The 144,179-nt window shown below is 47.3% G+C and overlaps 1 protein-coding gene and 1 pseudogene across 1 annotated transcript; both read right to left on the reverse strand.

The window, feature by feature from the left end:
• Nucleotides 1–39,921: 39,921 nt before the first annotated feature.
• LOC134944934 (nuclear envelope integral membrane protein 2-like) lies at nt 39,922–105,550 on the reverse strand. Its single transcript, XM_063933884.1, has 9 exons — nt 105,314–105,550; nt 103,155–103,264; nt 97,259–97,481; nt 70,824–70,890; nt 70,639–70,732; nt 59,228–59,342; nt 43,215–43,440; nt 41,146–41,310; nt 39,922–40,325 (listed from the first exon to the last, which is right to left on the reverse strand). Exons 1-9 carry the CDS (start codon nt 105,417–105,419, stop codon nt 40,094–40,096), a joined length of 1,338 nt encoding a protein of 445 aa, XP_063789954.1. The 5' UTR covers nt 105,420–105,550; the 3' UTR covers nt 39,922–40,093.
• LOC134946922 (U5 spliceosomal RNA) lies at nt 85,338–85,439 on the reverse strand (annotated as a pseudogene).
• Nucleotides 105,551–144,179: the final 38,629 nt, after the last annotated feature.

Consider the following 144,179-nt stretch of genomic DNA (forward strand, 5'->3'; position numbering starts at 1 on the left):
TTGTATGCCCAACACCCCTCCTAGTCGTGTCTACACTTCTGTATGCCCAACACCCTCACACTCATGTCTACACTTCTGTATGCCCAACACCCCTCACAGTCATATGTATGTTCTGTATGCCCAATGCCCCTCACAGCTATGTCTACACTTATATATGCCCAACACCCCTCATAGTTATGTCTACACTTCTGTATGCCCAATGCCCCTCTCACTCATGTCTACACTTCTGTATGCCCAACGCCCCTCACACTCATATCTACACTTCTGTATGCCCAATGCCCCTCACACTCATATCTACACTTCTGTATGCTTAACACCCCTCCTAGTCATGTCTACACTTCTGTATACCCAACACTCTTCACAGTCATGTCTACACTTCTGTATGCCCAACACCCCTCACAGTCATGTCTACACTTCTGTATGCCCAACACCCTCACACTCATGTCTACACTTCTGTATGCCCAACACCCCTCACAGTCATATGTATGTTCTGTATGCCCAATGCCCCTCACAGCCATATCTACACTTCTGTATGCCCAATGCCTCTCACAGTCATATCTACACTTCTGTATGCCAAACACCCCTCACAGTTATATGTATGTTCTGTATGCCCAACACCCCTCACAGCCATGTCTACACTTATGTGTGCTCAACACCCCTCACAGTCATATGGTTGTTCTGTATACCGAACGTCCCTCACACTCCTGTCTACACTTCTGTATGCCCAACACCCCTCACAGTCATATGTATGTTCTGTATGCCCAATGCCCCTCACAGCTATGTCTACACTTATATATGCCCAACACCCCTCATAGTTATGTCTACACTTCTGTATGCCCAATGCCCCTCACACTCATGTCTACACTTCTGTATGCCCAACGCCCCTCACACTCATGTCTACACTTTTGTATGCCCAACACCCCTCCTAGTCGTGTCTACACTTCTGTATGCCCAACGCCCCTCACAGTCATATCTACACTTCTGTATGCCCAATGCCCCTCACACTCATATCTACACTTCTGTATGCTTAACACCCCTCCTAGTCATGTCTACACTTCTGTATACCCAACACTCTTCACAGTCATGTCTACACTTCTGTATGCCCAACACCCTCACACTCATGTCTACACTTCTGTATGCCCAACACCCCTCACAGTCATATGTATGTTCTGTATGCCCAACACCCCTCACAGTCATATGTATGTTCTGTATGCCCAACACCCCTCACAGTCATATGTATGTTCTGTATGCCCAATGCCCCTCACAGCTATGTCTACACTTATATATGCCCAACACCCCTCATAGTTATGTCTACACTTCTGTATGCCCAATGCCCCTCACACTCATGTCTACACTTCTGTATGCCCAACGCCCCTCACACTCATGTCTACACTTTTGTATGCCCAGTGCACCTCACAGTCATGTGCATGTTCTGTATGCCCAACATCCCTCAGTCATATGTATGTTCTGTATGCCCAACGCCCCTCACAGCCATGTCTACACTTATGTGTGCCCAACACCCCTCACAGTCATATGCATGTTCTGTATACCCAACGTCCCTCACACTCCTGTCTACACTTCTGTATGCCCAATGTCCCTCACACTCATATCTACACTTCTGTATGCCCAACACCCCTCAGTCATATGTATGTTCTGTATGCCCAACGCCCCTCACAGCCATGTCTACACTTCTGTATGCCCAATGCTCCTCACAGCCATGTCTACACTTCTGTATGCCTAATGCCCCTCACAGTCATATCTTCACTTCTGTATGCCCAACTCCCCTCACACTCCTGTCTACACTTCTGTATGCCCAATGCCCCTCACACTCATATCTACACTTCTGTATGCCCAATGCCTCTCACAGTCATATCTACACTTCTGTATGCCAAACACCCCTCACAGTTATATGTATGTTCTGTATGCCCAACGCCCCTCACAGCCATGTCTACACTTATGTATGCCCAACACCCCTCACAGTCATATGCATGTTCTGTATACCCAACGTCCCTCACACTCATGTCTACACTTCTGTATGCCCAACGCCCCTCACAGTCATGTCTACACTTCTGTATGCCCAACACCCCTCACAGTCATATGTTTGTTTTGTATGCCCAACGCCCCTCACAGCCATGTCTACACTTATGTGTGCTCAACACCCCTCACAGTCATATGTATGTTCTGTATACCCAACGTCCCTCACACTCCTGTCTACACTTCTGTATGCCCAATGTCCCTCACACTCATATCTACACTTCTGTATGCTTAACACCCCTCCTAGTCATGTCTACACTTCTGTATACCCAACACTCTTCACAGTCATGTCTACACTTCTGTATGCCCAACACCCCTCACAGTCATATGTATGTTCTGTATGCCAATGCCCCTCACAGCCATGTCTACACTTCTGTATGCCCAATGCCTCTCACAGTCATATCTACACTTCTGTATGCCAAACACCCCTCACAGTTATATGTATGTTCTGTATGCCCAACACCCCTCACAGCCATGTCTACACTTATGTGTGCTCAACACCCCTCACAGTCATATGTATGTTCTGTATACCCAACGTCCCTCACACTCCTGTCTACACTTCTGTATGCCCAACACCCCTCACAGTCATATGTATGTTCTGTATGCCCAATGCCCCTCACAGCTATGTCTACACTTATATATGCCCAACACCCCTCATAGTTATGTCTACACTTCTGTATGCCCAATGCCCCTCACACTCATGTCTACACTTCTGTATGCCCAACGCCCCTCACACTCATGTCTACACTTTTGTATGCCCAACACCCCTCCTAGTCGTGTCTACACTTCTGTATGCCCAACACCCTCACACTCATGTCTACACTTCTGTATGCCCAACACCCCTCACAGTCATATGTATGTTCTGTATGCCCAATGCCCCTCACAGCTATGTCTACACTTATATATGCCCAACACCCCTCATAGTTATGTCTACACTTCTGTATGCCCAATGCCCCTCACACTCATGTCTACACTTCTGTATGCCCAACGCCCCTCACACTCATATCTACACTTCTGTATGCCCAATGCCCCTCACACTCATATCTACACTTCTGTATGCTTAACACCCCTCCTAGTCATGTCTACACTTCTGTATACCCAACACTCTTCACAGTCATGTCTACACTTCTGTATGCCCAACACCCCTCACAGTCATGTCTACACTTCTGTATGCCCAACACCCTCACACTCATGTCTACACTTCTGTATGCCCAACACCCCTCACAGTCATATGTATGATCTGTATGCCCAATGCCCCTCACAGCCATATCTACACTTCTGTATGCCCAATGCCTCTCACAGTCATATGTATGTTCTGTATGCCCAATGCCCCTCACAGCTATGTCTACACTTATATATGCCCAACACCCCTCACAGTCATGTCTACACTTCTGTATGCCCAACACCCTCACACTCATGTCTACACTTCTGTATGCCCAACACCCCTCACAGTCATATGTATGTTCTGTATGCCAATGCCCCTCACAGCCATGTCTACACTTCTGTATGCCCAATGCCTCTCACAGTCATATCTACACTTCTGTATGCCAAACACCCCTCACAGTTATATGTATGTTCTGTATGCCCAACACCCCTCACAGCCATGTCTACACTTATGTGTGCTCAACACCCCTCACAGTCATATGTATGTTCTGTATACCCAACGTCCCTCACACTCCTGTCTACACTTCTGTATGCCCAACACCCCTCACAGTCATATGTATGTTCTGTATGCCCAATGCCCCTCACAGCTATGTCTACACTTATATATGCCCAACACCCCTCATAGTTATGTCTACACTTCTGTATGCCCAATGCCCCTCACACTCATGTCTACACTTCTGTATGCCCAACGCCCCTCACACTCATGTCTACACTTTTGTATGCCCAACACCCCTCCTAGTCGTGTCTACACTTCTGTATGCCCAACACCCTCACACTCATGTCTACACTTCTGTATGCCCAACACCCCTCACAGTCATATGTATGTTCTGTATGCCCAATGCCCCTCACAGCTATGTCTACACTTATATATGCCCAACACCCCTCATAGTTATGTCTACACTTCTGTATGCCCAATGCCCCTCACACTCATGTCTACACTTCTGTATGCCCAACGCCCCTCACACTCATATCTACACTTCTGTATGCCCAATGCCCCTCACACTCATATCTACACTTCTGTATGCTTAACACCCCTCCTAGTCATGTCTACACTTCTGTATACCCAACACTCTTCACAGTCATGTCTACACTTCTGTATGCCCAACACCCCTCACAGTCATGTCTACACTTCTGTATGCCCAACACCCTCACACTCATGTCTACACTTCTGTATGCCCAACACCCCTCACAGTCATATGTATGATCTGTATGCCCAATGCCCCTCACAGCCATATCTACACTTCTGTATGCCCAATGCCTCTCACAGTCATATCTACACTTCTGTATGCCAAACACCCCTCACAGTTATATGTATGTTCTGTATGCCCAACACCCCTCACAGCCATGTCTACACTTATGTGTGCTCAACACCCCTCACAGTCATATGTATGTTCTGTATACCGAACGTCCCTCACACTCCTGTCTACACTTCTGTATGCCCAACACCCCTCACAGTCATATGTATGTTCTGTATGCCCAATGCCCCTCACAGCTATGTCTACACTTATATATGCCCAACACCCCTCATAGTTATGTCTACACTTCTGTATGCCCAATGCCCCTCACACTCATGTCTACACTTCTGTATGCCCAACGCCCCTCACACTCATGTCTACACTTTTGTATGCCCAACACCCCTCCTAGTCGTGTCTACACTTCTGTATGCCCAACGCCCCTCACAGTCATATCTACACTTCTGTATGCCCAATGCCCCTCACACTCATATCTACACTTCTGTATGCTTAACACCCCTCCTAGTCATGTCTACACTTCTGTATACCCAACACTCTTCACAGTCGTGTCTACACTTCTGTATGCCCAACACCCTCACACTCATGTCTACACTTCTGTATGCCCAACACCCCTCACAGTCATATGTATGTTCTGTATGCCCAACACCCCTCACAGTCATATGTATGTTCTGTATGCCCAACACCCCTCACAGTCATATGTGTGTTCTGTATGCCCAATGCCCCTCACAGCTATGTCTACACTTATATATGCCCAACACCCCTCATAGTTATGTCTACACTTCTGTATGCCCAATGCCCCTCACACTCATGTCTACACTTCTGTATGCCCAACGCCCCTCACACTCATGTCTACACTTTTGTATGCCCAGTGCCCCTCACAGTCATGTGCATGTTCTGTATGCCCAACATCCCTCAGTCATATGTATGTTCTGTATGCCCAACGCCCCTCACAGCCATGTCTACACTTATGTGTGCCCAACACCCCTCACAGTCATATGCATGTTCTGTATACCCAACGTCCCTCACACTCATGTCTACACTTCTGTATGCCCAACGCCCTTCACACTCATATCTACACTTCTGTATGCCCAACACCCCTCACAGTCATATGTATGTTCTGTATGTCCAACGCCCCTCACAGCCATGTCTACACTTATGTGTGCCCAACACCCCTCACAGTCATATGTATGTTCTGTATACCCAACATCCCTCACACTCATGTCTACACGTCTGTATGCCTAACGCCCCTCACACTCACATCTACACTTCTGTAAGCCCAACACCCCTCAGTCATATGTTCTGTATGCCCAACGCCCCTCACAGCCATGTCTACACTTCTGTATGCCCAATGCCCCTCACAGTCATATCTACACTTCTGTATGCCCAACTCCCCTCACACTCCTGACTACACTTCAGTATGCCCCACGCCCCTCACTCTCATATCTACACTTCTGTATGCCCAACGCTCCTCCTAGTCATGTCTACACTTTTGTATACCCAACGCTCTTCACAGTCATGTCTACACTTCTGTATGCTCAACGCCCCTCACAGTCATGTCTACACTTCTGTATGCCCAACACCATCACACTCACGTCTACACTTCTGTATGCCCAACACCCCTCAGTCATATGTATGTTCTGTATGCCCAACACCCCTCACAGCCATGTCTACACTTCTGTATGCCCAATGCCTCTCACAGTCATATCTACACTTCTGTATGCCCAACTCCCCTCACACTCCTGTCTACACTTCTGTATGCCCAACGCCCCTCACTCTCATATCTACACTTCTGTATGCCCAATGCCCCTCACTCTCATAGCTACACTTCTGTATGCCCAACGCTCCTCCTAGTCATGTCTACACTTTTGTATACCCAACGCTCTTCACAGTCATGTCTTCACTTCGGTATGCCCAACGCCCCTCACAGTCATGTCTACACTTCTGTATGCCCAACACCCCTCACAGTCATATGTATGTTCTGTATGCCCAACACCCCTCACAGCCATGTCTACACTTATGTGTGCTCAACACCCCTCACAGTCATATGTATGTTCTGTATACCCAACGTCCCTCACACTCCTGTCTACACTTCTGTATGCCCAATGTCCCTCACACTCATATCTACACTTCTGTATGCCCAACACCCCTCAGTCATATGTATGTTCTGTATGCCCAACGCCCCTCACAGCCATGTCTACACTTCTGTATGCCCAATGCTCCTCACAGCCATGTCTACACTTCTGTATGCCTAATGCCCCTCACAGTCATATCTTCACTTCTGTATGCCCAACTCCCCTCACACTCCTGTCTACACTTCTGTATGCCCAACGCCCCTCACACTCATATCTACACTTCTGTATGCCCAATGCCTCTCACAGTCATATCTACACTTCTGTATGCCAAACACCCCTCACAGTTATATGTATGTTCTGTATGCCCAACGCCCCTCACAGCCATGTCTACACTTATGTATGCCCAACACCCCTCACAGTCATATGCATGTTCTGTATACCCAACGTCCCTCACACTCATGTCTACACTTCTGTATGCCCAACGCCCCTCACAGTCATGTCTACACTTCTGTATGCCCAACACCCCTCACAGTCATATGTTTGTTCTGTATGCCCAACGCCCCTCACAGCCATGTCTACACTTATGTGTGCTCAACACCCCTCACAGTCATATGTATGTTCTGTATACCCAACGTCCCTCACACTCCTGTCTACACTTCTGTATGCCCAATGTCCCTCACACTCATATCTAGACTTCTGTATGCCCAACACCCCTCACAGTCATATGTATGTTCTGTATGCCCAACGCCCCTCACAGCCATGTCTACACTTCTGTATGCCTAATGCCCCTCACAGTCATATCTTCACTTCTGTATGCCCAACTCCCCTCACACTCCTGTCTACACTTCTGTATGCCCAACGCCCCTCACACTCATATCTACACTTCTGTATGCCCAACACCCCTCACACTCATATCTACACTTCTGTATGCTTAACACCCCTCCTAGTCATGTCTACACTTCTGTATACCCAACACTCTTCACAGTCATGTCTACACTTCTGTATGCCCAACACCCCTCACAGTCATGTCTACACTTCTGTATGCCCAACACCCTCACACTCATGTCTACACTTCTGTATGCCCAACACCCCTCACAGTCATATGTATGTTCTGTATGCCAATGCCCCTCACAGCCATGTCTACACTTCTGTATGCCCAATGCCTCTCACAGTCATATCTACACTTCTGTATGCCAAACACCCCTCACAGTTATATGTATGTTCTGTATGCCCAACACCCCTCACAGCCATGTCTACACTTATGTGTGCTCAACACCCCTCACAGTCATATGTATGTTCTGTATACCCAACGTCCCTCACACTCCTGTCTACACTTCTGCATGCCCAACACCCCTCACAGTCATATGTATGTTCTGTATGCCCAATGCCCCTCACAGCTATGTCTACACTTATATATGCCCAACACCCCTCATAGTTATGTCTACACTTCTGTATGCCCAATGCCCCTCACACTCATGTCTACACTTCTGTATGCCCAACGCCCCTCACACTCATGTCTACACTTTTGTATGCCCAACACCCCTCCTAGTCGTGTCTACACTTCTGTATGCCCAACGCCCCTCACAGTCATATCTACACTTCTGTATGCCCAATGCCCCTCACACTCATATCTACACTTCTGTATGCTTAACACCCCTCCTAGTCATGTCTACACTTCTGTATACCCAACACTCTTCACAGTCATGTCTACACTTCTGTATGCCCAACACCCTCACACTCATGTCTACAATTCTGTATGCCCAACACCCCTCACAGTCATATGTATGTTCTGTATGCCCAATGCCCCTCACAGCTATGTCTACACTTATATATGCCCAACACCCCTCATAGTTATGTCTACACTTCTGTATGCCCAATGCCCCTCACACTCATGTCTACACTTCTGTATGCCCAACGCCCTCACACTCATATCTACACTTCTGTATGCCCAATGCCCCTCACACTCATATCTACACTTCTGTATGCTTAACACCCCTCCTAGTCATGTCTACACTTCTGTATACCCAACACTCTTCACAGTCATGTCTACACTTCTGTATGCCCAACACCCCTCACAGTCATGTCTACACTTCTGTATGCCCAACTCCCTCACACTCATGTCTACACTTCTGTATGCCCAACACCCCTCACAGTCATATGTATGTTCTGTATGCCCAATGCCCCTCACAGCCATATCTACACTTCTGTATGCCCAATGCCTCTCACAGTCATATCTACACTTCTGTATGCCAAACACCCCTCACAGTTATATGTATGTTCTGTATGCCCAACGCCCCTCACAGCCATGTCTACACTTATGTATGCCCAACACCCCTCACAGTCATATGCATGTTCTGTATACCCAACGTCCCTCACACTCATGTCTACACTTCTGTATGCCCAACGCCCCTCACAGTCATGTCTACACTTCTGTATGCCCAACACCCCTCACAGTCATATGTTTGTTCTGTATGCCCAACACCCCTCACAGCCATGTCTACACTTATGTGTGCTCAACACCCCTCACAGTCATATGTATGTTCTGTATACCCAACGTCCCTCACACTCCTGTCTACACTTCTGTATGCCCAATGTCCCTCACACTCATATCTACACTTCTGTATGCTTAACACCCCTCCTAGTCATGTCTACACTTCTGTATACCCAACACTCTTCACAGTCATGTCTACACTTCTGTATGCCCAACACCCCTCACAGTCATGTCTACACTTCTGTATGCCCAACACCCTCACACTCATGTCTACACTTCTGTATGCCCAACACCCCTCACAGTCATATGTATGTTCTGTATGCCAATGCCCCTCACAGCCATGTCTACACTTCTGTATGCCCAATGCCTCTCACAGTCATATCTACACTTCTGTATGCCAAACACCCCTCACAGTTATATGTATGTTCTGTATGCCCAACACCCCTCACAGCCATGTCTACACTTATGTGTGCTCAACACCCCTCACAGTCATTTGTATGTTCTGTATACCCAACGTCCCTCACACTCCTGTCTACACTTCTGTATGCCCAACACCCCTCACAGTCATATGTATGTTCTGTATGCCCAATGCCCCTCACAGCTATGTCTACACTTATATATGCCCAACACCCCTCATAGTTATGTCTACACTTCTGTATGCCCAATGCCCCTCACACTCATGTCTACACTTCTGTATGCCCAACGCCCCTCACACTCATGTCTACACTTTTGTATGCCCAACACCCCTCCTAGTCGTGTCTACACTTCTGTATGCCCAACACCCTCACACTCATGTCTACACTTCTGTATGCCCAACACCCCTCACAGTCATATGTATGTTCTGTATGCCCAATGCCCCTCACAGCTATGTCTACACTTATATATGCCCAACACCCCTCATAGTTATGTCTACACTTCTGTATGCCCAATGCCCCTCACACTCATGTCTACACTTCTGTATGCCCAACGCCCCTCACACTCATATCTACACTTCTGTATGCCCAATGCCCCTCACACTCATATCTACACTTCTGTATGCTTAACACCCCTCCTAGTCATGTCTACACTTCTGTATACCCAACACTCCTCACAGTCATGTCTACACTTCTGTATGCCCAACACCCTCACACTCATGTCTACACTTCTGTATGCCCAACACCCCTCACAGTCATATGTATGTTCTGTATGCCCAATGCCCCTCACAACCATATCTACACTTCTGTATGCCCAATGCCTCTCACAGTCATATCTACACTTCTGTATGCCAAACACCCCTCACAGTTATATGTATGTTCTGTATGCCCAACACCCCTCACAGCCATGTCTACACTTATGTGTGCTCAACACCCCTCACAGTCATATGTATGTTCTGTATACCGAACGTCCCTCACACTCCTGTCTACACTTCTGTATGCCCAACACCCCTCACAGTCATATGTATGTTCTGTATGCCCAATGCCCCTCACAGCTATGTCTACACTTATATATGCCCAACACCCCTCATAGTTATGTCTACACTTCTGTATGCGCAATGCCCCTCACACTCATGTCTACACTTCTGTATGCCCAACGCCCCTCACACTCATGTCTACACTTTTGTATGCCCAACACCCCTCCTAGTCGTGTCTACACTTCTGTATGCCCAACGCCCCTCACAGTCATATCTACACTTCTGTATGCCCAATGCCCCTCACACTCATATCTACACTTCTGTATGCTTAACACCCCTCCTAGTCATGTCTACACTTCTGTATACCCAACACTCTTCACAGTCATGTCTACACTTCTGTATGCCCAACACCCTCACACTCATGTCTACACTTCTGTATGCCCAACACCCCTCACAGTCATATGTATGTTCTGTATGCCCAACACCCCTCACAGTCATATGTATGTTCTGTATGCCCAACACCCCTCACAGTCATATGTATGTTCTGTATGCCCAATGCCCCTCACAGCTATGTCTACACTTATATATGCCCAACACCCCTCATAGTTATGTCTACACTTCTGTATGCCCAATGCCCCTCACACTCATGTCTACACTTCTGTATGCCCAACGCCCCTCACACTCATGTCTACACTTTTGTATGCCCAGTGCCCCTCACAGTCATGTGCATGTTCTGTATGCCCAACATCCCTCAGTCATATGTATGTTCTGTATGCCCAACGCCCCTCACAGCCATGTCTACACTTATGTGTGCCCAACACCCCTCACAGTCATATGCATGTTCTGTATACCCAACGTCCCTCACACTCATGTCTACACTTCTGTATGCCCAACGCCCTTCACACTCATATCTACACTTCTGTATGCCCAACACCCCTCACAGTCATATGTATGTTCTGTATGTCCAACGCCCCTCACAGCCATGTCTACACTTATGTGTGCCCTACACCCCTCACAGTCATATGTATGTTCTGTATACCCAACATCCCTCACACTCATGTCTACACGTCTGTATGCCTAACGCCCCTCACACTCACATCTACACTTCTGTAAGCCCAACACCCCTCAGTCATATGTTCTGTATGCCCAACGCCCCTCACAGCCATGTCTACAATTCTGTATGCCCAATGCCCCTCACAGTCATATCTACACTTCTGTATGCCCAACTCCCCTCACACTCCTGTCTACACTTCAGTATGCCCCACGCCCCTCACTCTCATATCTACACTTCTGTATGCCCAACGCTCCTCCTAGTCATGTCTACACTTTTGTATACCCAACGCTCTTCACAGTCATGTCTACACTTCTGTATGCTCAACGCCCCTCACAGTCATGTCTACACTTCTGTATGCCCAACACCCTCACACTCACGTCTACACTTCTGTATGCCCAACACCCCTCAGTCATATGTATGTTCTGTATGCCCAACACCCCTCACAGCCATGTCTACACTTCTGTATGCCCAATGCCTCTCACAGTCATATCTACACTTCTGTATGCCCAACTCCCCTCACACTCCTGTCTACACTTCTGTATGCCCAACGCCCCTCACTCTCATATCTACACTTCTGTATGCCCAACGCCCCTCACTCTCATAGCTACACTTCTGTATGCCCAACGCTCCTCCTAGTCATGTCTACACTTTTGTATACCCAACGCTCTTCACAGTCATGTCTACACTTCGGTATGCCCAACGCCCCTCACAGTCATGTCTACACTTCTGTATGCCCAACACCCCTCACAGTCATATGTATGTTCTGTATGCCCAACACCCCTCATAGCCATGTCTACACTTATGTGTGCTCAACACCCCTCACAGTCATATGTATGTTCTGTATACCCAACGTCCCTCACACTCCTGTCTACACTTCTGTATGCCCAATGTCCCTCACACTCATATCTACACTTCTGTATGCCCAACACCCCTCAGTCATATGTATGTTCTGTATGCCCAACGCCCCTCACAGCCATGTCTACACTTCTGTATGCCCAATGCTCCTCACAGCCATGTCTACACTTCTGTATGCCTAATGCCCCTCACAGTCATATCTTCACTTCTGTATGCCCAACTCCCCTCACACTCCTGTCTACACTTCTGTATGCCCAACGCCCCTCACACTCATATCTACACTTCTGTATGCCCAATGCCTCTCACAGTCATATCTACACTTCTGTATGCCAAACACCCCTCACAGTTATATGTATGTTCTGTTTGCCCAACGCCCCTCACAGCCATGTCTACACTTATGTATGCCCAACACCCCTCACAGTCATATGCATGTTCTGTATACCCAACGTCCCTCACACTCATGTCTACACTTCTGTATGCCCAACGCCCCTCACAGTCATGTCTACACTTCTGTATGCCCAACACCCCTCACAGTCATATGTTTGTTCTGTATGCCCAACGCCCCTCACAGCCATGTCTACACTTATGTGTGCTCAACACCCCTCACAGTCATATGTATGTTCTGTATACCCAACGTCCCTCACACTCCTGTCTACACTTCTGTATGCCCAATGTCCCTCACACTCATATCTACACTTCTGTATGCCCAACACCCCTCACAGTCATATGTATGTTCTGTATGCCCAATGCCCCTCACAGCCATGTCTACACTTCTGTATGCCTAATGCCCCTCACAGTCATATCTTCACTTCTGTATGCCCAACTCCCCTCACACTCCTGTCTACACTTCTGTATGCCCAACGCCCCTCACACTCATATCTACACTTCTGTATGCCCAACACCCCTCACACTCATATCTACACTTCTGTATGCTTAACACCCCTCCTAGTCATGTCTACACTTCTGTATACCCAACACTCTTCACAGTCATGTCTACACTTCTGTATGCCCAACACCCCCCACAGTCATGTCTACACTTCTGTATGCCCAACACCCTCACACTCATGTCTACACTTCTGTATGCCCAACACCCCTCACAGTCATATGTATGTTCTGTATGCCAATGCCCCTCACAGCCATGTCTACACTTCTGTATGCCCAATGCCTCTCACAGTCATATCTACACTTCTGTATGCCAAACACCCCTCACAGTTATATGTATGTTCTGTATGCCCAACACCCCTCACAGCCATGTCTACACTTATGTGTGCTCAACACCCCTCACAGTCATATGTATGTTCTGTATACCCAACGTCCCTCACACTCCTGTCTACACTTCTGTATGCCCAACACCCCTCACAGTCATATGTATGTTCTGTATGCCCAATGCCCCTCACAGCTATGTCTACACTTATATATGCCCAACACCCCTCATAGTTATGTCTACACTTCTGTATGCCCAATGCCCCTCACACTCATGTCTACACTTCTGTATGCCCAACGCCCCTCACACTCATGTCTACACTTTTGTATGCCCAACACCCCTCCTAGTCGTGTCTACACTTCTGTATGCCCAACGCCCCTCACAGTCATATCTACACTTCTGTATGCCCAATGCCCCTCACACTCATATCTACACTTCTGTATGCTTAACACCCCTCCTAGTCATGTCTACACTTCTGTATACCCAACACTCTTCACAGTCATGTCTACACTTCTGTATGCCCAACACCCTCACACTCATGTCTACACTTCTGTATGCCCAACACCCCTCACAGTCATATGTATGTTCTGTATGCCCAATGCCCCTCACAGCTATGTCTACACTTATATATGCCCAACACCCCTCATAGTTATGTCTACACTTCTGTATGCCCAATGCCCCTCACACTCATGTCTACACTTCTGTATGCCCAACGCCCCTCACACTCATATCTACACTTCTGTATGCCCAATGCCCCTCACACTCATATCTACACTTCTGTATGCTTAACACCCCTCCTAGTCATATCTACACTTCTGTATACCCAACACTCTTCACAGTCATGTCTACACTTCTGTATGCCCAACACCCCTCACAGTCATGTCTACACTTCTGTATGCCCAACACCCTCACACTCATGTCTACACTTCTGTATGCCCAACACCCCTCACAGTCATATGTATGTTCTGTATGCCCAATGCCCCTCACAGCCATATCTACACTTCTGTATGCCCAATGCCTCTCACAGTCATATCTACACTTCTGTATGCCAAACACCCCTCACAGTTATATGTATGTTCTGTATGCCCAACACCCCTCACAGCCATGTCTACACTTATGTGTGCTCAACACCCCTCACAGTCATATGTATGTTCTGTATACCCAACGTCCCTCACACTCATGTCTACACTTCTGTATGCCCAACACCCCTCACAGTCATATGTATGTTCTGTATGCCCAATGCCCCTCACAGCTATGTCTACACTTATATATGCCCAACACCCCTCATAGTTATGTCTACACTTCTGTATGCCCAATGCCCCTCACACTCATGTCTACACTTCTGTATGCCCAACGCCCCTCACACTCATGTCTACACTTTTGTATGCCCAACACCCCTCCTAGTCGTGTCTACACTTCTGTATGCCCAACGCCCCTCACAGTCATATCTACACTTCTGTATGCCCAATGCCCCTCACACTCATATCTACACTTCTGTATGCTTAACACCCCTCCTAGTCATGTCTACACTTCTGTATACCCAACACTCTTCACAGTCATGTCTACACTTCTGTATGCCCAACACCCTCACACTCATGTCTACACTTCTGTATGCCCAACACCCCTCACAGTCATATGTATGTTCTGTATGCCCAACACCCCTCACAGTCATATGTATGTTCTGTATGCCCAACACCCCTCACAGTCATATGTATGTTCTGTATGCCCAATGCCCCTCACAGCTATGTCTACACTTATATATGCCCAACACCCCTCATAGTTATGTCTACACTTCTGTATGCCCAATGCCCCTCACACTCATGTCTACACTTCTGTATGCCCAACGCCCCTCACACTCATGTCTACACTTTTGTATGCCCAACACCCCTCCTAGTCATGTCTACACTTCTGTATGCCCAACGCCCCTCACAGTCATATCTACACTTCTGTATGCCCAATGCCCCTCACACTCATATCTACACTTCTGTATGCTTAACACCCCTCCTAGTCATGTCTACACTTCTGTATACCCAACACTCTTCACAGTCATGTCTACACTTCTGTATGCCCAACACCCTCACACTCATGTCTACACTTCTGTATGCCCAATGCCCCTCACACTCATATCTACACTTCTGTATGCTTAACACCCCTCCTAGTCATGTCTACACTTCTGTATACCCAACACTCTTCACAGTCATGTCTACACTTCTGTATGCCCAACACCCTCACACTCATGTCTACACTTCTGTATGCCCAACACCCCTCACAGTCATATGTATGTTCTGTATGCCCAATGCCCCTCACAGCTATGTCTACACTTATATATGCCCAACACCCCTCATAGTTATGTCTACACTTCTGTATGCCCAATGCCCCTCACACTCATGTCTACACTTCTGTATGCCCAACGCCCCTCACACTCATATCTACACTTCTGTATGCCCAATGCCCCTCACACTCATATCTACACTTCTGTATGCTTAACACCCCTCCTAGTCATATCTACACTTCTGTATACCCAACACTCTTCACAGTCATGTCTACACTTCTGTATGCCCAACACCCCTCACAGTCATGTCTACACTTCTGTATGCCCAACACCCTCACACTCATGTCTACACTTCTGTATGCCCAACACCCCTCACAGTCATATGTATGTTCTGTATGCCCAATGCCCCTCACAGCCATATCTACACTTCTGTATGCCCAATGCCTCTCACAGTCATATCTACACTTCTGTATGCCAAACACCCCTCACAGTTATATGTATGTTCTGTATGCCCAACACCCCTCACAGCCATGTCTACACTTATGTGTGCTCAACACCCCTCACAGTCATATGTATGTTCTGTATACCCAACGTCCCTCACACTCCTGTCTACACTTCTGTATGCCCAACACCCCTCACAGTCATATGTATGTTCTGTATGCCCAATGCCCCTCACAGCTATGTCTACACTTATATATGCCCAACACCCCTCATAGTTATGTCTACACTTCTGTATGCCCAATGCCCCTCACACTCATGTCTACACTTCTGTATGCCCAACGCCCCTCACACTCATGTCTACACTTTTGTATGCCCAACACCCCTCCTAGTCGTGTCTACACTTCTGTATGCCCAACGCCCCTCACAGTCATATCTACACTTCTGTATGCCCAATGCCCCTCACACTCATATCTACACTTCTGTATGCTTAACACCCCTCCTAGTCATGTCTACACTTCTGTATACCCAACACTCTTCACAGTCATGTCTACACTTCTGTATGCCCAACACCCTCACACTCATGTCTACACTTCTGTATGCCCAACACCCCTCACAGTCATATGTATGTTCTGTATGCCCAACACCCCTCACAGTCATATGTATGTTCTGTATGCCCAACACCCCTCACAGTCATATGTATGTTCTGTATGCCCAATGCCCCTCACAGCTATGTCTACACTTATATATACCCAACACCCCTCATAGTTATGTCTACACTTCTGTATGCCCAATGCCCCTCACACTCATGTCTACACTTCTGTATGCCCAACGCCCCTCACACTCATGTCTACACTTTTGTATGCCCAGTGCCCCTCACAGTCATGTGCATGTTCTGTATGCCCAACGCCCCTCACTCTCATATCTACACTTCTGTATGCCCAACGCCCCTCCTAGTCGTGTCTACACTTCTGTATGCCCAACGCTCCTCACAGTAATATCTACACTTCTGTATGCCCAACGCCCCTCACAGTCATATCTACACTTCTGTATGCCCAATGCCCCTCACACTCATGTCTACACTTCTGTATGCCCAAAGCCCCTCACACTCATGCCTACACTCCAGTATACACAACGCCCCTCACAGTCATGTCTACACTTCTGTATGTCCAACACCCCTCACCATCATGTCTACACTTCTGTATTCTGAGGCTTTTTCTCTTGCAGCTCTACATATAACAGAGCTGTTCCTGCACCAGTAGAGCTTACACTCTATCTTCCTTACAAGACACAATCCAGGTTTCATTGTTGGAAGCTCATTAACTTACCAGTATAAGTGTGGGGTATAGGAGGAAACCTAGCCAAATGGGGGCAGCTCACACAAACCAGGGAAGGACATACAGACACAATACTGACAAGGCCCTGGTCTGACTCAATCACAGTGCTAACCACTGTGCATTTGAGCCACCATTACATTTAAACATAACCCATTTTTGTCTAAGTCATCTGAAGACTCCTATACCCTTTTCACATCATACAAATAACCCGGTATCGACCCAGCATATTGCCAGGGTCGACACGGGTCACTGTGCAATGTGAAAGGGCCCCCTAAGAATTTCCGGGTCGCCTGACCGGGTAATTCAACCCAGGTTATAAGAAGGGTTATTCCCAGGTTGAATACCGGGTCAGTGGCAGCATGTACGGGTTCCCAGGTCGATGCGACCCGGGACCCGTTCACTACATAGGGAGAGGCGGCACAGAGATGAGCTCATCTCCCAGCACCACCCCCACCTCCCACCGCTATGGCAACCGGCCCGGCAAATTGCCAGGTCAGGAAGCCTGCTGTAAGGGTCCAATGCCGGATCCCACCCGGGAAGGACCCATTTCCAATTCCCGGGTGGGATACAGCATTAGAGATGTGAAAGGGGCACTAGTCTCATTTACCATATATAGATGGGCTTTGTGTAATCTCTTCTTTCTTAAGTATTACAACTTGCATGGGTCAGTTCTATGGATATGTTGTTAATGCCTGTGTCACGTCGATATCCTATTTTTATGGTGGCAACAAAGTAAATCTCAACAACTATGTAATTTTTCGCTCCATTCTGTTCTTCCAGGAAAATAATGAAAGTAGTAAAGAGCGAAGGAGAGACTGCGGAGACAGCTGGAGTAACGCCTGATATTCAGGAGCACGGCGGTCCTACAGATCTCAGTACAAGCAACCCGGCCCAGCCAGCGGACGCTGTCCTCTCAGAGGAGAATTCACTGTGCTCATCTCTCCACCAGAAGAGACGGGGCATTAGCGCAGTCACTGGATACCCCTGCTGGTCCTACACTGGAAAATGCCTGACATCAGAGGGATTTTATTTTTTCATTCACACATCTTGTTTTATATGCAGTTGTTTTTAAGTAGCAAGTAGAATTTATTTTGCTTTTGGAATCTGTAAATCTGAAGATACATTTCCAAAGAGAATGGTTTGAAGCTGAAAAATAAAGCTGCTGAGCCCGAGAAACTAACATTACACCGTCAGCACGCTGGTCTGATCTTCCATTGTGAACTGTATAGTTCTGAGGCCCAACAACCCAACGTCTCTTAATCTTTCAATATATACTTCCTACATATGTCAGATGCAGTGCAGTTACAGCTTAGTGATCTAGATACGTTTGATTATACAATATACGAACACTACTTTATCTGTTACTTAGATATGCGCCTTTACCTTCAATGTTATTTTCATTGAAAGTTTACAGAAGCTTTAACTTCAAGCCTAGTCGAGGAAGTGTACAGTATGTAGTATATACTTCAGTAGAAATTGCCGTTGGCCCAATAATACAATAGATAGTTTTTATTTGTGTCGTATTTATATTGTGTTCTTAAAGGACAGAGGAAATGCGCTTTTAAAAATTGCATATGCTTTTTGTGCTTCGTGGAAATGTAAACTAAACAATAAAATGAAGGAAACCCCAACCCCCCCCCCCCAACTCCTCATAGTTAGTATTGTAAATTGCCAAGATTAATTCAAAACCTGGTCTGCGAGCAAAAGTACCAGTCCAGCACTAGAAGGTGCCGTGAGGTGGGGCGAGTTTGGGTGCCTTTGGCGGTGTTTACATGATAATGCAGCGTCAACTCACAAGCACCCCCTGCCCCCGCAAGCTGCTAACCCCTAATTGGATGCCCCCCATTCTTTGTTGAAACATTGAGGTGCTGCTTTGTATCGTTTAGTCATCTAGGCCCTGAATGTGTCTTCGTGACTTTAGGTGGGTAACGTTGTTTTCCTAACATTCTAGAAAAAGCATACTCTTATAATACACAGAGGGGTCTATTTACAAAGATTTAAAAAAGTGATAAAGTGGAGATAAAATACCAGCCAATCAGCTCCTAGCTGTCATTTTTCAAACACAGCCTGTAACATGGCAGTTAGGAGCTGATTGGCTGGTACTCTATCTCCATCCACTTTATCTCTCTCCAAGGCTTAGTAAAAAGACCCCAAAGTCTGTTAATATTTATATAAAGTCCTGACTATGATATCTATATAAATAGTGAGTGCTGAGGTCAATGATTATAATCTGTTAGTGTAACTTCATCACTTCACCATTAATTTGGATAAATTGTCTATGAGACGGTATAATGCATCCTCTAGTCTAGATTATTACGTATATTAGGAGTCACCGTATATTTATGGGACCTATATAAAGTACTTGGCCTGTGGGCTTTTTTCCAGGGCTGCTCGGTGACTTCTAATACACTGTGCGTTATCCCAGATATTACCGGCTGCCCTGTATACATACATGCCTGGGCCCCGTGCCATCCTTCGCTCTCAGTCAACCAACTTTGTCGTGATTGTAATTTAACTGAAGTCTGAATGGTTTTATTTTTTTATTAAAGAATATGATGGGAAATATCCGCAGCTGGAGGTTATAGTGTATTTGCGGAAAAAACACTTATGTTCTCGAAGAGAGATAAAATTGTGAGATATAAAGTACCAGCCAATCAGCTTCTGCCTTAGATTTTACGGACAGTGTTTGAAAAATTACAGGAGCTGATTGGCTGGTACTTTATCTCTCACAATTTCTCTCTCTCTGGGTTTTGATAAATGCCCCCTTAGTGTTAAAGTGCATCCCCTTATTATCCTTCAGCGTCTGAGATAATCATTCATTATGGTGGTTTCTTACTGTACTAAAAAAAAAGTTTTCTTTATTTGCTTAATTATTTAGGTAGGTTTTTAATCTTTTTAGCAGCTGATTCAGAGGCTGGTCTCTCGTCTTATACATTGGGAATGAGGATCATTGTTCTTACACTTACTACTAAGGTATAGAGGATGGAGTGTTGGTTCCACATAGGGACAGGGTTATACCTTGCCACTTTATGCCGACGGTATTCTTTTGCCGACAGAGGCATGACCTTATACAGTAGCTGTTGCTCCAGGTGCTGCCCGAGTTCTTTTGCTCAATCCGGAGAAACACGTTGCTTCTCTGCAGCTGACTGCCATTGGTCATCTCACGGCTCAAGTCCGTCTGTCGCATTTCCGGCCACCGGCGCGGCCTTGAGAAACCCTCTGACCTCAGGGTATTAACATAATTTTTATCAGCACTTTATTTTAATATGTAGATATACTATTGGGCACGGGACACTGATGTATGCACACGTTACTTGATCACGTCTGCTTCGTGATCGCATTTTATCTCATTAACACCTAATGTTATCTCCTACCCCCTTTGTACATAGCTGTCCCATTCCTCCATGTCACCCTGACCCTTGCCACAAATGCGTGTTCTGTAATGATTGGCAGTAGCTGAGCTCCGACAACTGCCCACTGCCTTAGTATGAGCAGTTGTTGTCTGTTCCTGCCGTTTAGCTTAATTGATGCAACAATGCGTTCTGTGTCTGAGCACAGTCGTGCTGCGGGGTGGGGGGCACTTACATCTGCGCAATCGCAGATCTGAAAAGATCAGAGATGTTTTGAAATCATACGGTTTGCATACATTTCTGAATATGGCCCTGTTTTCCTGAGCCACCCATCATATAATTTTGTAACAACGCCATACAGAGCAAAGTGTTGGTGATGTAAATGAAACTATGAAGTTTTGTGATGCCCACTGCCTTACCAGGTGGCGTGACAATTAATAAGCCATCACCATGGTAAACCATTACATTTCATGTTCATGTGCCTTTTAGACATCATCTTGAACGTATTTGCTTATGTCCAATATTTGTCATTCCTACTTTTGTAATATTGCCCCACTAATGAAAGCCTTAATCCGCAGTGCGCTCATTAATGGTCATTCTTATATTGTTTTATGAGTTTATTGAAAGTACAGGTTATGAATTGTTATCACCTCATCTGATTGTTGGCTTTGGATTACTTGATTTATTTATTATACAAGAAACCTGTAGGCTGCTGTAGTACAGAAGTGTCCTTTGTCATCTGGAATGTATTTATTAAATGTACATATACTGTATGTTCTGTACCATTTGCGAAAAACAAAAAGTAACTAAAGTGGCTTTTTCAAGAAAATAAGACACATTGGGGTAAATTTACTAAGATTCGTAATTCTCCCGATTTGGTGGGAGAATAATCACGAATGACATCGAAAGTGTAAAACTGCAACTTTTTGAATTTGTTACGATGGATTTACTAAGCTGCCGTATTTTGCCTTTTCGGGTTTTTCGATGTCATTCGTTTTTTTTCCCAGTTTTTTACGGCAGTGATTAGCAAAACACTGCCGACTTTTTTACAATGAATCTCGGCCGGATCTGTGTGATCCGTGCTATCCGTGCTGGGGTTCATTTTTTTTTTTTTAAATTAAACACTGTAAAATCCCCAAAAAAAATTGCGTGGGGTCCCCTCTCCTAAGCATAACCAGCCTCGGGCTCTTTGAGCCGATCCTGGTTGCAGAAATATGGGGAAAAAATTGACAGGGGTTCCCCCATATTTAAGCAACCAGCATCGGGCTCTGCGCCTGGTCCTGGTTCCAAAAATACGGGGGACAAAAAGAGTAGGGGTCCCCCGTATTTTTAAAACCAGCACCGGGCTCCACTAGCTGGACAGATAATGCCACAGCCGGGGGTCACTTTGATATAGTGCCCTGCGGCCGTGGCATCAAAAATCCAACTAGTCACCCCTGGCCGGGGTACCCTGGGGGAGTGGGGACCCCTTCAATCAAGGGGTCCCCCCCCCCAGCCACCCAAGGGCCAGGGGTGAAGCCCGAGGCTGTCCCCCCCCATCCAATGGGCTGCGGATGGGGAGGCTGATAGCCTTTTGTGATAATGAAAAGATATTGTTTTTAGTAGCAGTACTACAAGGCCCAGCAAGCCTCCCCCGCATGCTGGTACTTGGAGAACCACAAGTACCAGCATGCGACGGAAAAACGGGCCCGCTGGTACCTGTAGTACTACTACTAAAAAAATACCCAAAAAAAGACAAGACACACACACCTTGAAAGTAAAGATTTATTACATACATGCACACAAACATACATACATACTTACCTTATGTTCACACGAGGGTCTGTCCTCTTCTCCAGTAGAATCCAAGGGGTACCTATTGAATAAATTCTACTCACCAGATCCCGGGTCCCAGGGTCCTCGGGGCATCCATTTGTAATCCACGTACTTGCATAAAATAAGAAAACGGAAAGCCGAGCCACGAACTGAAAGGGGCCCCATGTTTTCACATGGGACTCCTTTCCCCGAATGCCAGAAACCCACTCTGACTTCTGTCTAAGTGGGTTTCTTCAGCCAATCAGGGAGCGCTACGTTGTAGCACCCTCCTGATCGGCTGTGTGCTCCTGTACTGTCTGACAGGCGGCACACGGCAGTGTTACAATGTAGCGCCTATGCGCTCCATTGTAACCAATGGTGGGAACTTTCTGCCCTGCGGTTGACCTAAAGTGACGTCACCGCTGAGCAGAAAGTTCCCACCGTTGGTTACAATGGAGCGCATAGGCGCTACACTGTAACACTGCCGTGTGCCGCCTGTCAGACAGTACAGGAGCACACAGCCGATCAGGAGGGTGCTACAACGTAGCGCTCCCTGATTGGCTGAAGAAACCCACTTAGACAGAAGTCAGAGTGGGTTTCTGGCATTCGGGGAAAGGAGTCCCATGTGAAAACATGGGGCCCCTTTCAGTTCGTGGCTCGGCTTTCCGTTTTCTTATTTTATGCAAGTACCTGGATTACAAATGGTTGCCCCGAGGACCCTGGGACCCGGGATCTGGTGAGTAGAATTTATTCAACATGTACCCCTTGGATTCTACTGGAGAAGAGGACAGACCCTCGTGTGAACATAAGGTAAGTATGTATGTATGTTTGTGTGCATGTATGTAATAAATCTTTACTTTCAAGGTGTGTGTGTCTTGTCTTTTTTTGGGTATTTTTTTAGTAGTAGTACTACAGGTACCAGCGGGCCCGTTTTTCCGTCGCATGCTGGTACTTGTGGTTCTCCAAGTACCAGCATGCGGGGGAGGCTTGCTGGGCCTTGTAGTACTGCTACTAAAAACAATATCTTTTCATTATCACAAAAGGCTATCAGCCTCCCCATCCGCAGCCCATTGGATGGGGGGGGGACAGCCTCGGGCTTCACCCCTGGCCCTTGGGTGGCTGGGGGGGACCCCTTGATAGAAGGGGTCCCCACTCCCCCAGGGTACCCCGGCCAGGGGTGACTAGTTGGATTTTTGATGCCACGGCCGCAGGGCACTATATCAAAGTGACCCCCGGCTGTGGCATTATCTGTCCAGCTAGTGGAGCCCGGTGCTGGTTTTAAAAATACGGGGGACCCCTACTCTTTTTGTCCCCCGTATTTTTGGAACCAGGACCAGGCGCAGAGCCCGATGCTGGTTGCTTAAATATGGGGGAACCCCTGTCAATTTTTCCCCCATATTTCTGCAACCAGGATCGGCTCAAAGAGCCCGAGGCTGGTTATGCTTAGGAGGGGGGACCCCACGCAATTTTTTTTGGGAAAATAACCACTTTCCCACTGATATACATGCACGGATCTCATGGATCCGTGCATGCCTATCCAATCACGGAAAAAAAAAGCAGGTCTGTTTTTTTTTAGCACTTTTTTACGAGTTGTAATTTTTCACGGCAGTGTTTGTTTGTTTTTTGCTTTGCACTTCTTAGTAAATTACCGAGATTCATAGTTAAACAGCCGCGTTTTGACCGATGGTGTATTCATTCGTAATTTTTTTGTTGGACTTCCAAAAAATTACGAATGCCCTCATCACTGCCGTGATTATTGCTTAGTAAATTACCGAGATGACACTTTGAAGAAAAAACGGCATCTCGGTCAAAATCGGGACCTTAGTAAATATACCCCATTGTCTATAGGTATGTCTGCTGGTTGTAATTTGTTGGTAATATCTGGGCACAGGAGGCAAAGTACAAGCTCCGCCATGTTGGTGGTACTGCCAAGTGGTCAAATTAGGGTTGTTTAAGCAAGACTTTGAGACCAAAAGTAATTAGCCAACCCATTTTGTTCATTTAAAAAACAGCACGTGAAGGCGGTATTGCTATTTATAGGTGCATGAGAGCTGAATGCTACCACTGTGTTGGCTCCTACACACTCTGTTTCCTGTCCCTAATATGGGATCTGGTTAAGCAGCGTGCGACTCAGACACAACTGAGCAGAAATGGGCCTTGGGTTGTCACTTCCCCTGGGTGTCTTCATTCTTGGGCAAATGGTGAGATCTACTCACCCTGCATTGCATAACGTCTAGACTGGGAGGGATGTCGGCAAAAAGTGCAAGTTCCTGTGACCCTGCCATGATTGGAACATCTTGCAATAAGCACCCTAGTTAGGCTTACTGTACTTTTCCTTTAAACCAGGACACTTATGAATTACACAGGTTGTCTAGCGAGTTAAAACCTGATTAAATTCATGTTTCCCGGTTTAAAGGGATAGTATGGTAAGCCTAACCCTAGTTCATTTTCCTGTACTTACCTGCATGCTAGGGTAGTATGGCTTCCTTATTGCCCAATATGAAAAAGGCCAATCTAAAAGTTTTATATCAGTTAAGGAAAATCTGAGGCACCCTTCGGGAAGACCCACATGAAGTTTTAGATAAATTGTCCAATATTGAGGAGTCAGAGGAGAAGACTTGGCCATAGAGTAATAAGCCTGGAAGGCAAGCAGGAGTTATCCATCTGTAATACAGGGAGATAACAAGAACATTAGGGTATAGACATAGGGCAAGTAGAGAAGAATGAACTGATAAGGCAAATTTTGGGCACCATACTACAAAAAGGATATCCTGGAGCTAGAAAAGGTTCAGAGGTGGGCAACCAAACTAATTAAGGGCAGGGAGAAGCTGGAATACGAGGAAAGGCTCGCAAGGCTAGGCATGTTTTCATTGGAAAAGAGGAGACGAAGAGGGGACATGATCAACGTCTACAAATATATAAGGGGACAATACACAGAGCTTGCGCGGGACCTGTTTTTGGTAAGATCAGCACAGGGGACTCGTGGACACTCTCTTAGGTTAGAGGAGAGGAGATTCCGCACAATGCGGTGGAAAGGTTTTTCACAGTAAGGACAATACGTGTTTGGAATTCCCTGCCTGAGGGAGTTGTAATGGCGGACTCAGTCAACACCTTTAAGAATGGGTTAGATAAATTTCTAATGGATAAGGATATCCAGGGTTATGGTGCGTAGTCACGCGATATAGTTAATATGGAAAGAGGAATATAACACAATGGCTGACATCAGCATCAGACAAAATTTAGACCAAAATACACCTGCATAGGAGGGGAAAAAAATAGGTTGAACTCGATGGACAAATTGTCTTTTTTCAACCCTAGATACTATGTATTTTGGTGTAGACTTGACAACGACACCCAACCTATGACCCAATCAGCTGCTGGATCCACCTTGGATTTAAGCAGGGGATAATGACAGATAGCTTAGAACAAACTGGAACAATAGTGGTCAGCATTCATCGCTCAATGTCAAACCTCCAGTTCATTGTGATGCTGTTGGAAATGAAGCATGCCCTTACAGCTATTTCCATTCTGTGTCCATCCTTACCGGAATAGCTGCAAATATTGATGGACAGTGCCCGTATCCAGTGAAATCACTCCAGGTGCTGCTTAATCTATTAATCCAGTGATTTGATAAGAGGGGTTTAATAGGCTGGGAACAGGAACAGTGGCTACTCCACTGATGAAATTGGCTAAGGCAAAGAAACAGGGACAGCATAGATTAGTGGTCTCCATAAGGCAACTCTTTGCCAGTGGTGGGAAATCGATCTGTATTCGCCTAATTGCAGTTTGCAGATTCTTTTACACAGCAGAGATTGCCACATGGAACTCTGACCTTGCAACAGAAGCCATGGGCTAGTGAGAAGTGCTATGTTTAAACCAATTACATATTGGTGGGACCTGGTCTTCCATATTAACTGTGTGTCCTTTACATCACATATATATCCTGCACGCACCCAACCAGTCTGTTATATACATTCAGCGCTGGATATATAAACTAAACTTGTGTTCTAATATGACGGTGACAAAATGACTGAAAAGCACCTATTTACTAGCATCACATTGCCTTTCTTGCCCCGAAAGATGTGTTATTCCAGTACCATATTTTGGCTGATGCCTCCATGTTTATACTAAGTGACGCTACATCAGCGGGTGGGAATGGGTGAGGCGTACATCCTGTGGCTTATTTAGCATACAAGCTCCTAGTCTGAGAGGTGGCCTGCGCACCATGGAAAAAAAAATGGCTGAAGGTAGTGTTGACCCATACAGAACTACAGGCCTCTCAGTGTGGGAGATAGATGGATCTGTATGCACATACCATTATCATCCACAGTAAAGTACACGGTCAACAGTGACTCGGAGGAGCTAGATGTGATGCCAGGCCTGGCAGCAACCCACATAGCCCGAATTTCACACCTGGCTTCCATAAAGAACACCATTCCAGTTTCACTAAGATAAGAGCCATCTCCATTTATTCTCTCCGAGTATGCTGCAAGCGGTCAGAGGATGTAGGTTTAGAAATGGAAATATATTCTCGAAAGATTTCTGAAACATTCTTAAATAAAGTGGTGTTATTATAGCAATCTAAAACCTACTGGAGGGCAGATAGCTGCATGTAGATGTCAACTTGGTCAATGTCCTCTCTTTCACAGTAGTAGTTCCGATCACACTTCCTGTAGATGACATCTTGGCCACTGACCCCTCTCTCACGGTAGTGGTTTCAATCACACCTCTTGTAGATGACAAGTTGGCCAATGACCCTTCTTCCATGGTAGTGGTTCCAATGACACCTCTAGTAGATGACAATTTCGGCCACTGACCCATCTCACAGTAGTGGTTGCCATTATACCTTTCGGTCTGTGCTTATAGGGTAGGGGGCCCTATGTACCCTATACAAATTTTATCTCTAATGTTACAAGTCACCCCAAAATTGTACTAAAGATTCCTTGTACTGTTGGCTTTATCTTGGTACATTGCCTCTAGGATGTTCTCTGCAGGTGTACGGCGTGGGTGAGACGTGTTTGGTCCATCAAGTCTTGTAGAGCTAGAATACATCTGCTCCAATGTGGAATGTTCAGTCATAGAGGAAGATGTATCAAACCTTTGAGAGCTAAAATTGGCTTTTGTTATTTCATAGACTGCTAATTGGTTGCTTTGGGTAGCTTCTTTTTGTCTTTCTCAAAGGACACTTGTCCTCTTTAGTCACTCTGCTCCCCACATATGTTACTTACTGTTGGTCTCATCCAAATGTCTCAAAGTCTCAGGTATTTACTGGTACCCCCAGTGCCAGCAGAGCTGTGCCACACAGTTTCCCTTAACCATAGAATCTGTTTAATATAGATTTACCCACAAATGAGCAAAAAAAAAAAAAAAAAAAAGAGTAAAAAATATTAGGTCACATTATTATATAAAAATACACATTTATTATGTCATACAGTACAAACAAAACAAAATAAATGAGTGCAGTAAAGACCCCTTTAGGATCACATACAGTAGATCTAAGATGCAACCCAATTCCAGCTTGTCATGTGTAATCTGGAATCTGAAGTCCCTTATCCAGGTGAAACGCAGTCTTTCAGATCCAGCGATATAATCCAAGGACGGAAATGATCAGATACTGTTTTTTTGGCACAGAGGAACAAGCGGCAAATGAATAAAAGTCCTTTAGATAAAAGGAAATTTTCTTACCATGCAGATAATGTCTATTTAACAACTGCAAAAAATTATTCAAGAAATGTGTGTGTGTATATTATTTTCAAAACACAGTGCTTTTATATAGAAGGTATAAACAAGTGACAACTCATCTGGTGTGAATGGAAAAAGCACTGTACATTATGTTTGCATAGTCTGTTTAGTACACTACTAATTTATTTTCATAGATCTACAATTATACGTACTGTATATATGCAAATTTGATGTATTTTAGTCCACTTTAATGTTTCGTATCTATCCAAGTAAGAATTCTATGGATTGTTTTAGAAATGGTCCTGAAACAAGTGGTCACCATTACCCTGATGAAGTGCTTAGTGCACCAGAGAAACGCATAAAATCTGATGCCAGCATGACCTGCTCACTCTTCATGCTGTTATTGGGACGTTTATCAAAGATCCCATTTAAAATAACATTTAATTTCCAGCTATATCTTCCCACACAACTCTATGGAAAGACTTAGTATTTTCGCAATTACTAGGTGCCAAGGAGATCCATAAATATCTATTGTAATTAGTAACTGTCTGCAGCAGCATACCGGAGGTATTGCCAAACAAAAACAAAACAAAAGTCAATAAATGCTGCACTGACAAAATACTTTAATAAAAGACATTCTAAAATCTTTGATTATTGTGTTTTAAATTACATTCATTAAAGTCTTATTTCTCAAAAAATAAAAGACAAAATCACACAATCGCATAACAGAAGAAATATCTTGATAATTTAATAAAACAGTTCTTTTGCAATGTTGCAATAATTTTACCATCTATATAGCAACTTATTTAAATCTTGCAACAGTAGCAGCGCAGAGATGTTTCATTGGGGTTGGGAATGGGGGACGAGCGCAACGAAGCACCTTGCGCACGCCACAGGTTCTATTCCCACTCTATGGGTGTCGTGGATATCCACAAGTGGGAATAGTCCAGGGCCCCCTGCCGACATTCTGGCGGCCAGGATCCCAGCGTCGGTATGCTGACCGCCGGGATCCCGACTGCTGGGATCATAACCACATCTTGTTTCATTGTAGCACCATTAGTCAGACTCAAATACAGTAGCTCCAAGAGTCTCAGAAATGTATGACCAACATACAGACGACAAAATCCTTTGTCAATTATAAAGACATGTAACACGAGGAATCCTGTCCATATCGGTTTTGTAACGAATCGACACATCAGGGGATCAATAAACTGAATATTAGCGCCCTGGTATTGCCTTCAGGGTGTCTTATAATTGAAGTTTGAATAGCTGCTTCAGGAGCAAATAAAAAACATATCTGTACAGTATGTGTTATTACTGCCCCCCTGCTATCCGTCCTAGCTGTTAGTCAGAGCAATGTCTGCAGCGACTGTACCCGTCGGCTAATTGTCCGGCATCCGGGTGGGGTGCTGACACACTGATCCTGAATAGGCACAGGTCTGGCAATAGCAGCATTTTACAGGGACAGCATCAGCTAAATGACATTGGCAGCTCTGCAATCAGGCCAGCCTGTGTGCAGTCCTGGGATTACTTTGCAAGTTCCGGTGCTGGATGAAAGATATTGCGTCGCTGCAGCTTGAAAAAGTCCACAGCGGTGGACAAAACGCTTCGCTGACTGCACCCCGACGGACCAACACATCAACCAGGAGCTATTTGCCCTTTTAATTGATAAAACTGCAAATTCACCCAAAACACCATATTGGAACAGCAAATGAGACATACATCCTACATGATAATAGTAATGCAGAGATCTCAGTTACATACATTTGCAAACATATGGTAAACCACCAGAAACAGGAAGGCGTCTCAGCTCTGGTGGTCCTACAATGCATGATAATAGCACCAGTTTGGGTCATTGATTTTTGTATTTCTAAATTAAAAGTCAACTCACCTGGATGTGCCCCAAGATCCAGTATGGCATTACAAGGATCGATCCTACTCATGCCTCTCAGGACAGTGATACACAAAATGGTAGTTGCACAATACTTTTATTGGCCCATCACAGGTGCATGTAAGGGAGGGGCTAATCTAGATTAGAAAAAAAAATAATTCCCCCAGCACACTGCAAAGAACCAGAAATGAGACATACATCCTACATGATAACAGTAATGCAGATATCTCTGGTGGTCCTCCTGGATGTCGACATGTTCACTGTCAACAATATGGCTACAATGACATGGTTAATATCTACAAAATATCCTTAATCCAATCACTGTAACCGGATCCAGGTTGCCTTTAATAGATGCTTTACTTTAAGAGGGATGGTGGAGAAAAAAAAGTTGGAAATCAAGTTTTCCTTCTATACTAAAGAGAGTCCCTGGTGATTAATGGGGGTAAATATCGCACCCCTCTAAAGGCTGAAATTAAACAACCTCAGACTTGCATGCGTGCATTGGGTCACCCTTACTCATAGCAACTGAACCAGATTGCGTGGGACTCCACTTCACGGTCCCTGAGTCATCGTCAAAAGGGTCCACAAGGCACCAGCCCAATTACTCAGCTACATACAAAACATAGAAAGAGAAGAAAAAAGAATTTTTATCGGATGCACTGGAACCACAATAGTTGTTAAAATAAATACTCTTTATTAGATATACATTAAGATCATTGTAGGGACTGGTGAAAGATTAAAATATAGTGTGAATAGAAAAACAAAGTGTGATATCAAAACTACAAGACTCCGATCACTGATCAGTCAATGTGAACCGTTTATACAGAATAAAAGGCTACTTTGCCTATAGAGACAGTGCGTGTTTGTGTTTTTATTCAGTTGTCCTATATGTTTATATCTCAATTATGCAACAGACTTTCAATATGATGTTATTTTCTCCTTAACACTGCAAAAATGTATTTAATTGTAACACTCTTTACAAACACCTCAGTATACTGCAACAAATTATACTGTTGCAAGCATGTGGTTAGATAGTGTATCACTCTGCGGGAGCCCTGAGGAAGCATATGGTGGAAAGGCCGTGGGCTGCTTCCCGATCAATGTGTTTAAATTCAATGTGATCACTGTCTGTGTTTAAATGATTGCTATGTCCGTTAATGCTACATTCTAACAGTGCGGGCACATTCCCCTGCCACCTCCGCTGCCGGCAGCGGCTTCTCTTGTAGAAGCCGTGAGACGGAGAGAGGAGAGCCCGTGACTCCCGGTTTCAGACTACACACGCGCTAAGCTGAACACTGAGCTAGCGGTGTGAGCACCTACAGCGGGACAGCATTATCACGGACCGCCCAGTATGACACACTGATACAATAATCTAATGACAAGACTCAAAGTAAAATCTAAATGATTATAGTGGCACAGCATTGAGCAAGTGCAAACAGTGGAGCAGTGCAATTACTGGCTGCCCAGCTGATATTTGTGTATATGGTCATATTTGAATCCATACTAATGTAACAACTCTGAGAAGGGTCTCAAAGTAGAGTCCAATTTAATTGCAGAAATATGTGTCAGAAAGGGCAACATGCATGTGACTTGTATAATAGGTACCCCTCCTTTGGTGACACTGACTGCATGAAATTTATTCTTAACTGGAAGCCTCAGTGATAAAGAGACAGCAGAAACACATGGTATCATTGAATAAAGGATCAACTACATATCTCCCTGCCCTATTCTAACAGAAACCTATGCAGGGTTAACAATTGAAGACTGAAGGCAGGTGCAAGAATGTACACCTTTTGATATATAAAGACGATCAAGTGATACACTATCTAACCACGTGCTTGCAACAGTATAATTTGTTGCAGTATACTGAGGTGTTTGTAAAGAGTGTTGCAATTAAATACATTTTTGCAGTGTTAAGGAGAAAATATCATCATATTGAATGTCTGTCACATAATTGAGATATAAACATATAGGACAACGGAATAAAGACACCAACGCACACAGTTTCTATAGGCAAAGTAGCCTTTTATTCTGTATAAACAATTCACATTGAATAATCATTGATCGGAGTCTTGTAGTTTTAATATCACACTTTGTTTTTCTATTCACACTATATTTTAATATTTCACCAATTCCTACAATGATCTTAATGTATATCTAATAAAGAGTATTTATTTTAACAATTATTGTGGTTCCAGTGCATCCGATAAAAATGCTTCTTTCTTCTTTTTCTGTGTTTTGTATGTAATTGTGGGTCTAGGACCTGTAAGAATTAGGAGAGCACCTGCAAATAGAAATATATAACCATGATGGATGACGAAACGACATTATTATTTGTAAAGCAGAAAGGGCCACTAAATATCCAAAAATATATATAAAAGCGCTTCTAAAGACTGGTGCGGGATTCTTTCAATTCTGTGTATACCATTACTCAGCTAATCAGGGCTGGTGACAAACAATTACAGATCATCATACTTTTTACGGCAGCTACTGTATACCTAATCACAAACATTATACTAAAAATGGACAAAAAGACAGGTCCCTGAAACGCCACCAGCCTTCTGGTAAATACAGACAGAATGTTACATCTAAACTTTGACACAGTAACGTGTTTCTATCTAGGATCAAACTGAAGCCTCTCCAATTTTTCACCTCTACAGGTCCACCTTATGATTCTGGGGGGGGGTTACTAAGAATGTACAGAGACCAACATGTGTAGTTTCCCAAGGGTGTACTACAAATTGCCGGCTGTCGGGATACCGGCGCCCAGCATACCGGGATGAGCGCAAAAAAGCCCATTGCGGGCTCGCTGCGCTATTTATTTTCCCTCCAGGGGTGTCGTGGACACCCCACGAGGGAGCAAAGTTGTCGGTATACCGGTGCCGGCATGCTGAGCGCCAGAATCCTAACAGCCGGTATAACGAGTGCCACCCGTTTCCCAATATAGTGAAGCTAAACTGTGTGCCCATCTTTAAGGGACATTTAGCGTAGCTGTAATAGGGGTCTCTGCAGGCCCAGACAATTGCAGTCTATGATTTTGATCCCCAATGATCACTGAAGTTAAGGTCAAAATTCTCCCTCACTGCCCATGTTCTCTCTCTCTATGGGCGCATGCGTCCCAGTCTCTCTCTCACCCTCAGAATAATCCAGCCTGCCGGTCCGTCTCTCGTCATCTCTCTGAAGTGTGGCTCTCTCACTTCAAGGAGTATAGAAACTGCCCTGGGTTCTGTCCCTCCACCTCTCTTGGCAGTATTAGAGTTCCGATCAGCTGCTTCCACCTCCATGGCCCTTCGCGGCTACCCATGCAGCTGCCAGATTGCTGTGACGCCCTTAACTCGGAGCGCAGTCACACCCAAGAAGTGGGGGGTCGTGTGTACAGTGTATCTGCGCATGATGGACACTGTACAGCCGGGGTACACAACATGCAGCCCTCCAGCTGCCATAGAACTACACATACCAGCATACCCTGTCACAGTTTTGATATGCCCTAAAACAAAACTATGGCAGGGCATGCCGGAATGTGTAGTTCTACAGCAGCTGGAGTACTGCATGTGAATACCCCTGCTGTATAGGATTACACAATAGATCTTTGTACCACTGACTATGTCAGGACCTGGACAGATACAAACAAATGCATGACCATATGAAAGCACAAAGTGCTGGGAAGGGACTCAGCGTCTATTATCCTTATAATTCCCAGGATGGGATGGGGGGGGGGGGGGGGGGGGGGGGGGGGGGGGCGCGCACTATCTCCTGTATCACATATAGTAACAGATAGAATGCTTTATGTTCCCGCACAACCATGTGATACAAACTTCAACATGGTGCGGATCACTGGGCGAGGAGGGAAGGGAGGGGGGGGGGGCGGCAGGGCATATAACCAGAATACCCCCAGACAGGCACAAAGGTGTCCAGGAAAGCCCCAGCACTTCATTTCCGACACTTCACATTTCGACCCCACAATTTATGAATCTGTATTTTTAAATTCTACATGGCTAAAATTATGCATAAAATCTGTACTTAAAAAAAATAAGATTTTACTTACCGATAAATCTATTTCTCGTAGTCCGTAGTGGATGCTGGGACTCCGTCAGGACCATGGGGAATAGCGGCTCCGCAGGAGACAGGGCACAAAATTTAAAAGTTTGACCACTAGGTGGTGTGTACTGGCTCCTCCCCCTATGACCCTCCTCCAAGCCTCAGTTAGGATACTGTGCCCGGACGAGCGTACACAATAAGGAAGGATTTTGAATCCCGGGTAAGACTCAAACCAGCCACACCAATCACACCGTACAACTTGTGATCTGAACCCAGTTAACAGTATGATAACGTAGGAGCCTCTGAAAAGATGGCTCACAACAATAAACAACCCGATTTTTTTGTAACAATAACTATGTACAAGTATTGCAGACAATCCGCACTTGGGATGGGCGCCCAGCATCCACTACGGACTACGAGAAATAGATTTATCGGTAAGTAAAATCTTATTTTCTCTGACGTCCTAGTGGATGCTGGGACTCCGTCAGGACCATGGGGATTATACCAAAGCTCCCAAACGGGCGGGAGAGTGCGGATGACTCTGCAGCACCGAATGAGAGAACTCCAGGTCCTCCTTAGCCAGGGTATCAAATTTGTAGAATTTTACAAACGTGTTCTCCCCTGACCACGTAGCTGCTCGGCAGAGTTGTAATGCCGAGACCCCTCGGGCAGCCGCCCAAGATGAGCCCACCTTCCTTGTGGAGTGGGCCTTGACAGATTTAGGCTGTGGCAAGCCTGCCACAGAATGTGCCAGTTGAATTGTGCTACAAATCCAACGAGCAATCGTCTGCTTAGAAGCAGGAGCACCCAGCTTGTTGGGTGCATATAGTATAAACAGCGAGTCAGATTTTCTGACTCCAGCCGTCCTTGAAATATATATTTTCAATGCTCTGACAACGTCCAGCAACTTGGAATCCTCCAAATCGCTAGTAGCCGCAGGCACCACAATAGGCTGGTTCAGGTGAAACGCTGATACCACCTTAGGCAGAAAATGAGGACGCGTCCTCAATTCTGCCCTGTCCGAATGGAAAATCAGATATGGGCTTTTATATGATAAAGCTGCCAATTCTGACACTCTCCTGGCTGAAGCCAGAGCCAGTAGCATGGTTACTTTCCATGTAAGATATTTCAAATCTACCGATTTGAGTGGCTCAAACCAATGGGATTTGAGAAAATCCAAAACTACATTGAGATCCCACGGTGCCACTGGGGGCACAACCGGGGGCTGTATATGTAGTACTCCTTTTAAAAAAGTCTGAACTTCAGGAACTGAAGCCAATTCTTTCTGGAAGAATATCGACAGGGCCGAAATTTGAACCTTAATGGACCCTAATTTGAGGCCCATAGATAATCCTGTTTGCAGGAAATGTAGGAATTGACCCAGTTGAAATTCCTCTGTCGGGGCCTTCCTGGCCTCACACCATGCAACATATTTTCTCCAAATGCGGTGATAATGTTGTGCAGTCACCTCCTTCCTGGCTTTGACCAGGGTAGGGATGACCTCTTCCGGAATGCCTTTTTCCCTTAGGATCCGGCGTTCAACCGCCATGCCGTCAAACGCAGCCGCGGTAAGTCTTGGAATAGACACGGTCCCTGCTGAAGCAGGTCCCTTCTTAGAGGTAGAGGCCACGGATCTTCCGTGAGCATCTCCTGAAGTTCCGGGTACCAAGTCCTTCTTGGCCAGTCCGGAGCCACGAGTATCGTTCTTACTCCCCTTTGCCGTATAATTCTCAGTACCTTGGGTATGAGAGGCAGAGGAGGGAACACATACACTGACTGGTACACCCATGGTGTTACCAGAGCGTCCACAGCTATTGCCTGAGGGTCTCTTGACCTGGCGCAATACCTGTCCAGTTTTTTGTTGAGGCGGGACGCCATCATGTCCACCATTGGTCTTTCCCAATGGACCACAATCATGTGGAAGACTTCTGGATGAAGTCCCCACTCTCCCGGGTGAAGATCGTGTCTGCTGAGGAAGTCTGCTTCCCAGTTGTCCACTCCCGGAATGAACACTGCTGACAGTGCTATCACATGATTTTCCGCCCAGCGAAGAATCCTTGCAGCTTCTGCCATTGCCCTCCTGCTTCTTGTGCCGCCCTGTCTGTTTACGTGGGCGACTGCCGTGATGTTGTCCGACTGGATCAACACCGGCTGACCCTGAAGCAGAGGTTTTGCCAGGCTTAGAGCATTGTAGATTGCTCTTAGCTCCAGTATATTTATGTGAAGAGACGTTTCCAGGCTTGACCACACGCCCTGGAAGTTTCTTCCTCGTGTGACCGCTCCCCAGCCTCTCAGGCTGGCATCCGTGGTCACTAGGACCCAGTTCTGTATGCCGAATCTGCGGCCCTCTAACAGATGAGTACTCTGCAACCACCATAGCAGAGAGACCCTTGTCCTTGTCGACAATTTTATCCGCTGATGCATCTGCAGATGCGATCCGGACCATTTGTCTAGCAGATCCCACTGAAAAATTCGTGCATGGAATCTGCCGAATGGAATCGCTTCGTAAGAAGCCACCATTTTTCCCAGGACTCTTGTGCATTGATGCACAGACACTGTCCCTGGTTTTAGGAGGTTCCTGACTAGTTCGGATAACTCCCTGGCTTTCTCCTCCGGAAGAAATACCTTTTTCTGAACAGTGTCCAGAATCATCCCTAGGAACAGCAGACGTGTCGTCGGGATCAGTTGGGATTTTGGAAAATTCAGAATCCACCCGTGCTGTTGGAGCACTACTTGAGTTAGTGCTACTCCGACCTCCAGCTGTTCTCTGGATCTTGCCCTTATCAGGAGATCGTCCAAGTAAGGGATAATTAATACGCCTTCTCTTCGAAGAAGAATCATCATTTCGGCCATTACCTTGGTAAAGCCCCTGGGTGCCGTGGACAATCCAAACGGCAGCGTCTGAAACTGATAATGACAGTTTTGTACCACGAACCTGAGGTACCCTTGGTGTGAAGGGCAAATTGGGACATGAAGGTAAGCATCCTTGATGTCCAAGGACACCATAAAATCCCCCTCTTCCAGATTCGCTATCACTGCTCTGAGTGACTCCATCTTGAACTTGAATTTTTGTATGTACAGGTTCAGAGATTTCAGATTTAGAATAGGTCTTACCGAGCCGTCCGGCTTCGGTACCACAAATAGCGTGGAGTAATACCCCTTTCCCTGTTGTAGAAGGGGTACCTTGACTATCACCTGCTGAGAATACAGCTTGTGAATGGCTTCCAATACCGTCGCCCTGTCGGAGGGAGACGTTGGCAAAGCAGACTTTAGGAACCGGCGAGGGGGAGACTTCTCGAATTCCAACCTGTAACCCTGAGATACTACCTGCAGGATCCAGGGGTCCACCTGCGAGTGAGCCCACTGTGCGCTGAAATTCTTGAGGCGACCCCCCACCGCCCCTGAGTCCGCTTGTAAGGTCCCAGCGTCATGCTGAGGCCTTTGCAGAAGCCGGGGAGGACTTCTGCTCCTGGGAAGGGGCTGCTTGGTGCAGTCTCTTACCCTTTCCTTTGCCTCGGGGCAAATATGAATGTCCTTTTGCTCGCTTGTTCTTATAGGAACGAAAGGACTGCGGCTGAAAAGACTGCGGCTTTTTCTGTTGGGAGGGGACTTGAGGTAAAAAGGTGGACTTCCCGGCTGTTGCCGTGGCTACCAAATCCGATAGACCGACCCCAAATAATTCCTCTCCTTTATACGGCAATACTTCCATATGCCGTTTGGAATCCGCATCGCCTGACCACTGTCGTGTCCATAGACTTCTTCTGGCAGATATGGACATCGCACTTACTCCAGAGTGCAGATATCTCTCTGTGCATCTCGCATATAAAGGAACGCATCCTTTAATTGCTCTATAGTCAATAAAATACTGTCCCTATCCAGGGTATCAATATTTTCAGTCAGGGAATCCGACCAAGCCACCCGCAGCACTGCACATCCAGGCTGAGGCGATTGCTGGTCGCAGTATAACACCAGTATGTGTGTATATACTTTTTAGAGTATTTTCCAGCCTCCTATCAGCTGGATCCTTGAGGGCGGCCGTATCAGGAGACGGTAACGCCACTTGTTTGGATAAACGTGTGAGCGCCTTGTCCACCCTAGGGGGTGTTTCCCAGCGCGCCCTAACCTCTGGCGGGAAAGGGTATAATGCCAATAACTTCTTTGAAATTAGCAGTTTTTTATCAGGGGTAACCCAGCGCTTCATCACACACGTCATTCAATTCCTCTGATTCAGGAAAAACTACAGGTAGTTTTTTCAGACCCCACATAATACCCCCTTTTTGTGGTACTTGCAGTATCAGAGATATGCAAAGCCTCCTTCATTGCCGTGGATCATATAACGTGTGGCCCTACTGGAAAATACGTTTGTTTCTTCACCGTCGACACTGGATTCAGTGTCAGTGTCTGGGGTCTGTGTCGACCGACTGAGGTAAAAGGGCGTTTTACAGGCCCCTGACGGTGTCTGAGACGCCTGGACAGGTACTAACTGGTTTGCCGGCTGTCTCATGTCGTCAACCGACTTTTGTAGCGTGCTGACACTATCCCGTAATTCCATAAACAAAGCCATCCATTCTGGTGTCGACTCCCTAGGGGGTGACATCACCATTACAGGCAATTGCTCCGCCTCCACGCCAACATCGTCCTCATACATGTCGACACACACGTACCGACACACAGCAGACACACAGGGAATGCTCTGATAGAAGACAGGACCCCACTAGCCCTTTGGGGAGACAGAGGGAGAGTTTGCCAGCACACACCCAAGCGCTATAAATATATATAGGGACAACCTTAATAAGTGTGTTCCCTTTATAGCAGCTCAAATATTATAAATATCGCCAATAAGTGCCCCCCCTCTCTGTTTTTACCCTGTTTCTGTAGTGCAGTGCAGGGGAGAGTCCTGGGAGCCTTCCTCGCAGCGGAGCTGGGCAGGAAAATGGCGCTGTGTGCTGAGGAGAATAGGCCCCGCCCCCTTTTCGGCAGGCTTCTTCTCCCGGTTTTTTTGGAACCTGGCAGGGGTTAAATACATCCATATAGCCCCAGGGGCTATATGTGATATATTTTAGCCAGAATAGGTATATTACATTGCTGCCCAGGGCGCCCCCCCCAGCGCCCTGCACCCTCAGTGACCGCTGGTGTGAAGTGTGCGGAGAGCAATGGCGCACAGCTGCAGTGCTGTGCGCTACCTCATGAAGACTGAGACGTCTTCTGCCGCCGGTTTCTGGACCTCTTCTCTATTCGGCATCTGCAAGGGGGTCGGCGGCGCGGCTCCGGTGACCCATCCAGGCTGTACCTGTGATCGTCCCTCTGGAGCTAGTGTCCAGTAGCCTAAGAAGCAAATCCATCCTGCACGCAGGTGAGTTCACTTCTTCTCCCCTAAGTCCCTCGTTGCAGTGAGCCTGTTGCCAGCAGGACTCACTGAAAATAAAAAACCTAACAAACTTTTTCTAAGCAGCTCTTTAGGAGAGCCACCTAGATTGCACCCTGCTCGGACGGGCACAAAAACCTAACTGAGGCTTGGAGGAGGGTCATAGGGGGAGGAGCCAGTACACACCACCTAGTGGTCAAACTTTTAAATGTTGTGCCCTGTCTCCTGCGGAGCCGCTATTCCCCATGGTCCTGACGGATTCCCAGCATCCACTAGGACGTCAGAGAAATAAAATAAAAAATAAAACTGTAATTTCAACATAAAAAATAAAAGCACAGACCGACCAACGATGGGACGAGTACATAGGAACCACCTCACGTTATTACAGTTCTGTAAATGCCGCTAAGCGTCACCGCTGAATATTTCTTTCACTGTCAGACTGAGAACTATCAAGAAAATGATCCTCCTCAATGAATTCGTCATCTACATGTATTACATCTTCCAGATGGTTCTGCTCGGCTTCTCTGTCCAGGGCGAATAGTTGTTCTTCCAGAAACAGGCTTCCTAGCCCGAACTGTTCCTCGTGTACCCTGGCCTCTTCTGGCGTTACATGGCTAGATCCCAGGACAAAATCTGCAAACCTAGGAAACAAGAGACGCACACACTTACACGCAATACGAAAGATAAAAAGCTTCTTACTTCCACCATTAAAAGGTGAAAACGCAAAAGCGCAGAGACACTGTACAGTACAACATAGGAGTAAGTGGTCATTCAGCACAAAATACTCAGGTACAGATGCGCAAAGTATGCATCTTATTTCCATAAACAAAATAAGTAGAAGTGACAAAACTACATCACTGGCTTGCAATTTGATGTGCGACACTTGTACATCTGTGTGCGACAGAGTCTGAATCTGTATACGAAGTGTTGCGATGTAGCGGCTGCAGCTTTTTGTGATGCAAAGTTATTTTTTACGCTTTATCTGTGGCTATGTAAAACCAATTCCTGGGTGGATAAAGTCACAGCCTAGCGTCTCAAGTACGCTGTGTGTCGCTGCGTCTGTGATGTGCGTAAGGCACAAATTTGAAAGAAAAGTAAGGTCGCTACATCTCTCGGGGCATATCAGCTGTGCCGGTCATCTCACGCCGTATGATGTATGGATGCTTAGTGTATGAGGACACATCTGTAATTTACTAATAAAGTGAAATACTCCAACTATTACATTTCACGTGACAACAAATGGTCACTATGATTTTGTAACTAAAGTGAATCTTAAAAACAATATGGCTTTATGTGGGAAGGACAAGCAATCGGTTTTCTTCTAATTCCTGGTTTCAGATCTCTCAGCAAAGAGAAATTCAGATAACATTGATTGAAACACTGTAAAGAAAGTGAAACACTGAAGCAGCAGATAAGCATTAGGGCATGGCACCACGGATCTTGCGACGGTAAACCGCGCACCTCTTAGGTGAGGAAAGCCTGGACACTGTAAGCCATGAGTTGAACTGAGGACCACTACAGAAGTCACGGAGCTCTCCAAGAGCCTTTGAGGTCTCCTCCTCAGAACGTTCCTTGTATTCCTCTTCCGTAAGAAATTTAAAGACCGGCTTCTTACGTGTCATTATTCTAGAGAAACAGAGAAACATTATAAATGATTAACCAACAATCTCTTACTCTTCCAGATGTGTGTGGGCCAGGCTGAACTGGATCATTTCTGTTGCACGGACGGCCATTTATGAGAACATCACTTACATAGTAGTTTGATAATACCAATAGCTTACTCGCTGAGCATTCTGAGCATGAGACAGGCAAACGTCAAAATAAGATGTCACATACTAAGACCTGTCACCCTTTGTTTGTGGCTCATCAGTGTAGGGGATTGTAAATTTGGAATGCTTTAATGCTATGCCAAATAATTGCTTATAAAGACCAGAAAACTCTATGTTTTATAATCCCATCCCGAAAGTTCTAGCAACTCTCCGGGGCAGATTCAATTAAGCGCACAATGCAGTAATTACGGGAAAGAAAACCTTGCTAACACCTCCTTGGCAGAAGCAAAAATGAGCAAAATTATCCTGCCTGGATGGACCACTGATACCATCATAATGGAGAGAGATACATTCTATCCATGAGTTTTGAAGGTTTATATGTTATATATTTTATAGATAGATCACTCTCTCTCCACTGCAGTTTACTGACCCTTTAATACTCTGTGTACAGTAATAAGAGAAAGCTGCTAATTTACTGTCGCTGAGACTTTTATTCTAGTGAGATAAATCTCAGAGTCTGAGTCAGAATCATACCTTGCTGCGACCGATTTTGTGTATTTTGCAATTGTCACACCTGTTGTCTCAGCCCTCCCCCTGCTATGCATGTGCAAGGGCTAGGACGCCCATTTTGAGCTTCTTGGAGGGGACACGGCACACTTATACAGTGTCCATGTCGACATAAACACAAAAAAACAATGAAAACCTCTTGTCGACTTGTTGACCTGTCGACATTTTTGACATCGTCTGTATTTTAAATGTCGGTATTTTGACCTTGTCAGGATTTTGACTGTCGATCAAATGTAATTGGGATTTTGACCGTCGGGATTTTGATTATAGGTATTTCATACTGATCCCGTCTGAATAGCTTATAATTGTCATTTGTCTAGAGCAGTTTTTTAAATGGCGGTTAGAGGCACTTTTTGGGAGCAAAAATGTGTCTTAGTCGCAATGCAATGTGACTAGGACACACCAGGATACTGTACTGAATAATGTGATATGACACTTGTATACTGTGTGTGACTGAGTCTGTATACAGAGCAGAACAGAACGTGTATTGGAAAAAAGCTGCATCTGCTACATTGTAGCACTTTGTACATAGACTCAGAAACTCAGTCACACACAGATATAATGGTATCATATTTCACATTACTCAGCATCCTAGTCTCATTGAGTTGTGACTAAAGGTGTGTACACACGATAAGATCCCTGCTATGTTTGATTTTGACTATAAGATTTCCCTTGAACTCCCTCAGAGCCCAGATAGTCAAAATCTGTACTATCTTTGTGCTATCTGTTTTAGAGATTTTGTCTATGTACGATTTTGACTAAGTGCCAATTTTGACTAGACTTTGTACTAGATAGTACACTAGGTAGTCAAGATTGACTTGCCTGCACAGTCTATCTAGCCTTACGATACCGACCCCACGGGATCGTGCATCGGGATCAAATCTGTATCGCAAGCTGCCTAACACCTTGAGATATCCACTAACTTTTCATAAGATTTTGACTATATAGCCAAAATCTTACAGATTTATCTCACTGTGTGTACACACCTTAAGATGTATTTCAGTAAAGGGAAAAAAAAGATGGCTGACACTAGAAAATTCTCACGAAACTTGGTGTGCCAAGAAAGGTTGTTTGGAGTGACTGCATCAATAATGTATGAGGACACATGTATATGTAGCTGTAGTGACACTTTTCCCTTTATTTACTTAAGGTCATTTGCAATTGTATGATGTTTCATGAAAGTGTGCCACTCACCTGTACAGGTAACACAGAGCGGTAACGGGATAGCACAGCACCTTCACAGAGAAGAGAACAGCAATGACAGCAAGAGCAATCTCCGGGAGGGCAAGGCCGCAGTAAATCAATGTGCAGGCTAGGATCTGCAGCGTCCATGCGAGAAGGGTCAGGCTCCACTCACTGCGCGGGGGACCATGTGCGTAGCAAGCTGCAGAGCTGAGCGTCCCCGCCGCCATAAAGTACCCTGCCAGCGACATATTCAATGACATCAGTATTAAATGGCTGTAAATAAAATAACAAAGATCAAATGTTATAAAAAAAATAAAAAATATTCGTTATGTTAAAAACTTACCGTTGATAACGGTATTTCTCCTAAGTCCACAGGATAACATTGGGATATGATGATGCGACAGCAGATTTGCACCAAACGGTTAAAGCTTTCGGCCTCCCAGCATGCAATGGGCCTGTCCATATATCCCCGCCTCCTGGCTCAGGCAAATCAGTTGTTTTTCAAAAGCTCAAGGAAGGAGCATCATAGAGAGCCCTAATCAGGCAAGAAGAACACACATGCACACCCTTTCATACAAGAAGGAAGAGGTTAGTGAGTGAAAGGATCCTCAAATCTGATGCATCAGGGTGGGATCCCTGTGGACTTAGGAGAAAATAGGAATTTGGTACTTACCAGGTAAATCCTTTTCTTTGAATCCATAGGGGGCACTGGAGTACTCTTGGGATATGGACGGCTTCAGCAAGAACAGGGCACTGAATATTTAAATTTAGAACTCTCCTCCCCTCCATATCCCAGAGTACCTTAGTGTTATTTATTGAGCCGAACAGGAACTATAGAGAGGTTGACAATGGAGAATTACATATAACATAACGGACAACAATAAAGTTGACACATAACGTTACTGACAACTAAACAGTTGACACCATAACCGATAGAACTTGAAACTTTGAACCAGTCGGTGAGAATGTGTTACCATAAGATCCACTGAACTTACCACAAACTAGGTAAAACTGCTCTGGGTGGGCGTCCAGTGCCCCCTATGGATTCAAAGAAAAGGGTTTACCTGGTAAGTACCAAAATCCTATTTTCTTTTTTATCCACTAGGGGTCACTGGAGTACTCTTGGGACGTACCAAAGCTTCCCCCGTGGGCGGGAGAGCTGTTTGGCACCTGTAACACTAGGCGGCCAAAGCTAGATGCTGATGCCGCAAACGTATCAAACTTGTAAAAGCGCACAAGCGTGTGCACTGATGACCATGTAGCCGCACGGCAAAGCTGCGTCGTAGAAGCCCCACGACCAGCTGCCCATGAAGTTCCCACAGAACGTGTGGAATGAGCTGTTACTGATGTAGGCGGCTGTAACCTAGCATGAAGGTAAGCCTGACGTATGGTCAGTTTTATCCATCTGGATAAGGTCTGCTTAGAAGCTGGCCAACCCATCTTGGCAGCATCATAGAGAGCAAACAACGTATCCGTCTTACGAACTGTAGACGTTCGTAATACATAAACGCGTAATGCGCGTACCACATCCAAAGTTCCAGAATGTCCTGTTAACACGGGAACTACTATTGGTTGATTGATGTGAAAAGATGACACTACCTTTGGTAAGAAAGCGGGATTCGTCCGAAGTTCCGCTCTGTCATCATGAAACACCAAATACGGTGGTTTGCATGACAAGGCACCCAAATCTGAAACACGCCTTGCCGAAGCTAAGGCTAGTAGAAAAATTGTTTTCCAAGTGAGAAACTTAATATCCACTTGTTGTAAGGGTTCAAAATATGAAGACTGTAAGAAATCTAAAACCAGATTCAAGTCCCATGGCGCTGTAGGTGGAATGAATGGAGGCTGTACTCTGAGGACACCTTGCAGAAAGGTGTGTACAGACGGCAATAGAGCCAATCGTCTTTGAAAGTAAACTGACAAAGCAGATACCTGCACCTTTAGTGTAGATAAACGCAGTCCTCCATCTAACCCCGTCTGTAGAAATAACAAAAGACGGGATAACTTGAAAGATGATGTCGGAAACTTCCGAGCTTCACACCAACCTATATAGGCACGCCAAATTCTGTAATAATGAGCTGCCGTAACTGGCTTCCTAGCACGTAACATGGTTGGTATAACCGATTCTGGAATGCCCTCTCTTCTTAAGAGGGCGGTCTCAACAGCCACCCCGTCAAACAAGCCGCGCTAAATCGGGGTAAAGGAAAGGACCCTGTTGTAACAGGTCCGGACGTAGCGGGAGCGGCCAAGGATCGTCTGCGAGTAATCCACAGAGATCCAAGAACCAAGCTCTCCGAGGCCAATGAGGCGCCACTAGTATGACTGTGGCGGACACTCTTTTGATCCGTTTTAGCAACAGAGGGAGCAGCGGAAACGGTGGAAACAGATACACGAGGCTGTACGGCCACGCGATTGTGAGAGCATCCACCCCCACTGCCTTTGGATCTCTCGTTCTGGACACATACTGGGGCGTTTGGTGATCGTGGCGAGATGCCATCAGGTCCACTTGAGGGTAACCCCACCTTTGGACCAACATGTGAAACACTTCTGGATTTAATGCCCATTCTCCTGGATGAAAATCCCGACGGCTGAGATAATCCGCCTCCCAGTTGTCCACTCCCGGAATGAACACTGCCGACAATATCACTTGGTGATGTTCGGCCCAATTGAGGATTCGAGCTACTTCCCGCATGGCCATGCGGCTTCTCGTTCCTCCTTGCTTGTTGATGTACGCGACCGCCGTCGTATTGTCTGACTGCACCTGGACAGTCTGAGACCGAAGCATGTGCACTGCTTGTCGTAGAGCATTGTAAATTGCCCGGAGTTCCAGGACATTTATAGACAGCAATCTTTCGTGATCCGCCCAGAGACCCTGGAGCTGACAATTTTGAACTACAGCACCCCAACCTCTGAGACTCGCGTCCGTCGTTAGAATTATCCAATTCCAGGCGCCGAACCGTTTCCCTGCGGTTAGATTGTGTACTTTGAGCCACCAGAGTAGAGATACCCTGGCCCGTGGCGACAACCTCACCCTGTGGTGAATCTGCAGATGCGAGCCCGACCACTGTGCGAGCACATCCAGTTGAAAAGGACGTGAGTGAAATCTTCCGAACTGAAGCGCTTCGAAAGCCGCCACCGTTGTGCCTAAGAGGCGAATGCACAAATGTACCGAGACTGTGCGTGGCTTGAGCACTAATTGTACCAGATGACGAATAATCTGTACTTTCTGTTCTGGTAGGTAAATTCTTTGATTTACCGTATCGAGAATCATACCTAGGAATTGAAGTCGTTGAGACGGAATTAGATGTGATTTCTTGAAGTTGACAATCCAACCATGCTGAACTAGTACATTGTACGTTAGCAACGCATGTTGGAGGAGCATCTGTTGAGACGGAGCTTTGATGAGCAGATCGTCCAAGTACGGAACTATTATCACTCCCAGGGATCTGAGTTGAGCTATCATCACAGACATCACTTCGGTGAATACCCAAAGCGCTGACGAGAGGCCAAACGGTAGAGCCTGAAACTTGTAATGGTTCTTCCGTATCGCAAAACGCAAGAACCTCAGATGAGGTGGCCAAATTTGAATATGTAAGTACGCATCCTTGAGATCTAGCGCAATCATGAATTCCTGTGGCTCTAAACCTGCAATTACTGACCGCAGAGATCTTGGATCTGTAGTAAGTGACGTACTGATTGAGACCCTTTAAGTTCAATATTGGCCTGACGGAGCCATCCGGCTTTGGTACCACAAACAGACTGGAATAATAACCCTGACCTTGTTGGTGTACAGGGACCGGAATCAAAACTGCTGAATCCAGCAGGGACTGAATGGCAATTTGCAGAACCGCCCTCTTGTCGTCCGACAGAGGCAGTCCTGTCTTGAAAAACCGCAGTGGCGGGAGACAGTCGAACTCTATTTTGTAACCTTTTAACACTAAATTGCGGATCCACCCATCTGTGGATGTCTGGAACCACGCCAAATGGAACGTCTGAAGGCGTGCTCCCACAATTGGAGATCTGAGATGGGCTGGGAGCCCGTCATGCCACTGGCTTGTCGGTGACCTTAGCGTCCTGACAACTGGTTTTGGTTTGTTGGAAACCACGTCCTCGACCTCGTCTACCAGGCGTGGCTGTTCCTCTACCACGGCCTCGAAAGGGCTGAGGTCTAAAGGATTTGAACGCCGGGCCAGAGTATTTCCGTCTAGGTACCGTTGGAGGCAATGGTAGGAAAACAGACTTTACTCCCGTGGCCTCAGAAATCCATTTGTCCAATTCAGGACCAAACAACTTCTCGCCACCGTAAGGTAACGCCTCTATACCTCTTTTGACCTCTGCCTCCGCTTGCCAAGAAAGCAGCCAGAGTGCTCGTCGTGCTGTAACTAGCGACGATGAAATGTGAGAAGTGAGCTGACAGATGTCAGTAGAAACTGTACATAGATACTCAGCAGCTTCACAGATTTGATGAGTGAGAAGTACAAGGTGATCGTCATGTAGGCCAGACTTGAGTTCTGTTATCCATACAATTAGCGCCTTAGTTACCCAAATGCCAACCAACCCAGGTCTAAGCAACACTCCTGCTGCTATATACATGGACTTTAGCATAGCTTCTATTTTATGATCTGAAGGGTCTTTAAGCGTAGTAGCAGTTGGTACTGGTATGGTTAATTTCTTTGTAAGTTTTGACACAGACGAATCCACCAATGGCAGATTCTCCCATGTAGATGTCACAGACTCTGGAAACGGGTAACTAGACTTAAATCTGCGAGGTATAGAAAACCGTTTATCCGGATTTTTTCGTGTTTCTACTAACATCTTATTAAGAGATTCCGAAACAGGAAAACACATTGGAGATCTCTGTCGTTTAGTAAAGACGACTTCATCATTTGTCAGAGGCTCCTCAGTTTCTGTAAACTTCAGAGACTGACGCACCACTCTGATGAGATTATCAATGCCTGGGCTGTCAAAATCTTCACTATCTGACTGCTGGTCTAATGCGCCCTCCTCACCCTCATCTTGCGCAGTGAGGTCTGGCATAGAATCGTCAGAATGCAACATAGCAGAAACTGGTAAATCATAAGACAAATGAAATTTATCCCTTCTACCCCAAATGGACTTTTGGCAAGGCTAAGACCCCTCCGGTAGTTCTGGCGGTCTCACCCTAGACTCAGATCTTGCTGCTTCCCGCTCTTGTCGAGCGGCGGCCAATTCTGATTGCAATCCAGCCATGACATCTGTTAGCATAGCCCATGGAGGGTCCGGCAATGAAACCGGCTTTGAAACCGGAGCAGAAATTGTATTTGTAGCTGAATTCACAAAACATACTGTACATGTAGTAGATCCATCAGGTAACACACTGTTACAGACCTTACTCAGTATTGCCTTACTCAGTATGCAGACAGACAATACAATACACAACTTGCACGACTCAGTAAAATAGTACTAAGGTGTGTCTATATATAAATATATATATATATATATATATATATATATGGCCGAAGTGCAGTGCACGTGGCCAGTACTATATGAAATCTGATCCCAAATTCCCACTAACACCCCTGCGCCTCCGGTGGAGTAGTGTTGTAGAACAGGATCTTCCAAACTGAAGGAGAAACAGGATTGAACAGGAAGCATGGTTAAAATGGCCCCCATGCCATGCTTACACTAATAATCACAGGTCAGGTTATAACACACATTTAAAGTCTACAACCTGTAACCAACTGCATTAAAAAGCAACCCTGTTAATATAGGCTTAAAAGCCTATGTAATTATACCACAACACATGCAGCCTTCTCCCCCCCTTTGCAGCCGCGCTGCTGTGAGAAGAATCGCCCCCTCCCTCCCGAGTACCGTCGTGAACCGGAGATCTTGCTGGGAGCCGGGTAGCCTGTATAGCGGCGGTGGACTTCCAGCGGGGAGCGGGTGCCGGGCGGATCTGCGGCCGGCGCTGTGCACAGCGTGTGGAACTGTGAGCGGCTCTGGCGGCAACTAGCAGGGAGCACTGGCGCGCACTAAACAACGTTCCCCATACAGCGGGACGGCAGCGTGAGCTGACCGCCCCATCCCCAGCATACCTGAACTCCTGTGGCGAGGGGCTATGACGGGGCTTCTTCTGTAAGCTCCGTCCAGCTTCCTGCAGGATGATCTGCACTTGGCTGTGAGGGTGCTCTTTTAGTGAGGACCGACACGCCAGCAGCTGCTTGTAGCAGCTTCCACTATCCCGGACCCACGCCTTTTGGAAGGGGGGAAGGGATGTGAATAAAGTGTTGAAAAAATAAAAATAAAATATTCAAAATAGGTGTGGGAGCTCCCCACAAGCCTTGTTGCTACTTCGAGCACAGAAAAAACACTGAGGTACTCTGGGATATGGAGGGGAGGAGAGTTCTAAATTTAAATATTCAGTGCCCTGTTCTTGCTGAAGCCGTCCATATCCCAAGAGTACTCCAGTGACCCCTAGTGGATGAAAAAAGAAATACCGTTATCAACAGTAAGTTCTTACCATAATGAATATTTCTCCGGCAGGGTCCACAGGATAACATTGTGATTGGACAGGAGAATCCTTCGCCCGAATTCAGCTTCCTGAGAGGCAAAGGTATCAAAGGCATAATGTCTAATGAATGTGTTAATTGAAGACCATGTGGCTGCCTTACATATCTGTTCTGCTGAAGCACCACGCTGTGCTGTCCATGACGGACCTACCTTACGAGTAGAATGAGCAGAGACATTAGCCGGAATAGGGAGATCAGCTCGAGAATATGCTTCTGAAATAAGTCATCCGAAGCCACCTTGCCAGTGTCTGCTTATCAGCAGGCCATCTTCTCTTGTGAAATCCGTAGAGAACGAAGAGAGTGTCTGTCTTTCTGATGGCACTGGTACGAGCCACCTAAATCCTTAAGGCACGGACTATGTCCAACGATGCATCTCCCGCAGAAAGGTCCGGCTCCTGGAAGGCCGGGACAACAATTTCTTTGTTAAGGTGGAATTTAGACACCACCTTAGGAAGATACCCAGATTTGGTTCTAAGAACCATTCTATCTGGATAAAAAAAAATCAGAAATGGAGGACGACATAATAATGCCCCTAAATCTGAAACTCTTCTAGCTGAAGCAATGGCCAGCAGAAAGAAAACTTTAGCAGTCAACCATTTAAGATCCACTCTTTTAAGTGGTTCAAATGAGGCAACCTCCCAAGGCACTGTAGGAGGAACAAAGGGAGGCTGAATGTGCAGCATTCCCTGGAAAAAAGTTCGCACATCCTGTAGGTTAGCAGTTTTCTTTTGGAACCATACAGTCAATGCTGACACTTGCACTCTCAAGGAAGCCACCCTTAAACCTTTATCCATTCCTGCCTAAAGGAATGCTAAGATTCTGGAAACTCTGATTTCCGATCATTGCACCACTGAATATAGGCTTGCCATATTCGGTGATAAATGCGAGCTGAGGAAGGTTTCCTTGATCTGAGCATAATTTGAATTACCTGTTGTGAGAATCCTCTTGCCTTCAGGATGGAGGTCTCAAGAGCCACGCCGTCAAAGACAGTCGATCCAGATGTTTGTAATAACAAGGACCTTGAGATAGTAGATCTGGATGTTGAGGGATTAGGAATGGACCATCCATCGACATCCTCTGCAGATCTGTGTACCAATGTCTTCTGGGCCATGCCGGAGCTATTAGTATCACAGCACCCCTTCCTTTGCATCACCCTGGGTGACAGGGCAATTAGTGGAAACACATAGGCCAGACGAAAGTCCCATCTCACTGACCAGGCATCCACAAAGATCGCTTTGGAATCCTTTGTTCTTGACCCGTATGTAGGAACTTTCTTGTTCTGATTGGATGGTATGATATCTATCTCTGGCAACCACCACTTGTCTACCAGGGTTTGGAAGACCTTGAGGTGTAAAGCCCATTCGTTTGCATGAATGGCGTGTCGACTGAGAAAATCTGCTTCCCAGTTTAGGACTCCCAGAACGAACACTGCGGACAAGGCTGGATGATAAAGTTCTGCCCACTTTAATGTGTGACTTAACTCCTTCATTGCTTTCTGGCTGCGAGTTCTTCCTTGATGGTTGAGGTATGCTACCGCCGTTGCATTGTCTGAGCAGATCTGAATTGGTTTCCCCGGAATGATGTCCTTTGCCTGAATCAGTGCCATTTATATGGCCCGAAGTTCCAATATATTTATTGGCAGGCAACTTTCTTCCTTGGTCCACTGCCCCTGGAAACACAACCTTCCTGACACCGCTCCCCAGCCCTGAAGGCTGGCAGCCGTTGTCAGAATTTCCCAATCAGATATCCAATAGGGTCTCCCTTTGTCCAGATGGGATGTCTGTAGCCACCAGGCTAATGACCTCCTTACTTCCAGAGTAAGGACCATAGTCTGAGTTTTCATTATCGGAGGAAAACCATTCCACTTGGCAAGGATCAGATGTTGCAGAGGCCTCGAGTGAAACTAAGCATACTCCACCATGTCGAATGCTGACACCCTCAATCCCATCACACGCATTGCTGTGTGAATGGATACCTTTCGACTGTGTAGCAGCTCCTGAATCCTTGACTGAACTTTGGATATTTTGTTCAGAGGTTAGGTTACTCTCTGAAGGCTCAAATCCAATACAGCCCCAAATGAGTCATCCGTTGTGACGGAACCAGATACGACTTTGCCCAATTTATGAGCCAACCGTATTTCTGCAGACAAACTATTGTCAGTTGCAGATGACACAGAAGCAATTCCTGAGATTGTGCCAGGATTAATAGGTCATTGAGGTATGGAGAGAGTCTTATTCCCTGCTGGCGGAGATAAGCTGCCATTACCACCATAATCTTGGTGAATACTCTGGGAGTTGTGGCCAGTCCAAATGGAAGGGCCTGAAACTGAAAATGCTGTTGGAGGATAGCAAACCTGAGATAGCGCTGATGGGACAGTGCTATAGGGACATGTAGGTAAGCATCCTGGATATCCAGGGATACCATATAATCCCCTGGCTCCATGGCCAAAATGATGGAACGTAAAGTCTCCATATGAAACAGAGGCACCCAAATGTTCTTGTTCAGCACTTTGAGATTGAGTATGGGCCGGAATGACCCATTTGGCTTCTGTACTAGAAACAGGTTGAAATAAAAACCCTGTCCTCGTTGCGCAGGAAGAACTAGGATGATTACTCCTGACTGAAGCAATATCTGAACTGCCTCTTGCAAAGCCCTGGCCTTCGTTTCCACTGAAGACGGGCTGGTACAAAAAAACCTTTGAGGAGTGTGTTTCTTGAAAGCAAACGCATAACCGTGAGATAACAATTCTTGCACCCAGGCATCTGTGGTAGACTGTTGTCAACATCCCACCCTGGGGTCCCAGGTGGAGCCAAGCACCATCAAGCTGATGGCTTATCTTCTGATTTGGAAGCTGGTCCTCTGGTAGCCCAATGCTTTTTAGTCTTACCAGACTTGTTGTATTGGGACTGCTTGTCATCACCTTTTCCTTGAGACCGAAAGAGCCGAAAAGCTGGAAATCTAGGCTTGAATTTGTGTGTGGAAGGAAACTTCACTTTCTTGGAGTCTGCTTCTGACTCCAAAATAGTGGTTAATTCTTTACCAAAAAGAATATCTCCAGTTAAAGGAGACTCCAGAACCTTCTTGGATTCTGAATCAGCTTTCCATGTACGTAGCCAAACCGCTCTGCGAGCGTCTTCTGCTGAAGCTGATGCCTGAGAGGCAATTGTACCCATATCCAAGGCTGCTTCCATAAACAACGCCGCCTGTTTGATATGTGCAATATGGGATTTTTGCTCTCTAGATGCCAATGAAAGATCCTCCTCCAATGCATCAGCCCAGGCAGCCACTGCTTTCACCATCCAGGCTGAAACCATGGCTGGTCTTATGATTGCCCCAGACAAGGAAAAAATTGTTTTTAGAAAACCATCAGCTCTCCTATCCGTGAAATCATTTAATGATGTTGAAGGCAGAGGTAATATAGATTTTCGCACCAATCGAATGACATGCGTATCTACTTTGGGAGCCACCTCCCTGTTTAAACAGTTCCCAGCTGGAAGAGGATAATTGGAGTTCTATTTCCTTGGTATTCCTAACTTCTTACTGGGCGTAACCCAAGCCTCTTGCATAATTTCCGTAGCTGTTCTGACCCAGGAAACTCAGTCCTAACTGTTTTTGGACGTTTAAACACAGGTTCCTTAGATTTTAACACAGGCTCTGCTGTCTCCTCTAAGGATAGAATGACTTTCACTGCATTAATTAGCTCTGATATGTCCACTGAGCTGAGGCCTTCCTCCTCATCTCTGTATGCAGAACCGAAGTGTAATGAGTCTTCATCCTCCGACGAATCCTCACCTGAAACATGTGTAGACTGTGAAGATGTTGTTTCATGTCTATGTGATTTACTTACCACCGTCCTTTCAGCCTGTTTTTGGTCAGAGGCTGCTGCTTCCCTGATGGATGTAATAAACCCCCGATGGAATGCTGTATGTAAGGGTTAATCGTGTAACCTATCTTTGGTAAGGAAGTTGGCATTATCCGCTCAGCTGTACTGGATGTCTGTGCGAAAGTAGCCCATGGGAGATCCACTTGCAACTGTGTCTGCCTTAGATTTTTCAAGAGACTTTGGTGAAAGCTAAAACAACTTACACACAAACCATTCTGAACCAGATCGTGAGAGGTTAACCAAGCTTTGCAAGACAAACATGAGTGTTGGTGCTGCTGTGAGTGTATTTTCCTCACCCCTGCCGCTCTTAAGACATGATAATCACACACTTGTACAGTGTTAACTACACAATATGTGACGGTAATCATTTCAAGTATGTTGAAGAAACATATTACTGCATTACCTTATATAGGATTTAACCGTATTTAGTCGCACAGCGAAAGAAAACAGCAGCAATAGTTATCAAACTCATATGCATCTGGCACTTATCCAACTATTCGTACCCAAAGGTAGATAGAGATTTAGGGGGTCACTCCGAATTGATCGCACGGTAGCAGTTTTTTGCAGCCGTGCGATCATATAGTCGCTGCCTATGGGGGAGTGTATTTTAGCTTAGCAAGTGTGCGCTCGCTTGTGCAGGGGAGCTGTGCAAAAAGTTTTTGTGCAGTTTCTGAGTAGCTCTGAACTTACTCACTTCAGCCTGTCAGGTCCCGGAATTAACGTCAGACACCTGGCCCGCAAACGCCTGGACACGCCTGCATTTTTCACGGCACTCCCTGAAAATGGTCAGTTGCCACCCAGAAGCGCCTTCTTGCTGCACGTTCTTCGTAAGGTCCCATACTTCCCGGCGTCTCCCGTTGTTTCCAGTCGCCGGGCAGCGATGCGCCTGCACAGTTCAGACCCGATTGCACCACTGCGAACAACTGCAGTGTGCGATCGGGTTGGAATGACCCCCCTTAGTGCTGTATTACCCGACTCAGGAGAGTGGGATACAGCGAGACTCAACCCGCTTCCAGGATCAATCAATACGTTAGCGAATGCTGAGTGAATCCAGACGCTAATAGCGTACACACTCGCCCTGTGAACCTACAGTAAACACAAACGCCCAAGTAGAACGCTGACGCATCAGTCACACAGACGCCTATGCTGCGACTGGGTCCCCTTAGATACACAGCGTCTCAGATGGAAGCGGGAAATCAGTTCATGGCGGGAGACTCGGAGGAAACTGGTCATCAACCAGAGGGAAGGACGACCAAGGGAGCGTCTGACTCCCCACTGCTGACATCAACCCTAGGGATCGCGGCCTCATACTATGATCCCTAGGGCCTAGCGCTGGTGAGCCCTAGGTGGCAGCCATGTCAGTGACTGTTTGGTAGTCTTCTCTCAAAACAGTTCGGCTGTGTCCGTGTTTCCCCTCTAAGCGGAACTGATGCCTTTCCTTCTCCCCGTGCTCCGGCCACAGCCTGGTAACGTCTGCTGGACTTGATAGTACATCCGACACAGACGCCTGCGGAAACAGCACTGTACTCGTGGGTAAGCACTGTCATGACCCGGCGGAGAGTTGTTGGAGCGACTCTTTCTAAGGTACGTATAAGACGCTTTTTAGAAAGATATATCACAAAAATAGTAAGACTATAAAAATAAAATAAGAAAGCTTATTGCTGCTAAAAAACCAACAGCCCTCTTGGCCATGGTCTGGCTCCTGACGCACCAAACAAAAAACTGATATGCCTGAGCCAGGAGGCGGGGATATATGGACAGGCCCGTTGTATGCTGGGAGGATGAAATCTTTGACCGTTTGGTGCAAATCCGCTGTCACGTCATCATATCCCAATGTTATCCTGCGGATAACCTATCGACTCTGCCAGATAATAAAACCTTTTAGGCTTCTAGAAAATAATTACACTTCAGAACCAGAATCTTTGTTCTTAATATATTTGCACTGATAACTGACAGTCTGCTCCATATACATTTCTCTGTTGAGGTCAAATGAAATACCCATAAACATCCACAAACAACGCCCTGTACTGCGCTATGCCCTACAGTATCCTGTGCCGCATAATGACCCAATGCCCTGTGATGCGCTATGACCCAATGCCCCATGCTGTGCAATAACCGCATGCCCTGTGCTGCGTAAAGACCCAATGCCCTGTGCCCTACAGTATGCCCTGTGCCGCATAATGACCCAATGCCTTGTGCTGCGCTATGACCTATAGTATGCCCTGTGCCGCGTAATGACCCAATGCCCTGTGAAGCGCTATGACCCTACAGTATGCCCTGTGCTGCGTAATGACCCAATGCCCTGTGCTGTGCTATGACCATACAGTATGCCCTGTGCTGTGCTATGACACTACAGTATGCCCAGTGCCGCGTAATGACCCAATGCCCTGTGCTGCTATATGACCCTACAGTATGCCCTGTGCCGCACAATGACCCTACAGTATGCCCTGTACCTGCGCAATGACCCTATACTGCGCAATGACCCTACGGTAGGCGCTGTGCCGCACAATGATCCTACTCTATGCCCTGTGCCACACAATAACCCTACAGTATGCTCTGCGCCGTGCAATGACCCTACACCATGGCCTGTGCCGCACAATGACCCTATGCACGGTGCTGTGCAATGATCCTACAGTATCCCCTGTGCAGTGCAATGACCCTATGCCCTGTACCTGTGCAATGACCCTACGCCCTGTACCTGTGCATTGACTCTACGCCCCGCACAATGACCCTATGCCCTGTGCAGCGCAATGACCCTACGCCCTGTGCGGCGCAATGACCCTACGCCCAGTGCGGCGCAATGACCCTACACCCAGTGCGGCGCAATGACCCTACACTCAGTGCGGCGCAATGACCCTACACCCAGTGCGGCGCAATGACCCTACATCCTGTGCGACGCAATGACCCAGTGCAGCACAATACAGGAGCTCCTCTTCTGCTCTCAGCATGCTCTCTGTGGACGAGCACATAAGCCCAGGTGGTACAGGAAAGGCTGCCTACACCATCAGCACATTTAAATACCTAAGCTTTCAGTGGCATCTGCAGGGTCCAATCATCTCCTGCTCCACTGCCTTCCCCTCTGAGGACTCCCTTTCAGCAGGGCAGAGGCTCCGAGGAGTGACCGGTGACACAGCTAGCCCTGCTCACAGCCGGGTAACCGTACAACATTCCAAAGCTCATCTCCAGGCTACAATCTATCAGCCTGAGTGGAGCACACTAGCTCTCAAGGAGTAAGGGCAGGGAATCCACCAACAATCTTATTAACCATATATTACTAGTATGTGGATGGTGTAGGGGAGGTGGCGTATTTTTGGGCTTGTGGTGTTGAATATCTGACACCCAAAGAGAAACACATTACCTACCAGTGGTTTAACATACATGGTCGAGTCACATTATTGTGACCACCTCCTACGTGATGTCGGAAGCACGTAGCCCATGAAGTACATCACGTGACATGCGCTGGCTTGGTAGGTATATAAGGTGTGGGATAGGCCGTCTGCACACATATCACTTGTTGCGGTCATGGGTAAAAGGAGCAATTTATCAGAGTTGCAAAAAGGGATGATTATTGGCTTTCGGGCCAAGGGTGGCAGTATTTCTGACACAGCGCAGTTTGTGACCTGTTCTCGTGCTGCTGCGGTGAAGGTGTATTGTGACTGGACAAATGGCACCATTCTGAATAACCGACGTGGAAACTGCGGAGTACCACGTGCCATTGATGTGAGAGGTGAACGTCGGCTACGGAGGTGCGTGAGGGCCAACAGACGCTACAGTGGGGCAGCTCTCTGTCATAATGAACCTGGGGGCTACCAGACATGTGTCTAACAGTGATGGGGAACCTTTGGCACTCCAGCTGTTGTACTACACATCCCAGTATGCCCTGCTACAGTTTTAGCATGGCCAAATAGCAAAGCTGTAGCAGGGCATGCTTGGATGTGTAGTTCAACAACAGCTGGAGTGCCAAAGGTTCCCCATCACTGGTCTATAACGACAGTTCAGTAACGACAGTTACTCTTGCTATTAGCTGGTGGTCATAATGATGGGACTGGACTGTGTACTGTATATCGGACCTAATTAAGTACGAGTAGCAGATTCTGCTTTTTAGCAGAATCTGCTACTCTTGCAACTGTATGCTGGGGGCCCGCCCATCGTAGGGCAAGGCTGCCCAGCATACTACCCGCCGACCACCAACTGCGATCATGCTCTAATTGCGATCGTGCCGCAATTAGAGCGTGGTCGCAGTAACTACGGAAGCCTCCTACCGGCAGAGCCTGGTTGTCACGACAGGAGTCCCGCCGCCATTTTATCAATCGGAGCGGCTGCGTGTGACGAATATCCAGTGTTTTTGTTCTTAGCTTTACAGAGAGCATTAACTGTTATATTATTAAAACAAAAAACTGTATACATCTATACACAAGCAAATTATATTTTTTATACGAGGGTGGTTCAGTAAGTAAGGTAATAGGACCTCTCACGTTTGCACTACTGTATTCTCTATTCCAGTCGAATTCCCCACCAGGCCTGAGCAGGTAGACAACTTCTTCCCTCACGAACACCTCTGTGTGACCATGTTTCCTGCAAACCCCACTACAGCTGACACATAAATATGACCGCACCTCGGTCTATGACCATGTTTCCACCAGCCCCACCACAGCGGACACAGAAATCTGACCGCACCTCAGTGTATGACCATGTTCCTTCCAGTTCCTGCCAGTCCCACCACAGCCGACACAGAAATCTTACTGCACCTCAGTGTGTGACCATATTTCCGCCAGCCACACCACAGCTGACACAGAAATCTGACCATACCCCAGTGTGTGACCATGTTCCTGCCAGCCCCACCAAAGCGGAACGCAGAAATCTGACCGCACCTCAGTGGGTGACCATGTTTCCTGCTAGCCCCCCCACAGCTGACACACAAATATGACCGCACTTCGGTGTGTGACCATGTTCCTGCCAGCCCAACCACAGCTGACGCAGAAATCTGACCGCACCTCCGTGTGTGACCATGTTTCTGCCAGCTCCACCACAACTGACGCCGAAATCTGACCACAACTCGGTGTGACCATGTTTCTGCCAGCCCCACCACAACTGACGAAGAAATCTGACCGCACCTCAGTGTGTGACCATGTTTCTACCAGCCCCACCACAGCGGACGCAGAAATCTGACCACACCTCAGTGTGTAACCATGTTCCTGCCAAACCCACCACAGCTGACGCAGAAATCTGACAGCACCTCAGTGTGTGACCATGACCTGGCCGCCCCACCAAAGCGGACGCAGAAATCTGACCGCACCTTACTGTGTGACCATGACCTGGCCGCCCCACCAAAGCTGATGCACAAATCTGACCGCACCTCAGTGTGTGACCATGTTCCTGCCAACCTCACCACAGCTGACGCAGAAATCTGACCACACCTCAGTGTCTGACCATGTTCCTGCCAGTCCCACCAAAGCTGACACATAAATATGACCACACCTCAGTGTGTGACCATGCACCTGCCAGCCCCACCATTTTACACGAGTTAGGACTTTTGTTTTAGAATTAGCTGACAGCAATACATTTGACTATGCATTAGAGGAGTCTCTTACCCAGTACGTAATGCTTGTTTTCAGTCCATATCCACGTCATGTTTTCCATCAGGAAGTGTACAGAATATGCGGTTAAAAAAACGCAGGTGCCCAGTAGCAGCAAGAATGTGCTGTGCTGCAATTACAGAATGGTGAGGTGTTAGTTGTCTGAAAAGTGACATATTTTACTTGGGTTTTGGCACCGATTTAGGTGCTACAAAATATTTTAAATATGGTACTTGTCAAGCGATTGGATTATCTGAATGTAAACATCCTTTCCAGCATCAATACACTGAAGCCGCATAGATACCATACATGGGGGGAGATCCCGGTATTTGTATGGACCTGCTTCGGTCATTCAGTGCGGCGAAGCAGGATCATGTATTATATGCAGCTGTCGAAATAGACATCTGTAGTTGTAGGAACAGTAAGTGCCACCAAACGGTCATACATTTGCGCGCACTTCGGTGCACTATATTGCAGACAGGGGCGCATAGCACCCAGGTCAGTTCAACAACTTCTCCACAGTAATACATGGAGGAGAAGCAGATGCCACTAAACCCCAAAACGCCTAATAATACATCTCCTCAATGGTGCCTTGCAGCTAGGAATATGTATCCAGCCTGAGTGGAGCACTCTACACTGATAAATTAGAATAACCTTGTGGCGATCTGGCAAAAGTTGAGCCACAAGAAAACTAAGAGCTAGGATATATGAACCTATGGCAGATATAAGGACAGCTTTTGAAACTCGCGTCCAGATTGTGAGCCTCAGGCACTGCCGATGTCAGACCTAGGAGGACAATATTCCTTGCTACTGTGTATGTGTGTAAGTCACTCTGCGCATGTGTCTAGATTGCGTCTGTGCAAAGTCGCAGGTGCAATTTCAGGCGCACACAGCGAGATGGGAAAAGACGAATGGTAGCTGGCGCTGCCAGAGTACACCTCAAATGGACACACTGCTGGTGCTGCCAAAGAGTACACCTCAGCTGGACAGGCTGGTGATAACAAAGAGCACACCTCAGCTGGACACACTGGCACTACCAGAGAGTACAAATTAGCTGGACACACTAGTGCTAACAAAGAGTACACCTCAGACGGACACACTGGCGCTAACAAAGTACACCTCAACTGGACACACTAGCGCTAACAAAGAGTACACCTCAGATGGACACACTGCCGCTAACAAAGTACACCTCAACTGGACACACTAGCGCTAACAAAGAGTACACCTCAGCTGGACATACTGGCGCTAACAAACAGTGCACGGCAACTGGACACACTGGCACTAACAAATAGTACACCTCAGCTGGACACACTGGCACTAACAAAGAGTACACCTCAGCTGGACACACTTGCACTAAGCAAGAGTACACCTCAGCTGGATACACTGGCGCTAACAAAGAGTACACCTCAGCTGGACACACTGGCACTAAGCAAGAGTACACCTCAGCTGGATACACTGGCGCTAACAAAGAGTACACCTCAGCTGGACACACTTGCGCTAAGCAAGAGTACACCTCAGCTGGATACACTGGCGCTAACAAAGAGTACACCTCAGCTGGACACACTTGCACTAAGCAAGAGTACACCTCAGCTGGATACACTGGCGCTAACAAAGAGTACACCTCAGCTGGACACACTTGCGCTAAGCAAGAGTACACCTCAGCTGGACACAGTTGCGCTAACAAAGATTACACCTCAGCTGGACACACTGGCGCTAACAAAGATTACACCTCAGCTGGACACACTGGCGTTAACAAAGAGTACACCTCAACTGGACACTCTGGCGCTAACAAGGAGTACACCTCAGATGGACACACTGGCGCTAACAAAGAGTACACCTCAACTGGACATACTGGCGCTGCCAAAGAGTACACCTCAGCTGGACACACTGGCACTAACAAAGAGTACACCTCAGCTGGACACACTTGCGCTAAGCAAGAGTACACCTCAGCTGGTCACACTGGTGCTAACAAAGAGTACACCTCAGCTGGACATACTGGCGCTAACAAACAGTGCACGGCAACTGGACACACTGGCACTAACAAATAGTACACCTCAGCTGGACACACTGGCACTAACAAAGAGTACACCTCAGCTGGATACACTGGCGCTAACAAAGAGTACACCTCAGCTGTACACACTTGCGCTAAGCAAGAGTACACCTCAGCTGGATACACTGGCGCTAACAAAGAGTACACCTCAGCTGGACACACTTGCGCTAAGCAAGAGTACACCTCAGCTGGACACAGTTGCGCTACCAAAGATTACACCTCAGCTGGACACACTGGCGCTAACAAAGATTACACCTCAGCTGGACACACTGGCGTTAACAAAGAGTACACCTCAACTGGACACTCTGGCGCTAACAAGGAGTACACCTCAGATGGACACACTGGCGCTAACAAAGAGTACACCTCAGATGGACACACTGGCGCTAACAAAGAGTACACCTCAACTGGACATACTGGCGCTGCCAAAGAGTACACCTCAGCTTGACACACTGGCACTAACAAAGAGTACACCTCAGCTGGACACACTTGCGCTAAGCAAGAGTACACCTCAGCTGGTCACACTGGTGCTAACAAAGAGTACACCTCAGCTGGATACACTGGCGCTAACAAGGAGTACACCTCAGCTGGACACACTTGCGCTAACAAAGATTACACCTCAGCTGGACACACTGGCGCTAACAAAGAGTACACCTCAGCTGGACACACTTGCGCTAAGCAAGAGTACACCTCAGCTGGATACACTGGCGCTAACAAAGAGTACACCTCAGCTGGATACACTGGCGCTAACAAGGAGTACACCTCAGCTGGACACACTTGCGCTAACAAAGATTACACCTCAGCTGGACACACTGGCGCTAACAAAGATTACACCTAAGCTGGATACACTGGCGCTAACAAAGATTACACCTCAGCTGGATACACTGGCACTGCCTAAGAGTACAGCTCAGCTGAACACACTTGTGCTAACAAAGAGTACACCTCAACTGGACACACTGGCGCTAACAAAGAGTACACCTCAACTGGACACACACTATTTGGAAACCAAGTTAAGAAATAATCAGTGCTCTTACATAAATATATAATATGATGTTAGAGCATCTCCTATACACACTATATATCACATGAGCATGAGACAATATAAAAGGATAAACAGCGTACATGTGTACAGAGGAAAAAGCTTTTGTAATAACTGATAAAAACGGTGCAAGATCACATAAAATGTATTACTTATAAAATTGGACATACCAATAATAAAGAAAACAAATAACACAAAGATAAAAAAATAAGATTTTACTTACCGGTAAATCTATTTCTCGTAGTCCGTAGTGGATGCTGGGGACTCCGTAAGGACCATGGGGAATAGACGGGCTCCACAGGAGACAGGGCACTTTAAGAAAGAATTTGGATACTGGTGTGCTCTGGCTCCTCCCTCTATGTCCCTCCTCCAGACCCCAGTTAAAGAAACTGTGCCCGGAAGAGCTGACAGTACAAGGAAAGGATTTTGGAATCCAGGGCAAGACTCATACCAGCCACACCAATCACACCGTATAACTTGTGATAAACTTACCCAGTTAACAGTATGAACAACAATAGAGCATCAGATCAACCCTGATGCAACTATAACATAACCCTTATGTAAGCAATAACTATATACAAGCATTGCAGAAAAGTCCGCACTTGGGACGGGCGCCCAGCATCCACTACGGACTACGAGAAATAGATTTACCGGTAAGTAAAATCTTATTTTCTCTAACATCCTAGTGGATGCTGGGGACTCCGTAAGGACCATGGGGATTATACCAAAGCTCCCAAACGGGCGGGAGAGTGCGGATGACTCTGCAGCACCGAATGAGCAAACACAAGGTCCTCCTCAGCCAGGGTATCAAACTTGTAGAACTTTGCAAAAGTGTTTGAACCCAACCAAGTAGCTGCTCGGCAAAGCTGTAATGCCGAGACCCCTCAGGCAGCCGCCCAAGAAGAGCCCACCTTCCTTGTGGAATGGGCTTTTACTGATTTTGGCAGCGGCAATCCTGCCGCAGAATGAGCCTGCTGAATCGTGTTACAGATCCAGCGAGCAATAGTTTGCTTTGAAGCAGGAGCACCCAGCTTGTTGGGTGCATACAGGATAAACAGTGACTCAGTTTTCCTGACTCTAGCCGTTCTGGCCACATAAACCTTCAAAGCCCTGACCACATCTAGTAAGTCGGAATCCTCCAAGTCACGAGTAGCCACAGGCACCACAATAGGTTGGTTCATATGAAAAGATGACACCACTTTTGGCAGAAATTGCGGACGGGTCCGCAATTCTGCCCTGTCCATATGGAAAACCAGATAGGGGCTTTTATGTGACAAAGCCGCTAATTCTGACACACGCCTAGCTGAAGCCAAGGCTCATAGCATGACCACCTTCCACGTGAGAAATTTTAACTCCACGGTTTTAAGTGGCTCAAACAAGTGTGACTTCAGGAAACTCAACACCACGTTAAGATCCCAAGGTGCCACTGGAGGCACAAAAGGGGGCTGAATATGAAGCACTCCCTTTACAACGTCTGAACTTCAGGAAGAGAAGCCAGTTCATTTTGAAAGAAAATGGATAGGGCCGAAATCTGGACCTTAATGGAACCCAATTTTAGGTCCAAAGTCACTCCCGACTGTAGGAAGTGAAGGAAAGGGCCCAGCTGGAATTCCTCCGTAGGGGCATTCCTGGCCTCACACCAAGCAACATATTTTCGCCATATACGGTGATAATGTTTAGCCGTCACGTCTTTCCTAGCCTTTATCAGCATAGGAATAACCTCATCCTGAATGCCTTTTTCTGCTAGGATCCGGCGTTCAACCGCCATGCCGTCAAACGCAGCCGCGGTAAGTCTTGGAACAGACAGGGCCCCTGTTGCAACAAGTCCTGTCTTAGAGGCAGAGGCCATGGGTCCTCTGTGAGCATTTCTTGCAGCTCTGGATACCAAGTCCTTCTTGGCCAATCCGGAACAATGAATATTGTTCTCACTCCTCTTCTTCTTATGATTCTCAGCACCTTGGGTATGAGAGGAAGAGGAGGAAATACATAGACCGACTGGAACACCCACGGTGTCACTAGAGCGTCTACAGCTATCGCCTGAGGGTCTCTTGACCTGGCGCAATACCTCTGTAGCTTTTTGTTGAGGCGGGATGCCATCATGTCTACTTGTGGCAGATCCCACCGACTTGCAATTTGCGTGAAGACTTCTTGATGAAGTCCCCACTCTCCCGGGTGGAGGTCGTGCCTGCTGAGGAAGTCTGCTTTCCAGTTGTCCACTCCCGGAATGAACACTGTTGACAGTGCACTTACGTGATTCTCCGCCCAGCAAAGAATTCTGGTGGCTTCCGCCATCGCCACCCTGCTCCTTGTGCCGCCTTGGCGGTTTACATGAGCCACTGCGGTGATGTTGTCTGACTGAATCAGCACCGGTCGGTCGCGAAGCAGGGTCTCCGCTTGACGTAGGGCGTTGTATATTGCCTTTAGTTCCAGGATGTTGATGTGAAGACAAGTCTCCTGACTTGACCACAGACCTTGGAAATTTCTTCCCTGTGTGACTGCTCCCCACCCTCGGAGGCTTGCGTCCGTGGTCACCAGGACCCAGTCCTGAATGCCGAATCTGCGGCCCTCGAGTAGGTGAGCACTCTGCAGCCACCACAGGAGAGACACCCTGGCCCTGGGGGATAGGGTGATCAGCCGATGCATCTGTAGATGTGATCCGGACCACTTGTCCAACAGATCCCATTGAAAGGTCCTCGCATGGAACCTGCCGAAGGGAATGGCCTCGTATGATGCCACCATCTTTCCCAGGACTCGCGTGCAGTGATGCACCGACACCTGTTTTGGTTTTAATAGGTCTCTGACCAGTGTCATGAGCTTCTGAGCCTTCTCCATCGGGAGATAAACCCTCTTCTGGTCTGTGTCCAGAATCATGCCCAGGAAGGGCAGACAAGTCGTAGGAATCAACTGCGACTTTGGAATATTTAGAATCCAGCCGTGCTGTTGTAACACTTCCCGAGAGCGTGCTACGCTGATCAGCAACTGCTCTCTGGACCTCGCCTTTATGAGGAGATCGTCCAAGTATGGGATAATTGTGACCCCTTGCTTTCGCAGGAGCACCATCATTTCCGCCATTACCTTGGTAAATATTCTCGGTGCCGTGGAGAGACCAAACGGCAACGTCTGGAATTGGTAATGACAATCCTGTACCACAAATCTGAGGTACGCCTGATGAGGTGGATAAATGGGGACATGCAGGTAAGCATCCTTTATGTCCAGAGACACCATAAAATCCCCCCCTTCCAGGCTTGCGATGACCGCTCTGAGCGATTCCATCTTGAACTTGAACCTTTTCAGGTATATGTTCAGGGATTTTAAATTCAATATGGGTCTGACCGAACCGTCCGGTTTCGGTACCACAAACATGGTCGAATAGTAACCCCTTCACTGTTGAAGGAGGGGAACCTTTACCACCACCTGCTGAAGATACAATTTGTGAACTGCAGCTAACACTATTTCCCTCTCTAAGGGGGAAGCAGCAGGGCCGATTTGAGGTAACGGTGAGGGGGCATCTCTTCGAATTCCAGCTTGTATCCCTGAGAAACAATCTCTATAGCCCAGGGATCCACCTGGGAGTGAACCCACTTGTGGCTGAAATTTCGGAGACGCGCCCCCACCGGGCCTAGCTCCGCCTGTGGAGCCCCAGCGTCATGCGGTGGATTTAGTGGAAGCCGGGGAGGACTTCTGTTCCTGGGAACTAGCTGTGTTGTGCAGCTTCTTTCCTCTACCCCTGCCTCTGGCAAGAAAGGACGCACCTCGGACTTTCTTGCCTTTTTGTGATCGAAAGGACTGCATTTGGTAATACGGTGCTTTCTTAGGTTGTGAGGGAACATATGGCAAAAAATTTGACTTTCCAGCCGTAGCTGTGGAGACCAGGTCCGAGAGACCATCCCCAAACAATTCCTCAGCCTTGTAAGGTAAAACCTCCATGTGCCTTTTTGAGTCGGCATCGCCTGTCCATTGCCGAGTCCACAGGACCCTTCTGGCAGAAATCGACATTGCATTTATTCTAGAGCCCAGTAGGCTAATGTCTCTTTGAGCATCTCTCATATATAGGACAGCGTATTTTCTATGCCCCAGGGTCAGTACTATAGTATCCTTGTCCAAGGTATCAAGTTCCTCAGATAAGGTATCTGTCCATGCTGCTACAGCACTACACATCCAGGCCGACGCAATCGCCGGCCTTAGTAGGGTACCTGAATGTGTATAAATGGACTTCAGGATACCCTCCTGCTTTCTATCAGCAGCATCTTTTAGGATGGCCGTATCCTGTGACGGTAGGGCTACCCTCTTGGATAAGCGTGTTAAAGCTTTGTCTACCCTCAGGGAGGATTCCCAGCGTAACCTGTCCGTTGGCGGGAAAGGATACGCCATAAGCATCCGTTTGGAAATCTGCAGTTTTCTATCTGGAGATTCCCAAGCCTTTTCACATAACTCATTTAACTCATGTGAAGGGGGAAGGGTCACCTCTTGCCTTTTTTCCCCATACATATAAACCCTCTTGTCAGGGACTGGGGTTTCCTCTGTGATGTGCAACACATCTTTCATTGCTATAATCATGTAACGGATGGCTTTAGCCATTTTAGGCTGTAACTTTGCATCATCGCCATCGACACTGGAGTCAGAATCCGTGTCGACATCTGTGTCAACAATTTGGGATAGTGGGCGCTTCTGAGACCCTGACGGCCTCTGCCACATAGGATCAGGCATGGGCTGAGACCCCGGCTGTCCCAAGGCTTCAGCTTTATCCAACCTTTTATGCAAGGAAGTAACATTATCATTTAAAACCTTCCACATATCCATCCAATCGGGTGTCGGCGGCGACCCCACATTCATTTGTTCCCGCTCTGTTTCCACATAGCCTTCCTCGTCAAACATGCCGACACAAGCGTATCGACACACCACACACCCAGGGGATGCTCTATTTGAAGACAGTTCCCCCACAAGGCCTTTTGGAGAGACAGAGAGAGAGTATGCCAGCACACACCCCAGCGCTATATGTCCCAGGAGTCACACAGTAACTTAGTGTTAACCCAGTAGCTGCTGTATATACTGTTTTTGCGCCAAATTTATGTGCCCCCTCTCTCTTTTTACCCTCTTCTACCGTGATTCTGCAGGGGAGAGCCTGGGGAGCTTCCTCTCAGCGGAGCTGTGGAGAGAAAATGGCGCTGGTGAGTGCTGAGGAACAAGCCCCGCCGCCTTAGCGGCGGGCTTCTGTCCCGCGTTTCTGTGTAAAAATATGGCGGGGGCCCATGCACATATACAGTGCTGCCAAGAGATCTCTAATTGCTGCCCAGGGCGCCCCCCCCCTGCGCCCTGCACCCTACAGTGACCGGAGTATGTGGGTTTAGTGTGGGAGCAATGGCGCACAGCTGCAGTGCTGTGCGCTACCTCATATGAAGACTGGAGTCTTCTGCCGCCGATTTCGAAGTCTTCTTGCTTCTGTCACCGGCTTCTGTCTTCCGGCTCTGCGAGGGGGACGGCGGCGCAGCTCCGGGATCGGACGACCAAGGGTGCGATCCTGTGTACGATCCCTCTGGAGCTAATGGTGTCCAGTAGCCTAAGAAGCAGGACCTATCTTTAGTGAGTAGGGCTGCTTCTCTCCCCTCAGTCCCACGTAGCAGAGAGTCTGTTGCCAGCAGATCTCTCTGAAAATAAAAAAACCTAACAAAATACTTTCTTTTTAGCAAGCTCAGGAGAGCTCACTAAGTAGCACCCAGCTCGTCCGGGCACAGATTCTAACTGAGGTCTGGAGGAGGGACATAGAGGGAGGAGCCAGAGCACACCAGTATCCAAATTCTTTCTTAAAGTGCCCTGTCTCCTGCGGAGCCCGTCTATTCCCCATGGTCCTTACGGAGTCCCCAGCATCCACTAGGACGTTAGAGAAATCTATAAACAACACCTGTTGGTGATTATATAAACCTGAGCTTAGATGGCAACCGCCAATAGATGCTGTCGGGGGTGCTTCTGTGTCCACCTCTGAATCAGCCCTCAGCATTTCTGGCACATTTAGAACATGTACACATAGAGATCAGGAGACATTACTGGACAGGAGAGAATATTATCTCCACAAGGTCGGATATGGATAGCGAGTCTGCATCCTCTGTGCTACCAGGCGAATGGACTGTTCTGTACCCAACTGTCATGATCCGGGTAATTAGTCACCACTTCTTACATTCCAAGTGTCTCCTGAGACTACCCCAGTGTTCCAAGCCTGGATTCCACCTGCGCTGTCTGCGTGCAGCGCGCTGTACTACATTGCCTCAATCTCCCCTCCATGATCCCGGCAGCACTGTCATGGCAACTTCACATCATTCATCCTATGTCACTCTACAGCCTATCCACTGCGCTCTGGACTCTGCCAGCTGGTATAAATATCCTGCATCAAGGCTGCCTAATCGTCAGTACTTTGGTTGTCTATCCTAGTGATACACGTCTCTCCTGTTTGTGGATGTTCCAGCTTGTGCTTCCAGGTATTCCAGATCCTGTGACCTTGCTCCACTTAAAGAGACTCCGCACCAATTACCATCTTGCTGTGCTGCCTGACTCCAGCAGTGTTCCTACATTGCGTCCTGTGTTCTGCAGTGATCCATCACTGGCTTCCAGCTTTCAGCGTTGTTCCAGAATCGCTTCCAGCGGTGTTCCAGTATCAATCCTAGCTCTAATTGCCTACCAACATTGCTCTCTGTGATCTACAGTGGCTTCATCCGACTTCCAGCATTGTTGCAGTATTGCTTCCAGCGGTGTTCCTGAGTCACTTCCAGCTCTCAGCGGTGTTCTGTATCACTTCCAGTATCGCTCTCCATCTCCTGCGGTGTTCCAGCATCAATCCGCTTTCATTTACCACACAACATCGAACCACAGTTCACTATCGATACTCACCATCGGCCTCTAACTTCAGCGGTGAGTTCAATACCTTTCCGTCTGCACCGGTTCCGTCCGGCATCCCCGGCAGTTCTTCCAAGTTTACCTTCAACCTCTGTGCACTTGTGTCAACCCCAGCTTCCAGAGTGTCATCTGCTGGGCAGTACCAGCTCATTCCCTGATACAGTAGTTAGCTGTGGCCTACAGACTTAGCAACTCCGGGTCTTGCAAAGTCTTTGTATCATCTCATCCTGCATTGCCATAGCACTCATTACCACTGCGCTCCCAGGAACTGTACTGTTATCTTACCCTGCACATCTACTGTTGAAGTTATCTGAATTGCCAAGGTGTCTAAAGGCCAGTACTCACGGGCCGATGTGGGAGAGAAGTGTGCTGAGCGAACCACTTAGCACACATCTCTCCCACCGCTCAGCACAGCGCGATGTGTTCTGAGCGTGCGGGGGCAGACAGGGGGCCCGCTCATTTCACCCAGCGGGTGAAATGAGCGACCTGCTTTATTTTGCCTGCACGGCAGGCCAACCTAGCACCAGCGATAGAGATGCGCGGGGCTGCGCATCGCTATCGCTGTGGGGGGTACACACGGAGCAATCATGCTTAAAATCTAAGCAATCTAGTCAGATTGCTTAGATTTTAAGCAGCGATCACTCCGTGAGTACCCCCCTTAACTGTGTGTTCAATAAACAGACTTTGTTTTACATAATCCGATGTTGTGGTCACACCTTCGGGCAAACGGTGCTTAGACCTCCAGTATGTCCAAGACCCCTATTCAACCTCCACGGTTCACATACACGCCAGCTAATATGTCTAAGGCTTCCCCAGGTCAGCCTCAGCCCTCATTTGTGACACCAACGGGAAAACCTTTACCAGCTTTTTCTCGAGATTAGTTTTATTTTATTTTTATAGTATTTATTTTTTAGTCATTTAAAAAGAAATGTAACATACTGATAAATGTTTCTATTTCTTTCATATATATAATTTTTTTGTGGTTTATAATTATTTTTTTTCCCCCCAGGAATAATACCCCTGATCAGATTACAGTGATGTAATTACAGATATGGATTAATGTCGTTAGTGACTTAGTGAAGAAAAAGCACATTCTAATTGTATTTCCTTATGCATTATATATTTCTGTTCTAAGGATGCATGGAGAGATGAGTATAATCCCCCAGATGAAGTCGTGCTAACACAAAACACAGTCAGCACCCATGCAGAATAAGCCGTGCTCTCTATGTATGGGTCATATGCATGGGCTCCAAGCTGGGGTGGGACAGCACCTTAGTAACACGCCCTATTATCTGGCAGCGCAGCTGTTATAAACCCTAAGCACAAACTTTGAAAAGATATTTTACACTATTTAATCTGCATTTGACTTAAACACAGACATGGCATCCTCTGTAATGCACAACCTAACATAATGGTGGAATCGCCTATTTGTTTTACACAAGGCTTTGGACTTACCTTGGAAATTAACCTTTTGAGTATCAGTAGAAGGAATAATAGAGAGGCTGTCACTCCCAGCGTTACTCCAGCTGCATAAAAGACTGCAGAGCTCCTGCACACAGGAAGGAGAGCAAGTAAAAACACAGCACACACACAAACCTCTGATACAGAGTTCTATAACGCCATTGTAGGTTGGTACATACCTACTCAATCTACCAGCAAAGTAGAACAGCAAGACACCACTTACAGCTAATATTGATGGGTTAAACCCTAGTGAGGGGAGAAATGTACCACAAAAACAAAATAAATTTCCATTTAAATAACAAATAAAGACAGGTATAATAATAGAAAATTTCAGTAATTTATAAAACATAGTACAGTATACGTAACCCTGTCTGCGTCTCCCCTTTAGATTCTAAGCTCTCACGAGCAGGGCCCTCTTCCCTCGTGATTTTCCTTCTCTTACTTAAACTAGCCTCTACTCCATACTCCCTTCAATGGCACCAAATCCCACGGTTTTCTGCCGCCCTAATACTTATTTCAGTGTTGTCTGCTATGCTTATACACCCTGTACTTGTCCTATATTGTCTTCAACTGTAAGTCACTGTTTTCTTGTTTTGCTAATTTGTTCATGTACTGTGTAATTGGGCGCTGCGGAACCCTTGTGGTGCCATATAAAGGTTATTAAACAATAATAAAGATAATTAGTACATTGGTCGTTGTCATTATGCGCCTCCCTTTTGGAAACACCTAATACGCTCATCAGATGCAGAGATGATCGCAAATCAGTCATCACTGAACTCGTATTACGTGTTCGGCACTAAATGTGCATTTTTGCATCTACAGTATGTGACTGCGCCTATCTTTATGATTGGTTTTATCTTTGTCAATGCGCACTTGTGTCAGCACTATCCGTCATGTAAGATGCGACTGATAACAGGTGAATCTTTATGTATGCACAACTCTGTATAACACACAGGTGCGTCAACACGCCACTGACCCTCTAAACTTTACCTAAGTGCACCCTGTAACTGCAGTTACCCACCGTCAGGCACAAGTGGAGAGGGGACAGAGTTGCGCAAGATAGAATCGCCTATAGATGCGTGCGCTCAGCTCCGGAACATACACAGGGCGAAAACACACAGTCCATCTACAAAGCTGACTTTTGTTCCAATCTACATTAGAGTCATGACCTTCAATAGGTTTTAACTATCACTGACAAAAGAGCAGGACAAAATAATGGGTGGCACCAGGTCCAATCTACTACACGAAGCCCTCCTGTATGTAACCAATAGTTGTTTCAAATTGAACTGAAGTGCGAAGTGGTGTGCCGCAAGGGTCTGTACTCAGACCACTATTGTTTAACATTTTCATTAATGACCTAACAGAAGGTCTAGAGAGCATGGTGTCAATCTATCCAGACGATACATAATTGTATAAGGTTATAAATGCGAAGGGGGATGCTGAGTCTCTTCAGAACGACTTAGTGAAACTAGACGCATGGGCAGCTAAATGGAGAATGAGGCTCATAACAGACAAGTGTAAGGTAATGCATTGTGGTAGCAAGAACAAAAACAACACTGACATACTAAATGGGGTAATATTAGGGGATTCTGTACTGGAAAAAGACTTGGGTGTTCACATAGATAGCAAACTAAGCAGCAGTACCCAAAGTAGGATTGCAGCAAAGAAGGCTAATAAGATATTAGCATGCATAAAACGGGGAATTGATGCAAGGGACAAGAGTGTTATACTCCCATTATAGAAATCACTAGTGAGGCCACATCTAGAATACTGTGCGCAATTTTGGGAACCACACTACAAAAAGGATATCCTGGAGCTTGAAAAGGTTCAGGGGCGGGCGACCAAACTAATTAAGGGAATGGAGACGCTGGAATATGAGGAAAGGCTTGCAAGGCTAGGCATGTTTACACTGGAAAAGAGGAGACTAAGATGGGACATGATCAATATCTACAAATATATAAGGGGACAATACACAGAGCTTGCGCGGGACCTGTTTTTGATAAGATCAGCTCAGAGGACACGTGGACACTCGCTTAGGTTAGAGGAGAGGAGATTCCGCACAATGCGGCGAAAAGGTTTTTTCACAGTAAGGACAATACGTGCTTGGAATTCCCTGCCTGAGGAAGTAGTAACGACGGACTCAGTCAACACCTTTAAGAATGGGTTATATAAACTCCTAATGAATAAGGATATTCAGGGTTATGGTGCTTAGTCATACACTATAGTTGTTAAAACACAACGGCTGTCATTAAAACAAAACGGCTGACATCAGCATGAGGCAAAATTAGTCCTAAAAGAAAACTGCATAAGAAACTACCAATAGGTTGAACTCTATGGACAAATTGTCTTTTTTCAACCTTAGATACTATGTTACTATGTTGTATGCATTGCTGGCAGGTATTGTACTGGGGAATGAGTTTAGAAAACATCCCTTCCCCTCCAATCCGGACAAGGACGGAGAGACAGCTGATGCCGAAGTTAGCATGGTGGGGGAACGTAGATTCAGCTGCGCCGGCTGATGGTGGGGGAACGCAGGCCTGATCCAGCTGCGCCGGCTGATGGTAGGGGAACGTAGGCCTGATTCAGCTGCGCCCGCTGCCCTGTTACACAGAAAATAAGAATTTACTTACCGATAATTCTATTTCTCGTAGTCCGTAGTGGATGCTGGGGACTCCGTAAGGACCATGGGAAATAGCGGCTCCGCAGGAGACTGGGCACATCTAAAGAAAGCTTTAGGACTATCTGGTGTGCACTGGCTCCTCCCCCCATGACCCTCCTCCAAGCCTCAGTTAGGATACTGTGCCCGGACGAGCGTACACAATAAGGAAGGATCTTGAATCCTGGGTAAGACTCATACCAGCCACACCAATCACACCGTACAACTTGTGATCTGAACCCAGTTAACAGCATGATAACAGAGGAGCCTCTAGAAAAGATGGCTCACTACAGCAATAACCCGATTTTTTTGGTAACAATAACTATTTACCAGTATTGCAGACAATCCGCACTTGGGATGGGCGCCCAGCATCCACTACGGACTACGAGAAATAGAATTATCGGTAAGTAAATTCTTATTTTCTCTAACGTCCTAAGTGGATGCTGGGGACTCCGTAAGGACCATGGGGATTATACCAAAGCTCCCAAACGGGCGGGAGAGTGCGGATGACTCTGCAGCACCAAATGAGAGAACTCCAGGTCCTCCTCAGCCAGGGTATCAATTTTGTAGAATTTTACAAACGTATTTGCTCCTGACCAAGTAGCTGCTCGGCAAAGTTGTAAAGCCGAGACCCCTCGGGCAGCCGCCCAAGATGAGCCCACCTTCCTTGTAGAGTGGGCATTTACAGATTTTTGGCTGTGGCAGGCCTGCCACCGAATGTGCAAGCCGAATTGTACTACAAATCCAACGAGCAATAGTCTGCTTAGAAGCAGGAGCACCCAGCTTGTTGGGTGCATACGGGATAAACAGCGAGTCAGTTTTCCTGACTCCAGCCGTCCTGGAAACATATATTTTCAGGGCCCTGACAACGTCTAGCAACTTGGAGTCCTCCAAGTCTCTAGTAGCCGCAGGCACCACAATAGGTTGGTTCAGGTGAAACGCTGAAACCACCTTAGGGAGAAACTGAGGACGAGTCCTCAATTCCGCCCTGTCCGAATGGAAAATCAGATAATAAGAATTTACTTACCGATAATTCTATTTCTCGGAGTCCGTAGTGGATGCTGGGGTTCCTGAAAGGACCATGGGGAAATAGCGGCTCCGCAGGAGACAGGGCACAAAAAAGTAAAGCTTTTACCAGATCAGGTGGTGTGCACTGGCTCCTCCCCCTATGACCCTCCTCCAGACTCCAGTTAGGTACTGTGCCCGGACGAGCGTACACAATAAGGGAGGCAATTTGAATCCCGGGTAAGACTCATACCAGCCACACCAATCACACCGTACAACTTGTGATCTAAACCCAGTTAACAGTATGATAACAGAAAGAGCCTCTTAAAGATGGCTCCTTAACAATATAACCCGAATTTGTTAACAATAACTATGTACAGTATTGCAGATAATCCGCACTTGGGATGGGCGCCCAGCATCCACTACGGACTCCGAGAAATAGAATTATCGGTAAGTAAATTCTTATTTTCTCTATCGTCCTAAGTGGATGCTGGGGTTCCTGAAAGGACCATGGGGATTATACCAAAGCTCCCAAACGGGCGGGAGAGTGCGGATGACTCTGCAGCACCGAAATGAGAGAATTCCAAGTCCTCTTTTGCCAGGGTATCAAATTTGTAGAATTTTACAAACGTGTTTTCCCCCGACCACGTAGCTGCTCGGCAGAATTGTAATGCCGAGACCCCTCGGGCAGCCGCCCAAGATGAGCCCACCTTCCTTGTGGAATGGGCCTTAACAGATTTAGGCTGTGGCAGGCCTGCCACAGAATGAGCAAGTTGAATTGTGTTACAAATCCAACGAGCAATCGTCTGCTTAGAAGCAGGGGCACCCAACTTGTTGGGTGCATATAGTATCAACAGCGAGTCAGATTTTCTGACTTCAGCCGTCCTTGAAATGTATATTTTTAAGGCTCTGACAACGTCCAACAACTTGGAGTCCTCCAAGTCGCCAGTGGCCGCAGGCACCACAATAGGTTGGTTCAGGTGAAACGCTGATACCACCTTAGGGAGAAAATGCGGACGAGTCCTCAGTTCTGCCCTATCCGAATGGAAGATTAGATAAGGGCTTTTATAAGATAAAGCCGCCAATTTAGATACTCTCCTGGCGGAAGCCAGGGCCAGTAACATAGTCACTTTCCATGTGAGATATTTAAAATCCACCTTTTTCAATGGTTCAAACCAATGGGATTTGAGGAAATCTAAAACTACATTTAGATCCCACGGTGCCACCGGAGGCACCACAGGAGGCTGTATATGCAGTACTCCTTTAACAAAAGTCTGTACCTCAGGAACTGAGGCCAATTCTTTTTGGAAGAATATTGACAGGGCCGAAATTTGAACCTTAATAGATCTCAATTTGAGACCCATAGACAATCCTGATTGTAGGAAATGTAGGAAACGACCCAGTTGAAATTCCTCCGTCGGAACACTCCGATCCTCGCACCACGCGACATATTTTCGCCAAATGCGGTGATAATGTTTCGCGGTGACTTCCTTCCTTGCCTTAATCAAGGTAGGAATGACTTCTTCTGGAATGCCTTTCCCTTTTAGGATCTGGCGTTCAACCGCCATGCCGTCAACGCAGCCGCGGTAAGTCTTGAAAGAGACAGGGACCCTGTTGTAGCAGGTCCCTTCTCAGAAGTAGAGGGCACGGGTCGTCCGTGACAACTCTTGAAGTTCCGGGTACCAAGTCCTTCTTGGCCAATCCGGAGCCACTAGTATTGTTCTTACTCCTCCTCACCGTATAATCTTCAATACCTTTGGTATGAGAGGCAGAGGAGGAAACACATATACTGATTTGTACACCCAAGGTGTTACCAGTGCGTCCACAGCTATTGCCTGTGGATCTCTTGACCTGGCGCAATACTTGTCCAGTTTCTTGTTGAGGCGAGACGCCATCATGTCTACCATTGGTCTTTCCCAACAGTTTATTAGCATGTGGAAGACTTCTGGATGAAGACCCCCCTCTCCCGGGTGAATATCGTGTCTGCTGAGGAAGTCTGCTTCCCAGTTGTCCACGCCCGGGAAGAACACTGCTGACAGTGCTATTACGTGATTCTCCGCCCAGCGAAGAATCTTGGCAGCTTCTGCCATTGCACTCCTGCTTCTTGTGCCGCCCTGTCTGTTTACATGGGCGACCGCCGTGATGTTGTCCGACTGAATCAACACCGGTTTTCCTTGCAGGAGTGGTTCCGCCTGGCTTAGAGCATTTTAGATTGCTCTTAGTACCAGAATGTTTATGTGAAGAGACTTTTCCAGGTTCGTCCATACCCCCTGGAAGTTTCTTCCTTGTGTGACTGCTCCCCAACCTCTCAGGCTGGCGTCCGTGGTCACCAGGATCAAATCCTGTATGCCGAATCTGCGGCCCTCCAATAGATGAGCCTTTTGCAACCACCACAGAAGATATACCCTTGTCCTTGGCGACAGGGTTATTCGCAGGTGCATCTGAGGATGCGACCCTGACCATTTGTCCAACAGATCCCTTTGGAAAATTCTTGCATGGAATCTGCCGAATGGAATTGCTTCGTAAAAAGCCACCATTTTTCCCAGGACTCTTGTGCATTGATGTACAGACACCTTTCCTGGTTTTAGGAGGTTCCTGACAGGTCGGATAACTCCTTGGCTTTTTCCTCGGGAAGAAAAACCTTTTTCTGAACCGTGTCCAGAATCATCCCTAGGAACAGCAGACGTATCGTCGGAAAACAGCTGCGATTCTTGGAATATTTAGAATCCAGTCGTGCCGTCGAAGAACTACTTTAGATAGTGCTCTTCCGACCTCCAACTGTTCTCTGGAACTTGCCCTTTTTAGGTCGTGCAAGTAAGGGATAATTTAGATGCCTTTTTTCTTTGAAGAAACATCTTTTCGGCCATTACCTTGGTAAAAAGGCCCGGGGTGCCGTGGATAATTCAAACGGCATCGTCTGAAACTGATATTGACAGTTCTGTACCACGAACCAGAGGTACCCTTGATGAGAAGGACAAAATTTGGACATGGAGGTAATCCTTGATGTCCAGGGACACCATATAGTCCCCTTTTTTCCGGTTCGCTATCACTGCTCTGAGTGACTTTATCTCGATTTGAACCTTTTATGTAAGTGTTCAAAACATTTTAGATTTAGACTATGTGTCACCAAGCCGTCTGGCTTCAGTACCACAATATAGTGTGGAAAAATAATACCCTTTTCCTTGTCGTAGGAGGGGTACTTTGATTATCACCTGCTGGATATACAGCTTGTGAATTGTTTCCAATGCTGCCTCCCTGTCGGAGGGAGCCGTTGGTAAAGCAGACTTCAGGAACCTGCGAGGAGAAGATGTCTCGACTCTCCAATCTTTACCCCTGGGATAATACTCGTACGATCTAGGGGTCAACTTGCGAGTGATCCACTGCGCCCTGAGACTCTTGAGACTACCCCCCCACCTTGAGTCCGCTTGCACGGCCCCAGCGTCATGCTGAGGACTTGGCAGACGCGGTGGAGGGCTTCTTTTCCTGGGAAAGGGCTGCCTGCTGCAGTCTACTTCCCTTACCTCTATGTCTGGGCAGATATGACTGGCCTTTTGCCTGCATGCCCTCATGGGAAAGGAAAGATTGAGGCTGAAAAGACGGTGTCTTTTTTAGCTGAGATGTAACTTGGGGTAAAAAAGGTTGGATTTCCCAGCTGTTGCTGTGGTCCCCAGGTCCGATGGACCGACCCCCAAATAACTCCTTCCCTTTATACAGCAATACTTCCATCTGCCGTATGGGATCTGTATCACCTGACCACTGTCGTGTCCCTGACATCTTCTGGGAGATATGGACAACGCACTTATCTTGATGCCAGAGAGCAAATATCCCTCTGTGCATCTCACATACATATATATAGAATGCATCCTATTAAATGCTCTACATGAATAAAATATTTTCAGTCAGGGAATCCGACCAAGCCAACCCAGCACTGCATCTCCAGGCTGATGGCGATCGCTGGTCGCAGTATAACCACCGTATGTGTGTATATACTTTTTAGGATATTTTTCCAGCTTCCTATCAGCTGGCTCCTTGAGGGCGGCCGTATCTGGAGACGGTAACGCCACTTGATAAGCGTGTGAGCGCCTTATCACCCTAAGGGGTGTTTCCCAACGTACCCTAATTTCTGGCGGGAAAGGGTATAACGCCAATATTTGCTATCGGGGTAACCCTACGCATCATCACACACTTCATTTTATTTTATCTGATTCAGGAAAAACTACAGGTAGTTTTTTCACTCCCACATAATACCCTTTCTTGTGGTACTTGTAGTATCAGAAACACGTAACACCTCCTTCATTGCCCTTAACGTGTGGCCCTAATGAGAAATACGTTTGTTTATTCACCGTCGACACTGTATTCAGTGTCCGTGTCTGTGTCGACCGACTGAGGTAAATGTTTTTAAAACCCCTGACGGTGTTTCTGAGACGCCTGGACCGGTCCTAATAGATTGTCGGCCGTCTCATGTCGTCAACCGACCTTGCAGCGTGTTGACATTCTCACGTAATTCTCTAAATAAGCCATCCATTCCGGTGTCGACTCCCTAGAGAGTGACATCACCATTACAGGCAATTTCTCCGCCTCCTCACCAACATCGTCCTCATACATGTCGACACACACGTACCGACACACAGCACACACATCTGACAGAGGACAGGACCCACTAGCCCTTTGGGGAGACAGAGGGAGAGTCTGCCAGCACACACCAAAAACGCTATAATTATATAGGGACAACCTTATATAAGTGTTTCTCCCTTATAGCATCTTTTATATATATACAATATCGCCAAAATCAGTGCCCCCCCTCTCTGTTTTAACCCTGTTTCTGTAGTGCAGTGCAGGGGAGAGCCTGGGAGCCTTCTCTCCAGCTTTTCTGTGAGAGAAAATGGCGCTGTGTGCTGAGGAGATAGGCCCCGCCCCTTTTTCGGCGGGCTCGTCTCCCGCTATTTTTGAAGTTAGGCAGGGGTTAAATATCTCCATATAGCCTCTGTGGGCTATATGTGAGGTATTTTTTGCCTCTAATAAGGTTTTTATTTGCCTCTCAGAGCGCCCCCCCCAGCGCTCTGCACCCTCAGTGACTGTTGTGTGAAGTGTGCTGAGAGGAAAATGGCGCACAGCTGCAGTGCTGTGCGCTACCTTTATGAAGACTCAGGAGTCTTCAGCCGCCGATTTTGGACCTCTTCTCTCTTCAGCGTCTGCAAGGGGGCCGGCGGCGCGGCTCCGGTGACCATCCAGGCTGTACCTGTGATCGTCCCTCTGGAGCTAGTGTCCAGTAGCCAAGCAGCAAATCCACTCTGCACGCAGGTGAGTTCACTACTTCTCCCCTAAGTCCCTCGTTGCAGTGATCCTGTTGCCAGCAGGACTCACTGTAAAGTAAAAAACCTAAGCTAAACTTTCTCTAAGCAGCTCTTTAGGAGAGCCACCTAGATTGCACCCTTCTCGTTCGGGCACAAAATCTAACTGGAGTCTGGAGGAGGGTCATAGGGGGAGGAGCCAGTGCACACCACCTGATCTGGTAAAAGCTTTACTTTTTTGTGCCCTGTCTCCTGCGGAGCCGCTATTTCCCCATGGTCCTTTCAGGAACCCCAGCATCCACTTAGGACGATAGAGAAAAGGGCTTTTACAGGATAAAGCCGCCAATTCTGACACGCGCCTGGCCCAGGCCAGGGCCAACAGCATGACCACTTTTCCATGTGAGATATTTTAACTCCACAGATTTAAGTGGTTCAAACCAATGTGACTTTTGGAACCCAAAAACTACATTGAGATCCCAAAGTGCCACTGAAGGCACAAAAGGAGGCTGTATATGCAGTACCCCTTTTACAAACGTCTGAACTTCAGGGACTGAAGCTAGTTCTTTTTGGAAGAAAATTGACAGGGCGGAAATTTTAACCTTAATGGACCCCAATTTCAGGCCCATAGACACTCCTGTTTGCAGGAAATGTAGGAAACGACCCAGTTGAATTTCCTCCGTCGGGCCTTACTGGCCTCGCACCACGCAACATATTTTCGCCAAATGCGGTGATAATGTTTTGCGGTTACATCCTTCCTGGCTTTGATCAGGATAGGGATGACTTCATCCGGAATGCCTTTTCAGGATCCGGCGTTCAACCGCCATGCCGTCAAAAGCAGCCGTGGTAAGTCTTGGAACAGACAGGGTCCTTGCTGGAGCAGGTCCCTTCTTAGAGGTAGAGGCCACGGATCCTCCGTGAGCATCTCTTGAAGTTCCGGTTACCAAGTCCTTCTTGGCCAATCCGGAGCCACGAATATAGTGCTTACTCCTCTCCATCTTATCAATCTCAGTACCTTTGGTATGAGAGGCAGAGGAGGGAACACATACACTGACTGGTACACCCACGGTGTTACCAGAACGTCTACAGTTATTGCCTGAGGGTCCCTTGACCTGGCGCAATACTTGTCGAGTTTTTCCCAACGGTTTATAATCATGTGGAAGACTTCTGGGTGAAGTCCCCACTCTCCCGGGTGGAGGTCGTGCTGAGGAAGTCTGCTTCCCAGTTGTCCACTCCCGGAATGAATACTGCTGACAGTGCTATCACATGATTTTCCGCCCAGCGAAGAATCCTTGCAGCTTCTGCCATTGCCCTCCTGCTTCTTGTGCCACCCTGTCCGTTTACGTGGGTGACTGCCGTGATGTTGTCCGACTGGATCAACACCGGCTGACCTTGAAGCAGAGGACTTGCTAAGCTTAGAGCATTGTAAATGGCCCTTAGCTTCAGGATATTTATGTGAAGTGATGTCTCCAGACTTGACCATAAGCTCTGGATATTCCTTCTCTGTGTGACTGCTCCCCAGCCTCGCAGGCTGGCATCCGTGGTCACCAGGACCCAGTCCTGAATGCCGAATCTGCGGCCCTCTAGAAGATGAGCACTCTGCAACCACCACAGGAGGGACACCCTTGTCCTTGGTGACAGGGTTATCCGCTGATGCATCTGAAGATGCGACCCGGACCATTTGTCCAGCAGGTCCCACTGGAAAATTCTTGCGTGGAATCTGCCGAATGGGATTGCTTCTTAGGAAGCCACCATTTTACCCAGAACCCTTGTGCATTGATGCACTGAGACTTGGCTCGGTTTTAGGAGGTTCCTGACTAGCTCGGATAACTCCCTGGCTTTTTCCTCCGGGAGAAAATAGGATTTTGGTACTTACCAGGTAAATCCTTTTCTTTGAATCCATAGGGGGCACTGGAGTACTCTTGGGATATGGACGGCGTAGCAGAACGAAGGCACTGAATATTTAAATTTAGAACTCTCCACCCCTCCATATCCCAGAGTACCTCAGTGTACGAACCCAGTGTTTTTACTGAGCGAACTGCTATAGAGAGGTTGACAATGGAGAATTCCTATAACATACCGGACAACAACAAAGTTGACCCATAAAGTTAATGTCAACTAAACAGTTGACAGCATAACCGATAGACCTTGATAGTTTGAACCAAAAAGGTGAAAATGTGTTACCATAAGCTCCTTTGAGCGTCATACAAACAAGGTAAAACCTGTTACCCTAAGCTCCTCTGAGCTTAAACAACCCAGGTAAACTGCTCTGGGTGGGCGTCCAGTGCCCCCTATGGATTCAAAGAAAAGGATTTACCTGGTAAGTACCAAAATCCTATTTTCTTCTTCATCCACTAGGGGTCACTGGAGTACTCTTGGGACGTACCAAAGCTTCCCTCGTGGGCGGGAGAGCTGTTTGACACTTGTAACAGTAGGCAGCCAAAGCTAGATGCTGATGCCGCAACCATTCATAACGTGTAAACGTGCACAAACGTGGTGCACTGAAGGCTATGTAGCCGCGTAGTAGACGCTCCACGACCCGCTGGGGCTGACATTCCCACAGAACCTGTGGGATGAGCTGTTACTGACGTAGGCGACTGTAACTTAGCCTTAAAGTAAGCCTGACTTGTAGTCATTGTTATCCAACTGGATAATGTCTGCTGAGAAAACTGGCTAACCCCAGTTGGCAGCATCATAGAGAACAAACAACGTATCCGTATTACGTACTGTAGACGGTCGGGACATATAGACGCGTAATGCGTGTACCACATTCAGAATTCTAGAATGTGCTGTCAACACAGGAACCACTATTGGTATACTGATTGCTTTGTCATGAGAAAACGTAAATACGGTGGCTTGGAATACAAGGCACCCAAATATGAAAACAAAACCCTTGCCGAAGCTAAGGCTAGAAGAAAAATGTTTTCCCAAGTGAGAAACTTAATCCCCATTTGTTGTAAGGGTTCAAAATATGAAAACTGTAAGAAATGTGAACCCAACCTCAAGTCGCCTGGCGCTGTAGGTGGGATAAATGGAGGCTGCACTTTGATGACACCTTGTATAAAGGTGTGTACCGACGCAATAGAGTCAAACGTCTTTGAAAATAAGTTGACCACACAGATACCTGCACCCTCAGTGCAGATAAACGCAGTTCTCCATCCCACCCTGTTTGTAAAATAACAGAATACGGGTAACTTGAAAGATGATGTCGGAAACTTCCGAGCTTTACCACCTATATATGCACACCAAATTTGTAATAATGAATTTGTAATAATGAGCTGCCTTAAGCAGCTTACTAGCTCGTAACATGATAAGTATAACCGATACTGTAATGACCTATTCCTTTTCTTAAGAGGGCGGTCTGAACCCCCCACCCCGTCAACCGCAGCCGCGGTATATAGGTAATAGGTACTTAGGTAACTAGGGGTAAAAGAACGTTCCCTGTTGTAACAGGTTGGACGTATTATGAGCGGACCAAGATCGTGTGCCAGTATTCCTTGGAGATTCGAGAAGCAAGCTCTCCGAAACCCATGAGATATCACTAGTATGACTGTGACGAACTGTCTTATGATCCGTTTTCGCAACGGAGAGAGCAGCGGAAAATGGTGGAGCCAGATACACGATGCTGTATGACCACACGAATGTGAGACTCCACCGCCACTGCCCTTGTGATCTGTCGTTCTGTACACATACTGAGCGTTTGTAATTGTGGCGAGATGCCATCATGTATACCTGAGGGTAACTCCTTTTGTGTACTCACATATGAAACACCTCTGGATTTACTGTCCAGTTTTCAGGATATAAATCCTGACGGGCGAGATCATCTGTCTAACAGATGTCCACTCGCGGAATGAACCCCGTTGACATCCTCCCATAATGGTGTTGTGGGCAATAGAGGATTCGAGTTACCTGCTGCATTGCCATGCGGCTACTTGGTTCTTGTGTATGCAACTCCCGTTGCGTTGTCTGACCGCACTTGGTCAGACTGAAAGCGAAGCATGTAGTGCATTGAAAATTGCACGGAGTTCCAGGACATTTATCGACAGCAATCTGTCGTGATCCGTTTTAGAACTCTGTCGCTGATCTTTTTTTAACTACAACTCCTGAACCTCTGAGACTCTTGTCCAGAGTATATACACCCTCGCCCCTCTGTGGGAAACGCGAGTGAAGGCCGGCGAACTAAAGCGCTTTGAAAACACATCATTATTGTTAACAGGCGAATACACCAATGTACCGCTAGTGTGCGTGGCTTTTACACCAATTACTAGATGTACATTTGTTCTTGCTGGTGTAGTAGGTAAATGTATTTATAATCTTACCTAGGAATTGACGTCGTTTAGACGGAATTAGATGCGATTGTTTTTAAAACTTGACCTGCCACCGCAGTATACATTAGTAGCGCAAGTTAGAGGAACTCTGTTGAGACAGAGTTCTTATGAGCAGATCGTCTAAGTATGGACGATTGTCACTGGCAGGACTCTGAGATGAGCTATCATCACCAACATCACTTTGGTAAATACCCGAGGCGTTGACACGATGCCAAATGGTAGTGAAATGGTTAATGGTTGTGGCGTTTTGCAAACGCTAGAACCTGTGATGACCAAACCGGAATGGGTAAATACGCATTGTGAAGATCAAGTGCAATTATGCAATTTTGTGGCTCCAATATGCAAATAGTAACCGCAGAAAATCCATTTTCAAACTGCATTAAGTGACTTGCTGATTGAGACTGCGACGGAGCTGTCTGGTTTTGTTACCCCAAACAGAGGGGAATAAATAACCCTGACTCTGTTGGTGTACTACTGCCTGGATATAAAAACAGCTGAAAACCAGCAGAGACTAAATGGCAACCTGCCAAACCGTTCGACAGAGGCAGTCTTGTCCTTTAATCTGTAAATATCTGAGACATCCATGAGTTGATGTCTGGAAACCCCGCAAATGTAACGTGTAAAGACGCGCTTCCAGAATTGGAACATGGAGATGCCTAAGAGGTCATCAAGCCACTGGCTTGCTGACTGTAGCGTCGTGTCGTTACAAGGCGTGACTGTTTTGTCTTTGAAAAAAACTGAAGTCTAAAGAGATTAAACGCCGGCACCAGTATTTCCGTTTTGATACTGGCTGCGGTAATGGCTGAATATCAAATTTAGGACCAACAAGTTCTGGCCTTGTCGCACTTAAACTAGCGACGATGAAAGTAACCGGCGTTAGCAGAAGCTTTACAGATATACTCTGCAGCTTCTTTTCCATTGTTTCCATACATAGAGTCTAGTGACCCAAATGTATTCTGGGTTTTTATAATGTTTTACACAGACGCATTTACCAATGGCGGATCGCGTCATTTTGGAAACGATAAAATAGTGGTTAGAGTCTACTCAGTCTCTGTAAAAATGGAGACATTGACTCACTGGGATTTAGCAATGTATGGTTGTCAAAAACCCCGCCCTATCTGAGTGCTGGTCTAATGTACCCTTCTCACTGGTAGTTATCGGTGTGAGATTTGACATAGAATTGTGCATTAAATTATAAGACCAGTCAACAACTGTCTTTTGTTAGAGCTGGCGGAGTAACTTCCGAGACTCCGATGTTACCGCTCTTGTAATTTGAATTGCCAATGCTTAACATAGGATTTTTAAAAATTATTTGTAGTCTGCGCTAGAGCCTTACTCGCTATGCAGACAGACCCCACAATAGGCAACGGACAGACACTTGCACGACTTATTGTTATGTGTCATATATATATTTTATTGCTGAACAGCATATTTATATGAAACTCATGGTTGTTTCTCTCTACGGAAATCTATAGTAAAAGCGAAAGATTTATTTGATGTGAAGAGAAACTAGAGTATTCTTTATGTGAAAAACAGTTCACATGGGCATGTGAAACCCGAACCAAATTCCCACTAACACCCCTGCGCCTCTGGTGGCTTAGAGATGTAGGGCAGGAATGTTCCAGAATTACACCCTGGAAAACAACAGGAAGCATGGTTAAAATGGCCCCTTTGCCATGCTGACCGTGATAATCACAGAACAAGTGACAAATGTTTCCGTGTTAATCTAGCCTATTATACAGTATAATCACAGGCTGGGTACAACACATGCTCTATTAATAAATATATATATATATATATAGGCTCAATAGCCTATGATAATTACAGACATTAATATATTTATACAGCATTTACATAAGCTGAATAGCCTATTATACAGTGATAATCACAGACTTAATATAGGCTCAATAGCCTATTATACAGTGATAACCACCAACATTAATATATAGGCTGTATAACCTATTATACAGTGATAATAACAGCCATTAATATAGGCTCAATAGCCTATTATACTGTGAAACTCACAGACAGTAATATATGCTCAATATATTACTCCCAGGACAGGTAACAATACATTATAAATACCTGTCACCTATATATAGCTGCCTATACACTGTGCTGCTGTATATTTAATCCGCCAGAATTCCACCGTGCCTTGTAACGCTGTGTCCTGCGGGAAGCCTGCAGCCTCATAGCGCTGGCACATGTGGGTGGATGGCTGCTGGGCGGCCGGACGGAGCGGCGGTCCCCGTCTCTGTACTGAGACTGAGGGAGCGTCTGCGGCCGTATGGCGCTGGCGGCCGGACGGAGCTGGGCGGCCGGACGGAGCGCTGGGACGGGCGGCCTGCAGACATAGCGGCTGGGGCTTGCGGGCGGAAGAGCGGAAGCAGTATTAACCCAAACATAGCGGGGCGGCAGCCTGCGCTGACCGCCCCGTTCCCCAGCCTACCTTGTCTCCTGATCATGGCTGCGACGGGCTTCTTATGTGTAAGCTCGTCCAGCTGTTGTAAATTATGGCTGTGACGGGCTTCTTCTGTAAGCTCCGTCCAGCTCTGTAGTCCTGGCTGCGACGGGCTTCTTATGTGTAAGCTCGTCCAGCTGTCTTGTAAATCATGGCTGTGACGGGCTTCTTCTGTAAGCTCCGTCCAGCTCTGTAGTCCTGGCTGCGACGGAGCTTCTTTGTGTAAGCTCCGTCCAGTCCTCTATAGTCATCTGGAGTAGATCATGGCTGCGACGGGGCTTCTTCCTGTAAGCTCCGTCCAGCTCAGGCAGCAGTTCATGGCTGTGACGGGGCTTCTATCTGCAAGCTCCGTTTACAGCAGGTAGTGAACTGCGTGTGGCTGTGAGGGTGCTCTTTGTGAGGACCGACACGCCATGCGCTGCCCGTGCAGCGGCACTATCCCGGACCCATGTTTTTCTTGAAACTGGGAAGGGATGTGCTATTAAAAAAAAAATTAAAAATAAAAATGAAAAATTAATAAAAATCTTCCAACAAGTGTGGGAATCCCACAAGCCGATGTTAGTGCTTTGAGCACAGAAAAAACACTGGGTTCGTACACTGAGGTGCTCTGGGATATGGAGGGGTGGAGAGTTCTAAATTTAAATATTCAGTGCCTTTGTTCTGCTACGCCGTCCATATCCCAAGAGTACTCCAGTGACCCCTAGTGGATGAAGAAGAAAAGCCTTTTTCTGGACTGTGTCCAGGATCATCCCTAGGAACAGAAGACAAGTCGTCGGAACCAGCTGCGATTTTGGAATATTGAGAATCCAATCGTGCTGCCGCAACACTACCTGAAATAGTGCTACACCGACCTCCAACTGTTCCCTGGATCTTACCCTTATCAGGGAATCGTCCAAGTAAAGGATAACTAAAATTTCCTTCCTTCGAAGGAATATCATCATTTCGGCCATTACCTTGGTAAAGACCCGGGGTGCCGTGGACCATCCATACGGCAGCGTCTGAACTGATAGTGACAGTTCTGTACCATAAACCTGAGGTACCCTTGATGAGAAGGGTAAATTTTGACATGAAAGTAAGTATCCTTGATGTCCCGAGACATCATGTAGTCCCCTTCTTCCAGGTTCGCAATCACTGCTCTGAGTGACTCAATCTTGAATTTGAACCTCTGTATGTAAGTGTTCAAAGATTTTAGATTTAGAATCGGTCTCACCGAGCCGTCCGGCTTCGGTACCACAACAGTGTGGAATAATACCCCGTTCCCTGTTGCAGGAGGGGTACCTTGTTATCACCTGCTGGGAATACAGCTTGTGAATGGCTTCCAAAACAGTCTCCCTGTCAGAAGGAGACATCGGTAAAGCCGACTTTAGGAAACGGCGAGGGGGAGACGTCTCGAATTCTAATTTGTACCCTTGAGATATCACCTGAAGGATCCAGGGGTCTACTTGCGAGTGAGCCCACTGCGCGCTGAAATTCATTGAGACGGGCCCCCCACCGTGCCTGATTCTGCTTGTAAAGCCCCAGCGTCATACTGAGGGCTTGGCAGAGGCGGGAGAGGGTTTCTGTTCCTGGGAACTGGCTGATTTCTGCAGCCTTTTTCCTCTCCCTCTGTCACGGGGCAGAAATGAGGAATCTTTTGCCCGCTTGTCCACGAAAAGACTGCGCCTGATAATACGGCGTCTTCTCATGTTGAGAGGCGACCTGGGGTACAAACGTGGATTTCCCAGCTGTTGCCGTGGCCACCAGGTCTGAAAGACCGACCCCAAATAACTCCTCCCTTTAATAAGGCAATACTTCCAAATGCCGTTTGGAATACGCATCACCTGACCACTGACGTGTCCATAACCCTCTACTGGTAGAAATGGACAACGCACTTTGACTTGATGCCAGTCGGCAAATATTCCGCTGTGCAATACGCATATATAGAAATGCATCTTTTAAATGCTCTATAGGCAATAATATACTGTCCCTATCTAGGGTATCAATATTTTCAGTCAGGGAATCCGACCACGCCAATCCAGCACTGCACATCCAGGCTGAGGCGATTGCTGGTCGCAGTATAACACCAGTATGTGTGTAAATACATTTTAGGATACCCTCCTGCTTTCTATCAGCAGGATCCTTAAGGGCGGCCATCTCAGGAGAGGGTAGAGCCCTTACAAGCGTGTGAGCGCTTTATCCACCCTAGGGGGTGTTTCCCAACGCACCCTAACCTCTGGCGGGAAAGGATATAATGCCAATAACATTTTAGAAATTATCAGTTGTTATCGGGGGAAAACCACGCATCATCACACACCTCATTTAATTTCTCAGATTCAGGAAAAATAAGAATTTACTTACCGATAATTCTATTTCTCGGAGTCCGTAGTGGATGCTAGGGTTCCTGAAAGGACCATGGGGAATAGCGGCTCCGCAGGAGACAGGGCACAAAAAGTAAAGCTTTAGGATCAGGTGGTGTGCACTGGCTCCTCCCCCTATGACCCTCCTCCAAGCCTCAGTTAGGATACTGTGCCCGGACGAGCGTACACAATAAGGAAGGATTTATGAATCCCGGGTAAGACTCATACCAGCCACACCAATCACACTGTACAACCTGTGATCTGAACCCAGTTAACAGTATGATAACAGCGGAGCCTCTGAAAGATGGCTCACAACAATAATAACCCGATTTTTGTAACTATGTACAAGTATTGCAGATAATCCGCACTTGGGATGGGCGCCCAGCATCCACTACGGACTCCGAGAAATAGAATTATCGGTAAGTAAATTCTTATTTTCTCTATCGTCCTAGTGGATGCTGGGGTTCCTGAAAGGACCATGGGGATTATACCAAAGCTCCCAAACGGGCGGGAGAGTGCGGATGACTCTGCAGCACCGAATGAGAGAACTCCAGGTCCTCCTTAGCCAGGTTATCAAATTTGTAGGATTTTACAAACGTGTTTGCCCCTGACTAAATAGCCGCTCTAAAGCCGAGACCCCTCGGGCAGCCGCCCAAGATGAGCCCACCTTCCTTGTGGAATGGGCATTTACATATTTTGGCTGTGGCAGGCCTGCCACAGAATGTGCAAGCTGAATTGTATTACACATCCAACTAGCAAAAGTCTGCTTAGAAGCAAGAGCACCCAGTTTGTTGGGTGCATACAGGATAACAGCAAGTCAGTTTTCCTGACTCCAGCCGTCCTGGAACCTATATTTTCAGGGCCCTGACCACATCTAGCAACTTGGAGTCCTCCAAGTCCCTTGTAGGCGCAAGACACCACAATAAGCTGGTTCAGGTGAAACACTGACACCACCTTAGGGAGAGAACTGGGGACGAGTCCGCAGCTCTGCCCTGTCCGAATGGACAAACAGATATGGGCTTTTTTGAGAAAAAAAAACACCAATTTGACACTCGCCTGGTCCAGGCCAGGTCCAAGAGCATGTTCACTTATCATGTGAGATGCTTCAAATCCACAGATTTGACTGGTTTTAAACCAATGTGTTTTGAGGAATCCCAGAACTACGTTGAGATCCCACAGTGCCACTGGAGGCACAAAAGGGGGTTGTATATGCAATACTCCCTTGACAAACTTCTGGACTTCAGGAACTGAAGCCAATTCTTTCTGGAAGAAAAATCGACAGGGCCGAAATTTGAACCTTAATGGACCCCAATTTGAGGCCCATAGACACTCCTGTTTGCAGGAAATGCAGGAATCGACCGAGTTGAAATTTCTTCGTGGGGCCTTCCTGGCCTCACACCACGCAACATATTTTCGCCACATGTGGTGATAATGTTGTGCGGTCACCTCCTTTCTGGCTTTGACCAGGGTAGGAATGACCTCTTCCTGAATGCCTTTTCCCTTAGGATCCGGCGTTCCACCGCCATGCCGTCAAACGCAGCTGCGGTAAGTCTTGGAACAGACATGGTACTTGCTGAAACAAGTCCCTTCTTAGCGGCAGAGGCCATAAGTCCTCTGTGAGCATCTCTTGAAGTTCCGGGTACCAAGTCCTTCTTGGCCAATCCGGAGCCATGAGTATAGTTCTTACTCCTCTACGTCTTATAATTCTCAGTACCTTAGGTATGAAAAGCAGAGGATGGAACACATACACCGACTGGTACACCCACGGTGTTACCAGAACGTCCACAGCTATTGCCTGAGGGTCTCTTAACCTGGCGCAATACCTGTCCCGTTTTTTGTTCAGACGGGACGCCATCATGTCCACCTTTGGTAATTCCCAACGGTTTACAATCATGTGGAAAACTTCCCCATGAAGTTCCCACTCTGCCGGGTGGAGGTCGTGCCTACTGAGGAAGTCTGCTTCCCAGTTTCCATTCCCGGAATGAAACACTGCTGACAGTGCTATCACATGATTTTCCGCCCAGCGAAAAGTCCTTGCAGTTTTTGCCACTGCCCTCCTGCTTCTTGTGCCGCCCTGTCTATTTACGTGGGCGACTGCCGTGATGTTTTATCCCACTGGATCAGTACCGGCTGACCTTGAAGCAGAGGTCTTGCTAAGCTTAGAGCATTATAAATTTACCCTTAGCTATATTTATGTGGAGAAAAGTCTCCAGACTTGATCACACTCCCTGGAAATTTTTTCCTTGTGTGACTGCTCCCCAGCCTCTCGGGCTGGCCTCCGTGGTCACCAACATCCAAAACTGAATGCCGAATCTGCGGCCCTCTAGAAGATGAGCACTCTGTAACCACCACAGGAGAGACACCCTTGTCCTTGGATATAGGGTTATCCGCTGATGCATCTGAAGATGCGATCCGGACCATTTGTCCAGCAGATCCCACTGAAAAGTTCTTGCATGAAATCTGCCGACTGGAATTGCTTCGAAGGAAGTCACCATTTTTTTACCATGGCCCTTGTGCAATGATGCACTGATTTTAGGAGGTTCCTGACTAGCTCGGATAACTCCCTGGCTTTCTCTTCCGGGAGAAACACCTTTTTCTGGACTGTGTCCAGAATCATCCCTAAGCACAGGAGACTTGTTGTCGGGATCAGCTGCGATTTTGGAATATTTAGAATCCACCCCTGCTGTTGTAACAGTATCCGAGATAGTGCTACTCCGACCTCCAACTGTTCCCTGGACTTTGCCCTTATCAGGAGATCGTCCAAGTAAGGGATAATTAAGACGCCTTTTCTTCGAAGAAGAACCATCATTTCGGCCATTACCTTGGTAAAGACCCGGGGTGCCGTGGACAATCCAAACGGCAGCGTCTGAAACTGATAGTGACAGTTCTGTACCACGAACCTGAGGTACCCTTAGTGATAAGGGCAAATTTGGGACATGGAGGTAAGCATCCCTGATGTCTCGGGACACCATATAGTCCCCTTCTTCCCGGTTCGTTATCACTGCTCTGAGTGACTCCATCTTGATTTGAACCTTTGTAAGTGTTCAAATTTTTTTAGATTTAGAATAGGTCTCACCTAGCCTTCTGGCTTCAGTACCACAATATAGTGTGGAATAATACCCCTTTTCTTTTTGTAGGAGGGGTAATTTAATTATCACCTGCTGGGAATACAGCTCGTGAATTGTTTCCCATACTGCCTCCTTGTCGGAGGGAGACCTTGGTAAAGCAGACTTCAGGAGCCTGCGCAGGGGAAACGTCTCGACATTCCAATCTGTACCCCTGGGATACTACTTGTAGGATCCAGGGGTCCTGTACGGTCTCAGCGTCATGCTGAGAGCTTGTCAGAAGCGGTGGAACGCTTCTGTTCCTGGGAATGGGCTGCCTGCTGCAGTCTTCTTCCCTTTCCTCTATCCCTGGGCAGATATGACTCTTATAGGGACGAAAGGACTGAAGCTGAAAAGACGGTGTCTTTTTCTGCAGAGATGTGACTTAGGGTAAAAAACGGTGGATTTTCCAGCAGTTGCCGTGGCCACCAGGTCCGATGGACCGACCCCAAATAACTCCTCTTCCTTTATACGGCAATACACCTTTGTGCCGTTTGGAATCTGCATCACCTGACCACTGTCGTGTCCATAAACATCTTCTGGCAGATATGGACATCGCACTTACTCTTGATGCCAGAGTGCAAATATCCCTCTGTGCATCTCGCATATATAGAAATGCATCCTTTAAATGCTCTATAGTCAATAAAATACTGTCCCTGTCAAGGGTATCAATATTTTTAGTCAGGGAATCCGACCAAGCCACCCCAGCTCTGCACATCCAGGCTGAGGCGATCGCTGGTCGCAGTATAACACCAGTATGTGTGTATATACTTTTTATGATATTTTCCAGCCTCCTGTCAGCTGGCTCCTTGAGGACGGCCCTATCTATAGACGGTACCGCCACTTGTTCTGATAAGCGTGTGCGCGCCTTATCCACCCTAAGGGGTGTTTCCCAACGCGCCCTAACTTCTGGCGGGAAAGGGTATACCGCCCATATTTTCTATCGGGGGGAACCCACGCATCATCACACACTTCATTTAATTTATCTGATTCAGGAAAAACTACGGTAGTTTTTTCACATCCCACATAATACCCTCTTTTGTGGTACTTGTAGTATCAGAAATATGTAACACCTCCTTCATTGCCCTTAACGTGTGGCCCTAATAAGGAATACGTTTGTTTATTCACCGTCGACACTGGATTCAGTGTCCCTGTCTGTGTCTGTGTCGACCGACTAAAGTAAACGGGCGTTTTAAAACCCCTGACGGTGTTTTTGAGACGTCTGGACCGGTACTAATTGTTTGTCGGCCGTCTCATGTCGTCAACCGACCTTGCCGCGTGTTGACATTATCACGTAATTCCCTAAATAAGCCATCCATTCCGGTGTCGACTCCCTAGAGAGTGACATCACCATTACAGGCAATTGCTCCGCCTCCTCACCAACATCGTCCTCATACATGTCGACACACACGTACCGACACACAGCACACACACAGGGAATGCTCTGATAGAGGACAGGACCTACTAGCCCTTTGGAGAGACAGAGGGAGAGTTTGCCAGCACACACCAAAAACGCTATAATTATATAGGGACAACCTTATATAAGTGTTTTCCTTATAGCATCTTTTTTATATATTTCTAACGCCAAATTAGTGCCCCCCCTCTCTGTTTTAACCCTGTTTCTGTAGTGCAGTGCAGGGGAGAGCCTGGGAGCCTTCCCTCCAGCCTTTCTGTGAGGGAAAATGGCGCTGTGTGCTGAGGAGATAGGCCCCGCCCCTTTTTCGGCGGCCTCGTCTCCCGCTCTTAACGGATTCTGGCAGGGGTTAAATATCTCCATATAGCCCCCGGAGGCTATATGTGAGGTATTTTTAGCCAAAAATAGGTTTTCATTGCCTCCCAGGGCGCCCCCCTCCCAGCGCCCTGCACCCTCAGTGACTGCCGTGTGAAGTGTGCTGAGAGGAAATGGCGCACAGCTGCAGTGCTGTGCGCTACCTTAAGAAGACTGAGGAGTCTTCATGCCGCCGATTCTGGACTTCTTCTTGTTTCAGCATCTGCAAGGGGGCCGGCGGCGAGGCTCCGGTGACCATCCAGGCTGTACCTGTGATCGTCCCTCTGGAGCTAATGTCCAGTAGCCAAAGAAGCCAATCCATCCTGCACGCAGGTGAGTTCACTTCTTCTCCCCTAAGTCCCTCGATGCAGTGATCCTGTTGCCAGCAGGACTCACTGTAAAATAAAAAACCTAAGCTAAACTTTTCTAAGCAGCTCTTTAGGAGAGCCACCTAGATTGCACCCTTCTCGGCCGGGCACAAAAATCTAACTGAGGCTTGGAGGAGGGTCATAGGGGGAGGAGCCAGTGCACACCACCTGATCCTAAAGCTTTACTTTTTGTGCCCTGTCTCCTGCGGAGCCGCTATTCCCCATGGTCCTTTCAGGAACCCCAGCATCCACTAGGACGATAGAGAAACTACAGGTAGTTTTTCCTCACCGAACATGATACCCCTTTTTGGTGGTACTCGTATTATCAGAAATGTGTAAAAACATTTTTCATTGCCTCAATCATGTAACGTGTGGCCCTACTGGAAGTCACATTTGTCTCTTCACCGTCGACACTGGAGTCAGTATCCGTGTCGGCGTCTATATCTGCCATCTGAGGTAACGGGCGCTTTAGAGCCCCTGACGGCCTATGAGACGTCTGGACAGGCACAAGCTGAGTAGCCGGCTGTCTCATGTCAACCACTGTCTTTTATACAGAGCTGACACTGTTACGTAATTCCTTCCAACAGTTCATCCACTCAGGTGTCGACCCCCTAGGGGGTGACATCACTATTACAGGCAATCTGCTTCGTCTCCACATAATTTTTCTCCTCATACATGTCGACACAAATGTACCGACATACAGCACACACACAGGGAATGCTCTGATAGAGGACAGGACCCCACTAGCCCTTTGGGGAGACAGAGGGAGAGTTTGCCAGCACACACCAGAGCGCTATATATATATACAGGGATAACCTCATAAAAGTGTTTTTCCCCTTATAGCTGCTGTATCTTTAATACTGCGCGTAATTAGTGCCCCCCCTCTCTTTTTTAACCCTTTCTGTAGTGTAGTGACTGCAGGGGAGAGACAGGGAGCTTCCCTCCAACGGAGTTGTGAGGGAAAATGGCGCCAGTGTGCTGAGGAGATAGGCTCCGCCCCCTTATCGGTGGCCTTATCTCCCGTTTTTTTATGTATTTTGGCAGGGGTTAAATGCATCCATATAGCCCAGGAGCTATATGTGATGCATTTTTTGCCATCCAAGGTGTTTATTATTGCGTCTCAGGGCGCCCCCCCCAGCGCCCTGCACCCTCAGTGACCGGAGTGTGAAGTGTGCTGAGAGCAATGGCGCACAGCTGCAGTGCTGTGCGCTACCTTGTTGAAGACAGGACGTCTTCTGCCGCCGATTTTCCGGACCTCTTCTGCCTCTGTAAGGGGGCCGGCGGCGCGGCTCTGGGACCCATCCAGGCTGGACCTGTGATCGTCCCTCTGGAGCTAATGTCCAGTAGCCTAAGAAGCCCAATCCACTCTGCACGCAGGTGAGTTCGCTTCTTCTCCCCTTAGTCCCTCGATGCAGTGAGCCTGTTGCCAGCAGGTCTCACTGAAAATAAAAAACCTAAACTAAAACTTTCACTAAGAAGCTCAGGAGAGCCCCTAGTGTGCACCCTTCTCGTTCGGGCACAAAGATCTAACTGAGGCTTGGAGGAGGGTCATGGGGGGAGGAGCCAGTGCACACCAGATAGTCCTAAAGCTTTCTTTAGATGTGCCCAGTCTCCTGCGGAGCCGCTATTCCCCATGGTCCTTACGGAGTCCCCAGCATCCACTTAGGACGTTAGAGAAAGTAACTTCTATTTATTTTCTATTCATTAATCACCCATTAGCTAATTGCTACCACAATTCAACACTGCTTTAAAACTTATAATCAGGAGGTCAGGCAGGGTAGGATTTTGCTAGGATTGTGGATTCCAGTTGGGGGGGTCTTCCAGGTACTCAGTTTCGGTAACCTGTTTATTCGATTGGGACAGAGGGAGTGACGGGGGAATGCCCAGTGGCTAGAGTACAGACCAGTACCAATGTAAGAGACAGAGGTTAAGTAATAGTCCTGGAACACCAGTGAATATTTGTCTAACCCAGAGGTTAAACGTGGTCCTCAAGGCACCCCAACAGTCCAGAATTTAAGAACCACTGCTCTAATCCAAAAGTACTGTAAGTGAGAAATGATCTCTGCAGCTATAACAAGTAGAGGTCACCATTGGGGTGACTGATGGAAGTTTTCGGAATTAACATTTTTAGGGATGAAGGAATTTATCTAAGATTCAATTGTTTCCCCCCATGGCAGTCACTTGTGGGCTCCCGACGGAGCCATTTAATTGCTGCTCCGTCAGGCATGATTGCCGCGGGGTGACATTTCTCCTTACAACCTCCTGAGAAGAAATGTGCCAGAAGTCAGTGGTTTGGGCACCCTAACTAGGACTTTAGATGGGTGTATCTGCTGTACGCGACTAAAGCCCGTCTATTTGGCCATGACAAGCAAGATGATTAATGGGCGCCCAGCACAAATAAATTGCTCCATCGGGCTCACGTTAACTATAACGGCCCTCAAAAGAATTGTATTCCCTCCTATAAGCTTTGTTTTGCTGAATTCTGGATAATGAATTGATAACTTCATGGACCTGGGCCTTTATTCAGCCTATGTAGCCAGGAATTGCCAGCTGTAATTCATGGACAGGAAGTGTTCAGCTGTACGTGCTGGGCGAGGGATTCCGGGAGTGTTTGTCACTGGGATGTCATCCAGGAGGCTCTCTCGTTAGGACAGGACAGAAATAATGATACAGGTCGAGTATCCCTTATCCAAAATCCCACATTTCTGGTCCCCTACTGAGATAATGAGTTATTATACACACACACACACACACACACACACACACACACACACACACACACACACACACACACACACACTATATAATATATTTTTTTTTTCCCCCCCTCAGATGTCAAAAACAACCACTACTATGAATGGACTCTGAATAGGACACTATGCAGACATCGGATGTAGTTGGGGTAATATAGCAGAAGAAGAGATTATTATATGTATTTTATAAACCCTCCAAGGTGGGCACGGAGACCATCTTTCTTATGTCGTCCTCTGCGTCCTGGATTTACCACCCTGCAGCAATACATCACACAGATCCTCATTCATTTAAAGTCTGTGACAGCCCCCCAACATATCGCCACATTACTCTTCCCTCGTCCAGTAAATCCTCACTTAACTCCCCTACCTCTCTCCTCCCCGACCTGGTCCCTAGGACTTCCTCACACTAAGGGAACATTGCAGCAGGCACCAAATCTGTGAAAACTTTACAACCTACATGAAACCAATAGGGGAAACTAAATATATTATACATTGTATACAATATACATATAGAAAGTTTTCTTCTGAAGATTAATGCAATACTCACAAATCTTTTTGAACGTCACCTGGTACACTGACGGCTCAGTGATCACGTCTACATTGAAGCAGAAGTCTTTGTATAGACTGCTTACATCAAGGTGTGCTTCTGTGGAATTTGCCGGTTTCCACAAGTCACGCAGGAAGCAGGTCAGATGATCCAGGGCGTTCTCGGGCTCCGCGCAGTCCAGCTTGAGTGACACGGTTACGGCTTCTGTGCTCTGCACCTGAATCTAGAAAACAAAGTGTTAACAAGCACTTATAAATGAAAGTTTACAGATTGATTCATTTTTGTCACCACGAAGCTCGGATGCACACGTTTCAGATCGTTATGGTTGCTCCGGCAGAGCATATTTTCCTGCGCACCTCTATAAAATGCAAGTCAAAACTTCTAATGTTCCGGAATGGCAAACTGAGTCCATCACCGGAAACTGAACTCCGCCCCATAAACAGTAATAAAGGAGCTCAATTACACTCTGTCATAACATTTCCCGGGAACAAAACATTTTACTTGAAGTCACCACTGAGAAACAATACACAAAGGGCAAGCTGTGCACAGACGCAGCGAGCAAAGAGGAAGAGTTACAGGTAATAAGGAATATTTTGGGGTAGATGTAATGACCCTTTGTGATGACCCCACTACAATGCCAAGAATACATATTTATACTGAAATATACGGCATTATAGTTTATGGCAATACACAATAATTGCTCCGTTTCAACCCCCTTTAGATTGGGACTACTCAGCAGCCTATTTTGTATTGGAGCTGTACTCTTAAATTAGAAGGATTGTCCAACCCCATCTTAATCAATTATAACCCCCACATATAGCATAAGGGTGACCATCTTGGTAATCCACCCTGTTACTTAAAGTATACAGCCTGCTTGGTGCTGGAGGACTCAACAGGGGCCTAATTCAGATTCATATGGAACTGCAAAGCCGCAGGGAAGCAGCTGTGCATTTCTGTGCAAATAAAATGTAGAAGCAGCAGGAGGCATCTGTAGGAGATAGCTGCCTCCTGCGTGCATCTGCGAGATCTGAGTACTGCGTCTGAGAACAGAGCCTCGGATCACCATCGCCTCCACCGATCCACAATGTTTGCAGGTAGCAATCTCGCTGCGTAACCATACTCAGACTGGCCGAAAGATTCGGACACTCGGGTCTAGGAAGTCTGTGTCAAGAGGGGGCTGTGTGGTATAGAACCCATCACCACGTCACTGCGTGGCTTACAGTGTAAGGAAGGGCGCATCACACTACATTAGGGTGTTGTGTGGTATAAGACCCATCACCACGTCACTGCGTGGCTTACAGTGTAAGGAAGGACACATCACACTACATGAGAGGGGTGTATGCCATAAGACTAATCACCAAGTCACTGCGTGGCTTACAGTGTAAGGAAGGCACATCACACTACATGAGGGGGCTGTACGGTATAAGACCCATCACCACGGCATTGTGTTGCTTACAATGAAACGAAGGGCACATCACCCTACATGAGGGGGCTGTATGGTATAAAACCCATCACCTCCTCACTGCATGGCTTACAGTGTAAGGAAGGGCACATAACACTACTTGAGGGGGCTGTATGATAGAAAACCCATCAACACGTCACTGCATGGCTTACAGTGTAAGGAAGGCACATCACACTACATGAGAGAGATGTATGGTATATGACCCATCACCACGTCTCTGCGTGGCTAACACTATAAAGAAGGACACATCACACTACATGAGCGGGCTGTATGGCATAAGACTAATCACCACGTCACTGCATGGCTTACAGTGTAAGGAAGGACACATCACACTACATGAGGGGGCTGTAGGATATAACACCCATCATCACGTCACTGCGTGGCTTACAGTGTAAGGAAGGACACACAACACTACATGAGGGGGCTGTAGGATATAACACCCATCACCACGTCACTGCGTGGCTTACAGTGTAAAGAAGGCACATCACACTACATGAGGGGGCTGTATGATATAACACCCATCACCACGTCACTGCGTGGCTTACAGTGTAAAGAAGACACATCACACTACATGAAGGGGCTGTATGGTATAAGACCCATCACCACGTCACTGCGTGGCTTACAGTGTAAGGAAGGGCGCATCACACTACGAGGGTGTTGTGTGGTATAAGATCCATCACCACGTCACTGCATGGCTTACAGTGTAAGGAAGGCACATCACACTACATGAGAGGGATGTATGGTATAAGACCCATCACCACGTCACTGCATGGCTTACACTATAAGGAAGGACACATCACACTACATGAGAGGGATGTATGGTATATGATCCATCACCACGTCACTGCATGGCTTACAGTGTAAGGAAGGCACATCACACTACATGAGAGGGATGTATGGTATAAGACCCATCACCACGTCACTGCATGGCTTACACTATAAGGAAGGACACATCACACTACATGAAAGGGATGTATGGTATATGATCCATCACCACGTCACTGCGTGGGTTACAGTGTAAGGAAGGCACATCACACTACATGAGAGGGATGTATGGTATAAGACCCATCACCACGTCACTGCATGGCTTACACTATAAGGAAGGACACATCACACTACATGAAAGGGATGTATGGTATATGATCCATCACCACGTCACTGCGTGGGTTACAGTGTAAGGAAGGCACATCACACTACATGAGAGGGATGTATGGTATAAGACCCATCACCACGTCACTGCATGGCTTACACTATAAGGAAGGACACATCACACTACATGAGAGGGATGTATGGTATATGATCCATCACCACGTCACTGCATGGCTTACAGTGTAAGGAAGGCACATCACACTACATGAGAGGGATGTATGGTATAAGACCCATCACCACGTCACTGCATGGCTTACACTATAAGGAAGGACACATCACACTACATGAGGGGGCTGTATGATATAACACCCATCACCACGTCACTGCGTGGCTTACAGTGTAAAGAAGACACATCACACTACATGAAGGGGCTGTATGGTATAAGACCCATCACCACGTCACTGCGTGGCTTACAGTGTAAGGAAGGGCGCATCACACTACGAGGGTGTTGTGTGGTATAAGATCCATCACCACGTCACTGCATGGCTTACAGTGTAAGGAAGGCACATCACACTACATGAGAGGGATGTATGGTATAAGACCCATCACCACGTCACTGCATGGCTTACACTATAAGGAAGGACACATCACACTACATGAGAGGGATGTATGGTATATGATCCATCACCACGTCACTGCATGGCTTACAGTGTAAGGAAGGCACATCACACTACATGAGAGGGATGTATGGTATAAGACCCATCACCACGTCACTGCATGGCTTACACTATAAGGAAGGACACATCACACTACATGAAAGGGATGTATGGTATATGATCCATCACCACGTCACTGCGTGGGTTACAGTGTAAGGAAGGCACATCACACTACATGAGAGGGATGTATGGTATAAGACCCATCACCACGTCACTGCGTGGCTTACACTATAAGGAAGGACACATCACACTACATGAAAGGGATGTATGGTATATGATCCATCACCACGTCACTGCGTGGGTTACAGTGTAAGGAAGGCACATCACACTACATGAGAGGGATGTCTGGTATAAGACCCATCACCACGTCACTGCATGGCTTACACTATAAGGAAGGACACATCACACTACATGAGGGGGCTGTATGATATAACACCCATCACCACGTCACTGCGTGGGTTACAGTGTAAGGAAGGCACATCACACTACATGAGAGGGATGTATGGTATAAGACCCATCACCACGTCACTGCATGGCTTACACTATAAGGAAGGACACATCACACTACATGAAAGGGATGTATGGTATATGATCCATCACCACGTCACTGCGTGGGTTACAGTGTAAGGAAGGCACATCACACTACATGAGAGGGCTGTATGGTATAAGACCCATCACCACGTCACTGCGTGGCTTACAGTGTAAGGAAGGACACATCACACTACATGAGAGGGATGTCTGGTATAAGACCATCACCAGGTCCCTGTGTGGCTTACAGTGTAAGGAAGGACACATCACACTACATGAGAGGAATGTATGGTATATGATCCATCACCACGTCACTGCGTGGCTTACAGTGTAAGGAAGGCACATCACACTACATGAGAGGGATGTATGGTATAAGACCCATCACCACGTCACTGCATGGCTTACACTATAAGGAAGGACACATCACACTACATGAAAGGGATGTATGGTATATGATCCATCACCACGTCACTGCGTGGGTTACAGTGTAAGGAAGGCACATCACACTACATGAGAGGGATGTCTGGTATAAGACCCATCACCACGTCACTGCGTGGGTTACAGTGTAAGGAAGGCACATTACACTACATGAGAGGAATGTCTGGTATAAGACCCATCACCAGGTCCCTGTGTGGCTTACAGTGTAAGGAAGGCACATCACACTACATGAGAGGGCTGTATGGTATAAGACCCATCACCACGTCACTGCGTGGCTTACAGTGTAAGGAAGGACACATCACACTACATGAGAGGGATGTCTGGTATAAGACCATCACCAGGTCCCTGTGTGGCTTACAGTGTAAGGAAGGACACATCACACTACATGAGAGGAATGTATGGTATATGATCCATCACCACGTCACTGCGTGGCTTACAGTGTAAGGAAGGCACATCACACTACATGAGAGGGATGTATGGTATAAGACCCATCACCACGTCACTGCATGGCTTACACTATAAGGAAGGACACATCACACTACATGAGAGGAATGTATGGTATATGATCCATCACCACGTCACTGCGTGGGTTACAGTGTAAGGAAGGCACATCACACTACATGAGAGGGATGTATGGTATAAGACCCATCACCACGTCACTGCATGGCTTACACTATAAGGAAGGACACATCACACTACATGAGAGGAATGTATGGTATATGATCCATCACCACGTCACTGCGTGGGTTACAGTGTAAGGAAGGCACATCACACTACATGAGAGGGCTGTATGGTATAAGACCCATCACCACGTCACTGCATGGCTTACACTATAAGGAAGGACACATCACACTACATGAGAGGAATGTCTGGTATAAGACCCATCACCAGGTCCCTGTGTGGCTTACAGTGTAAGGAAGGCACATCACACTACATGAGAGGGCTGTATGGTATAAGACCCATCACCACGTCACTGCATGGCTTACACTATAAGGAAGGACACATCACACTACATGAGAGGGATGTATGGTATATGATCCATCACCACGTCACTGCGTGGCTTACAGTGTAAGGAAGGCACATCACACTACATGAGAGGGATGTCTGGTATAAGACCCATCACCACGTCACTGCGTGGCTTACAGTGTAAGGAAGGGCGCATCACACTACATGAGGGTGTTGCAGGGTACAAGATCATTTAGGGGTTGATGGCGAGTTGGTGGCTAAGAGGGTGTAAATTCCGCAGAAGAAAAGTGCACTACGCATTGCGCAGTATTCACTCTTCGGCAGCCCCCCACTATTTGCGTTTCCCAGCATTCAGCACAACCAACAAAGGGTTCAATCCAATTGCGGGCAAAGGGGCGAGTTGCCGTTGTAACAGTGTAGAAACACCAGTAACCATGCTATCTCGCACCCTTCGTGGCCCAGTCTCACATGAATTCAAACAATTCTGTACGCAGCCCTGCAAACAAAATTGGGTGAGCCTGAGCTACCGTAAAGTGTGACTGTTGCCCGAGAACTTCGCCCGGCAATGCATTGACCCCAAAAAGTAGAATAACCTCATTAAACGCTCCCATGCAAAATTTGTAACAGTTTCCAAATGTAATCCTTATAGTGAGGGTGAAAGTGATCGCTTTACAGAGGGCAAAGTTTGGTTTATTACCCGAATAGCCGACCACAGCAGATCCGGGCTCCATTCTGGCCTGTAACAGAAGCAGCGACTGTAGGACTGATTATGCTTAGGTCCCCGGTTTAGTGGCGTACATCTAATATCTACAGGGATAACAAGAGAAATAGATTAACATAACACGTTACACAGCAGTACTGAGCTTATAAATATACATAGTATTTTTTTAAACAGACTTAATTTTGCTTTGAAAGCCTACGCAATAAAGGATCATTAGTACAAGGAGTAAATTGCTGTTTAGGGGAGAGATTTATCAAATCTTGGAGATAAAGTGGGGAAGTTGCCAATAGCAATCAGCTCTCATCTTTTGTCATTTTTCTAGAACAGCCTGGAAAAGTACACAGGGGCCCATCTTCAGATAGTGTAAACTGCCTAAAGCCTATGGAGGCTTGCACACAGGAGAGAGATCTTCCGATCCTTCTCCCGCAGCCTCTGTCTGGTTCAGGTCCCACAGACGCTGTGTCAGAGTCCCCGGAGGGGAACCGCAGGGAAGTAATCACAGGGACAGCAGTCACAGCTACCGCTGTCAGTGCGAGTTACACTTAGTATACAGCAAGGATATTTTAATTAAAAATTTCTGCTGCAAAATGGATTGTTACTAATCGCAGCAGTGCCATGATGATTAATACACAGCATAATAACGGCAAATTCTTGTCCTTGGTAAACAGTAGGTCTCGGATATATAGGAGACCATTACGCAGGAGATCTCCATCAATCAGCATACTGCACCGCCTGCCATCTGTCTCATACTGTATTTGAATAATGGCTTTGATTGGATGATCTCATTGAGCAGTTCAGACCTTGGAACACGGATATGAATCTCAGGAGAACTTTAGGGGCTTATTTATTAAAACTTTTTTATGGGACATCCCTTAAGCAGCTTTCCGAACCTTTGCCGTGATAACTAGCGCCATCTTTCACGGTGTCAACCACAGGGGCCTACGGGCCACATTCTGTAGCATATTTCGGACGAGTGATCTGCTTACACGTGGGCTGGCAAACTTCTGTGCAGGCGCTGCTGCTCTGCTGGGTCTGAAAGTGGGAGTAGAGTAATCCTGTTAGCGATCACTTTTCTATGAGTCGCAGGTTTGAGTTCCTATCAGAGCCTTTGTCCCTCCAGGGTTTTTTTTATTTATTTTTTATACATTCCCCCAACACATAGAAGTAAATATATTATTATTTGTTACTGGGTAAAGTGGTATCAGCGCACGTTATGTTTGCCGATACCGCTTCTCCTCATGTATTAATGTGGTGATGTGCGAACTGACAAGAGTTGATGTGATAGACAATGTATGCACGACCGTTCCAACAGCGGCAGCTATCGATTTCTACAGCCGCAGCTGCTGTTGCGCCATTCAGTCACTGGAGCTGGCTGCACAGGAGATCTCAGACATGCAGTGGAGCAGGCCGGGCACGAGGCTGATACGCTGTGGGCTGCAACAGGGATCCCCAATGGGGGGGGAGGGAGAGTTTTTACTCCCCCAGTCTGGTATCTTGTCAGCTTTAATACATCTCGTCGGCATTGCTTCCTGCTTCACCTCGGTAAAGAGGCAACACAGGAAGAGTTATAGCAGCACAGTTCGTTATAGTACAGCTACTACATCAATTCTTATTAATGCAATAAGAAACATGACTATATGGGCTCAACTGCAACTTATAATAACACTGGAACTTAATATTTAACATTGGTGTGTGTGTGTAATATATATATATACACATACATACATGTAGAAGGGAACTCCAGGATATTGAATAAAGCTGCCAAGGTGTCTTCCCAACTAAATCATATAAAGATGCAGGTGTCGCCCAAATGAGGGAACAGGCAAACACCTGATGAAAATGCCAATGGGCCTAGAAACATTGTTTTATTCTAAGCACAGCTTTACCACTTTCAAAGACCAGGAGTGCCGCCTTTTCCCTCATTTGGGGGACACCTGTATCTGTATATAATATATGTATATATTTATAAAGAAATACATTTCAGTACAATCACTACAGTAATAGACAGCGGTAGCATACTGCAGGCAGAACTCCCCCTTGGGCTCAGCATTGCAGCTACAGGGACTTGGAGGACTCCATGCCATAAGCAGGCATGTGCGCGCCCCAATACCTAGAGAGCATTGCACCCAGCTCACCCTGCAGCTCCTGCCCGCCGCCCATCGCGACCCCCGGCACGCAGACGCAGCTGTGCACCAGTGTAGCCAGAGCAGCGACACAGAACCCTGCAACTGCGGCGCCCATCTCTTTCTGAGCGAGACCCGGCGCCTTCCCTGCTGCCCAGACCAGCCCAGCCGAGCGCCGAGCAATCCGTCTGCAGCGTTATATCTCCCCCCTCGCCCTGTGATGTGATAAACGGGGACAGCGACGATGGATTGCTTTGGGCTGCGGCGGGAGTGCTGGGAGGTTGCAGTGATAGAATCTAGAACTACTATAGGTATGGGCTATGGGGTGGGGCGATTCAGACCTGATCGTAGCAGCAAATTTGATAGCAGTTGGGCAAAATCATGTGCGCTGCAGGTGTGGCAGATATAACATTTGCAGAGAGATATACATTTGGGTGGGTTATATTGTTTTTGTGCAGGGTAAATACCGGCTGCTTTATCTTTATGCTTTGAACACACCCCACTGAAATCTGTCTCTGCACATGTTATATCTGCCCCCCCCCCCCCCCCCCCCCCTGCAGTGCAGATGGTTTTTCCCAACTGCTAACAACTTTGCTGCTATGATCAGGTCTGAATTACCCCCATAGCCCGCACAGTGGTAGAGCTTACTGGAGATGATCTATGTTTCTTGGAAACCTGACTCTAGGAATGTGCTGAAACTTTGAAATGTAGCAACAGAATACCAACGTGACATTACATGTGTGTGGTTCATTAGGTCGACATACATTGGGTTGACATGATCACTAGGTCGACATGGTCATTAGGTCGACTTGCAAAAAGGTCGACATGAGTTTTCTACTTTTTTTTAGTGTAGTTTTCTCCAGAAAGTGATGGGAAACCCCAATTAGTGCACCGCGTTCCCTCGCATGGCAAGCAAACTTTGGGCAAGGTGCCTCGCTGCGCTCGGCACAGGTTACCATTCCCAATTGTAGTCCACGTGGATCGTTACGTATGAAAAAGGAAAAAGGTCAAAAAATGATTTAAAAAAAAAAAAAACTCCTGTTGACCTTTTTCCTTGTCGACCTAATAACCATGCCGACCTAGTGATCATGTCAACCTAATGCATGTCGACCAAACGTGGTCGACCCAATGTATGGACCGCCATCCAAATTACATATATCACATGTATGTATGTATCTATATGTATATGTATTAAAAATAATGTTTAACATTTTTTTAAATATATAATGAATGCTTAAATAATATAATATGGCGGAGATGGGGGGCAGGGTCAGGCATCATTTAACCCTATGGAGAGCATAGTGAATGGGCTTTATCTCTCCTATTTCCCAGCCAGTCATGACAATACAGTCCTGTTGGTGTCTGTGTCAGGGATGTGCAGTCAGGGGAGGCAGTGCCTCCCCTGTCATTAATGATGAAAAGAATAAAAAGAAGATACTTATGACACATATTCTGTGTCATAAGTATGTTCTTTTTATTATTCTAATCATTTGATAGTGTAAATACCTTGAAAATGAATTTTTGCGGCACCGAGAGCGGTGCCGCACGCTGGCCATTGTAAAAGTCCGGAAGCAGGGGGCGGCTAGGAGGCGGAGCCAATCAGAGGACTGGAAAAGGCCATGAAAAAGAACAGTGGAAGCGGCACTAGTACAAGTGCCGCAGAGCAGCAGGGGCGTGCTTTCAGCGTATATGAAAGCACGCCCCTGTCTCTGTGATTGGGCAGCAGCTGTATAGCACTGACAGTGACTGCATCCTGCCGTCACTGGCAATGCTTCCGTGTACAGCGTCGACCCCCCCCCCCTCCCTCCCTCTCTCTCTCTATCCCTCCCCCAGGGCCGGCGCTTCCATGAGGCAGCTGCCTATGAGCGGGGGACCTGAAGGGGTGGCCCGCTGAGGCTGCCCTGGAGAAAGCAGTGCATGTTGACAGTGAAAGCCAGCCGGTCCATTACTCTGGATTCTCGCGGCCGCGTAGAGAGCCTGTGCTGCTGCCGGATAGTGGTCATGTGATGCGGTGGTCCTTAGCACGAAGAGAAACTAGACGCTAGGTAGCGTCTAGTTTCTCTTCGTGCTAAGGACCACCGCATCACATGACCACTATCCGGCTGCAGCACAGGCTCTCTACGCGGCCGCGAGAATCCAGAGTAATGGACCGAGCACGGTAGCGTCTAGTTTCTCTACCGTGCTATCAGTGGCTGCCTTGTGCAGAACCCTTCCTCCCGCCTGCACAGAAGTTGAAACGCTGCCGCTGCCAATAGTTCCCTAACCCCTGTCCCCAGCACTGGAGACTTTTTATTTTTATGGACATGTGGCCGCAGAACTGGAGAAGAGTGTGAATCCAGGTAATTTCTGTATTGACTAGCTGGTAATGTGGATGTGTCAGGGGGTACATGCTAGTAATGTGGATGTGTCAGGGGGTACATGCTGGGGGAGTGGGGGTGTCAGGGGGTACATGCTGGTGGAGTGGAGGTGTCAGGGGGTACATGCTGGTGGTGTGGGGGTGTCAGGGGGTACATGCTGGTTGTGTGGGGGTGTCAGGGGGTACATGCTGGTGGTGTGGGGGTGTCAGGGGGTACATGCTGGTGGTGTGGATGTGTCAGGGGGTACATGCTGGTGGTGTGGGGGTGTCAGGGGGTACATGCTGGTGGTGTGGGGGTGTCGGGGGTACATACTGGTGGTGTGGGGGTGTCAGAGGGTACATGCTGGTGGAGTGGAGGTGTCAGGGGGTACATGCTGGTGGTGTGGGGGTGTCAGGGGGTACATGCTGGTGGTGTGGGGGTGTCAGGGGGTACATGCTGGTGGTGTGGATGTGTTAGGGGGTACATGCTGGTGGTGTGGGGGTGTCATGGGGTACATGCTGGTGGTTTGGGGGTGTCAGGGGGTACATGCTGGTGGTGTGGGGGTGTCGGGGTACATGCTGGTGGTGTGGGGGTGTCAGGGGGTACATGCTGGTGGTGTGGGGGTGTCAGGGGGTACATGCTTTTGGTGTGGGGGTGTTAGGGGGTAAATGCTGGTGGTGTGGATGTGTCAGGGGGTACATGCTGGTGGTGTGGGGGTGTCAGGGGGTACATGCTGGTGGTGTGGAGGTGTCAGGGGGTACATGCTGGTGGTGTGGGGGTGTCAGGGGGTACATGCTGGTGGTGTGGGGGTGGTCAGGGGGTACATGCTGGTGGTGTGGGGGTGTCAGGGGGTACATGCTGGTGGTGTGGATGTGTCAGGGGGTACATGCTGGTGGTGTGGGGGTGTCAGGGTGTACATGGTGGTGGTGTGGGGGTGTCAGGGGGTACATGGTGGCGTAGGTGTGTTAGGGGGTACATGATGGTGGTGTGGGGGTGTTAGGGGGTACATGATGGTGGTGTGGGGGTGTTAGGGGGTACAGGGTGACAGACTGGTGGTGTGGGGGTACATGATGGTGGTGTGGGTGTGTTAGGGGGTACATACTGGTGGTGGGGGGGTGCTAGAGGTTACAGGGAGGCAGGCTGGGTGTGTGGGGGGTGTACAGGGTGGCAGGCTGATGGTGTGGGTGTGCAAGGGGGTACAGGGTGGCAGGCTGGCGGTGTGGGTGTGTCAGGGTGGCAGGCTGATGGAGTGGGTGTGTCAGGGTGGTGGTGTGGGTGTGCTAGGGGGTACACTGTGGCAGGGTGGCAGTGTGGGTGTGCTAGGGGGTACACTGTGGCAGGGTGGCAGTGTGGGTGTGCTAGGGGGTACACTGTGGCAGGGTGGCAGTGTGGGTGTGCTAGGTGGTACAAATTGGCAGCATGTGTGCAAAATAATTGTCATACTCTATTTGGTGAATCTTTATCACCGGGCTGATTGTGTACCTGCAATGCACAAACAGTGATAACATAGTAATGTGTAGAAGGAGCACTACTGTGTGTCATTACGTGAATAAGGGACACTCTTATGTGGTGTAAATGTGACAGCTCTGTGTGTTACGGAAGGGACGGGGCTATCACTAGTGTGTACAGATGGGAATGCAATCTCAGTCTGTAGCAGTGACGGGGAAGCCATCCTCTCCCCTGGGTAGAAGTCACGCTTCCCCACTGAGCTCACCCTGTGCCACAGGAGATGTCTGCAGGGTCTGGCATTCATGCCTCTGCAGCAGGGACAAAATCTTTAAGCGATACTCATTGGTGCAATTTCACTTATCTCCGCTGTAATAATGCCAGACCAGAGCTGCTCGGCCACCTGCGTACTGATCCGGGACCCCTCCGGCCTCTACCCACAGGAAGTGGGTCCAGTACACACTGTCCACCATTGTCCCTTGCGACTCGTCTGGAAGCTGAGTCAGCGGCAGCACCCACTGTACAAACTGCACCCTGCAGATGCACTACTGCTCCCCCCCCACGCACCCCCATCCACTGACCAAACACAGTGGCAGCAGCTGCTAGAGGTCCCGCACTGTACACAGGGACAAGCCCACTGGCCAGCGAATCACAGGTCACCGTGCAGTGCCAGCATGGTGAGGTGGAGTCGAACCCTGTCACAGATCTATGACCTCCACACTTTTTCACCTAAGGGTGTGTGTGGGGGGGGGGGGTTTATAAGTTTTGCCTAGGGTGCTAAATTACCTTGCACCGGCCCTGCTCTCCCCCCTTGGGATTATTTCATGCTTTTCATCCTCCTGTGGATTAACAAAGTTTTAATATGGGGGGAGGAAAGGGATGGGGGAAACTTGAGCACAGGTGGTGAGATATAATATACCGCTGAATGAATTGGAAAAACCACAATAGTTTGAAATTACGTCCTTCACTGAAGGGTACTATAACAATAACTCATGTGGAGGTGCACCCCTGAGAGTAAGCAATAGTGTACCACAAAAAAAGGAAAAGAGACTCTCGTTTTTTGGGGGGCACTCATTGAAAGATATTACATAAAATATAACTTTTATTGATTATCATTAAAAAAATGTTGCCACAAACCAAGACCTAGTCTTGGTTTGTGGCAACATTTTTTTAATGATAATCAATAAAAGTTATATTTTATGTAATATCTTTCAATGAGTGCCCCCCAAAAAACGAGAGTCTCTTTTTCTTCTTTTGTGATTAACAAAGTTTGTAAGTATCATTTTCATTTTTACAGGTACCCCTACCCTTTTGGATTCTACATGGACAAGTGGACATGATCGGCATGGGATGTTACAGGTACCCCTATTGGATTCTACTGGACAAGTGGACGTGATCGGCGTGGGATGTAGGTAAGTATGTGTGAGTGTGTAAGTGTGTTTTAATAAATTTTTACTTTCAAGGTGTGTGGGTTGTGTTTTTATTTGGGTATTTTTGTTGTTGTAGAACTACAGGTACCAGCAGGCCCGTTATTTCCCCGCATGCTGGTACTTGAGGTTCTCCAAGTACCAGCAAGCGGGGGAGGCTTGCTGGGCCTTGTAGTTCCACAACAAAACCAATATTCATAATTTTTTATTTTACATACTTATGGCTATCAGCCCGGCACCCACAGCCCAGGGGTGCTGGGGACAGCCTCGGGCTTCACCCCTGGCCCTTGGGTGCCTGGAGGTGGTGGGGAATCCTTAATTTAAGGGGTCCCCACTCCTCCAGGGAACCCCGGCCAGGGGTGACTAGTTGGGGGGGGGGGGTAATGCCACGGCCGCAAGGACCTACATAAATGTGACCCCCGGATGTGGCATTATGTCCCTGGCTAGTGGAGCCCGGTGCTGGTTTTAAAAATACGGGGGACCCCTACATCTTTTGTCCCCCATATTTTTGGAACCAGGCCCGGACTAAGAGCCCGGTGCTGGTTGTCTAAATACGGGGAACCCCTGTCCAATTTTTCCCCCACTATTTAAACAACCAGGACCGGTTCAAAGAGCCAGAGGCTGGTTACACTTATGAGGGGGGACCTCACGCATTTTTTTTTATTTTTTTTAACCCATTCAGACCCTTCTCCATTAAGTTGATGGAAGCCCTGGACAACAAATTTGTATTCATATCCTCCAACCACTCCCTTCCCAGTCCCAAACACTCATTTTTTTATTTTCTCTTACGTCCTAGAGGATGCTGGGGACTCCGTAAGGACCATGGGGTATAGACGGGCTCCGCAGGAGACATGGGCACTATAAAGAACTTTAGAATGGGTGTGCACTGGCTCCTCCCTCTATGCCCCTCCTCCAGACCTCAGTTAGATCCTGTGCCCAGAGGAGATTGGGTGCACTACAGGGGAGCTCTCCTGAGTTTCTCTGATTAAAAGAATTTTGTTCAGTTTTTTATTTTCAGGGAGCCCAGCTGGCAACAGGCTCCCTGCATCGTAGGACTGAGGAGAGAGAAGCAGACCTACTTAAGTGATAGGCTCTGCTTCTTAGGCTACTGGACACCATTAGCTCCAGAGGGATCGGAACGCAGGTCTCACCCTCGCCGTTCGTCCCAGAGCCGCGCCGCCGTCCTCCTTGCAGAGCCGGAAGATAGAAGCCGGGTGAGTATTAGAAGAAAGAAGACAGCACAGGCGACAGAAGACTTCTGATCTTCACTGAGGTAACGCGCAGCGGTAACGCTGCGCGCCATTGCTCCCACACACAACACACACTGAGGCACGGATGGGTGCAGGGTACAGGGGGGGCGCCCTGGGCAGCAATATAAAACATCTAGGCTGGCATTTTAGTATATATGGGCTGCGGAGGCAATATATATACAAATCCCCCTGACACGAGGGTCCACATGTTTAAAGAAAAGAAACCGGAAGTTACTTTTCCCCCTTCCCATGAGTTAAATGAGTTGTTTGAAAGGGCTTGGGAAACTCCAGACAAGAAACTGCAGATTCCCAAAAGGATTCTTATGGCGTATCCTTTCCCGGCTAAGGACAGGATACGCTGGGAATCCTCACCCAGGGTGGACAAAGCGTTAACGCGCTTATCCAAAAAGGTGGCGCTGCCGTCGCAAGATACCGCAGCCCTCAAGGATCCTGCTGATCGCAGGCAGGAGACTACCTTGAAGTCGATTTATACACATACTGGTACCTTGCTCAGACCGGCGATAGCGTCGGCTTGGGTTTGTAACGCTGTAGCAGCGTGGACAGATACCTTGTCTGCTGACATTGATACCCTGGATAAAGATACCATTTTACTGACCTTGGGTCATATAAAGGATGCTGTCCTATATATGAGAGATGCTCAGAGAGACGTTGGCCTACTGGGTTCCAGAGCCAACGCCATGGCGATTTCTGCTAGGCGAGCCCTGTGGACCCGCCAATGGACGGGTGATGCCGACTCAAAAAGGCATATGGAGGTTTTGCCTTACAAGGGTGAGGAATTGTTTGGGGAAGGTCTCACGGACCTGGGGGGTAATTCCAAGTTGATCGCAGCAGGATTTTTGTTAGCAATTGGGCAAAACCATATGCACTGCAGGGGAGGCAGATATAACATGTGCAGAGAGAGTTAGATTTGGCTGCGGTGTGTTCAATCTGCAATCTAATTTGCAGTGTAAAAATAAAGCAGCCAGTATTTACCCTGCACAGAAATAAAATAACCCACCCAAATCTAACTCTTTCTGCACATGTTATATCTGCCTCCCCTGCAGTGCACATGGTTTTGCCCAATTGCTATCAAAAATCCTGCTGCAATCAACTTGGAATTACCCCCCTGGTTTCCACAGCTACCGCAGGTAAATCCGCTTTTTTACCTTATGTTTCCTCACAGCCAAAGAAAACGCCACATTATCAGATGCAGTCCTTTCGGTCGCATAAATCCAAAAGAGGACGGGGATCTTCTTTTCTCGCCAGAGGTAAGGGCAGAGGGAAAAAGCTGCCAGCTATAGCTAGTTCCCAGGAGCAGAAGTCCTCCCCGGCTTCTACTAAATCCACCGCATGACGCTGGGGCTCCGCTGAGGGAGTCCGCCCCAGTGGGGGCACGTCTTCGACTTTTCAGCCACGTCCCGGTTCAATCACAGGTGGATCCCTGGGCAATAGAAATTGTTTCCCAGGGTTACAAGCTGGAATTCGAAGATGTGCCTCCTCGCCGGTTTTTCAAATCGTCCCTACCAGCTTCTTCCCCAGAGAGGGAGGTAGTTTTAAGTGCAATTCAAAAACTGTGTCTTCAACAAGTGGTGGTCAAAGTTCCCCTGCTTCAACAGGGGACGGGGTACTACTCAACCCTGTTTGTGGTCCCGAAACCGGACGGTTCGGTCAGACCCATTCTGAATTTAAAATCCTTAAACCTATACTTGAACAGGTTCAAATTCAAGATGGAATCGCTCAGAGCGGTCATTGCCAGCCTGGAAGGGGGGGATTATATGGTGTCTCTGGACATAAAGGATGCATACCTTCATGTCCCCATATATCCTCCTCATCAGGCGTTCCTGGGGTTTGCTGTACAGGATTGTCATTACCAATTCCAGACGTTGCCGTTTGGACTTTCCACGGCCCCGAGGATTTTCACCAAGGTAATGGCGGAAATGATGGTGCTCTTGCGCAAGCAGGGAGTCACAATTATCCCGTACTTGGATGATCTCCTGATAAAAGCGAGATTGAGAGAACAGTTGCTGAACAACGTGTCACTCTCCCGGAGGGTGTTGCAGCAGCATGGCTGGATTCTCAATCTACCAAAGTCACAGTTGGTTCCAACGACCCGATTGCTTTCCTAATGCATGATTCTGGACACGGAACCAAAAAGGGTTTTTCTCCTGATGGAAAAGGCCCAGGAACTCCAGAGCTTGGTCAGGGACCTGTTGAAGCCGAAAAGGGTGTCGGTCCATCAATGCACTCGAGTTCTGGGAAAGATGGTGGCGTCTTACGAGGCCATTCCCTTCGGCAGGTTCCATGTGAGGACTTTTCAGTGGGACCTTCTGGACAAGTGGTCCGGGTCCCATCTACATATTCATCAGAAGATCAGCATGTCCCCCAGGGCCAGGGTATCTCTCTTGTGGTGGCTGCAGAGTACTCACCTTCTAGAGGGTCGCAGGTTCGGCATTCAGGACTGGGTTCTGGTGACCACGCACGCGAGCCTCCGAGGATGGGGAGCAGTCACACTGGGAAGAAACTTACAGGGACTGTGGTCAAGCCAGGAGGCTTGTCTACACATCAACGTACTGGAATTGAGGGCCATATACAACGGTCTCCATCAAGCGGAGAATCTTCTTCGCGACCTACGGTTCTGATTCAATCGGACAACGTCACAGCCGTGGCTCATGTAAACCGCCAAGGCGGGACAAGGAGCAGAGTGGCAATGGCGGAAGCCTCCAGGATTCTGCGCTGGGCGGAAAATCACGTAAGCACTCTGTCAGCGGTATTCATTCCGGGAGTGGACAACTGGGAAGCAGACTTCCTCAGCAGACACGATCTCCATCCAGGAGAGTGGGGTCTTCATCAAGAAGTCTTTGCAGAAATAGCAAGTCTTTGGGGACTTCCTCAAATAGACATGATGGCGTCACGCCTCAACAAAAAGCTTCCGAGGTATTGTGCCAGGTCAAGGGACCCTCAGGCAGTAGCAGTGGACGCCCTGGTGACACCGTGGGTGTTTCAGTCGGTCTATGTGTTCCCTCCTCTTCCTCTCATCTCAAAAGTATTGAGAATCATAAGACGAAAAGGAGTACGGACAATTCTCATTGTTCCAGATTGGCCTCGAAGGGCCTGGTATCCGGATCTGCAGGAAATGCTCACAGAAGATCTGTGGCCGCTTCCTCTCAGAGAGGACCTGTTGCAACAGGGGCCCTGTCTGTTCCAAGACTTACCGCAGCTGCGTTTGACGGCATGGCAGTTGAACGCCAGATCCTAGCAGGGAAGGGCATTCTGGACGAGGTCATCCCTACTCTGATAAAGGCAAGGAAGGAGGTGACAGCGAAACATTATCACCATATCTGGAGGAAGTATGGTGGTCATTCCGAGTTGTTCGCTCGCAAGCTGCTTTTAGCAGCTTTGCACATGCTAAGCCGCCGCCTACTGGGAGTGAATCTTAGCTTCTTAAAATTGCGAACGAAAGATTCGCAATATTGCGATAAGACATCTCTGTGCAGTTTCTGAGTAACTCGAAACTTACTCTGCCAGTGCGATCAGTTCAGTGCTTGTCGTTCCTGGTTTGACGTCACAAACACACCCAGCGTTCGCCCAGACACTCCTCCGTTTCTCCAGCCACTCCCGTGTTTTTCCCAGAAACGGTAGCGTTTTTTCACACACTCCCATAAAACGGCCAGTTTCCGCCCAGAAACACCCACTTCCTGTCAATCACATTACGATCACCAGAACGAAGAAAAAACCGTGAGTAAAATTCCTAACTGCATAGCAAATATACTTGGCGCAGTCGCAGTGCGGACATTGCGCATGCGCACTAAGCGGAAAATCGCTGCGATGAGAAGAAATTTACCGAGCGAACAACTCGGAATGACCCCCTATGTCTCTTGGTGTGAAACCAAGAATGCTACTCCAGAAGATTTCCATCTGGGCCGTTTTCTCCACTTCCTGCAGACTGGGGTGAATATGGGCCTAAAATTAGGCTCCATTAAGGTTCAAATTTCGGCCCTATCCATTTTCTTTCAGAAGGAATTGGCTTCTCTCCCAGAAGTCCAGACTTTTGTGAAGGGAGTGCTGCATATCCAGCCTCCTTTTGTGCCTCCAGTGGCACCATGGGACCTTGACGTGGTGTTACGATTCCTTATGTCTCCCTGGTTTGAGCCTCTTCAATCCGTGCAATTAAAATATCTCACTTGGAAGGTGGTCATGTTGTTGGCCTTGGCATCGGCAAGGCGAGTGTCTGAGTTGGCGGCTTTGTCTCATAAAAGCCCCTATCTGATTTTCCATGTGGATAGAGCTGAGTTGCGGACTCGTCCTCAATTTTTGCCTAAGGTGGTTTCCTCTTTTCATATGAACCAACCTATTGTGGTGCCTGTGGCTACACGGGACTTGGAGGATTCCGAGTCCCTTGATGTGGTCAGGGCGTTGAAAATTTATGTAGCCAGAACGGCTCGGGTTAGGAAAACAGAGGCACTGTTTGTCCTGTATGCAGCCAACCCGGTTGGCGCTCCTGCTTCTAAGCAGACTATTGCTCGCTGGATCTGTAACACGATTCAGCAGGCTCATTCTACGGCTGGATTGCCGTTACCGAATTCTGTAAAGGCCCATTCCACTAGGTAGGTGGGCTCTTCTTGGGCGGCTGCCCGAGGTGTCTCGGCATTACAGCTGTGCCGAGCTGCTACTTGGTCGGGTTCAAACACCTTTGCGAAGTTCTACAAGTTTGATACCCTGGCTGATGAGGACCTCCTGTTTGCTCATTCGGTGCTGCAGAGTCATCCGCACTCTCCCGCCCGTTTTGGAGCTTTGGTATAATCCCCATGGTCCTTACGGAGTCCCCAGCATCCTCTAGGACGTAAGAGAAAATAAGATTTTAAACCTACCGATAAATCTTTTTCTCCTAGTCCGTAGAGGATGCTGGGCGCCCATCCCAGTGCGGACAAATTCTGCAAGGCTTGTATATAGTTGTTGCTTACATAAGGGTTATGTTACAGTTGAGATCAGTCTTTAGCTGATACTGTTTTGTTCATACTGTTAACTGGTTGTGTATATTCCAGGTTATACGGTGTGGATGGTGTGGGCTGGTATGAATCTTGCCCTTAGATTAACAAAATCCTTTCCTCGTATTGTCCAGTTTCTCTAACTGAGGTCTGGAGAAGGAGCATAGAGGGAGGAGCCAGTGCACACCCATTCTAAAGTTCTTTATAGTGCCCATGTCTCCTGCGGAGCCCGTCTATACCCCATGGTCCTTACGGAGTCCCCAGCATCCTCTACGGACTAGGAGAAAAAGATTTACCGGTAGGGTTAAAATCTTATTTTTTTTTCTATAAAAATGTACAATACAGTATATCACAAGTATGATGAGCAGGCAGGCAGCGGGCATTGGACTGAGATGCAAATTAGTGGCGGAGGGCTGGGTCAGTTGATGGTGGGCGAGTTTGTAAGCCATTGGCTGTGGCAGCGGGCATCGGCTCAGAGGCAGTAGCGGGCATTGGCTAGGCGGCGGTAGAGGTCATCGGAAGGATTCGGCGGACATTATGGCTGTAGTGCCTCACCAGCCACTGACCTCACTGCACGCCACTGGTCTGTGTGTACCCCAAAATTCAGAACAGTTGGGGGTTATGTATTAATGTATGCACTTTGGTAGAAAACTTCCTAACTTACCTCCAGAATGTTTCATGTCTTTGAGTTCAAGCTCCTTATGCATCTGAATAAATATGCTGCTGTATTTGCCAAAAAGGTCAGGTGAAAGATCATTTGCAGAAAAAGTACTTTTTATTTGTCCTTTACTAACACTAGAGGGCGCTCCAAACATATAAATACTGTGTCCTCTGTAACTATATAGATTCATTTAACAGAAAGCAAAGGAATCTGAGTATATTAGCCTCTAGGATTTCAGGGAGCCAAAAACATGTTAATAGGTCAATAGGTTTAATTTATTTTTAACAAACGTGTACATGTATGATATGGTCTGTGTACACATCTCAGCACTGCAATCCCCCAAGTTAGACTAGTTACGTTTTCTCCAGGGACGTGCAATCAGGGGAGGCAGTGCCTCCCCTGTCATTAATGATTAAAATAATACAAAGAAGATACTTATGACACATATTCTGTGTCATGAGTACCTTCGTTATATTATTCTAATAATTGTAATACATTTAAATAGTTTAGGAGGCACTGACAACAGGAATGGGGATAAGGCGGGGGCGGTACCAAGCTCTGGGCTGTAACAGCCCATTGAAAAAAGTGGAGAAAGCGGCACTAGTGTAAGTGCCTCGTTGACAGGGACAGATGTGATTGGACAGCAGATCCAGTGCTGGATCCGCTGGTCCAATCACCTATATGCGGCAGCATCAGTGATCACCTCACTCTCCAGTCTCCACATTCCCCCGCTGTCTCTGCACTGCTGGTGGTTGGTGCCTGACGGTGCCTGCTGGCGGTGAGTGCCTCACGGTGCCTGCTGGTGGTGGGTGGCTGACGGAGTAGATCACTGCGCCGCTCAACTGCTGCTCCAGATCACCGCACGGGAAGTCACCGAGCGGCTGCTGCTGGGGTCAGGCCCTGACCCCAGCAGCAGCCGCTCGGTGACTTCCTACGTTACCCGGCCGGGCAGAGCCTTGTGCAGCCGTGCGGTGATCTGGAGCAGCAGTTGAGCGGCGCGATGATGCTGGAGCAGCAGTTGAGTGGCGCAGTGATCTCCCTCGATACGCTGCCGGGGGGCAGAGCCAAGTGATTCGGGCAGTGCACTCTCCCTTCCTCCTCTGCCCTCTCCCAAGCAGCAACCTCTGCAGCAGCAGCAGCGCCTCCACACGCGTGACATGGACCCAGGTGAGGGGGAGGAGGGGGGGAGGTGTAGAGTGAATGAATTAATGTGGGCAGGAGGGCAGCTCACACCCACATCAGAAACCCTCATGGGTGACAGGGTTGCAGGGAGCTGCAGTGTTGGATTCAGGGGGGTGGGGGTGAATGGGGGGGGACATCAAGGCATGTGCCCCCCCCCCTGTAATTTGCAGGGCATTTTTATTTTAACTGTCATTCTTGTTGCTGTAAAAGGTGGCTCTACCTGTCCTACTGTGTAAATGGAAGCTCTGCCTGCCGTAATGTGTAAGAAGGGGACTCTACCTGCTGTAATGCGTAAAAAGGGGACTCTACCTGCCGTAATGCGTAAAAGGGAGCTCTGCCTGCCATAATGTGTAAAAAGGGGACTCTACCTGCCATACTGTGTAAAAGGTGGCTCTACCTGTCGTACTGTGTAAATGGAAGCTCTGCCTGCCGTAATGTGTAAAAACGGGAATCTACTTGCCGTAATGTGTAAAAAGGGGACTCTACCTGCTGTAATGCGTAAAAGGGAGCTCTGCCTGCCATAATGTGTAAAAAGGAGACTCTACCTGCCATACTGTGTAAAAGGTGGCTCTACAGTACCTGTCGTACTGTGTAAATGGAAACTCTGCCTGCCTTAATGTGAAAAAAGGGGACTCTACCTGCTGTAATGCGTAAAAGGGAGCTCTGCCTGCCATAATGTATAAAAAGGGGACTCTACCTGCCATAATGTGTAAAAGATGGCTCTACCTGTCGTACTGTGAAAATGGAAGCTCTGCCTGCCGTAATGTGTAAAAAGGGGAATCTACCTGCCGCAATGTGTAAAAAGGGGACTCTATCTGCTGTAATGCGTAAAAGGAAGCTCTGCCTGACATAATGTGTAAAAAGGAGACTCTACCTGCCATGCTGTGTAAAAGGTGGCTCTACCTGTCGTACTGTGTAAATGGAAACACTGCCTGCCGTAATGTGAAAAAAGGGGACTCTACCTGCCGTAATGTGTAAAAGGGAGCTCTGCGTGCTATAATGTGTAAAAAGGGGACTCAACCTGCCATACTGTGTAAAAGGTGGCTCTGCCTGCCGTAATGTGTAAAAGGGAGCTCTACCTGCTGTAATGTGTAAAAAGGGGACTCTACCTGGTTTAGTGGCGCTACTGTGCTGCATTATTTGAATAATGGAGACTACTGTGCACCGTAATATGAATTGGTATTGTTCTGTGGTCACACTCCTTCCCCATGAAGCCACGCCCCTATATTTTTGGCAATGACTGGCCCTATTTTAAATAAGGGGGGGCGCCGATGCTGTTTCTTGCACATAGCGCAAAAATTTCTAGTTACAGCACTGTTCGAACCCACTGCCTGTGGCATTGCAGTCAGACAATCTATTCATTGAGCTCTCTGCCTTTGCATAGAAAGGTAGATAATTCTAAGCTAGAGATTTCTAACTATTTGAAGCTTACCTTGTACAGATCTATGTAGTGTGTGGCTGCAAGGGATTGGATGTGTGGCTGCACACTACATACAGTAGAGCTGCTAAGTTGCAATGCTGATTATTACCAGTACCAGTAGCTTCATTTAGTGTTCATAGGGGGTCATTCCGAGTTAATCGCACCAAGCAACTTTTTGCTGCTGGTGCGATCAACTAATGTCCGCCTATGGGGGAGTGTATTTTAGCATAGCAGGGCTGCGATCATTTGTGCAGCCCTGCTATGCTAAAAAAGTTTCACTCAAAACAAGACCAGCTCTGGACATACCCTGTGCGATGGATTCAGTGATGATGAGGCTGGCTTTGACGTCAGACATCCGCCATCCGTTCACCTGGACACGCCTGCGTTTTATATACCACTCCCCGGAAACGTCCGCCAATGGACAGGTGATGCCCCGGAACGCCCTCCTTCTGTCAATCTTCTTGCGAACGCCACTGCGAACGCTTTCTTCATAACCAGAGCCGTTGCCCAGCGACCCCTGTCTCTCATAGTGCACACATGAATAGATGTTCAGTTCCTTAACATTTGAAGGTATGTTCCTCCATATATACGAAATTAACTGAGATCATTCACATGTTTTATTTCTGTTTGTATCATTCTGTATCTCTGCTTGTTCAAAGAAGATGTTCAAAAAAAGATGTCTTCCTTTGCTTGTACCTCTGCTTGTTCTTTAGTCATTCTTGTTATACCTCTGTGAATACATGTTGTATTACTTGTGAGCAGAGGCGTATCTAAGGCAGGGCGAGTGGGGCATGTGCCCTGGGCTCCTTGGCAGGCCTAGCAGAGGGGGGACGCCGCCGGCGGCCAGGGTATCATGCCCACCCTCCCCCAGAGCCAGATTTATTTTTTAACAGGGCCCCCGCCGCCCACACAGCCCGCACACAGATCGTACCTCCGATTTACAGCGCTGCGCTCCTCCGGCGGCTCCCTTATAGGTTGCCATGGCAACCAAACAGCAGCAGCTCCAACGCTGCATAGAATTTCAGGACAGCTGAGCGACGGCTCAGCTGTCCAATGGTGTAAAGGTGCAGCCTGCGGCTCAGTGATTGGCTGGGCACGCAGGCTGCAGGGAAGAAGTGTGTGGAGCCAGCGTGCGGAAGAGCAAGCTCTCGTGTCACAAGCAGCGTGACAGCTGCAGAGAAAAAAGTAAGCTGGCTGTTTGTTTGTTTTTAATCATCGTGCACTGTGGGGCACTGTGTATCTGGCACTGTGTAGCACTGTATCTGGCACTGTGGGGCACTGTGTATGTGGCATTGTGGGGCACTGTATCTGGCACTGTGGGGCACTGTATCTGGCACTCTGGGGCACTGTGTATCTGGCACTGTGGGGCACTGTGTATCTGGCACTGTATCTGGCACTGTGGGGCACTGTGTATGTGGCACTGTGGGGCACTGTATCTGGCACTGTGGGGCACTGTATCTGGCACTGTGGGGCACTGTATCTGGCACTGTGGATCTGACACTGTGGGGCACTGTATGTGGCACTGTGGGGCACTGTATCTGGCACTGTGGGGCAATATGTATCTGGCACTGTAGATCTGACACTGTGGGGGCAATATGTATCTGGCACTGTGGGGCAATATGTACAGTATCTGTCACTGTGGATCTGACACTGTGGGGCAATGTGTATCTGGCACTGTGGGGCAATGTGTATCTGGCACTGTGGGGCACTGTGTATCTGGCACTGTTGGGCAATTGTGTATCTGTCACTGTGGATCTGACACTGGGGCAATATGTATCTGTCACTGTGGGGCACTGTATCTGTCACTGTGGATCTGACACTGTGGGGCACTGTGTATCTGGCACTGTCGGGCACTGTGCATCTGACACTGTGGGGCACTGTGTATCTGGCACTGTGGGCAATTGTGTATCTGGCACTGTGTAAAAAGGGGACTCTGCATGCGTGCTGTGCAAAAATTGAATGAAGGTGTGCTGAGAGACGACACAAGAGGTAGGTGATAGTGTGCTGAGAGGCGACACAGGGGGTAGGTGATAGTCATATTGGCACGCCCCATTTTCAGTGGCCACACCCCTTCTGGTGCGTGGTCACGCCCATTTTCTCAACGCACGCACATACTTCTTTTGTGTGTGGGTGTTTTTTTTTTTTTGGGGGGGGGGCACTCTTCATCTTGCCCTGGGCTCCGAAAACCCTAGTTACGCCTCTGCTTGTGAGGTATTTGTTAACATTGTTCCAGTTTTTTTGTAACACAATGTACGTGTCATGACTGAGGTTTTGTGAACCCGGTGTTAGTGAAGTCTGTGCGGGCGACTGGAGGACTATGTGAATACTTTCACTGACCTGGATTGGGGGTGTTGTGGGCTCGGGGTTTCTTCCGGTGACCAGGAAGAGGGACCGCAGCAGAGATGACCGAATCTAGGTTTTCCTCATGCAGGATTTGGTCGGCAGACAGGAAGAAGCAGGTATGGATGCTGGAGGTCTCCTGAAAGACAGAACTTGAAAAGGTGCTGAGGAAAGAATTAAGGAGTACCGGATGCTGGAGACACCAACTACGCTTGTGAGCACTGGGTTTTTGGAGGCACTGAGGTGCTTGGAGGCACTGAGGTGCTTGGAGGCACTGAAGTGCAGAAGTGCCTGGAGGCACTGAGGTGCTTGGAGGCACTGAGGTGCTTGGAGGCACGGAGATACTTGGAGGCACGGAGGCGCTTGGAAGCACGGAGATACTTGAAGGCACGGAGGTGCTTGGAAGCACGGAGATACTTGAAGGCACGGAGGTGCTGAGGCACGGAGGTGCTGAGGTGCTGAGGCACGGAGATGCTGAGGCACGGAGGTGCTGAGACACGGAGGTGCTGAGGCACGGAGATGCTGAGGCACGGATATGCTGAGGCACGGAGGTGCTGAGGCACAGAGGTTCTTGGAGGCACGGAAGTGCTGAGGCACGGAGATGCTGAGGCCCGGAGGTGCTGAGGCCCGGAGGTGCTGAGGCACGGTGGTGCTGAGGCACAGAGGCCACAGGGATACGGGAGCTCTGGAGATCACAACTACAACAGCAGTAAAGATGAAACACGGCAGCTGTGGTTTTCAGTTGAGACTATGGAATACAGTACTGTGCCTTTAAGATGAACCACTGCAGCTGTGCCTTTACATTGAGACTCATGGAAATAGTGAATATCAGTGGCAACACAAAAGTAAACCAAACAGGGTAACAAGGGAACAGAGTTTCCACAGGAACTTAAGTACAAAGGTTACCTTTAGGGAGCTCAGCTTTAAGACTCACACAGAGCTGTGTGTGACACGAGGAACTGGCCCAGTTTCTAACTCAGCCTCCCGACTTATACTTCCTGGTTCTTGGTGATTGGTGAGCAGAATTAGGTGATGCAGAGAGTCTCAGGCTGGCAGAGGATTGGACAACTCTGGGTCAGGTGAACAGTCACTGTCATGTGACTACTCTAGACTAGGCTGTGATGTAGAATGAGGCCTAGCAGGCCGAGAGAACACTGAAGCCTGAACTTCTGCAAAACATAGGATGCTGGCTTTTAGACCTAAACTTCATATTACTGAATTCAGCCTCACACAGGAGATCACCACAGGTGGAGCTAATTAACTATTACCTTTCAGGCAGAGAACTCAGGAAAACTCATAGTGCTGACAAGCTGTTTAACTCAGTGAGTAAAAAGACACAGGATCCGGGACAGATGGCAGGGGTAAGTCACCAAATATGAAACCTACAGTCAGGATTGTGACAGTACCCCCCTCTTCAAGGGTGGACTCCGAACACCAAACTTGAAACCTAGGGGAACTTGATGAATAACTTGTACACAAAGCTTCTGAAAAGTGGAAACCAGAGGGTCCAGAAACAAAACTTAAGCTGGATTCTTTAAAAGTCTTCCTGATCTTCATCTTCTGAACAGGTAGACCATCCATCATAGACAAGACTGGAATTTCCTTCATCAGAAAGGACTGAGGAATAAACTGTAGAAGGTTCCTCTCCTCGTTTTGTAGTGCAAGAAGATTGTGCTTTCGAAGCTAGCACTCCACTGAGGCTTAAATTAAATCTTGTTCTATAACGAGGACTTTTCATACAGAGACCTGTAGAGCTTTTTGGTGATTCTGGAACCTCTTCATGCGTGGAAGCATAACAGGAAGGAACAGCACCTCCCAGGAAAGGAGTAGCATCATAAACTTGATCAAATTCAAGTCTGAGTCCAAGTCTAACGGAAAATACGAATCTCCTTTAGATACACAGTTTGAAAATGACCAAGAAGTGCACTGTAGCTTTGAATTCTTTGGCGGAGAACTTAGTATTGGGCTAGGAGAGTCTCCTACATGACCAACCTTAATGGTCGGATTCTTACGGAAGGAGATACTTGGATTATCTTTGGCAGGACTGCACAAACTTACTTTTGTATCAGACTGTTGTAGTTTGAATGAAGATGAACTGAGATTCTTTTTGGAGCATGATCTTTTAATTGAGTCAGATTCCGAGGGCTTTGGAGTAAATTCTTTAAAGACTGCATTACTAAAAGTCTGTAAATCATGGAACACAGGATCATTACTCTCAAAAAGCATGTTGGCCCACTCCAAAGCTCTTCCTCTGAATGCCAGTTACAGATATTGAGTAACGTTGGAAGGAGTTACTGCACCTGAAGGATCAGACTCCATCAGAGAGAGAAATTGTTCAACCAGAGCGGCATATTGCAATAAATCTCCATCAAAGTAAATAGGTGGTAAACCATCAGACGAAAGCTTAGAGGCTGAAACTGGAGAAATCTTTGGCTGGACGAGTAGGACTGGATTGGATCCGAGGATACTTGAATTGGCTGGAGCCAACGGAGACTGACCAGGCTGGTCCTGGAGTATCGCTGGACCGGATGGCACCGGGACGGACTGACCAGGCAGGACCTGGAGTATTGCTGGACCGGCTGGAACCGGAACGGACTGACCAGGCGGAGCCTGGAATATTGCTGGACCGGCAGGAGCCCCCTCTTCACGGGGCTGGGCTGAGGCAAGAGTCCCCACTTCACGAGGCTGGGCTGAGGCAAGAGCCCCCACTTCAAGGGGCTGGGCAGCACTCTGTAGACTCTCTGGCTGGGCAGTGCTCTGTAGACTCTCTGGCTGGGCAGCGCTCTGTAGACTCTCTGGCTGGGCAGCGCTCTGTAGACTCTCTGGCTGGGCAGCGCTCTGTAGACTCTCTGGCTGGGCAGCGCTCTGTAGACTCTCTGGCTGGGCAGCGCTCTGTAGACTCTCTGGCTGGGCAGCGCTCTGTAGACTCTCTGGCTGGGCAGGATCCTCTGAAGAACCCCCTCCTGGGGCTGGACACTCTGAAGAACCCCCTCCTGGGGCTGGACACTCTGAAGAACCCCCTCCTGGGGCTGGACACTTTGAAGAACCCCCTCCAGGGGCTGGACACTCTGAAGAACCCCTCACTGGGGCTGGACGCTCTGAACCCCTCACTGGGGCTGAAGACATGGACGCCCCTCCTTGGGCTGAAGACACGGACACCCCTCCTTGGGCTGAAGACACGGACGCCCCTCCTTGGGCTGAAGACACGGACGCCCCTCCTTGGGCTGAAGACACGGACGCCCCTCCTTGGGCTGAAGACACGGACACCCCTCTTTGGGCTAAAGACACGGACGCCCCTCCTTGGGCTGAAGACACGGACGCCCCTCCTTGGGCTGAAGACACGGACGCCCCGCCTTGGGCTGAAGACACGGACGCCCCTCCTTGGGCTGAAGACACGGACTCCTCTGTGACTCTAAATGGTTTGAACATTCTTCTCTGGACACCCAACTTGGGATAAGGTCTTTTAATCACCGGACCCCAGTCATAAATTTGAGTCTCTTTCAGAGTAGCCATCTTGATACCCCTGTCAGCAGTAGCAGGATCGGCTACTGTGGATGACTTGTAGACATGAGCACTGTGATACTGAGATTTGTCACCATTCCCTGGCTTACGAAGAATGCAATCTTTAACAAAATGACCGGAATTTCCACAGTAAAGACAGAGGTGTAGCTCCCTACGCCGCTGACGTTCAGCTTCAGAGAGTTTGGGCCGTGGATAGCTCTGATGAACAACTTTTCCTTGCACAGAGGAAGAGACTCTATTAACTGGATGGGACAAAACAGGATCAACAACGTTGGTAGTATTCCTGAAGAGATCAGGCATCACAGAAAGAATACTAGACAAAAGTTCTTGTAACTGTAATAACATCTGGTAGAAAATCTACAGTTGGTCAGGAGTCTTAGTGCAGAATGTCAGAGAATCTCTGGAGAATGAATTCCGCTGCAGACACTGTGCCAATTGATGCTGAGTCGACTCCAGACCTTCCAAGTGTCCTGCAATATTGTTTAGGAGGTCCTGCGTCAGACAAACACTTTCGGCCGGGTCCATGGGGCAAGTTCCTACTGTCATGACTGAGGTTTTGTGAACCCGGTGTTAGTGAAGTCTGTGCGGGCGACTGGAGGACTATGTGAATACTTTCACTGACCTGGATTGGGGGTGTTGTGGGCTTGGGGTTTCTTCCGGTGACCAGGAAGAGGGACCGCAGCAGAGATGACCGAATCTAGGTTTTCCTCATGCAGGATTTGGTCGGCAGACAGGAAGAAGCAGGTATGGATGCTGGAGGTCTCCTGAAAGACAGAACTTGAAAAGGTGCTGAGGAAAGAATTAAGGAGTACCGGATGCTGGAGACACCAACTACGCTTGTGAGCACTGGGTTTTTGGAGGCACTGAGGTGCTTGGAGGCACTGAGGTGCTAGGAGGCACTGAGGTGCAGAAGTGCCTGGAGGCACGGAGGTGCTTGGAGGCACGGAGATACTTGGAGGCACGGAGGTGCTTGGAAGCACGGAGATACTTGAAGGCACGGAGGTGCTTGGAAGCACGGAGATACTTGAAGGCACGGAGGTGCTGAGGCACGGAGGTGCTGAGGCACGGAGATGCTGAGGCACGGAGATGCTGAGGCACGGAGGTGCTGAGACACGGAGGTGCTGAGGCACGGAGGTGCTGAGGCACAGAGGTGCTGAGGCACAGAGGTTCTTGGAGGCACGGAAGTGCTGAGGCACGGAGATGCTGAGGCCCGGAGGTGCTGAGGCATGGTGGTGCTGAGGCACGGAGGCCACAGGGATACGGGAGCTCTGGAGATCATAACTACAACAGCAGTAAAGATGAAACACGGCAGCTGTGGTTTTCAGTTGAGACTATGGAATACAGTACTGTGCCTTTAAGATGAACCACTGCAGCTGTGCCTTTACATTGAGACTCATGGAAATAGTGAATATCAGTGGCAACACAAAAGTAAACCAAACAGGGTAACAAGGGAACAGAGTTTCCACAGGAACTTAAGTACAAAGGTTACCTTTAGGGAGCTCAGCTTTAAGACTCACACAGAGCTGTGTGTGACACGAGGAACTGGCCCAGTTTCTAACTCAGCCTCCCGACTTATACTTCCTGGTCCTTGGTGATTGGTGAGCAGAATTAGGTGATGCAGAGAGTCTCAGGCTGGCAGAGGATTGGACAACTCTGGGTCAGGTGAACAGTCACTGTCATGTGACTACTCTAGACTAGGCTGTGATGTAGAATGAGGCCTAGCAGGCCGAGAGAACACTGAAGCCTGAACTTCTGCAAAACATAGGATGCTGGCTTTTAGGCCTAAACTTCAGATTACTGAATTCAGCCTCACACAGGAGATCACCACAGGTGGAGCTAATTAACTATTACCTTTCAGGCAGAGAACTCAGGAAAACTCATAGTGCTGACAAGCTGTTTAACTCAGTGAGTAAAAAGACACAGGATCCGGGACAGATGGCAGGGGTAAGTCACCAAATATGAAACCTACAGTCAGGATTGTGACAGTATGATCCGTTTTTTAAAGAACGTTTGGAAAAAAAAAAAAATATGTAATCAATGAAGGAAATCATATTACTTAATCGAGAAACAGTCTTAATTATGTGTTCTACATTTATAGATATACCCCTAATGAAGTCTCATTTAGAGATGAAATGCATTGGGTTTTCTTATATTTGTGATTCCGGTCCTTCCTAACAAGAAGTCGGGAAAAAAATTGTCAAATTATGGACACTGTGATACCACATTTCCTATATGTATGGTTTTATATGAAATGCACTTTTAATAAATGTGTAAACTTGGAACATGTCTCTATCTGAATGGATGTAAAGAAATGACATTAAATCTTGTCACATAACACTGCAGTAAAAATCAGCATATACCTGCAAGAAGGTGGTGCTTTCTCACTATTGTGTATATATATATATATATATATATATATATACAATAGTAATATATAATACTATATTATATATATATAATGTGGGAAGGGGCATCATAGCATGGGCTTTCTCTGGGATCAATCTTGTCAAGCCCCATTCCCACGAGGCATGTGCCTTATGGCCCTACTGGAGAAGTGTGTGTGTGTGTGTGTGGGGGGGGGGGCAATTCTCTCTCTGGCACCGGGCACCAAAAGGTCTAGTTACGGCTCTGAGACAATCTATGCATACATTTGATAGCAGATGGCTTCCAATTGCTTGTACATGAGTCCCTTTACACATTTGCATTAAGCTTGCTCCTTATAGGGGCCCATTGGAAGCCAGCTCTGCCGCCACCACAAACACACACATGGCAACGCAGCCTTTCTCCCCAGCCCAGCATGAAATACAGTAGGTCCATGGAGGTCATGCCACCATAATTAGGCCACGCCCCATACAGTATCCAGGCCCAGTCCTCATTGAAAAAGGGGGTTCTAAATGGCAGCAGGTTGGACTTTTCATTTTATATTATTATTAGGACTTTTCGTGTGAGATTATTATTATTATTATTATTATTATTATTTTCTCTTATGTCCTTGGGGATACTGGGAATCCATTTAGCACCATGGGGTATAGATGGTTCCACTAGGAGCCTTGAGCACTTTAAGAATTTGATAGTGTGTGCTGGCTCCTTCCGTCTATGCCCCTCCTACCAAGCTCAGTTTAGAAAATGTACCCGGAGGAGCCGGTCATGCCGCTGGCAGCTCCAGAAGAGTTTTCTGCATTTATATTATCTGTTTGTTATTTTCAGGCAGGACTGGATGGCACCACCAGCCTGCCTGCTTCGTGTGGCTTAGGGGGGTGCAACCTCTTGAAGGGTTAATGGTCCCGTTCCCCGCTGACAGGAAACTAGCTCCTGAGGGAACTATTCGCAAGCCCCACCATGGCGAGCGTACATTCCTGCAGCACGCCGCCACCCCTAACAGAGCCAGAAGAAAGAAGAGTGGTGAGTACTAAGCCGCCGTCCCGGTTAGCGGGTCGCCGACCATTATGGTGGCATGAGGGTACGGAGACGCACAGCTTTTACATGGGGCGGCAGGGTCTCCAAACTCAGTACACAGTGCAAACACACAGCTTCTGAGGGGGCAAACTGAGTCTCAATACACTATATGTGTACACAGTACCCAGACTGGCATTACAGACTTAAAAGGGGGCTGACTCCACTTTAGGCACAAAATTACCTCAGCCAGTATAAAAAAGAGCGGGAAGACCGCGCCATTGAAGGTGCGGGGCTTCACTATGAGCGGATCCAGCAGCTCACCAGCTCCATTTTCCCTCTGCAGTGGACACATACGCTGTCTGACAGGGATGCGCATCTCCTCCGGAGAGACTGCAGATTACCTCAGCGGTACCAGGGGGTCATGGCGGGGGGGGGAGCGATTATTACTGTACTGAGTCCCTAATCTAGGTACGTAGTCTGCGACATGGCTAAGCTTGGCATTAGCAGTAAGGGCGCCGTGTGCTGGCTCCATACTATCTCTGTGTCTCCCTGGATGGGCTCTTTGTGGGTTAATTGTGCATTTAACGTGTTCCTGTGTGTGTGTGTGTGTGTGTGTGTGTGTGTGTGTGTGTGTGTGTGTGTGTGTGTGCTGTCACTGTCACAGTATGTCAGACAAAGAGTGTGTTTCATGTAAGGCACAGTGTTCCTCTTCTCCAGGGGGTACACTACTATGTACTCAGTGCAGTGCACCTTCCCAGGCTAGCGGGGCAGAGCCGGCTTGGCTGGACTCCATTAGAATTATTTCAAATATTTCTACTAAATTGTCCCGTAATGAGAAAGAGACACAATACTTAAGACAATCGATGACTGAGTTTATGAAAAGAGACTCAGTACCCAAACCAGCGTCTCAGTCCCCTGCCATTTGTCCGCAAAAATGTACTTTGGCCCATATCCTGCAGTTTGACTCTGATGATGAGGGGTCAGACATGGAGGAGGGGGAGGTGGACTCAGAGGTGGGAAAGGCTACCCTGTGTCAGCGTCCGGGACGCCAGGGCCGCCGGGGCCGCGGGGTTTGCTGTGCAGGCGGCTTGTGGGCCGTGGCAGAAGAGGGCTGCCGCACAGGGTGTGTGCAGCGGTAGGCGGTTGTGGGGGGTCTGCTCGTGGTGGCGGGACGCCGCTGCAGCAGTCTCTCTCACTTAGGCGGTTGCTAGGAGACCATGGGCAGGGAGCTGTGTGGTGTATACGGAAAGGTCTGCATTACTGGGAGCCGCCATGTTGGAGACCAAATTCTGAAGCATAGTGCAGGCTTCTTGTTTTTTCCAGCCAATCCAGAGAGAGTTCTCCTTATAAAAGGGGGCTGGTTTATGACAGTGCTTCAAGTTACAACCCAGTTGTAGGTGCTTCAGCCTGTGCTCCCAGGATTCTTGTCATGTCCTGGTTACTCCTGACTCTGCTTAGCCGTTTCTTATTTGCTGCTGCAGTCCTGCCGTTTCTAACCTACTGCCACCTGTGGAAGTGCTCCTGGAAACCCCGGTCCAGTAAGAGCCCTTGGGCACGGATGGTCCCGGTCTACAGCCTCGTCTTTCAAGCCACAATCCGCATTTCTTTATCTTCAGCCACGTCTTTAAACCACCATTCACAGTCCACAGTTCATTATCTACAGCCTTGTCTTTCAAGCCACAGTCCGCAGTTCTTTATCTTCAGCCACATCTTTAAACCACCATTTACAGTCCACAGATCATTATGTACAGCCTCGTCTTTCAAGCCACAGTCTGCAGTTCTTTATCTCCAGCCACATCTTTAAACCACCATTCACAGTCTGCAGTTCATTATCTACAGCCTCGTCTTTCAAGCCACAGTCCGCAGTTCTTTGTCTTCAAACCTCATCTTTAAGTCATCATTCACAAGCCACAGTTCTTTTCCCTCAACCTCGTTCTCAAGAACTACTACTCACTGACTCATAGCTCTGCCTACTTTATCCTTTGGTCCCTCGTTCCATGAGAAGGAACTATATCCAGCCTCCACGTCTTCTTCATCCACAGTCAACTACTTCCTTGGGCAAGACTCAGCTGTCGAATCCTCAAATCCAGCCAAGCGTGGCAGTAAGCACTGGCCCCATGGATCCGACGGGTGATCAGGCCTCAGGAGGTGATTCTACCGTGGATATTTTGTCCCGTTTGAGTAAGCAGGAGGCTACACAATCTCAAATTGTGCAGTTTATGCAGAATATGTCTGACCGCCTCGACTCTCTCTGTGTTGCCATGACTGCTCCTCAAGTTGTTTCGGCTGCTCCCACAATAGCGCCTCCGGCCCCACTTCCTCCTGCGCCAATCCCACTTCCACGCTTGCATTTGCCATCACCCAGTAAGTTCGATGGGAATCCAAAACTATGTTGCGGCTTTCTTATCCAGTGCGAAATTCAGTTTGAAATACAGTCGGCCAATTTCCCTTCAGCACGAACCAAAATAGCCTACATAATTTCTCTGCTCTCTGGGCAAGCGTTGGACTGGGCTTCACCTTTGTGGGAGAGAACGGATCCCATCCTTTCAAACTATTCAGACTTCGTGGCTACTTTTCGAAGAATCTTCGACGAACCGGGCAGGACCTCTCCGCTTCTTTGGAGATCATGCGCCTATGTCAGGGCACACGTACGGTCAGTCAGTATGTAATCCAGTTCCGGACCCTCTCCTCAGAATTAAACTGGAATGAAGAAGCCTGGAATGGCCTCTCCGAGAAGATCAAGGATGATCTAGTAACACAGGATGTACCAGACAAATTAGACAAGTTAATTTCCTTGTATAATAAATTAGACCTGAAGTACAGAGAATGCTGTCTGGAGAGATCACGGTCAGATCGACCCAGGCCCCGAGTCGTTCCACCACCGAGACAGCCATCCCCGACTACCGAAGAACCCATGCAGATCAATCGTTCCCCTCTCTCCAACAAAGAACGCCAGAGATGGCGACAACGGAACTTATGCATGTATTGCGGTGCATCCGATCACTTTGTTAGATCCTGTAGTCAACGTCCGGGAAATGCCCGCTCCTAACTTGTGCTGGAGAGGTTAAGTTAGGAGAATCCCCAAAATTACCTGCCAAGAAAGAGTCTGTTTTGTTAACCCACCTGGAGCTCCCTTCTTCCACCCTTCTCATCCCTGCACTTACTTCAGCTTTGGTTAAACGATCTGGAATTCAAATGGTCCGTTTGGATCATACTATTTCAATTACTGCAGTGGATGGAAGTTATATTCCTGAGGGAATTCTGGCCCTCATTCCGAGTTGTTCGCTCGTTGCCGATTTTCGTTATATTGCGATTAGTCGCTTACTGCGCATGCGCAAGGTTCGCAGAGCGCATGCGCTTAGTTATTTTACACAAAAGTTAGGTATTTTACTCATGGCATAACGAGGATTTTTCATCGTACTGGTGATCGTACTGTGATTGACAGGAAGTGGGTGTTTCTGGGCGGAAACTGGCCGTTTTCTGGGCGTGTGCAAAAAAACGCTGCCGTTTCTGGGAAAAACGCGGGAGTGTCTGAAGAAACGGAGGAGTGTCTGGGCAAACGCTGGGTGTGTTTGTGACGTCAAACCAAGAACGAAACTAACTGAACTGATCGCAATGGCTGAGTAAGTCTCGAGCTACTCAGAAACTGCTAAGAAATTTCTATTCGCAATTCTGCTAATCTTTCGTTCGCAATTATGCTATGCTAAGATACACTCCCAGAGGGTGGCGGCTTAGCGTGTGCAATGCTGCTAAAAGCAGCTAGCGAGCGAACAACTCGGAATGAGGGCCTATATCCTTTCGTACTATTCCTCTCAAGATGAAGGTCGGAGTTCTTCATTCAGAAAACATCTCTTTCCTTGTAATTCCTAAAGCATCTCACAAACTGATCCTAGGGTTCCCGTGGTTAATAAAACACAATCCCCACATAGATTGGCAAACCATGGATGTTCTCTCTTGGGGACGAAATTGCTTCCAGAACTGTTTGCCCTCAGTAAGACCCCTCTGTTCCTTCATCCCCTCCAGCCTTCCTGTGGAATACCAGGCCTTCCGAGATGTTTTTAGTAAACACGGGGCGGACACCTTACCTCCGCATCGCACTTGGGACTGTCCCATTGATCTGGTACCAGGCAAAACTCCTCCCCGGGGTCGAACTTACCCTCTCTCACTCCCTGAGACGCATGCAATGTCGGAGTATATCCGGAAGAATTTGGACAAGTGGTTCATCAGGTCTTCCACCTCTCCGGCCGGGTTTTTTTTTGTCAAGAAGAAGGATGGGGGTCTGCGACCTTGTATTGACTATAGAGGTCTCAACGAGATAACAATTAAGAACAGATATCCGTTGCCTCTGATTCCAGAACTATTTGACTGAGTTAAAGGAGCTACTGTGTTTTCCAAATTGGACTTACCGGGGGCCTACATTCTTATACGTATTCACCCATGTGACGAATAGAAGACAGCGTTTAATACCGTGATGGGCATTACGAATACCTGGTAATGCCTTTCGGCCTGTGTAACGCCCCAGCTGTCTTTCAGGAATTCGTGAACAAAATTTTCAGAGATCTTCTCTATGACTGCTTGGTGGTATATTTGGACGACATCCTTATCTTTTCTAGGGATATGAAGACCCATCGAGAACAAGTCAAAGAGGTTCTAACCTGGTTAAGGAGGAATCGGTTGTTCTGCAAATTAGAGAAGTGTACCTTCGAAGTACCCACGATCCCATTCCTCGGTTACATCCTCTCGGGACAGAAGTTACAAATGGATCCTGCTAAAGTCCAGGCGATCCAGGATTGGTCGCTTCCCGCAACCCTTAAGGGGGTTCAACATTTTCTGGGATTTGCTAACTTCTACCGAAGATTCATTAAGAACTACTCTTCTGTCATAGCTCCCATTACCGCATTAACTAGAAAAGGAGCAGATCCTGCCAAGTGGCCTCCAGAGGCTTTAGAAGCCTTCTTATCTTTTAAAGAAGCCTTCATGACTGCTCCTGTCCTTCGACACCCCGATCTCAGCCGTCTGTTCCTGGTTGAGGTAGATGCCTCCACTGTAGGAGTAGGAGCAGTGTTGTCCCAACTCTTCGAGGACAAGAAGGTCCATCCCTGTGCGTTCTTCTCGCGAAGATTCTCTCCCGCTGAAAAGAATTACGCTATTGGAGAACAAGAATCACTGGCAATTAAATTAGCCTTTGAGGAGTGGAGGTATCTGTTGGAGGGGGCTCAGCATCCAATCTCGGTAACACGGATCACAAGAACCTCTTATATCTACAATCAGCTCGATGTCTGAACCCACGCCAAGCAAGATGGGCACTCTTCTTTACCCGTTTCAACTTCAAACTTAGTTACCGACCAGGTTCTCTCAATAGAAAAGCAGATGCACTATCTCGTTCACTAAGTTCTGAAGAACCCACTGGTCATTCAAAGGAACAGTTTATCTTGGAATCCACCTCTTTCTCAGCAACTTGTACTTCTCCGCTTCCTCCTCCCGGGAGAATATTCGTTGCCCCAAATCTTCGTAAGAAACTCCTTACATGGGCTCACTCCTCCTCCTTTATAAGCCATGCAGGTGGTCAAAAAACTTTAAAATTCATTTAGCGTTCTTACTGGTGGCCTCGACTCAGGACAGATGTTCAAGAGTTTATAGCTGCTTGTCCGAAGTGTGCCCAACATAAAAGTCAGAAAGGTCATCCATCTGGTTTACTTCACCCATTACCTGTGCCGCAAAAACCATGGACGCATATCTCTATGGACTTTATTACCGATTTACCTGTTTCTGGCGGACGAAATACCGTGTGGCTTGTAGTTGACCGGGTCTCTAAAATGGCACACTTTGTTCCTCTGTCTTGTCTCCCATCAGCATCCCAGTTGACAAAATTGTTCATAGCAGAGATCTTCCGACTCCATGGTCTACCGCAGGATATTGTATCAGATAGAGGTCCTCAGTTTGTGGCCAAGTTTTGGAGATCCCTATGTTCTGCTCTTGGTGTGAAACTGAATTTCTCCTCAGGGTATCATCCCCAAACAGATGGTCAGACGGAGAGAGTGAACCAGGACCTGGAGACATTTTTACGTTTATTTATGTCTTCCTCTCAGGACGACTGGCTGGACTTTCTCCCATTCGCAGAATTTGCCCATAACAATCTCTACCATTCTGCTACAAAATCTTCTCCATTCTACATAAACTATGGTTTTCATCCAAAGGTTCCTGACTTCCAACTTCTACCTACGCTTGAGGTTCCTGCCGCAGAATTAGCACTTCGACAATTCACCAAAACTTGGAGACAAGTTCACAAGGCTTTGCTTAAGACATCCAAGAGGTATAAGACCTATGCAGATTTAAAGCGGAAGGCTGTACCAAGTCTTAAGGTGGGAGATCGAGTTTGGGTTCCACACATAACCTGAGGCTGAAGGTACCTACTAAAAAAGTTTGCTCCCAGGTTTATTGGGCCCTACCCAATCGAGAAAGTATTAAATCCTATGGCTTACAAGGTGAAGTTGCCTCCGCATTTAAGAATCCCTAATGCATTTCATATTTCTCTTTTAAAACCGTTGGTTCTCAATCGTTTCAGAGCTGCTCTGCCTAAATCTCCCAAGATCCAATCAGCACAAGGAGACGAATTTGAGATTCACAAGATCCTTGACTCCCGCAGACGATATAGTCGCCTCCAGTATCTCGTTGATTGGAAAGGATATGGACCTGAGGAAAGGTCTTGGGTAGGAACAGAAGATGTCCATGCTCCAAGACTTCTTCGGGCATTTCATGCCAAGTTTCCAGCTAAACCATATAGGTGTCCGGAGTCCACCCTCAAAAGCGGGGGTACTGTCAGCGTCTGGGGTCTTACCGGCACGCCGGGGCCACGGGGTTTGCTGTGCAGGCGGCTTGTGGGCAGCGGCGGAGGAGGGCTGCCGCAGTGGGTCCGTGTGCAGCGGTAGGTGGTGGGGCACCGCTGCAGCAGTCTCTCTCACTTAGGCGGTTGCTAGGAGACCAGGGGCAGGGAGCTGTGTGGTGTATACGGAAAGGTCTGCATTACTGGGAGCCGCCATGTTGGAGACCAAATTCTGAAGCATAGTGCAGGCTTCCTGTTTTTTCTAGCCAATCCAGGGAGAATTCTCCTTATAAAAGGGGGCAGGTTTATGACAGGGACGCCAGTGCTTCAAGTTACAACCCAGTTGTAGGTGCTTCAGCCTGTGCTCCCAGGATTCTTGCCGTGTCCTGGTTACTCCTGACTCTGCTTAGCCGTTTCTTATTTGCTGCTGCAGTCCTGCCGTTTCTAACCTACTGCCAAGTGTGGAAGCGCTCCTGGAAACCCTGGTCCAGTATAGCCCTTGGGCACGGACGGTCCCGGTCTACAGCCTCGTCTTTCAAGCCACAATCCACAGTTCTTTATCTTCAGCCACGTCTTTAAACCACCATTCACAGTCCACAGTTCATTATCTACAGCCTCGTCTTTCAAGCCACAGTCCACAGTTCTTTATCTTCAGCCACGTCTTTAAACCACCATTCACAGGCCACAGATCATTATGTACAGCCTCGTCTTTCAAGCCACAGTCCGCAGTTCTTTATCTCCAGCCACGTCTTTAAACCACCATTCACAGTCTGCAGTTCATTATCTACAGCCTCGTCTTTCAAGCCACAGTCCGCAGTTCTTTGTCTTCAAACCTCGTCTTTAAGTCATCATTCACAAGCCACAGTTTTTTTCCCTCAACCTCGTTCTCAAGAACTACTACTCACTGACTCATAGCTCCACCTACGTTAACCTTTGATCCCTCGTTCCATGAGAAGGAACTATATCCAGCCTCCACGTCTTCTTCATCCGCAGTCAACTATTTCCTTGGGCAAGACTCAGCTGTGGAATCCTCAAATCCAGCCAAGCGTGACACTCTGTCACAGGGAATAGAGGCTCTCATAGAGGCTATCAAAGAAGTTCTGCATATCCCAGATAAGCTGACGGAGGAGACTGAGGAATCTTATTTTAATATTAAAAAGAAATCCTCAACCACTCTTCCTGTGTTAAAGGAACTAATACCCTGTTTGAAGAACCGTGGGTTAATCTTAATAGGAAATTTCAAATCCCTAAAAGGTTGCTATCATCTTTTCCTTTTCCTCCTGAGGATAGGAAAAAATGTGAGCAGTTGCTGGATAGTACTGGCCTCTCAACCAGACTACTCCTGGATCACGGGTGGATTCTGAACTTACCAAAATCTCACCTGGATCTGACGCAGAGGCTTCCTTTCCTGGGAATGATACTGGACAGAGTCTCAGAGAGTGTTCTCGTAGTCTGTAGGGGATACTGGGCGCCCGCCTGGTGCTTTGTTCTTCCTGCACTGTTACTTAGTTAAGTATTCTGGTTGGTTCAGCTGTTGCTGTTCCTGGTTTCAAGTTTGGTTAGCATGGATTTCCTCTTGCTCTGTGTGTGCTGGTACGTAATCTCACCACTTTCCTTATCTATCCTTCTGTCAAAGTATGTCCGTCTCCTCGGGCACGGTTTCCTAGACTGAGTCTGGTAGGAGGGGCATAGGGGGAGGAGCCAGCCCACACTATCAAATTCTTAAAGTGCCCAAGGCTCCTAATGGACCCGTCTATACCCCATGGTACTAAATGGATTCCCAGTATCCCCTACGGACTACGAGAAAAGGTTTTACCGGTAGGTAAATAAATTCCTATTATTAGCATAAACAATGTATGTCTACATTTGATAGCAGATTGCTTCAAACTATATATAACCCCTTTCTATCTGCCCTCCTATCCTCTCAATTAATTATGCATTTTGTTAGGCTTTATTCACTAAATTGCATTAAGGTTCAGAATTTACACTAAAAAAAAACCAATCAGTCAGCAAATAGCTTTTATTTATGAAGTGGAGGTTAAAGAGCCATAAAAATATTTTGTAATATTTTGTAATTAGAGGAATCCTCCATACATTTTCAGCTCTCATTTATTACTTTTGCATTGCAATTACTTTCTTTTCTTTTCTGAAGGTTACACTGTGAGCATGACATTACAAAGTTGATGTCTGTCAGATTGTGCCATCTTGTGGCGAATCAAAGAACATACTGTACAGCCATAGATTCATGTCAGGTAGCACTTTCAGTTGTACAATGATATATATATAGTATCTGCTGTATCTTCCTTAAGATGCCCACACACAGTAAGATTCTGTAAATGGAGTGGGCGTTTCCGATTGATCGACACGTCGTTTAAAACCGGTCTGTGTGTGGGCATGTCAATGACGTGATGCATGCACCCAGCGGGTCGATCGTTGCTTCCTCAGATCACTTGAACTTGCAGAAGGATCTGAGGAGGTGGCGAACAATACACTGCTCCCACCACCAAGTTGCTCGTTGCCGCCGGTATCTGCAAGTGTGTGTGCACTTGCCGCTGCTGGGTCCCGTCGCTTGCTATTTACAATGGAAGATAAAAGCCCCCTTCTGTATATACAAATCTACACAGAACACAGGGGTATATTTACTAAAATTCGTATTAGTACCGATTTGGAGTGAGAATCATCATGAATGACATCGAAAGTGTATTTGTGCAACTTTTTGAATTTGTTACGCCTCATTTACTAAGCTGTCGTATTTTTTTTTTCCTGTTGTCCGATGTCGATGTCATTTGTAATTTTGTTAGGTATAATGCGGCCGATTTAGAGGTTTGTCGGCCGTGTTCTGAGGTTTTTGTTACGACTGTGTCACATTTCGGTTACGGCAGTGTTTATCCGTTCCCTGCCGCGTTTTTTTTCTAAGTTTCAATTTTGTCACTCGTCCGTGATTGGTTTGATTTGTAATGGAGGAGTGTCTGTGCACATTACTATAAAAACGCCCCAAACCGGCCGCACCTCGTGGGTTTAGCTAGTGGAGAGGAGAGAGGAAGGTGTGTTAGGAGTTGGTGAGTTTTGTGGAGTTTGTGGAGGATTTGAGGCGGAGTTTTGCGATTGTTGAGTGCTGTACTGTGTGTGTAAGTAGTCTTGTCATACTAGTTGTGTAGTTATTTAAAAGTCTGTCTAGTTTTTTGTCTTTGTTTTTTTTTAACGTCTATTGTCATTGTTTGTGAGTGAGTGAGTGAGTGAGTGAGTGAGTGAGTGAGTGAGTGTGTGTGTGTGGTGTGTAGTGGTAGTGGAGGAGTGTGTTATTTGTTCTATTTTCTCAGTGTTATTTGTTGTTTGTCCTGATTATGTCCCAGTCAGAGGTGAGTGTGGTGGAGGAGGTGAGTGAGGTGGAGGAGGTGAGTGAGGTGGAGGAGGTGAGTGAGAGGGAGGAGGTTAGTGAGGTGGATGAGGTGAGTGAGAGGGAGGAGGTTAGTGAGGTGGAGGAGGTGAGTGAGAGGGAGGAGGTTAGTGAGGAGGAGGGGGAGGTTGCTGCAGCGGCTTCCGCTAATAGTGATAGAGATGGTGTTGTGGCTCCGCAGCCACGCACCACTACAAAGACGGGCTGCAATGTTAAGTTCAGTTACGCTGAAAATATGGCTCTGGTGCGGGAGCTGATGAGGCATCATCGCCAGTTGTTTGGGTCTGATGCTGCAAAGGTGTCGACACGCAGGAAGACTGTTCTGTGGGGGAAGGTCGTTGCGGCTGTGAACAGTGAGGGTGTGGTGAGGCGGACCGAGGACACCTGTCGTAAGCGCTTCTACGACATCAAGCGCCGTGTGAAGGCGAAGATGGCGAAGGAGGCTAAATCTGCCCGCCAAACCGGGGGTGGACACCCCTTCCGAGCGTCTTATAGAGATTGGGAGGAGCCTGTTCGTACGCTGATTCCGCCTGAAGTGGTTTGTGCAACTCATGCCCGGGATTCGGATCGGCCAAGGCAGGATGGTGAGTTTTCTCATTTTTTGACATTATTTTAAACATCTGTGCTTTGTCCTTAGTTGTGTGAAATGTCTTTGCGCTAATTGTGTTTGTTATTTGGTTCTGTCTTCTAATGTGTTGGTGATGTAGTGCAGGCCTGGGCAACCTGTGGCTCTCCAGCTGTTGTAAAACGACAAGTCCCATCATGCCTTGCCACAGTTTTGATCTTAGTGAATGTCAAATGTGTTGGCGGGCATGCTGGGATGTGTAGTTTCACTACATCTGGAGAGACACAGGTTGGCCAGGGCTGATGTAGTGTTACTCTTAATTCTGGGGGTTTTGGCATTTTGTATTGTCAATGTTTCTGGTTGTGTTGGCCTTTTTCTGGTGTCTGCATTTCCAAGTAAATGTTAGTCGGTGTTTTTTAATGAAGTGTGATTACTGTGTATTATGCATATGTTTTCATGTAATATCTTTTTCAATGGATGTATGCTTATTTTGTGTTGTTCTGGGTTATCATTTGTGTTGATTATGTGTATTTTCATGCATTTGTTGGTTTGATGATTTCATTTTAGTGCACATATTTGTGGCTACTGTATTCTTGTTAGCGTCTAAAATTGGTAACTGAGCATGCAATATTGTGGCTGTGTAAAGCTACGACGTATGTGTTTTAAGTGGTATAATATTGTGCATTATTTGCCTTTGTGTATGTATTGTTTGGTGAATTTGTTTTGCATTTAAAGTATACACACCCAATGTAGTCATGCATTCAAGGCTAAGCATCGCTTAGTTTAAGTAACAGCAGGTACCACATATGTTTACATCCCAATAAGTAATTGGCATAAACATATCAACAAAAGAGTATGTTCATATCGACATTCTTCATCTTTCTACAGTACGCCAGAGAAGCAGCACAGCCAGGCCACAGCCAACACTGCCTAGAGCTGCAGATGGTGGGAATGCAGGTAAGATTTAACTGTAACCACATATTCTGCAAACACATAGAAACACAAAATGTTAATGAATATCTTATCACACAGGTTCTTCATCTAATCCACCTCCACTAAGGCGCCCATCACAGGGCTCGGTTACTGTGGCTCCGAGGCCACCCAAGAGGCCCCGTCTTGAGGCACAAGCTCCAGCACCAGCATCACCACCCCAACGGCGCATCTCCGCAGTGTCTGCCGTGCCACCACTCGCTCTTTTGGCCAGCCCCCAAAGTGAGGATCCACAATCCCCACAGTTGTCTGGTGAGTAAACCTAAAATTTATGTGTAAATAAGTTAAAAAACAGTGGAGTAGATTTAATAACCTGGAGAAGGCATAAGGAAGTGAAAAAACACTGTTATGTGCAAGATGATAAAGGCAGCAGTACAAAATAAACACAACTGTTAATGTACATATTGGAGCTGATTGGCTGGTGCCTTTAGCACCTTGCACATATCACTGGTTTCTCACTTCCTTATGCCTTCTCCAGGTTTATACATCTGCACCACTGTTAGTACTGAAAAAACAAAACACAAAATGACCACTCATACTTGCAATAATAAGCAACTACAAGCAGATGGTGTTAACGTATTTTTAGAAGGTTAATTGTCAAATTTGATGTTGCCCATATCAACACATTTTCGCAATTGCTTTTTTGCACCCAATAAAAAAAAAAACATCCAATTGTTTGACATGGGCAAAAATACCACTTCAAAACATAGGGCACCTTAAAAATTTCACTAACATTGTTAATGTGTACATTTTAGTCCACTATATTAGTTAACGTTTTGGCCAGACCACTGACTGCCTTGACCAATGTATGAGTGTATTGTTCAACACATTTTTTGATTTGTGTGTGTTGTTCCAAAGGAAGCTTCATACACAAAATGTAAATGTAGTACTTTGAATTTGTTAGAGTTCATGGTGTTTAAACAATAATTTTGACTCTGAATCCTACTATTTCCACAAACTTTAAACAACTGAGTAGTGTACGTTTGAAGCCACATCATTAAAAAAAAAGGTGACCAACATAGTTAAGTTTAGGCCACAATCTATTTAGCTATTACATTAATATTAAGAAGTAATGCATGTTGACGTAAAGCTATAGTAAGACCAATGCGACATATGTACTAAATATTGGCTGTGTTCAACCCCATACAGACCCAGCCATCATGACCGAGGATGTCCAGCAGGACCGTGACCAGGAGACCTTCACACTCCACCTGCAGCCCATCGATCCAACACAGCCAAACATGCCTCAGGACATACCCCAACCACCACAAACATCCCAAAGCCCCCAATTGAGCACAACACAAGGCCCAACACAAATGGGCCCAGAGTTTTGGTCCCGTTGGTCCTCACAACAGGCACAACACTACGCGTGCCTCACCACCCACAGCCAATACCTGTCAAGTCTGCCCCATCATTTGCCAAGACTGAGTCGCAACTCAGGCAGACTTATGGTGCAGGTGGGCCGAATTGCGAACTCTATGGAACAGATGAGGGCAGACAACACCCAAATGCAGGCAAACCTACAACGCATCTTTGATGATCAGCAGCGGCAGCAACAAACACTCATCCAGATGATCCAGCATAATCAAATGATCAATAATAATCTGTCTAGAATGATCGCAAACAACACTGCCGCTAATACGCAGCTCACGGCAAGTTTGAACATTCTTAGCCAAAGTCTAAGTGTGCTGGCCTCACACCATGTGACCTCGAGCTCAGGGACAACAACACCAAGCCACACCCCAGTTCAATCCCCAGTTCAACGCTCAAGTTGAAGCCGCGCCCACGAGCCAGCACAATCCTCTGCACCCAGCACCCAAAAAAAATAAATAATAATAATGCATGGCCAGAATATGGTGAACATTTAATTTTTTTCAGTTTCTGTTATGCCAAAATTGGTGTGTTCTTAAAAATAAATGGTTAACACAGAATATGTGTATTGCTTAATTAGCCACACAAACAACCTCCACATTAGTGTCTAGGGCCAGATGAGTATTGGTATAAATATATTGCCTGCCCCTAGGTGTCCTCAGCTCACCGTATGTCCAATCTATGACACCCAGCACATTGGCCATGGCCGCAAGATCACATAAGGCTACCCTGACTGCAGGCCACTGCGACTCCTGGGTAGGGAAGCAGAGAGAGGCATCTATGTAGCCAGCCAAGACATCCAAAACCTGAGTGGCCCTTCAAAAATTAAAGGTGAGTGTCATGACCTGTAAGCAATTCAAAACTGTGTTCAATTACATTACAGAAGCAACACTTAGACATAGACGTGTATGTATGTTTTAACTCACCTGAATTACATATTTCTAGAAGGTGGCCTGTGAGATACTAATTACATCGCCAGTCACAGGCTGGAAGCTGCCAGTAGCCATAAAGTGCAACACAGGCAGGAGTTTGTGCAGGCCTGAGACAGAGCGAGAGCGTACTGTCTCAGGGTCTAGGTTCAGTTTGACCAGGTCATACAGAGTGAAAATATTATTAACATTTAGTCTGTGCATCTGTATAACATGGTCATCAGCAATTTTGTTTTTGTTTAAACGGCCACTAAAAAATAAAGGCATGTCCAGCCTACGCGGAACATGTACAGCCTGCTGACCCTGTTGATTTTCCTGGCCTGGGTTTATTGTAGCCTCATGGAGCAGTGTCAGGTATCCCCCAGCAAACAATACAGCAGTACGACACACAGTAGCAGCCATTTCAGATTGAGAGTTTTGAGAAATGTGTTGGGGCCCCTTTTAAAGGCCAAAAACGTCAGGTGTGAGTAATGTAGAATTGACAACACATGTAAACACGCTTCTCAAAAGCAGGTCTACTTTTTTTTAGGCTTTTTGTACGATTAGTAATTTTTTACGACCGCAAAACCATTTTCACAGTAGAAAATACAAATACGAATGCTTAGTAAATGACCGAGTTCTATATCTAATCAGCCGCGTTTGACCGATGGTGTATTTATTCGTACTTTTACTACACAGCCGTAATAAAAATACGAATGCCCTCATCACTGCCGTGATTTGAGTTTAGTAAATTCCCGAGATGACACTTTGAAGAAAAAACACCATCTCGGTCAAAATCGGGACCTTAGTAAATATACCACACAGTTGGAGAACAGTGCTGCCCTCACTTCTAGTAAGT

This window comes from Pseudophryne corroboree, chromosome 7, assembly GCF_028390025.1.
Source record: "Pseudophryne corroboree isolate aPseCor3 chromosome 7, aPseCor3.hap2, whole genome shotgun sequence".
NCBI lineage: Eukaryota > Metazoa > Chordata > Amphibia > Anura > Myobatrachidae > Pseudophryne > Pseudophryne corroboree.

What these genes read in the sequence shown, in the direction of transcription:
- LOC134944934 (XM_063933884.1), bottom strand. Translation starts at nt 105,419, where the DNA reads ATGGGCGCCGCAGTTGCAGGGTTCTGTGTCGCTGCTCTGGCTACACTG. An exon ending in AAACAAGCATTACGTACTGG is followed by an intron (nt 43,441 to 59,227) that starts GTAAGAGACTCC and finishes TGTCGCTGGCAG; the next exon opens with GGTACTTTATGGCGGCGGGG. An exon ending in GCTCTGTGTTACCTGTACAG is followed by an intron (nt 41,311 to 43,214) that starts GTGAGTGGCACA and finishes CTGTTTCTCTAG; the next exon opens with AATAATGACACGTAAGAAGC.